A 144179-nucleotide genomic window follows, 5' to 3' on the forward strand; every position below is an offset into this window, starting at 1 on the left:
CTTATATATGAATTATGAATTAATAAAAATTATTTGACATTATTCATCACAAGGTATACATCTTCTTTAGTAAAACTCATGCATTGTGATAAAATCTTCAGAACTATATGACAATCGATAAAGGAAGATTTATCGAATAGTTCTTAAACATATTTACGACCAAATGATACATCATTAAGAGATGATGATGTTTATCAAGTATAGATTATTGTGTACCATATAGATTGATTGTCCTCTTAACCAAGGAGTGTGGAGACACTGGTATGACATACAGATGAGATGTAGGAATGCATCGTCACTGAACAAGTAACTTACCTGCGGAGCACTCTACTGTCAAGAGCTACTTATGAAGAATATAAGCATAAGTGTCTCTCTGATCTGAGATCACCATGGTGACTTGCAAGTAACTCACTGTGCTTTGATACCAGACTACTTAATTTCTAATTCAGTGACGGAAGATTTCTGGGCACGATCAAGTACTTGTAGTAGTTGGTGTATGAATCAAGATGAGATTGACCCCTTCATATTTCAGAAGTTGATGCATCACTATATTTCAATTGAGTAAGACTTCAGTCAGAGCAATCTATGTGATGGATCATAGGATTTAAAAAAGACTAAAATACAATGTGGATGACTAATCTAGGATTGACAGTTAAACCCTAGATCATCCTGAGCATTCAAGGTCAAAGGGATGAATTATGTGGTAACCATATTTTATGATTCTTGAGTGTTGTCTTGCAAATATTTGATCTATCTGAATATCAAAAATTATTGCTAGATAGTAACTTTGATTAGTACAGAAAATAATTTTCTGTGCTACCGGCTTAGTATTTGAACCTATGGAGTCATGCACAAAAGTCAGGCAAAGTAGAAAAGAATTGACCTAAGTCTATGAGTTTAATTTGGAAGTATGTGATTTGATTGAATAAATAGATTAGCTTAATTGAGAATTAAGTTAGAAGTCATACTGAATTAAAAAGTTGCTTATGTCTAGCTAGCACTAGACATAAGATTCAGGTTTAATTTCGAAGATGATAATGATCTGATCAATGATCCAAAAAATTTATAAAAAATTAATTTTATATCTTAATTAATTTTAGATTAGATTTAATTTAATTAAAATTTAATTAGATTTAATATCCAAGTTAGACTTGGAGGTGAATCCTAATTAGATTAGGAATAGCAATCTTTTCGAATTGGATTTGAATTGGAATTGTATTGACCCAAATATGTGCCAAATTTGATTTGCATTTTATGAGGCCTCAATTATCTAATTTTATCTCTCATTATGGGTGGATAAATGGACTAATTTGGTGCCTAATGTGGGATGCCCAATCCCCTTGGGCATGAGCTATTAGGTGGCGCTAAATGTTGGTGCCATTCCTACATGGTTTGGAGATTTCATATGGCATAAGGAGTTTAAATTTGATTCAAATTAATTAAACCTGATCTCCAAGTGGGACTTAAAATTTAAGAGTCCTAATTAGATTAGGACTAAGGGTTTTAAATGCCTATATAAGGAGGGCTATAGACATGAGGTGGTAAGAGAAAAGAAGAAGGCTGCATAGGGCGTGAGATAGGAGGAGGAGCCTGGGTCACGCATCCCACCTTAGGATGCATGTCCCAAGGCAGTAGAAGAATCTAGGTTGTGAGTCCTAGCCTGGGTCACACATCCCGCGCTAGGATGTGCGTCCCAAGGCAGCAAACATGGAAAAAGAAAGAGAGAGAGACTCAGCATCCCCTTCCCTTGGTGTGTCACTTGGCATGTGGGGTTCTCTTCCAGGCATGGAGCACCACTTTAGATATCCTCCTTCTCTTTCAGATTTCTTCCAATTGTTTGAAATCTGATTTCAATAGCTGCTTCTTTCTTTCCTTCTATTGGTTGATCATCCCTCTTCCCTATGAAAACTGGCGTGTGCATGAAATAGAGGACCTGTACTTTCAAGCCTCACAAAGCTTTGGATTCAAGCAAGAAATTCTCAATATTTGATCTTTATTCCACTGCAATCAAGATAAATATAAATGTTATATTACCACTAAAAAAAAAAAAAAAATTAGATGCACCCCAGCCATCCGATTGGATCGGATAATTTTCCCTTCAAACTCACCATCAAAGATGTTGACAAAGGTATTAGCATTAAATTCTTCACAAGTTGGCCTAAGATTCAGAAGAAACCCCAAAACCAAAAAATGCTGAGATTGAATATGCCATGGCTTAGATGTAAGGAATTAAATGAAGATTACTAGAATAGAGAGCAGCAAGATGAAGAGATCGATCTGCAATGAAAGAAAATCTAGAAAAAAAAAAAAGATATTTAGAAGCCTCTTTATCACTCAAAGAGAAGCTTTGCAGCTAAAAAACACAATCAAGCCATCAGTTCCAAAGGCTTGACTTAATTGGTAGGATTAGTGGCAATTGCTACCTTTCTAGACTAAAGTTTCAAAATTCAGTCTCTAATAAAGAAAGATTTCTTTATGATGATATGAAAAAATAGAAGAAAGAGATGGAGGGACATTATATTTGAAAATAGGGGCAAGCATAAGAAGACCAAAAGGATTGGTAATAGGTACCTAGGGGAACAGATTTTAAGAGATTGAGCTCTCAAGTTGCTCTTGCCTCTCCTGGGCCTAGTTGGCCATAGATCTGATGATGGAAGTGTTTGATTTCACAAGTTGAGAGAGGAGGATCTTGAAAACTAAAAGAAAGATATGGTTGCAGGAAGAAGAGTTGGAAGAAGGAGATAGCTATGAAAGATAGAAAGGATAGTCTATAAGGAGGAAAGAGATAGCTATGAGAGATGGAAAAGGTGGGCTATAAGGAATAAGCAAAATGCACCTTACAAAGGTATATTCAAAAAGGATTTCAATTGATTGCAAGATCTTGGAGATGGTGAGATTGCATGTGTCACTTGTAGTAGCCTCTTGATGTAGATACATGATGCATAAAGACCACTATAGATGACTGAAAGAGATGTGCTCGGCCATACCATAAATAAAGATAAAGATGAGAGATTTGAAGAGTCCATTAGATAAAATAATTTTGAAACCTGACAGGCACTAAATTGAGACTGCGGCTATGGTGTTGGGCACATTTGCATAACCCTCTTGATGATCAACCGATGAGATGTAGGGGATAATGAGATGTAGGGGATAATGTTTATATCACATCCTAATCTATAGTGGAAGCACAAGGACCAACTAAGCAAAGGCCATGTGGTTACACCTTAAGTAGATAGGATGTCCTAATTATTAAATGTATACCTTAGAAACTAAGTTGGCCGACACCTGTAACCTTTCTAGTGACATAGGTTTATAATTGAATAAAATAAATAGGATTATTTTCTCATTCATATAGAGTCATGTGTCTATGAATCATCCAAAAAATTAATAAGATGATAATACATATTCTCAAGAGTTGAGAATTTGAGACATATTATTGGTAATTAATTTTTAAATAATCTCGATCAATGGATCATCATGAGGATAGTAATTGATCTAGTTAAATTGGTGTATAGATCACTTTTCTCTAGATAGATGAGTCTCGAGTCTATAGTGTGAAGATACTGGAGTGAAAATGCAGATGATTATTAGAGAACAATAATACCGAGCATGACCAACATGAGTAGTCACATGAATATCTATCCACTCATCAATGATATACTCAATGCTGTAGTGGTGTAAGTAGTCCTCAAATCTGTAGTGCTTCGACTGCTCACAATGGAGTTACTATAGTTTGACTATACATAAATATGGTCCTTAGCCATATGGATCATTGTAGTAGATGTTAGCTGCAATAAGTTTACTGTAAGAGTAGGGTGTACACTTAGATGGGATCTATCGATCTTGATAGATAAGGAGTAGTCCCATATTATTCATGAGACTGAGTTTAAAAGACCATGGCCATGGCAGTGAATGATGAAAAAAAATTTTTATAGGATATCACTTATGAACTCGAGTCGATCAAATATTATATATGACAAGCGATGAGGTTTGACGAGTTATCCATGATCTTCATCTTATCGAAACTCATGATAGAAGGACTGAATCATATGGTAACTGCACTTAAAGATTTAATATTTTATTTTGCTAGATTGCCACTATATACTACTAGATATCACCGATGGATTGTGAGACTCATCAAGTATCGTTTTGATGATCGATGATCCTTGATGGACAGAGTTGAAATCATTCCAATCCATCGAAAAGAGTTTTGATGATATTATGATAGAGATCATAGTATATCTCACTACCAGACAGAATAGAATCTACGGAGTCACACACAAAAGTGATCTTTGTCGGATCAAATGGTTGATCTGTGATTATGAATCACAAAGAGATTTAATTATCAATATGATTGATGATTGATCTAATGCAATTATCGTAATTGTCAAACTTACTAAGAGTTAGTGAGTTGTAGGAGCATTAATAAGCAATTAGATTACTAATTGGCTCAAGTTGATTGAGCAGTCGGGCTGAAATCAAGTCTAATTGAATTGGATTTAATTTAGATTGATTTGGATTTGATTAGATCAAGTCTAATTAGATTATGAGGTAATCCAATTGCAAGAGAGACCAATTCCTTATTTGATTTGAATTTGGATGCTACCTAATTCCTAATTAGATTAGGATCTAATCAAGAGAAATTGGCATCCTAATTGGATTAGGATTTCAATCTTTTTGGGTGCAATCAACTCCTAATTGGATTAGGATTGATTTATGTTTGATTTAGATTAAACCAAGCATCAAAAGAGACCCCACTTTGACTGGGACTCTCTTCGCTTGTGCCACATTCAAAGCCCCCATGCCATATGCTTTTAAGTGAGATTTCTCCACTCTATTTTTGTGGTGTTTGCGTGAAGGAGTTCACGCCAAAAAGGGCAATGCCAACTAACACCCATGCTCCTCTTGGTTTTGCACCTCTTAATTCCCCACACACTCACCTTTTGTGTGGAGTTTCATGCTAAAAAAGCCATGCCTCAAAGCCCTCTTGCATGCCTAGGAAATAGGAGGGGGCGTCCAACTCCCAAGGAAATAGGAAGGGGCGTCCAACTCTTGGATGCCCCCCAAACTCTAACTAAACCCTACCTAAATGCCTATACAAGTAGGCCTCTTGTGCATGGAGTTTTGGATGAGTTTTAATGTAAGAAATCTGAAATTCAAATCTTTCTTGGCATGAGAAAAAGAGAGGAAGAGAGTCTTCCTCATGAGCATGACAAAGGAAGAAAAGTCTTCCATCTTGTGAGTGGGATTTAAGAGAGGAAAAGTTCCTCTTTGGAGGTGTGAGAAAAGATCAAGAGAAAAGGTTTCCCTTGTGTGTGGAAGAAAAAGAAGAAAGATTCTTCTTAGACATGAAAGGAAAAAGAGTTCTTTCTTAGGCAGATAGATCTCTAGCATAGAGATCTTATGCGTGAATTCTAGAAAGAAAAGAAGTGAGTCTTCTTATTTTTCATCCTCCTATTCTTCTTCTTCTCCAAGAGAGTCTTAGATAAAAGAAGAAAGATTTTCAACCATCAAGAGACATCTTCTGTAAAAAAACTAGCACTCTGATGAAGATGCAGACCTTCGATCGGATTTGAGGGCCTCGTGTGGACATCCGTAGAAGTCAGACGTGTGTGTGGCTAATCGAGGATCTCGGAGCATACCATGGTCATCATCTATGGAGATCATTGATCCACGTAAAGGTATGGAAATCAGATCTTCTGTTTGTATTTATATTTCTAATAATCAAAATTTTCAGACTGAATGTTTCATGTTCATTGATCCTTGATCTGATGCATGTCTAGATTAAAATAATTTTAATCAAAGTTTTTATTTCATTGCAATTAAATCTGAAAATTTTAAAAAAATACATATATGAAACCATGCTATTCTAACACTAACCAATGGAGAATGGGTTAAGTAACATAATCAATGTGCAGGTCGAATGTATCAAAACTTGTTATCAAAGTAGGTCAAGCGATGGGGAGTGATTTAAAAATAGACCAAATATGCAAGGTACTAATTGATCATTGAATAGTTCACCCATTGAAGACCAAATGCTAACTTAGATGTCTATTATATCTTTTGCTAATATTGCTGAAGTTATAAATGACTTATTCACCTCATATTGGACATATTATGATAGAAGTGGTTATGAAGAAGCCAGAATATAAAGAGTGGAAATAATGATGTAGAAATTAGACTAAAAGTGATAGCTGTCAAGAGAAATGGTTAGAGCGGTATCAACTAAAAAATATATGTATCAATATAGAGAAAAAACAACTATCTAGCATTTAGAGATAAGGTTTATTAATAAAAAGCTATAACCATACATAATAACTCCATTTCAAATCATTAAAACTTTTTATTATACTAGCAAGTAACCCACTCTATGCCCTCTACTTAAATAATGATTAAAAAAATAATTAATAAATATAATAATAATGATAAATAATTAATATTTAATTATCTTGGTCATCTGAGAGAGATCGGAAGAAAGGGCTGACGCCAGTGATGATGGGGAAGAAGGTGACGGCGAAGATCGATCGGAGGTGACCTCGAGGAGAGTGAGGTGAAGAATGTAGAGCTTCCTACCTAATTGAGACTTTTGATAATGGAAAAAATAGAGGAAAAATTAGAGAAAAACATAGAAAAAATCAATGAAAACAAAGAAAAGGTAGAAAAATTAAAGGGAAGACCTTTTTCCACATAGATTGTTCAATTTTTTTTCTTTTCCCTTCTTTTTCTTTTCATTTCTTTTTCTTTTTCGGAGATCTATGGGAAAGAAAGTACCTAAGGGAGAGAAGGGAGGGCCGATGCTAGTGATGATGGGGAGAAAGACGACAATGGAGACCAATGGGAGATGATGTCAAGAAGAGCAGGGTGAAAAGTTCAGCGCCTCCCAACCGATTGAGACTCCTGAGAATAGAAAGAAATAGAGGAAAAATTAGAGAAAAACATAAGAAAAATCAACAAAAACAAAGGAAAGGTGGAAAAATTAAAAGGGAAGATCTTTTCTATTCCCACGTAGATCATTCAATTTTTTTCCCTTTTCTCCTCTTTTTCTTTTCATTTCTTTTTTTTTCAGAGATCTATGAAAAGGAAAGCACATAAGGAAGATCAAAAGGGAAGGCCGACGCTAGTGACGATGGAAAGAAAGATGATGACAGAGACCCACGGGAGGTGGTGGCAAGGAGAGAGGGGAGGAGGTGGATATCTGCAAAGCTCGAGAAGATTCGAAGCATTTGCGAGGCTAGGAAAGGTTTGAAGAAAAAAATATATATATATTGCGCATCATAAGGAAGATTGGAGGGGGATAGCCGATGCAGGTGAAGAAGGCAACGATAGAGACTGATGGAAGGTAAAGATGAGAAGAGCAAGGATGAGGTGGGCGTCTACAAGGGTCCAGAAGGGCTCGGAAAGGTTCCAAAAGGCTCAGGAAGGGATCGAAGATAAAAGAGAAAAAATGCTGCGAAAAAAAAAAAAACTGTAGGGAGTTTGGAGCTCAACATGTGGCATGTTGGAGCACTCCGAACTCCCCTTTAATATATAGATAAGATTTGTATCCCTTTTACCTTCGATTAGTATAATTTCTGATTCCCCGTAGTCTAGTCTTTTTTAGTTACCATCCTTCGAGCGGGCAGCATCCCAGTAACGAGGTCCTTATTAGTTCAAGGCACTAGGACCTATTAGTAATTAAAGATTCAAGACAGTAACGAGGTCCTCTAAGTCTTTTCCATCCTTTTTGGTTCAAATTAGTGGCATGCTTGCACCTTGGTCCGGCCAGTACATTGCTTGGTCCCTTTTGCGCATAGAAAACTATCAATGCCAAGTTTATTTCTTATAGAGTATAAGCTCATTTAAACCAAAAGGAAATGCATTTCACTTGCCCCTTCACAAAGAAAATTAGAAGTATGCATATACTACACATAAAAGTCTTAGTATCAACGTTGCTTTAACAAATTAACTACCATTAACAATAATTAAAAATCTCTAACCTTCTTAACGTTGCCTACTCTAATTCTTTATCCTTTATCCAAGCAAAATGAGGAAAGCCCACTACCAAAAATTTTAAAAAAAAAATTTCTATGATGCAAAGAAGATTTAATATGTTTACCAATCCGTGGGAATCCTGAATGGACCTTCTGGAACACAAGATTTTAAATAACATGACGTACACCATTATGTGCATTATAATGAACAATAACTATTTTTCCCTTCACTTTTCATTGAATAAAAATCATATTATTCTTTTTGGACTGCATAATCATTTTTGGAGGGAAAATTAATGGAAAAAAGATTTTGAAAGACAGGGATTTTACTTGAAAAAGTTGCAAGTAAAAAAAATGGCCATCTTTTATGCTATAATAAATCAACATAGCAATAAGTAATTTATGATAGTAGCCATTATTTTTTCTACTTGCATGTATGTATATATAACCGATAGATGCATAAATACATACAGGCATGCATATAACATACAAATACACACATATATATATATATACACATACATACATATATGTATGTATATCTATGGAGGTGGTTGAAACCATTACATCCAAGGCTTGCAAAATCAAACCAACTCACCTGGTTTTGGATGTACTGGATCATACCAATGAGGGTTGTTTTGTTTGGTTTCAAATTCGATGTGAATAAGTTCAAGGTAAATAAAATAGATCACTTTCAGTTAGTATGACTCTATTTCTGCTAGTTTTGTATGCTCCTGTGAGTAAAAAGGATGGAAAAAGTATGTTAATTCTCCTCTATTTTTTGGTCAGAAGGAGAAGGGAAGAGTGGAAAGTTTAGAGAAATAAGGAGAGAAGATTTTTTGTGGTTCGAGCCCCAATTTAACTCATGGTCGTGTATAATCCCTCCCTCTTTTTCTTTTTTTTCTTGTTATACATAAAATGATCTGAAAAATGGCACAAGAAGGAAAAATTTCAAGCAAAAATTTTATATGTTCACATGATTTGATGATATGTTATGGATCTAACAATAGTATACGCATTGGAGAAGAAACCATACATTCTTATTGATCATATAGTTTTGGATAAAATATATTTTAATATTAAAATAATAAAAAATGATATTCAAAAAGTAGTATTTTGGGATAGCAATTTATTAAATTTGGACATGATCTTATTTGAACCTAAGCCCAAATTAAAATAAATATCAAAAATAAGTGCTGATTAAAGCATATCCATGAATTAAAGAAAAATATATACAATATCTCTGGAATAGTTCTACACTAATCCGAATTTAAGTGAACTTTTCATATATTTTTTATTAAATATAATTATGATTTAAAAATTAGTTAAAATTTAAAAAAATAAGAATTACTATTTTGTGTAGATCATTTAGAAGTACTTTTTTGACGTAAGTCAGCCATTTTTGGATTGTAATATAAATTATCAAATATTTGAGTGTTTAATAACTTAGAAATTATTAATTCAACTAAAAATTATGAAAAATATGGCAACATGTGTTGATAATTTATTTTTAAAATGTGCATATCCAATTTATGTAATTGAAGGTAATGAATGAGGCAGTTAATCACATGACATCATCAAACTCATAGAAATGGGTTTAAGAAGACATAAATATGCCAGCCTAGTATAAGACTAAAGCTCTGCATAGCCGGGGCAATCCACTTGGCTTCCTCGAGTTTGAAGCCATTTCGGTAAGCTCAAGCCCAAGGTTCTAGGTTTGATGAGTCAGACCTTTAGTAAACAAAACTTGGGCTTGGGGCTTAGAGCTGAGCTTGAGCCCAGCTTAGTCTGTTTTTTATTCTTCTTATATTATTTGTTATGTTCGATATATGTGTAAACTTAATTGACAATTTCTATTAATATGTGAACTTACTAGGATAAAAACAAGTTTTAGTTTGTTGAGAATATTTAATTATTTATATTTATAATTTATAATTTTTTAAAAAATATTCTAAGTAATTTTTAAAGTTAAAAAGTCTGAAGCCCGAGTAAGAGCTAAGCTTAAGCCTAAAAGATAGGCCCATATGCCTGGCTAAGCAGGGTCGAAGTGCACAGTGTTGACATTTGGGCAAAGTCCGACCTAAGCTCAACCTAGCCTGGCCCATGAACAAGTCTTTGACGAGGCCGAAATTAATGCATACAGAGTTACGCAGTTTAAGGCCTTGACTATGAACAAGATGCCACCGGTATCAATAAGCTTATGCCTGCTGAATATCTATAAGATACAATATCATACCTTGCCAATCCAATGCTAGACTGGTATGATATCTAGAGTCAAGATTGTGAACCTTGATTATAATGCCCAAAATAATGGTTTATCACAACATTGACTTATTCTCATAGCCAGGGATTGAACTTCTTTTCGAAGCATGGGACTTAAACTTTGTCATGAGTTCCAAAAGACAAGTCTTACATGTTTTTGTTTCTGATAATCAAGTACCCTGTCACTTCAGATAAATGATACCTCACTTTCCATTGGCTTACTAAGCAGAACATAGTAAATATATTATAAGCACAAAAAAGACTGAAGATTTGTTCCTGTATGGAAAAGGAACTGCAATATAGCAACCAAATGTTAGGGCAAAAACATGTCCAACATGTCTCCAGCTTCTGATCAATTTTGCATTGGACTTTGTATGTAAGGCTTGAAAAGAGTTATACTTGGGTTGGAATCATATTGTAGTATATCTGCAGCCCGCTCGAATTCCTCCCTCAGAATTTTAATGCTGTGCTTGTCAACTATACGGCCAAGATCATGTGAGGTTTCAAAGGGATCCTCAATGCATATAAGATGACGATCATTTCCAACTCGCCTTGTCCAGTTCTTCAATTGCTTGCTGTCGAAAAAGCTTGAATTAGGTAACAAAATATAAAGCAAAAAATGTTTGGAAAACCAACACAGAACATAGATTTCATCTAAGTGGTTCAAGGAATCAAAATTAGGAAGGAAAGATTACCTACGGACTAAAGCTTGCAAGCTTTACCATTCAAAACTAAGGAAACCAAGAAATGCTCACATTGTTATGCATAAGTTGAAAATCAACTGCAAATGTACAAATAGCTGCATTATTTAGAAAATATGACATTTTCCCGGAACCCTAGTGGTTATATGGCTCAAAATGCTGAGGACATCTCAATCTATACTGCCTGTTTAGTCTGCAACTTAATGCAAGTCTACGCTCCTTCATGACCAAGACTGTGGCAATTCCCCTCATAGTAACCTGGGTTGTGTTTGACTGTGGCTCAATAGTCTTATCTCCACTAGTTTGTAGCTCCCTAAGCATTGAAGAATTCTCCATGAATCTTAGAAGAGTGTGCATGTTTAAAATGAATGTTTTTCACAGAAGAAAACAGGACAAAAAACTGAGGGTACAAATTAGATCAGAAGGATGTGGTGTAAACATAATCAGAACCATAATGCAAAATTTATTTGTTACCTAATATGTGCAGCCATGCCTTACTAGTCATCTCACAAAGTAATGAGGTTAGAAAATACCAATCATAAACTTTGAGGCGCATATGAAACAGTAGACTAAATCTTTCTTATTCAATGTATTGGTAGTGCAAGAATTCATCATTGTGCAATAATCAAGAACAGTCAGAATGCTTTCTTAGAAGACATATCAACCTTCCAAATGTGTCCAAGCACAAGACTGAAACTGTCACATGTCGCTTAAAACCATCTTCGCCCTTGGGCCTACAGCTGAAGTAGACTAAATCCCCTCTTGCAAACCATGCAGCATGAATTAAAAAGAAAATCTGCATGCAAAATTTGTCGAAACTTAGAACCTGTTGCAGACCTGGACCATGACTAAAGTTACATTCCTGTGTTGTGTCCTTGCTGTCCATATGCCGAAGAGCATGTACATTATAAACTAATCTGGTGTTAAGCTGACAATTACACTCACAGAAACCTAGGTGCAAAAGTGCTGTCAAATGAGGGCATCCCAGCACCAAAGCTTAGAGTTCATATTCTCATTTTTTTGGGTACTAAGATAAGCTCCTGTATAGGGATGGCAACGGCTAGGGTAGCCACCAAATTTGCCCTACCCATAGCTGAAACTGTTTAAAATCTTACTACTCGAACCCATCCAAACCCAATTACAAAATTAACCAAAAATTCCAAACCCATCCCATTTAAAACTGGTATACCCGCCAAACCAAAAATTGGTTTCTCTGATTTCGAGCATGACTCCTACCCAACCTGTCAAAACAATCAGACCACCTCCTATCTCACAAAGCTTATGTTCAGAAATTAAGGGAAAGGCAATGTTAAACGATGAACCTTGAGTCTGTCTCTGTCATTCTGTGGTGGCCAGTGCAAGCTACCATGACATGCATTTGGCCCTTGTAGTTGCATAGCATGAGAAAGGCCTCGTTCATGCATCCACATGACAGTTCAGAAAGTGGAAGTTAGCCCAGTGCAAGTCTCACACCATGGATTTGGTATCTATTCATATTATCATGAGTACAGAACTCCATAAATTGAAAATTTTGGAGCCAAAGAAGAATCTTTGCGATCAAAAGTCCCCCAAATCACACAAAATATCATGCTTCTACCAAGATTAAGCTTTCAAAACCTCGAAGGACCAACTTATACGGTCATACCGCAGCAACTCCCACAAGATCTCATATGCTCGAGAAAAAACCCCACTTGGAACCTAAGAAACCCCTCCAATCTCCCTCAGGTGCACTCTTTTCCCACAAATCCCCAAAAAAAGAGAATGGAATGAAAACAAAAAGAAGCAAAAAGGAAAAAAAATGATCAATCTATGCGAAAAAGGTCTTACCTTTCAAAAAAATTTTTTCTGCTTTTTCTTTGCTTTCCTTGATTTTTCCTTTGCTTTCCCACAGTTTTTCCTCTGTTTTTTTTCTATCCTGGGGAATCTCAACCGGATGGGAGGCTTGGAGCGGCCAAATATGGAAGCTTAGATAATGGCTAGGGTTTTACATTAGGTATTTATATACAAGAGGGTTTGGTAGAGGGTATCCAAGGGGCAAATTCCAAACCCATCTTAAACCCATTTGAGTTTTAGTTTTAAATCCCAAACCCGTCCTAAACCCTATAGGTATTGCTAAACAAGTCCTATAGGGTTTGGGTGGAGCGGGTACCCGAAAAAACCTGCCCAACTTAGGGATAACAATGAATCGAGTCAACCAATATCCGCACCCACCTCACAATTAAAAACTCCATACCATATTAGCCCCATACGTGTCCCGGGTTGGGTCAAGTTAGGTAAGGAACTCATCATATAAACATTATAAAATAATTGTAGTTTGAAAGGAAGGTTTAGATTAAGGTTATACCAGGTCAAATTTGGGGCGGGGCACATTAGGATCCGTACGCGATCCGAACCCGCTTTAGGTATTTTTACTAGAACCAACATCCACCCCGGATTTTTATTAAGTTGGGTAAAAGCCACCCCATTCGAGTTGGATCGGATCAGGTACCCGGTGGATCGGCTAAAATTACCATCCCTAGCCTAACTGTCATCCCTACTCCTATATGCCACCAGTTGTGGCTCATCATCTACTATGAACTCATGATGGAGCCATGTCTCTCTATCTCGATAAATTCTAACTCAAAGCATATAATTCTAGTTATTTGATTCTAAACATAAGATTCATAAAAAAATTCCACCTCTTTCCACTAACATGCTTCCCCTTTAATTTTACAGTAAGCATGAAAGCAGGCATTGTTTTAAGAGGCAGTCTATATGGCTACCCCACGTGAATGGGCAAAATAGTGGGCAATAAGGCAGTCTGCACAAACCAAAATGCTCTCACATGAATCCAGGAGGATGAGGATCCCGTGGGATGGGTTAGGCAGTGTGACTTAGTATAGAGCATAAAGTCCCATGTTTCACTTCAAGCATCATAGGAAGACGAATCCTGACCTCTCACCTTCAAGTGAGGCTAAGAGAGGCAAAAGGCAGTGAGCATTCTTCATAGGAATTGGTGAAGAATGCTGGGAAATGATAGAAGAGGGAAGCAACAATAGTGTTGGTTCAGGTGACCGTTATTTTTTCCCTCTCCACCTAATCTATACCTTTGCTCTGCTATTCTGCCCTCCTCCACAATCTTCTTTTTCTTTTTAATATTTTTTTTACTAACTAAATTCAAGTTTCCACTTTTTTTAATCTATTTTTATCAATTTATGCATTTTCCAAACACAATTCACCTTAACAGTTGCATACTACCTAGGCAATATGAGTTAGCCTATCTGCTTGCATAAGCAACTAGCATTTAAAATCTTGGCAATCAGACTACCATCACTAATGCAACATCTAAATAGTCCCCTAGAAGAGTTTGTGCCTTGCTTTCTTATGTCAACGCCCTCAAACTTATCTTCTGAAAATGGTCCCATTTACATCTTGCCTCCCATATGACCATACTTCCAGCCATTAACTTGCAATCAATTAACATACCCACAGATGCCATTTATCAAGGCATCCCACTACCTGTAGGTGGAACTTCAGTAATGCTACTTTGCAACATGAAGCTGAGTATCTTCCCTCTGCACAATTTGAAGGTCTGTAAAGCATGACACTTCAATATTTTAAAGAAACCCATGCAAATACTTGGAAAGAAAAAGAATGCTTCCTTATCTGGACAAGTAGACAACTTCTGTTCTTATCCTCGTTATGCGCTATAGCAAATAGGAAAAACAAACCCATAAATTCTAGAATAATTTTTCTTCAAATAATGATAATAACAATAAAAAACAACTCATCCTTATCTTCTGAAAATCAACCCCTTTATATCTTTTCTCCCGTATAATTGGACTTCCAGCCATTAACAATGCAATAAATTAACATTCCCTCAGATGCCATGTATCAAGGCCTTCCAGTACTTGTAGGTGGAACTTCACTCATGCCTGCGTTTTTGCACCATGAATTCAAGTAACCTTCCTCTGCATGCTTCCAAGGTCAATAGTTCAATTCATAGTGTATCACAATGCTGTAAACTTGTAAAACATAGCATTTTGATTCCATCTGTTTAATTTCCAAGTAACCCACGCAAATACTTGGAAGTAAGACAATGCTCCTCTATATAGGTAAGTAGACAACTTGCATTCTTATGCTCCTTATGCACTCTAGGGAATCTGAATAACCAATCAATAGAGTCTAGATAATCTTTTCTTCAAATAATAATAATAGTAACAATAAAAACAATATATAGTACCATGATAATGATGTCTTAATTTACTAATAAACATATCAAACAGAAAATTCTACAACTTCACTTTATTCTCCATAAGACGGTACATTTTCAGTACTTCCACCAACATCTCTCTGGAGCACTATCAATTGAAGGAAGAACTTGTACTAACCAATGTCAAGTTGTCGCATGTTATAGCCTCCTTAAAAAGTTCAGCAAGTCGTACCACATAATCCACAAAGCTTATAAATCAGAAACCTCTAGAACCAATGAAATTCACCAACATCGTCTTGGTATTTGGTAAGAAAACCATGCAGCCTCATGCACATGGTGGTTGACCAGCTTTTAAGTTATGGCAGAGACCTACCCATTTAGGCTGAAATGGATCAGTTTTACTGTCTAAAACTGATTGAAATCTTTGATTTTGGCTGGTTTTGGCAGACCTCAACAGTTTCAGCCTGTTTTGATTAAACTAATCCAAAACTTCTTTTTAACTAGTATATATGTTTCATGTTTTCTTTAATTATCATTTTCTTTGAATTCCTTTACTAACTAGAAAACATTATGTGCTGTATAATTCCTTTTCTTACCAGATGTATTGGGAAAAACCAAAATAATGAAATAAAATGTGTTTTTTTGTTTAGATGGATTTTTGCTTGATTAAATGGTGGTTAATTTTTTTATACTCTTGTGACACTAAACAGGGGCACACAATTATTTTATACTCCTATATACTTGTCTTGTTAATTGTGTGCTCAATTGAATGATATTTGGTATTTTTACTCAATAGATTAGTCATTAGTGTAGCATTTAATATGTTATAAAAATGATGACCTAGACAACTCAAGACAAAGTAAAATAGAGAGGCATAACTTGCCTTTATGTTTTTCTCTTAATTGTTCTTTTTTTGGATTTTATAACCTATTAGACCGAGACACCAACTAGGAGAAAAACTTTTGTAATTGCCAAAATGACCAAACTGAAACTCTACCTGGCACACTGATGTTGAGTTTTAAAACTGAAACTCTACTTGCTGATACCACATGATTTCTTACTTTGGTTATTAAACATCAACTTGCCTAGAATCATGGCCTTGTTTCATTATGGTTTTTAGTCTTGTTTCATTATAGTTATTATACTGCATTATGCAGAAAATACCTGCTTAGATAATTAAAATTTCCTTCGAGTTTTTTAAAGTGAGGATACCAATTGGTTGAGTTTGTAGTCTCTTGGGTTGATACAGGAGACCTTATTTGATCCCATCCCATGATATTTAGCCAGGCCTCCACCCATCGTAGTCCTCAAAAAAAGAAGTTCAAAAGCATTCCAGTATATTTAAAAATAAATGGCTGAATATTAGTTCATAGTGCAGTAAAAACTAGAATTTCGAGGATGATCTATGACACCAAGTGAAGCTTGTATTTTTTCTAGGAGCATATATTCCAAGTCTATTTGTAAGCATTAAAATTTAGATAATTTTTAATATCTTTTCTTCATCCATGGCATATTATGTTTCATCAGAACAGTAATCCTTGTTCGGCAAGCAAACAGAAATATAAAATAGTTACATATTAGATCTGCTGCTCAACAGTCCTTAGGATTTTCAGATAAGCCATTCATGTTGCATTATGTTGATTTTTAATATACAACTGGTAGCCTGCACAACTTCTGAGCTGATGAATGGTATCAGTGTAAAAAATATTATGTCAGAAAAACTCAAGAGGGCATATTGGATATCTTTTAAGGAATCTTTGGGGGGAACAAATCCAAACTAATCCATGACAACTGCAGACAAAGAAAAGTATATTTCTTGGTTGCAAGTATATTCATTAAAAAGGCAAGAGACAAATAGTCCTAATAGAATATCTCTATGGTATCTAGTTCAAACATCTCTAAGGATGACAATTTTGCAGTTGACTTCAAAAATATGTTAAAGACAATGATTTTCCATGAATCTTAAATGATGCAAGGAGCAAAATGTGCCCACAATGCAAATGAAGACATTATGAGCTCTGAAAATATAGATCAAAGAATATCATATGTTGTGCTCTAGTATGTTGCACATGCTTGCAATATGAAAACGTCTATAGCTTTTGAGAATTGAACTTCTGTTGAATTTATAATATAGAAAGTGCAAGACATCTAGACATATCTTACCTAATGATGCTTCCAGTGCGAACAGATATTACATCACTTGTATAATCATGATGATATGCCCAATAATGAAAGAATGCCCAAAGCAATTCTGCAATACTTTCCTTATTCTGAGCACCAAAATTTTTGAGTTTCGCAACTTGATCAAAATAAGCACACTCAGTATCATCTACAGTGAGGACATAAGTTGCTTCCATTTCCTGACATGAATTAGAAGCATAATTTAGATGCGGAGCAATCATCAACCAAGCTAGGCAGATGAAAAATAAATATACGATGTTTTAAAGACAATGCTATGCAAATTCTGGAGTGAAAATTATCAATTAACTATTGCAAATTCCATCTATGTTCTGCAACTCCAGATTAAGGCAAATAAGAAGCCATCCATATGCCATAAGATAAATTAAATTGCACAGATTTTATGCAAGACTCCATAAATGGAAGAAATAGATTTTAATTTTCCAAGAATGGTTTATCAATTCATTTCCAAATTCAAGTGCCAAATCAAATAGAACCTGCCACTGATTTGATAGTTGATTAGGTAAATCCAAGTTCATTCGCTTGTAGGCATAATGAGGGCCTCAAGATAACCTTTTTTTGTTCTGTGAACTTTAAGGCGTATGAAGTCTCACATTCAGCTCTTGTAGCAGAATTCAATCAGGAACATCAGCAGAGCAACTTGAAGTTGCAAGACTGAACAGACTACAGAGCATAACTATTATCATAGATTTTAGAATATCGGCCTATGGATTGATAAAGATCTATGTCCAGAAAAGCAACTAGATGAGAACTTATAAATACTTCCAAGTTTGTGAAACCATGACATGTTGAGAACATTCAAGGGAAAAGGCAATTTCAGAACAATTCTGAAGCTTAATATACAAGGCAATGGCAAAAGGAAATATAATCAGGAGACTGTGACAGCAAAGCACAGGCACAGTGGAATTTCTAGAAGGATCAATTGGGCAACATTTGTTGTTGCCAACACCACTGGTGGATTTCAAGGGGACCTCCTGGCATTAATTTAACACTACGTCATGTAAGAAGTAACAGCTATTTTCGTATTTTCTCTCCAAGTAAGATCTTTTAGCATATTTATGCCTCCAAAGTTTCAATTTCTACAACCAGTTATTTTCTTTTGCTTCTAGCCATATCCCCCATCTCCCACTACCATTATTTGAATGTCAGAAGTACCCTTTTTGGAGTCAAAAGACAAAATATACTTCACATATGGGGTTGAAAATGCAATAAAGGCATTTCCTCCCTCTGCCTCTCCTTCAGGACTTCCATTGTTTATATCACAATTTCCACAGAACTGGCTTTTATCGCATATCCTCATCTTAGATTAGCAAAAGTTGAATATATAATAAAGTAGATGATAAGGCTAATCCTGTGGAGCTCCTCCACATTGATGACAATGTGCTGCTCACGTAAGGCATCAACAGCTCTCCCCCTCCCTGCACATGAGCATGCACATGAACACATCAAGGATCATACTAGCAAAGGGTGCATATAGATAAGCTCCAAACACCCTTGCTATGATCTTTCTTTACCTCCAAACTCTGTTTCGATCTTTCAGAATCATGTTTTCTTGTTTAAATGCTATATTTTTGCAATAAACTAGATAGGAGTTTGAGTTAAATGCTTCAGTCAAGGTTTTCTATGCATGTTGAAGTCATTCACATGCATAAATATTGTATAACATCACAACTTGCAGTCTAAAATATATTTAAAAGATGTGGCCAAATTAGCAATCAAAATGCACGTAAACAAAGAAAGGATATATCTTTAACATTATTTAACAACAGTAGTACTTACAACCTAAAATCATTCAAATGAGCTACTAAAGCAAATAATCATGTACTAGGACACTAGCCTATGTATCCATATATTTGTCAATCTTTTTATAGTTCAAAATTATAGCATATTGTAAATTGCAAGTCCGTTGCATGCACTTTCTTAGAGCATGCATCTTATTTCTTTTAGTGTGTCAATTTATCTTTTCTTTCTATAGGTTTAACAACATTTTTAACATGTATGTTTATTTTAATTAATTAAAGATAAATAACTAATTGGAAATTTATGATATTTTAGTCTATTTTGGGCCTTGGAAGGTGGAACCTAAGCATGCCCAAATTGCACTAGTTGTTGATCAAATTTTGGCAGCATGCACACATAACTAGTTTAAAGTATTTGTTTATTGGTCAGTCCAGTATGAAGACCTTTATAGTAGCTTGTTCCCTCTCTCTTTCTCATTTGTGCCATCAAATAGAGAAAAATAAGAGAGAGATTCACCCTTTAATCCACTTCCTAAGTAGTACCCAAGTATATTTATGAGGACCTGTGCATATGTGTGTTTAGTCCTATATTGCCTATGCATTGGGTAAATCTAGAGTACTTACATAGGCCAAGAAACCCAAATAACACCTTTCAGTTATGATTTTTTGGATAAAGTCCTAGATCATCCCATCAAAGCAGACCAGGTCCATGGCCCATGTGAACTAGGGGACACTACAACACAAGCCCTTTTGGGGCTAACCACAGGCCAATATGGTGTTTGTGATTGGATTTGATTGGATTTTGACCCTTAGTGTTATAGCCCAAACCCGTTTCAGCCCACAAAGCCCAAAACGAAAAAAAAAAAAAAATAGGAAACAGGGGAATTCAAAATCGGGAAGAAGACTCCCGATGGGAGTCTCCTTCTCCGGCGAAATCCGAACAAAGATCGAACTCCTAAGACCCCTCGGAGTCCTAGGAATTCTTATAAGAAGACCCCCTCTCTTTAGAATCGATTCATCGGTCTTTTCTTCCCCTTTTTCTCTCCGATTTTCCCGAAGAAGAGCCGCGGGCGCAGTCGGTTCCTCGCCGTGTTTTCTCTCCGACGAGGTCCCAGGAGGTCGTGGTAAGTCCTTCACTTTTTCCTCCCTTCCTTCCTCTTTCCCCCGTGCGTTTGTGCGCGGTGGCCGGCGACGAATGTCGCCGATCTTCTGACGGGAAAGAGACTCTGTTTTTGAGTCTCTTTTCCTTGAAATCTCCGGCGCCGGCGATCGGAATTGACCGCCGGCCCTGTTTCCTCCGTGACCGGGGGAGATGGCCCGTCGGCCGCCGGCCTCCGCCGTGGCAGCCACGGCCCGAACGGCCGATTGAGGCCTGAGGACAAGAGTCCTCTGTTCCGACGCGGGAAGAAGAAGAAGAAGAAAAAAAAAAAAAAAAAAGAAGAAAAGAAGAAAAGAAGAAAAAGAAGAAAAAGAAAAGAAGAAAAAGAAGAAAAAGAAAAGAAAAAAAAAAAAAAGAAAAGAAAAGAAAAGAAAAAGGCTGAGAGAGAGAAACTCTCTTTGCTCTCTCTCTCTCTCTTTCTCTCTCTAGATCATAGGATTTATGGAATTAATTTATTATTAAAAAAAAAAAATTATTAATAAAACTAAAAATAAAAATTAGGATGTCCAGGGATTAATTCGAAAATCGGGATGCTGTAGACGAATTGATCCTAGTGGAGACATTAGATTTTTAATAAATTAGTTATTTTTAATTCGATGAAATTTTGATTTAAAATATGATATTTGACGTATCAGGTTCTGAGAAGGATTTTCGAGATCCCTAGAATTTCTAGTTTGGACTTTCTTTTGAGGTAAGTAGTATTTACTTTTACTGAATTTATCTGGTATATTATGAATTAAATAAATTTATGCATGCTTGTGATTGAAATTATTTATTGAAATAATTGTTGAAAATTATTTATGATTAAAGTTAATTGTAGAAAATTATTTATGATTGAAGTTATTTGTTGAGCAATTATTATGATGATATATGATCTCAAAGAATGTTATAATTGATTTGACTCGAATATCAATTAATTTTATTATTTTTGAAAATAATATATGAATTTGGAAGACAATATGAAATTGACAACCTGACTGTGTTGAGGACCCCGCCAATGGGGGCATATACGTTGGCAATTGATTGTCCTGAGGGTTTACGTCGCCAGTAAGACCAGCGACATGTCGCCAGATAGACCAGCGACAAAACCGCCAGTTAGACCAGCGGTTCCAAAGGACTTGGCTGCCAGATGATTCGTAGCCCACCGCAAGCAGATACGCGGTATTATGACCCTGCCACAGGGATAATGTGGTCATAGTCATGGTTGGTAAGAAGAATTTAAGAAAATGATGAAATTAAGAAGAAAAGCATAATTGAAAATTATGATGAATTGACTTTTATATATGATTGACAGTATGATTATGATTTCATGAAACTACATATTAATTTGTGATGCATAGTATTATTTGCCTGATTATTCAGTTAAAGGTATACACTGCTTACTGGGCTATTTAGCTCATGATAAGTTTTATGTTTTTCTTACAGATCCAGAAAATTAGCATGATGCGGGATTTCGGTTGGGAGAGCGATTAGAGATGGAGTTAACTCATTGATTTAGGATTTATCTCAGAATTGATTCAAGACCTTTAGTTTTGTTTTTAGTATTGATTTTGTCAGACAGTTACTTTCTTTTGAACACTTAGTTTTGATTTGTTATTTGAACCAAGGTTTGATTATTGAATAAAGAAAAATTTATTTAACTATTTGTGAAGATATCATGAAGAGATGCCTTGCATGCTTATGGGAAAAGTATTCTATAAGTATGCGGCGGTTGCCATGACCCTCGATTCACAATCTCGGGTCGGGGGCGTGACACTTAGTCTAGCAAAAATGCCTAGCTTAAACAGGGGGAGTGTGTAAGGATCCATGTGGATGTATGTTTTTAGTCTCATATGGACTATGCACTAGGCAGATCTTGGTTACTTATATAGAATCAAGGAACCCAAATGTCACCTTCTAGCCAGCTTTGCTAGGATGAGTTCAAGAAAAATAGACCTCAATCTATCTTTAAACCACTCAATCCACCCTCCACTAGAGCATTTGGGGGTGATTCAGATATTTTTCATCCAACCCAAGCCTCCTTATATGAAACCAAGCTTGCCTGTACAATACATATCAAGTAGTAGCACTGAACTGCTTAGCATTTCACACCTTGTTTAAAATTGAGAAGATCGCAACAAAATTCCACTTCAAAATTTAGAATGATTTCAAAAGCCAAGAACCTAGTCCTATTTTCAAATATAAATAGGCTTGCAAAGCTACTCCATTCAAAATTTATAAAGATTCTTTTTAGACTTTAGAGACAACCTAAATGGCTAAATCAAGTTTGTAGCACCACCTTCTTAGCTAAAGCAGCCAACATGCAACCACAATGACTTATCCATGACGACTACCAAAATGATGGTAACTATGGTGATAGTCATCCTTATGGCTTGGTCTTCGTTTTCAACCTATACCACTAGCATGGTAGCATGGGTCGCCAATCCCACCATTGATTTGTGGCCTTAACTAGTTAAACCTTGCCTCCTTGAGAGCACTATCCTCAAGGAGGGCCTTGACCTTGTCATGATCAAGACCCTCTTGCATAATATTCCATGTCAAGGACTTCAAAAAGCGCTCCAGCTGGTTATGTGAACTTATATAAGATGCTGACTTTGATAATGGAATGCATGAAAATTCCACCTATGGAGGTAGATCTAAATATGGCTATTCAACTCTTGCTTACTATTGAAATAAGGTGGAAGCACTTTGGAAATTGCTTGGATATCACATCACTTAACTTTGTAAGAACGACCATCCTCATCTTCATTTTCTCATGATGATCATATCCAAGCATTTCCTTTGAACCAAACGTCAGATCCCCCCCCCCCTCTCTTCTAGCAACAATAGAAGAGGCAAACATACTTTATGGATATTGAAACACAACACCGAAGCTTCACTAACAACCTAAGAACTAACCTCATAGGGATTTGACAACACCTACTATGGGAAGCTTTAGCAATGCAAGCATGCTTCTATAGTTGCCAGCATGGTTGGGAGGGAGAGAGTCGAGAAACGAGGCATCATCAGTAGAATAATTTCAAAGGAAACGTTTCAGCATTTCAACTTGAGTTTAGATGAAATTGCACAAATGCCCTCAAAATTGGCCATATATTCATACCAAAACACTAGAAGCTTGGTTTGGAAACTTTATTATTTGCATTAACTTAGTTATAATCAAGCTTCACTATCTTGCTACCAATATCAGTACCAGATCCCTTACTGGACCATCCTAGTACAATATCGGTATGCCTGGTCTAGGAGTCAATTCAGCGTACCAACAATCAATATGCCCTCTGCATCATGTACTGGTTCAGTATCAATACAGTATAGTATAGTCAGATATACAAATACCGATCGATACAACATACCATGTTTCTAACCCTAGATTGTGTATATTATAAGGCTATATGTGAGAAAATCTTTAATTTAATGAGGGTATATATGAACTCTTAAACTTCGAAGAAGGATGTTACCTGGACACTCGTCCAGCTCCTAGAATCCATGCTAGACATGTACCCAAGTTGAATATGCATCGGACACTTGGATACCTATAAAAAGTTTACTAATTTCAGTTTTTAGAAATTGGTAGAGAGTTGACTCTACATTTAGTTTGATCCACTATAATAATGCTTAAAGTGAGGTATTGTTCTTTTTTCAGAGATTGGATAAGAACATACATATTAAAATAACTTTACAAATTATCATTGTCCAAAATCCTTAAGCTAACATGGAAGTTCAGATGAGAAACATGCGTGTTGAAAGACCTTAACAAATAATATCTTTCGATATTTTCTTTTATATAATATTTAAATGTATAAATTAAAGTTACAATTATTTTTTCTGCATATCATTGAATCTCTTTTTTCTCCTCTTGCCAAGTCAGACACATGGACGCATGTCCATGTCTATGCAACATTGAAAGAAAGAGTTATAGGCCAGGCGAAAACACTAGAACCATGGTCTATGCCACCAGCCTCCAGTAAAATGTAGTGATAATGGAATAATGTCTCCAAAAAGTTTAGAATAACATCAAAAATTTGCAGCTAACAATTTATTAGTGCTAGAATTTAACCACCACATAGAATGAACATGCACCTTGGTTGTAGCAACTAGTGTATGTTATCTGCAACATGACAGAAAACAGATTGCATCTATCTCTACTGCACATAAAAGGTTAATGCTATAAAATAACGGAAAGAATATATCAAGTTTCAATTGTACAACCTGCATGAACCATCAAACTGCTGCCTCTAGGGAAGTCTTCATCCAATTCCCAACATAATAACCAGACCTAGAAAAAGCCTCATCCTATCAATTTGGTGTACTTTACAGAACCTTCATATTCTTCCTGTCAAGACCTAAATTTGAAGTCACAGTACTTTGTTGAATATTTTTCAACCATTTTTTCTTATTTCCCTCCCATGTTCTTGTCCTTTGTCATCTACAACTAAAATGCATTTACACCAAATAGGTCTCATTAATTTGTATCTTCATCAAGAATCATGAGAGTTGTAGCTGTGGACTCCTGGGTTCAAAGCTCCAAAAATTTGGAGAAAAATTCTGAGTTAAAAAGACAAAATGAAAAACTTATAAGAATGCTCGAAGAGAAAAGATCTCTGTCGGAAGAAGAAATGTAGTATTGTATAGAAATGTCATGCAATTGTACTTTTTTGTGAAAGAGAAAAAATGAAGTCCTTTATGCCATCTTAGGGTTCTCAAAAGATACCACTAAGAGATAAATAGTAAAAATAGTAACTGATTACTATATTCTTTATGTAAAATATGTAGAATGCAACTTGAAGAAAAATATAATGTCTAGCAGTTCACAGATGATAATCCCCACACCGATTAAGTCCAGTTATTATCATTAGAATACACATTTCTCCTTAGCTGGCGTACCCACTTTAAATAATAGATGATTTTTCTCCTGTTTCCCAAGTGGAGGTCCCACCAACATGCAAGTTAAGATAGTCCCTGTTGTTCAATGTCCTACAAGAAACAATTTTTAAAAGAGTCTTGAATCACAAATGGCAACTTTACTGGACATAAACATGTGGCTTCTTCATATGTTTCTATTAGTTAGGACTCAAAATCCTAGAGAAACTAATCTAGGTAAAATTTTGCATTTCAAACAATAACATGGAGACCTAGATACTATCTCTAGTGCAGTTTTGAACTTCGACAAGATTAAGAAAGCCTTATGCTTGCTGCCCTTAAAAAAAGAGAAAAAGAATATGTGAAACAAGTAACGAGATATAACAACAGAGACACGGGCAAGGAGGTAGAGAGGAGAGGCAAATTCAATCAAGTGATCTAGCCAGAAATTCTGTAATCCATATAATCCTCATAATGTGACTTCTAGAACAAGGATACTTCCCACAGGTGGGATAAATAAAAAAATAGCTACTCCTGCAACAAACATTAGAAAGGAAAATGAAGGGAAGGCAAAACATGGCTTCATACTCTGATTCCATAGGCACAATGGTGGATGAAAAATTGGATGTGTACTCTAGTAAAATCATTCAATTCATGCCTGTGAGGATAATAGTGCCCATGAAGAACATAACCAAACATTATGATGAACCTGAGACTAGGGATGCTCATGCCAAACACCAAACTGGAAGGCCTAGAGGATTTTCCAAACTGACTGACATGGTAGTAGAATTAAATTAGGGTAACAAATATCAGACTTAGGAATAATACAGGCAAAATCATCAAAAAGAATGCATAACAATTACCATCCATGGACATTTTTGTATTTCTGACATTTTGCGAGTTTGATTATTCTAAGAAACAGCAGTATGGTTTTTTATTTTCTTCTGAATTCTGACAACTATTACTTTGTTATCTTACTAGTTCACTTAAAACCTGTTTGAAGTGTACAACTTTACATATTTTTATTGTTCAAAAAGATAAAGAAGTTGCAGATCTACATTGCCATTCATGGGTAGCCTAGAGGTACCTTACTATTTCCAAATTTATCTGAATAAAAATCATAACATATCAATAGGTTAAATACCTTATATATGCCTCTTCCAAGGAATCGAGATCGATTGACTTGATGAATCATTTAGTTGCTGTACTATATACAAGCATGACTCTGTCCTGTTTAAGTAAACTTGCTAGAATTCATCAGAGAACTCTTCGTGAATTAACAATTGTTTGTTAAGAAGCCAAACAAATATAAGAAGAAAAGTTCCATGAGATGCAGGACCAATAGGGGTGGCCTGCATATGCATAGAATGCCCCATGGATGAGTACAATCTAGGTTTAGGATTAAAGAGTTCGCTTGCTGTCCAGTTTTCAGAAGCAAGACTGAAAAGGAATTTGTTCACTGTTATGATCCAATGAAAGTACAAGTAGAAGGTAGAGGTAGGCCAAAAATCACATAAGATATAATAGCAAAGAAGGACCTGATATCTCAAACAAAGAACGCAGAACCATCCAGAACTGCCTAGTTCAGGGTATTCCGAGATATGCCGATGGTGGACTGGGATTGTTCCCGCATTCAAATGAAAAACCGGTGAAGGAGGGGTAGAGGGAGAAGGAAAGAGAGGAAAAAGGGGGAGAGGGGGAGAGGGAGAGGGAGGGAGGGTCATTGGAGGGCCGTGGAGGCTACTGAAGAGTGCGGAAGGCCGGTGGAGGGGCTCCACCTTCCAATTGATCAAAATAGGGGCTCAATGGCTCCTATTTTTTTAATTTTACAATCTGTTGTTGACTTCATTTAAAAATCCTAAAATAAAAAACGAGGGCCATTAAGCCCTTGTTTCGATCGGCCAGAGGGTGGAGCCCCTTCTCCAACCCTCCATGGCCCTCCGGCAGCCATCCCTGTCCTTTTCTCTCTTTTCCTCTCTCTCATTCTCCCTCTTCACCACCTTTCTCTGCTGCGTGGGTATAGGCACAACATAGAACAAGACAGGGGCATATCGAATCATACCACCAGCCAACCGATCCAACCCTTGGTACCAGCAGAGTGAACTTTGATCTCAAGTCTCAACATCTTTTGAAAACTAATAGCCCTAAATCGAGCAAAATCGAGGAAAAAGATTCATGTAACAAACCCTAACTAGTTTGGGATTAAGGCTTTGTTTAGTCAGGTCAAGTTGAATTTATGATCAACTGAAAATCTGAATAAAGTTGCCCTAGGGTTTTTGTGATGAGGATGGATGGGAGGAATAATGTCCATAGGATTTTAGGCTAAACAAGTAGGTTAGTAGTCGATGTATAACAAAATTCAAGAAATAGTGCAAGAAGAAACCTAAGATTATATAACATAGATAAAACATAGTAGAATAAATTAACAAGAGATATAGAGGGGGTGATAGGAAGCACCAAAGCTAGCCAACAGAAATGAAACTTCCATTCATTCAGATATTTTATGTACAATGCCCTATGATAGACACTTAATAACCAAGTATTTGATCTCCATAAACTTTCCTACAATGTGACATCTGGAATACAACAATACACTGTATACACATTGAAAGAGAGAGAGAGACTTACAAAGCGCACAAAAACTAAATTATAATGACTCTATGGGATACCCACCCTCACATATACCTAAAGTAGAAGTTTTACGCACCAATTCTACTGAAAATAGAAACCCAAGGCTTGTCATCTCGATACTAGATCTCATATTGGTACCATCTTATTATAGTGTCGATACACAATTTGGTATGGTACGAGATAGCATACTGAGTGCGGATATGGTATGAGACAGCATACCGATACAAGACCAGTATGATATGGTATGCCCCATATCTTGTGGCACAGCTTGATATAGCAGACCATGCTAACACCTATTTAGTAATTGGCCAAAGAAGTCCTAAAAATAGTTAAAAAACTGAACTAAACTAAATATTTTTCATTTGCAATTCCTACCTAAACCGCCCCTCTCCAGACAAAACAGACACGGACATACATGCACATGCATGTGCGTGCATGCACGTGCGCACAAATTCTAATATGAAATGTACTAAAGGAGATTGCTCAAACAAAGAAAGAAAAAAAGAAAGATACTAAAGGATAGTGTCAAATGACAGAAGAGAAAAAAGCTACCATTTTCCCTATGATTATCAATAAATACATTTAACAATAAATTACTGACCTGTAAACAAGGAAGAATGGCAGGTTTTCGCAGCTGTAAGAAGTGAATGCACATGAGCACATACCTGAAAAGAAATTTTAAAAAGATATTTTTATTTAGTAAAATTACAAAAATGTAGCAATTTTAAGTGCAAAGAATCATTCAACTCACGCATAACTAGAAAGAGTGCCCCGATATGTTTCATTGATTGCTCGTGACCTAGCCCAATGTTTCACAATAAATGCCAATTGGTGTAACCTGTCATCTATTTGGGTATAATCCTTAAGGAGCTTTGTGTTAGCCACAGCAAAAAGATTATTAATGCATATGTCACAAGCAATTCCAGTTTTGGGGTCCATCATCTTTACAATAGGAACCCTAGCATTAGTTAGGGCCTGTAAAGATGAAATGAGAATCAGTATGCAAAATAATACAATACATCTACACAATTTTTTTTTAAGGAAAAAAAGAGTTTGCAGTAACAACAATATGCATATTATTTTGTTTATAAAGGAAATTAAATCATTGTTGTAATCTCACATTTGAATCAAGAAAAAAGTAATGAAAATGTACGCCTTCCATTATAAGGTGATAATGGTGAAAGATCCCCTCTTCCAATATTAAATAAACAAATAAATATATAACAAATATAAAGGTTTAAAAAATTACAAATGGAAATCTCCAATAGCAATCAGTTCTCTCCAAACACATCACATCTGCTCCACTAAAAACAGATATAGAACATTATGTTGTGCCAGATACAACAATACAGAGGTAGACCTTGTAGGCTTGTAGAATATTCACATACTTCAATGTCCAAAAATCCCACCACAACAATATGACACAAAATTCCACCACTTTTCAAACAGTAAGAAAACCTGATGATCGTTTAAGCAAAATAAATAATTCTCCACATAACCAAGTACCCAAAATAGATGTCTAGCACCAAATCAACCAAGTGACACAACAATTGTGTAAAAGATGTGCTATAATCTTATCCAGAAGCCGAACAAAAGCAACATTTGCATTCACATTCTCCATTCTCCTCACTGCACTTTATTCAAAACATCTTCTAGGTAGAGCAAGATATAAGATCTTATTAAATATTCACAACTTGCATTATTCTAACAAATAGCAAGCATAGCAAGCTTTCCAACCTAAGCCAACAAAAGTTACTCGAGTAGAAATTTCTCATACATAGGTGCCTCCAAAATGTACAACACCATCTTCTATGATTTGTCCTCCAGTATCTAACAACCAAAGCCGACCAAACATAAACAGCAAATGGACATATTTAACTCTCACAATGGATGTCTGAATGTCCCATAAAAATTCATTGACCTGTAAACAACCAAATCCTAGTTATGTGCTTCCAAGGCTAAAACGTATACATGTTTCCAATACCATATAGTTGATTCTTTCTAGATGTCTCCCTCCTATTATGGTACTAAATCATTCCATGCATTCCAACATCCAAAGCCACTTCTCAAATAAAGCGCTACCCATGTCACCATTCCTCACACTCACCATGTTTTTGTCTACATATGTGCAATTCCACAACAAATGGAATCCTCCACTATTTCCCACCATCCCTTAAGGACCTGCCTTAACATTTCCCATCATGTTTGAGTATAAAGGATGAGAGAGATTTATGAATTAGTTCAATTTTTTCCAAGTCAACAGTTCCTCCTAGTTTGATATATCTTACTAGTTATGGCTGCCTGCCTAGCACCTCAGCACTAGGCAGCCACCAAGCCATTGTTTTGCTGCCTATTCTTGTGATAATTGCATTTTACACTCTGGGAAGAATTTTAACTTCCACTACTCATAGTGAGTGTTAAATATTAGAAAAGAATCCATTAAGCAATTTAGGAGATTAGCCTCAACTGCTACTATATGTGTGCAGACCAACTTAAGCACCCTAGCATTTATTCAGTATAAGACAATTAAGACATCTATTCAAATAACATAAAATGAAGTCAAATTTCACCAATATCTCAAGGTTATTCCTTCAGAAGAGTATCTTCAGCATATTCGACTGCTTTGTAGGCCTTGAAGAGTTAAAGAAGCCATTTCCAATCCCTCATCACAAAAAAATATTGAAAGCCTTGATAATCCTAGTAAAGAAGTGCAGATAGGCAAACCTTCACTAGACCCTAAAAAGCATAATGACATCCAGAGATGTCATAATGCAATTCTACAAAAAACCTACTAGCAATAACTTAATCAATTCAAAATATAAATCATATGCAATCTCACTTAAGCAACTGATGCATATCGATTTTCAACTTATTCATTTATGAGAACTAATACAGTCCTCCATAATGAGAGTTCACAGATGCATCTTCAATGAAGGAAACATTTTCTATGAACGAGCATCAGGAAAACCTGCTAGAATGTATGGTACCGTTCATACTATCCTGTTCCAGCCGTATTTGAAATCTTGCTTTCTGTCATATCTAATTCAATAGTCTCCTACTTCTAGCTTCACAAACAAGTTTAAATAAAATAAGATCACAAACATATATGCATCTTCCTCTAACATGGAAGTTGGCAGTCTTTATCTCTTAGTGTGGTTCATTTATCTCCACTGCAACTCCTAAAGAACATTTGTATTTCTCTTGCCCTCCTAACAACATCACATTTGATTATTCTTCCAACTAGCAACCCTTCAAAATATTCAGTTATGGAATTACATCATCAGTTTATCTATCCTACCTCAATTCTTAAAAGAAAGCACATATAAAGGCAGAAATATTTCAACAAAGTTAAGGTCTTGGTGAAGCATATCAAGGATATTCTCCAAATTTACACAAGTTCTCGATTTTCCATGATAATTGCCTTGGCAAATGATTCTCTTAATTATTCTTCAATAATCAAATCAATCAAGGGCATTAATAATTCAGAAAATTTTATAACTTATTCAAGAATAAGTTATCCAGAAAACACTCATGGAAAAAATTGATGATGTTATCTAATATACAGTGATGAAATCTTTCAACATACTGCTGTTGCCTCTCATGTGCTTGTTTTTGGGTGTTTATTCCAAAAAGAAAAGACACTCACACAAACATATGTACATACAAGAAAACATACAAGCATCCATAACCTAATTTTTTAGTAATCTTTCTACATTTAATTACAGGAGTTCTTTCCATACTTTTTGACCCTTTTTTTTTCCGATGAAACTGAAGGGGGGAAACACCAGAATGGCATATGACTAAGATGAAGATTGTTTACAGAAACAAGTGGATAGAAATGAGAAATCTCCGGGAACTTTTGACTAGTCCCACAAATACAGAATAGAAAAGTTGAAGGTCAAGAATTACGTCAAGGATCCAAATATAGTAACATTCCAATTCTCCAAACCAACATTGTGATATCAAGCATGCCTTCCATCATAAGACTAATGTAAGCAGCTAAGTAGTGAGCTTTTAACAAATAGGAACAATGCCTTTTGTTTTTCACTAATGAAGACCTCCTAGAGGAATGCTTCTGATGGTGTGTATGAGGGCCCAAGAATCAAATATGATGACCTCCTACACCCTCAATAGCCTCGATGGGGATTCCCCGACTTACTCTTCTGAATGCAAATTTCGTCACAGCCTAAATCAGTGATAACATCTTTTACTGATGTTCTTCTAGATGGTTGCTGGATGCCCCCTCCATTCTAATGTATTATCTTCATCTTCTAACTTTTGCCATGTGTCTGCGAAGGGGGATTGAGAGAGCAGAGTAAAAACTGGAGCAGGAGAAAGAGTCGGCGATCCAAAGAGTTATCCCATGTTAAAGATAAGTTGAGGCAAGATATCCATACTTCTTGTAGACAGTAGAAGCTATATCTAGCCAACAAAGTAGAATGCCCTACAAGCAGAGTGCAGAAGATGAATTAAGTTCTATCTAAGATTTTCCATACCGTGTCGAACCGGCCGGTACACCCCGTATCGTACCGGACCAGCGGGAAATCGGTACGATTCGGTTGGTAAATTCGGTATACGGACAGTACGGAAGAAAACAAGAGGGAAAGTGAGAAAGAGAGGGAGGGAGGTGGGAGCCGTCGGAGGCCGACGGTGATCGGCTACGGCCGTCGAAGGACTTCCGAGCCCCGTATCGTCCGAAAGAGCTTTCAAGAAAGCGAAAAAGAGAGAGAGCGCTTGGAGGGAGGGCGAGGGATCTACTGGACGGACGGCGCCTCCGTCATGAGGGCCCCGGTGGCCGGCGAGCCAACGCCGACGGCCTGAGGGCGGTCGAGCGGGCGGAGCTCCTCCGCGGCTCCACCTCCTTTTTCGAAACAGACGACCGTCTATTTTGATTTTTTTTTTTTTTTTTTTAAACTTATGAAATCGGCAACCTAGTTGCCAACTTAAGAAATTTAAAAAAAAAAATACAAAAATCGTGAAGCCGGCAAACTATTTGCCGACTTCACTTAAAACCAGATTTTTTAAAAAAATTTGCGAAACAGGGGCAACGCCCCTGTTTCAAGCCCGCGGCGCCACTCGCGTGGACTGCGCCCTCCGGTGACCACGACGGCCATCCGGAAACTGTCCGGCGGCCCTGCCGGCTCCTTCCCCTCCTTCGTTTTCTTTCTTCCTCTTTCTCTCTCTCTATTTCTCTCTCTCTCTCTCTTTTTCTTCCGGTTCGGATCCGCTTGCCTTCGTCAGTTCGATATGGTACGAAACCGTACCGAACCATACCGCCGACCGGCCGATAAGGCAGGCGGTACCGGTTCAGCATACCTTGGTTCTATCATTGGGTAATTGGTCCAAAACTTGAATAGGCTGTTGGTTTTAATGAATTTTGACCCCCATTTTGGCTCCTATTTCTTATGTAGCTTGTAGGTCCACCACATCATGTTTGTCACAAGCATAAATCATAAATGTATAATAATCTAAACTCTCTTTTGATCTAGAACACTAGACAAGCTCCTTTGCGCCCTTTTTTCCTTTCACTAGAGAGTTTAGCTTTTGCAGCCTTCTTTTGAGCTTAGAGGCTGCAGCAGAGCATGGCTCAAGGAGAGCAGTAGATGGTTGGTGATGCAGGAGCATCCAATGGGCTTGCTTAATTAGATACTTTTAATATGTTCTTTTGATTAGTTTAGGTTATGGTTAGTAATTATGTCTCTAGTTGTACTAAGTAGTCACGTGACTAGCATATAACTTTTAATGAGTTTGGAATATTGGATAGCCAAGAGAAGATGGGGTTATTTACCCTCAAGTGCTGGTTATTTACCCTCAAGTGCTGGGATTATAAAGCTATTGCAACCCTATAAATAGCCTTTTTAGACTTAAATTAAGGAGCCGTCATATTCTTGTTTAAAAAGTTAGTGGTTTACCAACCTAAAATCCATTATTTTCGTTTCTGTTTCCAACTTGCTGAATTTTAGCCCTTGTTTTGCTGTCTAGTCACTTGTTTTCTCAAACTTCCAGCATTATGTCAAAGTGGTATCAAAGTCAAAGGATCCCAAGGTTGCATTAGGATTTTGTTTATAAGCCATGGTTGAACGTGGTAGAGGCCGTGGAAGGAGAAATCAAGTCCAGCAAACAAAATTGGCAAAGACAAGATGCATGATTGAAGATTTACTGCTGGCTGTACAAGCTTTACAGTGGCAGGAACATGTGGGAGCCCATATGGAGAATTCGAAAGGTGACCACGATCTCTTAGACATGCCAGAAGGTGGTTTTGAGGATGAAATTGATGATGAAGAAGATGAAAACCCTTTTCATGATGCTGGACCCTACATCATGCAGTATGAGTTGGATTGTAAGAGAGGTTAGTACATGCCCTTAATTTAAATAGTGGTGAAATCAAGATCAAAGTTGCTGATTTTCAAGAAAAGTTGCATGCTTAGCTTGGGAAGCCAATGGTGCCTGGAGAATTATTTTGAATGGAAACCAATGGTGGAAAATAGGATGGTGCTGTTTGTTAAGCTTAAATTGAAGGGCACTGCACTTCAATAGTGGAAGAGAGTTGAAGAGAAGCGAGCAAGACAAGGCAAGTTAAAAATCTGTATTTGGAACACATGAAAGCAAATATGTGGAAGCAATTTCTGCCAGCTGATTATGCAATGGAATTATATAAGAAATTTCACTTATTGAAGCAAAATAATATGTGGTTAGAGGAATATAGTTCAGAATTCAATAACCTTTCTACAGGGATTCATTTAAATGAGACTAATGAACAAATGACTTGTTGCTATCTTGCTGGTTTGAATCAATCTGCTAGAGATGAGATGGGAGTAGTCCATCTTTCTAATTTTGAAGATGCTCGACAATATGCTTTAATGGCTAAAAGATGAGTGTTGCATTACAGCGCAAGAAGACCAATATATGGTAGGGCTGATGGCAGCTTACAAAGTAATACTAATGCTATTCGAGGCTCTCAAAATGATCAAACAGCCTAGCAGAGTCATCGAGGAGTTGTTACCACCAACAAAGCAAGTGGGGAAATGTAGCAAATCTTGTTAGGAGTGATAAGGAAAAGAATGTTGTGTGATATGGAGCACAAAATTGTTCTGGATCTCATGCTTGTCCATAGCGGAGGGTGAACCTAGCTAAGTTTGAAGAAGTCGAGGAGAATCCAGAACCTATTTATAACGAATATACTGACGAGAATGAAGAAGTTAATGTTTATCCAATTCAAAGAGAGTCTTTGATGATTTTAAGGGTGATGACAAGTGACAGCGACAGTGATATGGATGATGAAGCTTTGTGCGATATTGTGCCAATGGATGCTGGTCATATTCTTTGGGGCAGACCATGATTATATGATCATGACATGGATTATCATACTAAGCCTAATAATTATTCATTTTATAGAGGTAATAAGAAGTATACCTTGCATCCTCTTAGGGAAGAAGTTAAAGAAGAAGCTGCTAGTTCTTCCACTGGCAATAAGGTTAATGGTTTTTATCCACTGAAAAAATTGAAGCAGAGAATAGAGAAATATAAGTTATGTATGCTTTGGTTAGCAAATTGGTAAAGGGTGCCCAAACTACAGAATCACATCAACATCCTGTTGAAATTCACTAATTGTTAAAAGAGTATCAGGAACTCGTAGCAATGATTTCCCACAGGGTTTATCGCCCACGAGGAGCATCCAACATGCCACTGATTTGGTTCCAGGCGCATCTTTACTAAATCTACCAGCTTATCAAATGTTGCCTATGCAACGGGCTTGATGCAAAGACAGGTTAAGGACTTGCTTTCTAAAGGGTTGGTGTGTGAAAGCAAAAGCCTATATGCTCGTCCAGCCACACTCACTCCTAAAAAGGATGGATCTTGGAAAATGTGTGTGGTCAACCATGCTATTAACAAAATCATTGTTAGATACTGATTTCCCATTCCTCTCCTAGAAGACATGCTTGATCAGTTGGCTGGTTTGAGAGTATTTTCTAAGACCGATTTGAAAAATGGTTTTCACCAAATCAGATTGAAGAGTGGTGATGAATGGAAGACTGCATTCAAATTGCCAGATGGGCTCCATGAGTCATTAGTGATGCCATTAGACCTTTCGAATGCACTAAACATATTTATGAAGGTTATGACTAAGGTACTAAAACCTTTCTTGAAACCATTTATCATTGTTTATTTTGATTACATTTTAATTTATAGTCAAATCAAAGAGAAGCATTTGACTCAACTACACCAAGTTTTAAAGCTACTCCATGGGTAGAAGCTCTTTATAAACTTGAAGAATTCTTTCTTGTGCAATGAGATTGTATTTCTGGAATTTATTGTTGCAGTAGATGGATTGAAACCAGACCCAAGTAGAGTGCGTGTGATTATGGAGTGGCCAACTCCTCAATCAATCAAAAATATTCAAAGTTTTCATAGGTTCGACTTATTTTATAAGAAGTTCATAAGCTATCTCAGCTCCATTATGAGTCTTATAACTGAATGCTTGAAGAACAGTTTCAAGTTGTCAAATTCTGCACAACGAGCCTTTGCACAAATCAAAACTTTGATTAATTGTTACATTGAGCGCTTATATGGTTGTCTACTCTGTGGACTCTTTGCAGCCTTTCATCCAACAGGTGGTGGGGTCAGTTTGGGGTGAGAATGGACAGATAGAAAGAAGTTAGGAGTGAAGGAAGCCGGCCTTCTATGGCCGCCGGCAAAGGTGGTTGGATGTGGGCCAAGGTTGCCCAAGGCCAATCGCGATAAGCGGGGTGGACGTCGCACAAAATCTCGATGGCTGAGGTGAAGCAATTACAGCGATTCTTCACAAAGGCGTCGGAATTTCCCAAAGATGAGATGGAGGAGAGGGGGAAATGGGAGGTCTTTGTGTTAACTCAAAGCCTCGATTGGTGGGTTCCTGTCGACTGGATTGCTAGTGATTTCAAGATTGGGAATCATGGGACTCCCTCTTGAGTTGTCTTTTCAAGCCCCCACCATCAGGGACATATAGTCTATTGTTTTTGTCCACCAATAGACCATCTTCAACCCAATATCTTCGGGTTACACCATCCCGAACCTGTTGAAGCAGCTTTTGGTAGCCTTTATCCGACTGCGCCACCACCCGAATCCTATCGGTGAAGTCTGCTTCCACAGAAGAAATGGCAGCAGCCATTTCCACAATGCCTTTCCTACTCAAGGCATCAGCAACCTGGTTATCCCTCCCAGGTTTATGCTCCCCTTCCAAGTCATAGTCAGCCAACTCCTTAGGTGACATACTGTAGGAAGCTTTCGCAGGAGGTCTTGTGTCGGGCACAAGATCCATCTTGTGGTCCGCAGCACGTCGAGGCAGCAGCCCCTTTGGCAACTCTGAAGGTAATACATCACCGAATTCCTGCAGAAGTTCAGCCACCTCCTTTGGCACCGTTGCTGTCTCACCAGGGCCCACATCAATGAGAGCAGCAAGGTAAGTTACTTGGTCCCGCTTCCATCCACGGGCCAACTGCATGGCGGAGACCATCTCCACCTTTGGTTTGCAAACACCAGCATCCGAAAGCATGCTGCACCCTGCAACAAAACAAGGTCTCTTCTCATCATGGATCATCAGTCCATTCAAGTGTGGCCATATTGCCACTTTGGCAGCGACAAAAAAATCATTGCCAAGGATCAAATTGTAGTCGTCCAGCGGAACCACCATTAGGTTCATGCGACCATCCCATCCGCCAATGGTCACTTGGACGTCAAAGGCCATGCCCCTCACGGCCTGGGCTTAGGAATTGACTGCCTTGATACGGCTCGAGTGTTTCCCCACACTCAAGCCTAGAGTGGGTACTATCCTTTCAGCCACAAAACTGTGCGTGGCACCACTGTCCACCATGGCTGAAAGCTGATGTCCATTGACTTCCATGTGAACGAACATCAGTTTGGGGCGTTCCTTGGCTTTCTCCGCTTGCATTGCACCAAGCAATTGCAATGGTGCAACTTGGTGTGTAGCCTCTGAATCAGAATCATCACAAGCATCTTGAGCAATAATGGCACTTATCTTGCTCTTGTTGGGACAATTGCGAGCAAGATGAGGGCCATTGCAGATGAAGCAACCGGGATGGGGATTGGCTTGATCCCTCCTTTGGTGGGAACCCTCCACCTTAGCCTTCCCTTTATCTGCAGCATCCATGGTCCGCTTCTCGCCAACATCCTTTGGCCTCTTCTTGTGATTCGAAAACCCATTGCTGGGCTTACTGATTCGCAAATCCACCAAGGCATCAGCAGCAGCCAATGCGGCGGGCAAGTCCTTAATGCCTTGCCGTCGCAACTCCAATTGCGCCCACGGTTGAAGGCCAGACAGGAAATTGAATAGCCTGTCTGCCTCGGACATATCCCTTATGTCCAACATAAGAGAGCTGTACTCCTTCACATACTCTCTTACTGATCCGGTCTGCCTCAACTTCTTTAGGGAGTCCCTTGCAACCCACGCCGTATTGCAAGGGAGGAATTGCTCCTTCAATTCCTGTTTCAGCACCTCCCAAGTGTCAATCTGTGGCCTGGCAATATCCTCCGTTCTGGTTCGCCACCAGAGTTTGGCATCCCCCACCAAGTACATACTGGTGATGGATACTTTCTCCTCTTCAGGAGCATGCGCAGCCTTGAAGTATTGCTCCATGTCCCACAAGAAATTCTCCAGATCTTTGGCACTCCGCATGCCATTGAAAGGTTTTGGATCAGGGACTTTCATCTTGACGGTCGCATCTCCCCGCGAAGGGTTTTGCAGCACCGTTTTGAGGAGTCGAATATCAAATTTCATCTCCTCCAATTGTTGCTGCGCCATTGACAAGGCTTCCTGCAGCGGAACCAATATGGCCAGCGAGTTCTCCACTTGCGACCACAAAGGTTCAGCGGCTTCACTTTGAGGCACACCGAGCATCGCTTCCAATCGGGACAATCTCTCACGGATAGCATCCATGTTACCACCCGTTCGCATGAGCGCCACCCCCACGCTCAAATGTTTTGGCTCTCAAATGGCCAAAATCCCTTCACTCGAGCAAACCTGCTCTGATACCAACTGTCACAGGGCTGATTCTCGCCCAAAATTTCTGCAAGAATGCAAGCCTTGTGCGGCACTAGACCCACGTCTAGTTCAGCCTTTCAGTACTCTCCTCCCATAAGAGACATGATATCAAGACACATAAGGGAAATATCACAGATTTCCTTTATTCCAATTCCCAAATATACACTGGATAATGGAGACCCGCCCACAGTCTCTCTGAAATCCCAACGTACCCACTCCTCCTTCTGCAAACCAGCAAATTAGGCTTACATAGGCGGTGGACAATCTTCCCCCAACCGCTGGGAACCAACTCAGAACTGTTCCCATCTATTTGGAGGGCAACCGCTCCAAGGAGTTGGGAGCCAACTGCTGTCAACTCCCCCAAACTGCTGCTGGACAGCAACTGACCAAGGCAACCGAAGGCACTATCGGGCCAACTCAGAATCCCGTCCAACTGCATGCCAAGACCCAGGCTGCACGCGCCCAAGGCCAGGCTCGGGTGCCACCCTGCACACCCTTGCAAACTCATGCGCGCATGCGTCCGGCCGTGCGCGCCCATGCGCGGGCTGATGCCACGCGCGCCCTGTGCCGCATGCCTCTGGCACTGCGCATCCCAGCGTGCGCCCTGTGCCGCATGCCTTTGGCACCATGTGCATCCCTCTGCGCATCCTGCTGTCGCGCGCCCTGTGCTGCGCGCGCCCTGTGCCGCATGCCTCTGGCACTGCGCATCCCAACGTGCGCCCTGTGCTGCATGCCTCTGGCACCATGCGCATCCCACTGCGCATCCTGCTGCCGCGCGTGCCCTGTGCTGCGCGCGCCCTGTGCCGCATGCCTCTGGTACTGCGCATCCCAGCGTGCGCTCCGTGCCGCATGCTTCTGGCACCATGCGCATCCCACAGCGCATCCTGCTACCGCGCGCGCCCCGTGCCGCATGCTTCTGGCACTGCGCATCCCAGCGTGCGCCCTGTGCTGCATGCCTCTGGCACCATGCGCATCCCACAGCGCATCCTGCTGCCGCGCGTGCCCCGTGCCGCATGCTTCTGGCACTGCGCATCCCAGTACGCGCCCAGTGCCGCATGCCTCCAGCACTGCGCATCCCAGCGCATCCTGCTGCCGCACGCCCAGTTCTTGCCGCGCACCCCCTGCTGCACGGCGCGCTCGAACATGGCGCCAGTACGCTGCCCATGCGCACCCCAGCGCACGCCCGTCCATGGTGCCGCGCGCTGCTGCATTTTGGCACCCGTCTGCCGGTGCCAATACTCGGCCTGGCCATACGGGCACCAGGCCATGCCTTATCCTCGCTGAGCTCCGCCAAGCCTCTGCGCACTTGGGATTGGCACGGTAAAGGCATCAACCCATGCCATCCCAGGAAGCCAGCTAATGGGGCCGTGACAAACTGTCACAGGGCTGATTCTCGCCCAAAATTTCTGCAAGAATGCAAGCTTTGTGCGGCACTAGACCCACGTCTAGTTCAGCCTTTCAGTACTCTCCTCCCATAAGGGACATGATATCAAGACACATAAGGGAAATATCACAGATTTCCTTTATTCCAATTCCCAAATATACACTGGATAATGGAGACCCGCCCACAGTCTCTCTGAAATCCCAACGTACCCACTCCTCCTTCTGCAAACCAGCAAATTAGGCTTACATAGGCGGTGGACAATCTTCCCCCAACCGCTGGGAACCAACTCAGAACTGTTCCCATCTATTTGGAGGGCAACCGCTCCAAGGAGTTGGGAGCCAACTGCTGTCAACTCCCCCAAACTGCTGCTGGACAGCAACTGACCAAGGCAACCGAAGGCACTATCGGGCCAACTCAGAATCCCGTCCAACTGCATGCCAAGACCCAGGCTGCACGCGCCCAAGGCCAGGCTCGGGTGCCACCCTGCACACCCTTGCAAACTCATGCGCGCATGCGTCCGGCCGTGCGCGCCCATGCGCGGGCTGATGCCACGCGCGCCCTGTGCCGCATGCCTCTGGCACTGCGCATCCCAGCGTGCACCCTGTGCCGCATGCCTTTGGCACCATGCGCATCCCTCTGCGCATCCTGCTGTCGCGCGCCCTGTGCTGCGCGCGCCCTGTGCCGCATGCCTCTGGCACTGCGCATCCCAGCGTGCGCCCTGTGCTGCATGCCTCTGGCACCATGCGCATCCCACTGCGCATCCTGCTGCCGCGCGTGCCCTGTGCTGCGCGCGCCCTGTGCCGCATGCCTCTGGTACTGCGCATCCCAGCGTGCGCCCTGTGCTGCATGCCTCTGGCACCATGCGCATCCCACAGCGCATCCTGCTACCGCGCGCGCCCCGTGCCGCATGCTTCTGGCACTGCGCATCCCAGCGTGCGCCCTGTGCTGCATGCCTCTGGCACCATGCGCATCCCACAGCGCATCCTGCTGCCGCGCGTGCCCCGTGCCGCATGCTTCTGGCACTGCGCATCCCAGTACGCGCCCAGTGCCGCATGCCTCCAGCACTGCGCATCCCAGCGCATCCTGCTGCCGCACGCCCAGTTCTTGCCGCGCACCCCCTGCTGCACGGCGCGCTCGAACATGGCGCCAGTACGCTGCCCATGCGCACCCCAGCGCACGCCCGTCCATGGTGCCGCGCGCTGCTGCATTTTGGCACCCGTCTGCCGGTGCCAATACTCGGCCTGGCCATACGGGCACCAGGCCATGCCTTATCCTCGCTGAGCTCCGCCAAGCCTCTGCGCACTTGGGATTGGCACGGTAAAGGCATCAACCCATGCCATCCCAGGAAGCCAGCTAATGGGGCCGTGACAAACCTCCGCCACCCGAAGATCCCGACGTCCTCGGAGGGAGGTGTGACAAGTAAGTTTGGATCGCCTCTCCAAACTGCCACAAGGATGTCTCCTTCTCCCAACTAGCCTCGTTCTCTTTGTCTTGTTGGCACACCAAGCAAGACCGGACATAAGCCTCGATGTCCTCTTCCATCTTCGCCCATACAACTGTACGGGACAAGAGAGCCATCATGCGCTCCCTTTCCGGGCAAGTTACAGAGAAATGTCGAGGCATTCTCATTGGCGGAAGACAATATGCCTTTTTAGTTCAAATCGGAAGTGGATCGGTATGCCACTATCAGTGCTGGTCCCTGGATCGTCGCCAGTCAATTGCTCACCATCAAGCCATGGGTACTGGACTTCATGCTCGGGATGGATGTGGTTAAAATGACCACCATTTGGCTGCATCTCCCCTCTCTCGATGGAGTTCTGGACCACCAAACAGATTTTGGGCATTGTAGCAGAGGTCGAGAAGCCAGTGGCCATCGACAACTTCACCGATCTGCTCCAGAAGATGGGGTTTGCTCAGATTAAGGTGGAGATCAATTCATCTGAGCCACTGAAGCCCGAAGTGTCCATAAATGGAAAGAACCGGACTTTTTGGCAGTGTTTGTGTACGAGAACCCCCTGACGGTGTGTTTCTCTTGCGGACGAATCGGCCATCTGGACAAAGCTTGCTGTTTCTCACCAGCTGGCAGCTCTCTTCGATCGGAGAATGTTTTGAAGGTGAACCCGACGCCCATGGAGGTCTCAAGTGTGCCGGAACCCATCGAGCCGCCATTATCGAGTGGCAACATCAAATCTTCATCTGCGACTCACCCTCGACTGGGCCCCTGGATGGTGACATCAAGAATCAAACCTCCAAGGGCCGTCTCTAATTGTCCAAAGGGGAAGTAGGAAGGTGAGTCGCACTTGGCCACATCGACATGCAAATCGAGCCAGGCAGACTCACCCCTAGAGCAATCGAGTCCGCTTAGGTCCCGCTTGATTCAGACGGATGGCAGAAGCCATCCAAGGTTGCTCACCACCAATCACCTGACCAACAATCCGACCGATGTGACTCAAGGGTTTCCGTTAGTGGGGACTTGCCAACTCAGCCCAGGTCACCCTTCTCAATGCTGGTTGACTTAGCCCCCACTTGGTCAGACTCGAACTCGAGTCGTTTCAAGGGCCCACCCATCTCGAACTTACCCATAGTGGAGGTAGGCTTCGGCTGGGCCCACCTCAAACAAGCTTGGAGCCCTGGCAAGGGGACCAAGCCAAAGGTGATTGGGGGCCCAGCCCTAACTCGACCCAAGGACCAATGGCCTGCTCGCCATCGATGAAGGGACCTGGCCCATCCGGTTTGCATGGAGAGGAGGGCACGGAGGTGCTTTCTCGAGGTGGAGCTGCAGAGAAGACAGAGCAGGCTAGGCTGGCGATGCCGACGACCGTGTCAGACAGTGCGGTCGACAGCCCAACGACAGCCCTAGTCACCTCGATGGTCCCAAATTGGCATATAGAGGTTGTTGAAGGCCCTGGGGTCGGGGGTGTGTCATCTGTGAGTTTTATCCTCCGCCCGACGTAGCAGGGATTGGGCCGATAGGTGCCTGGCCGATGGCCAAGGTTGGTGGCGAGGGGAGGCGGAGTTCTTCATCGACCGATGGGGGAGTGGGTGATAAGTACAGTAATGTAACATAAAAAGTATTAAAACCCTTGATAATTATTTGATATTATTTAGAATTTGATGCTTTTTATGATTGTTTCAGGAATTATGGATCAATCAATAACTCAAACTCAAATCAAGGATTAAGAGACATGTTATGCGCATTTGAAAGCAGGTTTTTGGACTAATGGGCTGAAGCTACACGGCCCATGGGCTGGACACCAAGGAAAGACGCACGCATAACGTGCACTGGGTTCAAGCTGGTACGCGTGCATGAGCTGGTGTATGGGTTCAAACAGGTGCTGCATATGCAGGAAGAACCAAAGAAAGAAAACAGGAGGACATGCACGGCAATTATATAAAGATGAAGGTCTCCTTTGGCATGGTCTTTGGCATGAATATTTAAAGAGAAAAGGGGCCCATGGTTCATTTAATGCAAAAGGATGGCTTGGTTTTTTTTTTAAACAAATGGGTTCTGGAAGTTTTCTCCCAGGAGATGGCGGGCTTAAAATGGGACTGAGAGCAAAATGAGGCATGGTTTATGCAGGACCATGACTTTTTGATTCGAAAGAAAGAAGGGGCGCGGCTTTGTGAACGTGGTTTTATGCTGGGACTCAGGACGCACGCTACCGTGGACTCGTGTGGGTGTAAATGGAAAAGACGCGTGAAGCAAAGCTGGGCCTTTTCGCGAGAGTGAAGCAGCTGCGTGTTAGGCACAAAGCGAGACCGCATGGAAAATAAAAAGGGCGAGTGGCTATGTGCGGGCTTGCGCTGGCATACGCAGAAAGAGCCTGGCATGCGGGCGGCGGAAAAGGAAATTAAATTATATTTTTGAAATTTATTTTAGAGCCTCAACCGATTGCCTTATCCTCCTTTGCTCTTAAATCTCATCCATCCATCTCTTAGAACCCTTCTTCACATCATTAGTCTCACATCGGAAAAACATAAAAACCTTCTACCTCCTAACACCTATAAATAAAGCCTAATGCCTTCACTCTCAGACATCTATCTCTCCACATCATAACTCTTGTAGGGGCCCATGTGATAGACAGGAACACCCACCTTTTAGATTCTTTAGCCACCTTGTTCCCATTTTCTCCCATCCTTCCAACACACGAGAGTCAGACAGAGGAAGGTGCGAGAATCGGAAGAGGAGGAAGCTCTGCAGAGGAAGGCTACGAGAGGAGGTCCTAATTTAGGTAATGTATTTCTTTTGTCTTCGGAGGGTAGATTAAATCTTTCAATTTTAATCTTGTATTTTTTTTCTTTTATGCAATTAGATTAATTTGTAAATTCTTCTCTATGAGTTTCAATCAATATATTTCAGAATTGCTTTCAAGTTTATGGTGCTTAATGTTTATGAATGATCTTTAAATAGTTTATGTGATTGTTGAGACGGATCGTGATCAGGAGATATGGTCCATGCTCAGGCAATATAGGCTATCCTAAGAATCAATTTATAGATGCATTTGATTTAAGATTTTTCTTTGGATTCTAGTTGGAATAACTTATACTTTAGAAAGACGGACCGTGATCGAAAGATACGATCCGTACTTGAGTGAGATAGGTTATTATCGAACCAGATCTCAAGATGACTTAATCAACTAAAATTAATTATTTAAAAAAAAAAATACCAAGATTGTAGTTAGAGATGAAATTGAAACTTGAGATTCCTTTAATTGTTTTTTTATCCTTTAATAGTTATTTCTTATTTAGTTCCTTTTGTTTTAATTGCTAGGTTTAATCAATCCTGTTTTAATATAATCATTGAAATTTCGTTCCTTAAAATTTATTTAAAATTAAATCGAACATAACTTATCCTATAGTCTCCTTGGATTCGACCCATCTCCTGCTATCTAGCTGATTTGAAAATTTACTACTTGGAGTGCATTGACGACAACGCATCAAATTTTGGCACCGTTGCCAGGGATTATAATACGGTTGCTTTAATTTTCAAAAAAAAAGAGAAAAATCAGGAAAAAAAAAATTTGCTTTATTTTGTTGCATAGTTACCTTATATGCTTCACTGTCTTATTTATTTTACTACTTTATATTCCTAGTTGATTATTTCCTTCTTTTCCACTTTTGCTTTTCATACTTTATTCTGCTGATTAGTAATTTACCTTTCATTGTTAGTCAATTTACTTTAATTGTTTAATTACCTTCTATTTACTCTTTTTAAAATTTTTACTTTATATTGCTTTTCATATATGGTAAATTTATGGCTTTCTAGCTAGATTATTTTATTTGCATGCATAGAAAATTTACTGCTTATTATTCCTAGTGATTTATTGCTTTTTATAGCTTAGAATAATTTACTGCCTTTCGTAGCTTAGAATAATTTACTGTCTTGAAAGTAGATTTGATTTATTACTTTATTTATAGATTATCTAGTTGCCTTTTAATCGTAGCACAATTTACTTCCCATTTAGTTAGATTCTTTAAATCTCCTTAAATCTAATAAACTTAATTAAAATCTACCTTTTATTTTTCTTGCTTTAAATAATATGACATAAAAAGAAATAAAATATATATTTCATAACACTTAATTAATATAGAGAAACTAATTAAACCTTAAAAGATTCTTACATGTTTGGACATCTTTTCTAATTGCATTGTATTTTTCGTAAAACAGCACTTAACCCAATTAAACAAGATAAGGTTGGGATTTGATCACCCTCCCTTGATCCAAAAACCACCACCCTTCATATTGCATTAACCTAAGCCTTTAATTTAAAATTAATTAGGCGTCGGCTCTAGGATACTCGAGCTCAATAGGATAAGAGAACCGGAAGGTTCGACCGGGTTTGACTTTGGCTAACCAATTGGTGTCCAGGAAAGTGTTTCAGGAACTCAGGCCTAAAAAACAGTGGTTATTTAATTAGGTTCGTTACGAAAGCACAAGGAGCCTCCCACCAATCTTACACTTATCTGACCAATTTAGTTGGTTGATTTTAAACTTGGAGATCCTGAAGATGACCTTGAAATAGTTAGGAGCTGTCTAGGTCTAGGCTAAACCCTAGTTAGGATTCTTTTGTATTGAAAACTTATTTGTGATTAAAAAATAAATAAAATAAAAAATATATGTATTCTTCGCACCTATCTCTTAAATCTAGGATCCTCTAGGTTCTTATCTTTAGAATTCGCTCCCCTCGCACCTCTTCTCATTCTTCAAAAAAAAAAAAACAAAAGAGGATTGTTCTTATCTAAACCCCTTGATTTCATATCTGAATAATCAGAACAATCCAAGATGGATCTCGATAGTAGATTGGATGAGCTGTCCCGCAAATTAGATCATCTAACGACTATAGACACTCTCCCTCTTCATCATTTTTTCCTGCGCAATAAGTTTGTGTAATTTGTTCGAGCCCCACTCACTTTGTGAGTGAATGCCCAGCTGCACACCAATTTCCTGAGTTTATTCATCAAGATCAAACCCAAATGACCTACAGATCTGAAAATAATCTATATTTTAACACCTACAATCCAGGTTGGGGAGCTCAACCAAATTTTTCGTGAAAACCACAACCAATAGTTACCCCGATGACACAAGGACCTACATTCATGGATGCAACTTATTGTGATATGCCTTACCCACAATATCAATCCCAACTAACTATGATCCAACTTCTGAAGAAAAGTTTCAGCAAGCATTAAACAGGATAGAACTCAACAATCAACTCAACAATCAGATCCTGCAATCCTCAAAAGAACTAGAGAAAACCAGGCAGCTAGCAATTGCATTAAATAGGGAGGGAAGAGAGTTGCCTAGTCAGTCCGAGAGTGACCTTGAGAGACAATACCTGGTTAGAAGTTTTAATGTCCGTGTAACTTTTTGTGAATAATTTATTATCACTCTTGAGAATGAAATGGTCATAGAACAACCCTACACAACCAAAGAGACCAACATCATAATTCAACTAAGGCTAAAATATATAGAAAAAAATCAGAAAGATGGGATGAACCAATTCCATCATCACCCTACCTACCTATAAACCCATTCCCAAGTGCCCTATAATCACCTATTCCTTTTAACGGAAAGGAAAGATAAATTGATGAAATAATAGAATTAATTGAGACTTCCCAGGAACCACAAATGAATAACACAATAGAGAATGCTACATCCACAATTCTTTCCCAGGATTCGTTAAATCCCTGTTAGGCTCATTTTGAGGTGGATGATTTTGATAAAGATGGGTATATTGCAGAAGTAAATGACCTAATAGATATACCCTACCCCAAAACCACCTTACTTGAGATAGAAAAATATAAGCCACCACCTAACCCTCCAATAGCTCCCTTGTTAGAATCACCAACTGCTCTAGAACTGAAGTCCCTTCCTGACGCACTCACTGATACTCTACTAGTGATATCTAATCAGGAAGCCCAACTTGTAGGTGTTCTAAAAGCACATAAAGAAGCTGTAGGATGGGATATTGCTGAAATGAGATATAACAATTTTAAGATTTTTATAAATGATTTTTCTGTATTCGGCACTACTTTCGAGGACTGCCTCCAAATTTTATCTGCAGTACTAAAACAATGTATGGAGACAATGTTAATGTTAATTTGAAAAAAATGCTAAATTATAGATCGAAAAGGGATTATGCCAAGACATAGCATATCTAAGACTAGGATTGGGGTAGATAAGGCTATAATTGAAGTAATTCTTAAACTACCACCCCTGATCTCGGCCCAGCAAATACCATCCCTTCTTGACTTTAATATTTTTAGACCCTGGTATAACATGTTTGCCCAATACACTCTATTGATCCAAGCTAATCGTCTTAGAACATTCCATGGATGTTTTACTACCATGATGACAAGGCCTTATGATTGGCCCTATCATTTTGAAACCCTGAGGGACGTACCTAAGTTGGTTATAGGTGGGACTCCCTCATAGCATTCGACTGAAGATATTAAACTTAGCACTTACAGGAAGGCAATCCAAATCTTTGCAGTTTAATTTCATTTCTCTTTTTAGTTTTTTTTACTTCAGTTGCTTCAGTGAATAAGTTTGGGGGAGAGAGCCAAATATGAATCATCAAGGACATCTGAAGACTCTTACTGAACCAAGAATACATCGAGTCAAGTGTATTCTTTCTTGTTTCTTTACCTCCTTTATTTTTCTTACTCCATCGAGGACAATGTAGAATAAGTTAGGGGGTGAGGGATAAACTTCGAACTTTACTTTGAATCTTTGAACTCATAAATGTATTGATATCCATATACCTATGCTTCAGACTTGAGTAACATTAGACATTTTAGCAGCATTTGATGCATACTTTAGATAAATTATGGAGTATCGAGGGACTGCATATTAATAAAATTCAATAAAGGGTTGAGTCTAAAATAAAATTAATTTTTGAGCATTTCTAACATTTTCTATTAATATCTAAAGAGAGTCAACCTCTTAAGGGTATGAGTGGGATATGTTGATGCACACAATTCCTTCTATTTATTATAAAAAAATAATAATAATAAAATTTAAAAAAATTTTAAACATTAGTTTTTCACTGAGTAATCGGGTCTCGTTGCCTAAGTAATGATATTCGCATCAAAAAGTGGGCAATGCGAAAAAAAAAAATTGTTATACAGCCAAGTCTTAACCAGTAACCTATTTGCTCGAATCAGTAAGCCCAAGGGGTATTTTATATCTAATACCCTAAAACCAACGGATTTGGAAGTCATTGGCCTAACACTCGCTACAAGGGTTAAATAGAAAGCTTAAGTGGTTAAGGCATTGCACGGACTGTATTTTAAAATATATATATATATACACACATACATAAGTAAATGAAGGAATGGATGTGCGAATACAAAATCACTAGCCCATCTTAGACTTGATCCAAGGATAAAGGTAGGAGTGGGTCAAGAAAAAATTTTGAAAAATTTTATGTTCTTTACTCAACCATTCTATCGGATAGCCTTAATATCCCAATGACATACTGTGATAATTTTCTATGTGGATATCATTTACTTCTAAAATTGTTTAAATGAACACTCATGTCGAAGGAAGCTAGTATTAGATATCGATATTTCTTTTACTCAAGGACGAGTAAAGTTCAAATTGAGGGGTGTGATAAATATAGTAATGTAATATAAAAAGCATTAAAATCCTTGATAATTATTCTATGTTATTTGAAATTGGATGTTTTTTATGATTGTTTCAGGAATTATGGACCAATCAGCAACTCAAACTCAAATCAAGGATCAAGAGACATGTCACGCACATTTGAAAGTAAGTTTTTGGATTAATGGGCTGAAGCTACACAGCCCATGGGCTGGACACCAAGGAAAGATGCACGCGTAACGCACACTGGGTTCAAGCTGGTACACGTGCATGAGCTGGTGTATGGGTTCAAACAGGTGCTGCACATGCAGGAAGACCCAAAGAAAGAAAACAGGAGGACATGCATGGCAATTATATAAAGATGAAGGTCTCCTTTTGCATGGGCTTTGGCATGAATATTTAAAGAGAAAAGGGGCCCATGGTTCATTTAATGCAAAAGGATGGCTTGTTTTTTTTTTTAACAAATGGCTTCTGGAAGTTTTCTCCCAGGAGAAGACGGGCTTAAAATGGGACCGAGAGCGAAATGGGCATGATTTATGCGGAACCCACGACTTTTTGATTCGAAAGAAAGAAGGGGCGCGGTTTTGTGAACGTGGTTTTATGCTGGGACTCAGGATGCACGCTGGCGTGGACTAATGTGGGTGCAAACAGAAAGGATGCATGAAGCGAAGCTGGGCCTTTTTGCGAGAGTGAAGCGGCTACGTGTTGGGCACAAAGCGGGACCGCATGAAAAATAAAAAAGGCGAGTGGCTGTGTGCGGGCTTGCGCTGGCGTATGCGGAAAGAGCCTGGCATGCGAGCGGCAGAAAAGAAAATTAAATTGTATTTTTGAAAATTATTTTAGAGCCTCAACTGATTGCCTTATCCTCTCTTGCTCTTAAATCTCATCCATCCATCTCTTAGAACCCTTGTTCACATCATTAGTCTCACATCGGAAAAACATAAAAACCTTCTACCTCTTAACACCTATAAATGAAGCCTAATGCCTTCACCCTTAAACATCTCTCCACATCATAACTCTTTTAGGAACCCATGTGACAGATGGGAATATCCACCTTTTAGGTTCTTTAGCCACTTTCTTCCATTCTTCCAACACACAAGAAGGAGAGTCAGCCAGAGGGAGGTGCAAGAATCAGAAGAGGAAGAAGCTCTGTAGAAGAAGGCTATGAGAGGAGGTCCTAGTTTAGGTAATTTATTTTTTTTTTATCTTTGGGGAGTAGATTAAATCTTTCAGCTTTAATCTTGTATTTTTTTCTTTTATGCAATTAGATCAACTTGTCAGTTTTTCTCTATGAGTTTCAATCAATATATTTCAAAATTACTTTCAAGTTTATGGTGCTTAATGTTTATGAATAATCTTTAAATAGTTTATATGATTGTTGAGACGGATCGTGACCGGGAGATACAGTCCGTGCTCAGACGATATAGGCTATCCTAAGGATCAATTTATAAATTTATTTAATTTAAGATTTTTCTTTGGATTCTAGTTTGAATAATTTATACTTTAAAAAAACGGATCGTGATCAAGAGATACAATCTGTACTTAAGTGAGATAGGTTATTATCGAACCAAAGCTCAAGGTGTCTTAATCAACTAAATTGTTAAAAAAAATACCAAGATTGTATTTAGAGATGAAATCGAAACTTGAGATTCCTTTAATTGTTTTTTGATCCTTTAATAGTTATTTCCTATTTAGTTCTTTTTATTTTAATTGCTAGGTTTAATCAATCCTGTTTTAATATAATCGCTGAAATTTCTTTCCTTAAAATTTATTTAAAATTAAGCTGAACGTAACTTAACCTATAATCCCCATGGATTCGACCCAACTCGTGCTATCTAGCTAATTCAAAAATTTACTACTTGGTGTGAATTGACGACAACGCATTAGTGGGCTGTTCCCCGATGGTTAAGCCAGCAGAATCATGTGGAAAGGGGTCTATTTCCCTCGTGGCAGCTGAGGATCATGAACTAGGGCCGATAGGCCGGCCAGTTTGGGGGTTATAGAGCATGCAGCGGTTGTGGCTTAGGTTATGGCAGTGTTGAGGGCTGATGATGAAGGGCCTTTGATGGTTCGACGTACAGGAAGCAAGGCAGACCCTCAGGGTCATGATGGAGGGCTGGGGGAGGCACCTTCATCGGATGATCCATAACTTGTGAAGATCTTGCTTTGGAATGTGCGGGGAGCCGAGAAGCCTTCATTTACCTCCACCTTCAGGAGGTTGATGCATCAGCAACGGCCGGATTTATGTGTTGGTTGAGACTCATTTGGTGGGGAGGAGCCTTAAAAGGGCTCGGCATCACTTCCCAGCGTCCTAAGGTTTCTACACCATCAAGTCATGCAGCCTTGCGGGCGGGATTATTGTTGTTTGGAGACATAGGGTGGCTAACATTGATGTTATGCACAAGTGTACAACCAAGCCGTAGTGATTATTTCTGGCATTAACGAAACTTCTTGGAAGTTGTGCGATGTCTATGCTAGTGCTAACTATAGGCAGAGAAGGGTGTTATGGGATGAGGTCACCAGGTTGATTGATCAGGGGTTACCCTCTCTGGTGGCGGGGAACTTCAACTGCATTGATGGCCCTCTAGAGAAGAGAGGTGGCAGATGTTTCTCTAACAACATTGAATCTATAGAGTTTCAGGAGTTCATCTTAAGGAATGGACTAATTGATTTCAATTTTTCAGATCCTAGATTCACTTGGTGTAACAATCGCTAGGGGAGAGCCAGAGTTTGGGAGCGCATTGATAGGGCATTTGCAACCAATTCATGGCTCTAATGCTTTTCCAACTATCATGTTCGCCATCTTCTAAGGATTGCCTTTGATCACAACCCTGTTCTACTTTCCACTGACCCAGATCTCTCGTATCGGAGTCCCTTTCGGTTCAAGAAATTCCGATTATCTTATCCTCCTTCGTGGGACACTGTGTGGGATGGCTGGAGGCTTCCGGTGCATGGTGATGCCAGGTACTGGGTTACCCATAGACTTGAACTAGTGAGGCACAGACTGTTCGGTGGAATCGAGTTGAGGTGAGGGACATCTTTAGGAAACTTAAGAAGGTTGAGGCCTCCATTTCGGAGATGTAGGTGGAGGACAAGGATGGGGGCCTCTCTGCAAATGATCTAAGTAGTCTTCATGCTAGCCTTTCACTACATCACTCCTTATTGTGAGGCAATAGGTGCTATAGCGACAGAAGTCTAGAGTTTAGTGGTTGAGGAAAGAGGACGGAAATACTAGATTCTTTTATCAGACAATCGTTATCAGGCATCAGAGGAACCGAATCAAGATGTTGAGGTGTGCTGGGGGTCAATGGATTGATAATGAGGAGAGGATCAGGCAAGAGGTTCTCAATTTCTTCAGATATAGGTGGTCTGCAAACTTGGGTGGCCAGGGGGCGTTTTCGTATCCTTCTCCTGTCAGTCTGGTTTCAGATGAGGAGAATTCGACCATAACTAGTCCGATTTCTAGGGAGAAGATCCAGGGAGCGGTTTGGCATTTGGCGGAGAATAAAGCACCTAGACCGGATGGGTTCCCCTCTCTTCAGGCGCTACTAGCCCATTGTTCAGGATAAGATGGTAAAGGCTATTTAGTTGTTCTTTGCCACAGATCATATGCCTGTAGCATGGAAGTGGACATTTATTGCTCTCCTTCTTAAGAGATCAGATGCCTCGGATATGAATCACTTTAGGCCTATCAGTCTTTTGCACTACTCTTTACAAGCTCTGTGCAAAGATTATGGTGGGCAGGATGAAGCCTGTTCTTCCTCATCTGATCAGTCCTAAGCATGGTGCCTTTGTCGGAGGGCATAGTATCTCCAATAATGTGTTGCCCGCACAAAAGTTTATGCATGATCTTCTCAGAGCCCCTGGCCGCAGAAGTCTTATGGCCATCAAGCTCGACATGGAGCATGCTTATGATCAGATGTGTTGGGACTTCCTCTGTCAAGCCCCGGAGAGCTTTAGATCTATAGTCACTGGATTAGTTGGATTAGGGGGTGTGTCCATACTCCCTTGTTTGCCATCTTGATCAATGGCACTCCAACTAATTTCTTCTACTCTGCTGTCGGTCTTCACCAAGGTTGCCCCTTATCCCCATACCTATTATCTATGCTGACACTCTCTACAGAGCCTTGCGAGTGACTACTCTTGATTGTGCCATCGAGGCATATCAGCCGGCACCGGAGGCCCAACTGATCCTGCATTTGCTCTTAGCAGATCATTGTCTACTGCTGTGCCGAGCCACTGTCCGAAATGTTGTGGTCTTCATAGGATATTGGAGGATTATTGTGCTATTTCTGATCAGATGGTGAACCTCCTGAAGTCTTTGGTCCATTTCAGTCTGAAGACCAAGGCTCAGCATAGACAAGTGATTCAGGAGCTCCTGGGCTTCATAGAGTGGGTCGAGGCCCTTCGTTACTTGGGTGTTCCAATCATGGAGCGGAAGCTTCGGAGGTCTAATTGCTTAGAAATGGAGGGCTGGCAGTCCAGGGCTCTCTCGATGATGGCCAGGATCATGCTAGTGAGATCGATTCTCTAGTCTACCTACTATCTTATACTATACTGCCAAGATCTTCTCTCTTGAAGCTTGAGCAGCTCTTCAGGAACTTTTTATAGGGCTCACATGGCAGAGAAGGGTGTGTTCATCTTCTGGCATGGGACGTAGTATGTCCACCAGTCAATGAGGGGGGCTAGGGATCCATTCCCTATTGATCCAATGGGAAGCTCTGATCACCAGACATGCAGCTCATTTTTTAATTCAACCAAATGGCTTCTAAAGTTCGATGATGTGGACTAGATATGGTCATGGGCCTCCTAATGGGGTGGCCTATGCTAGTCAAAGGTGTTCCTTCTTATGGAGGGAGATCTGCTCTCGCCTCCCTGAAGTGATTGCTCAGACCAACTGGATTGTGCATGACGGACAGTTCGATTGATGTTGTCTATTGACTGGTGGGTGGCCGACATTCTACTTTCTCACTGGCCAACCTTCATCGGTATGGAGACGGTCGATATTCTATGGGTTCGTGATTTGCTTATGCCGAAAGAGAGGAGATAGAATGAACAAATGATGAATCGACTTTTTGGTGGCCAGTTAGCCGACAGGATCTTGTCCCAGGCGATTCCCCTTATCCAGGGTCCAGATGTTAGGATCTGGCAATCCTCATGTACATCCAAGGTAGTGGCTAGGGACCTTTATGATCTTTACACAGGGAGCCTATCAGGAGGTTAGATGATGCTTGGATATGGAGGCTTGGAGTTCACCCGAGGGTCAGTTTGTTTATCTGGAAGGTCACCTAGAGTCAGCTTCCGATCAGAGCTCTATTGAGGGCCCGTAGGATAGATATCCCCGATGAGTGTCCATCTTGCGGGTCGGATGATGAGACATTTGAGCATGTCCTGTTTCTCTACCCAAGGGCTGCTTGGATGTGGCAGTTGGTGGACTTCCATCTGGCTTCAATTCTGGGGAACTGGTTTGCTTAGGCCTTTCTGAAATTTCTGCGATGGAGCAAGAAGTTTGAGGATTCAAGATCTGCTCGCATCAAAGTTGCCTATATAGCCCACCATATCTTGCTGGCCCGTAAGATTGGTCTTTTTAAGGCGAGATGGCAGTCGGCCAAGATTGTGCTTGAAAGGACCCTTTCTCAGGCAGCTGAGATTGTGAACACTTTGCAATCTAGGTCGACCTTGAAGAATCGGAACACCTGGGACCCACTTCATTCTTATAGCACCCCATAGGGTCTATATTACCTGGAAGCCCCCACCCCCAACTTTTCTCAAAGTCAACTTCGATAGTAGTGTGACTAGTGGCAGTGGTGGTGCAGATTTTGTGATCAGAGACCCAAATTCTGGGTTCATTGCGGCTAGTGGGGTTGATTTCTATCTCGGGTGTCGAGCTTCGACACACTTAGGAGGGCATCTCCTTCGCATGCTTGGTGCTCAGAGCCGTTCAATTGGTGTTGGAGGGCGACTTGGCAACGATGGTCAGCTAGATCTAGGGACCTGGAGGGAGGGGGCAGCTGCCTCCAATCTGCTGGTCCAAGCCATCTGGAGTTTGTTAGCAGGGTGCAGTTCCGTAAACATCAGACATGTCTATCAGGAGGCAAACTCCATTGCCGATTGGGTTGCGAGTTTTGTAGCTAATTATTCTAATGAAGGCAGATGGACTAATGTATCTCTTCTGCCAATGTCATACCATGACATCCTTCTTTTTGATTTTTTTGAATTATGTTCATACCCGTTATATATGAATTCTTCCATCTTATCAAATAAAGAAAAAATTATAGGAACATCCCCTCAACTTTAGCTCAATTTTATTTACACCTATATTTTAAAAAGTGTCAAATTGGCCCTCTTAGTTATCGATATGTTCCAATGTGGTCCAGCCGTCTATCTCAATTAATAGAATTTTATAAAATGACAAAAATATCCTTTTTTCATCTCCTTCCTCCTCCGTCCTCCCTCTCTCTGATTGATCCCCTCCTCCATCATCGATATCCCTCTTTCTCCCGTCTCCTTCCTCCTCTCCTTTCTCCTTCCTTCCTCCTCACCCATTTCTCCTCTTCTTCCTCTTTCTCCCTTCTTTCTCCTCCCCTTCCTCCTCACCCATTTCTCCTCCTACCCTTCCTCTCTCCCTCCTTTTTCCTCCTCTTTCTCCACCCATTCCTCCATCTCCTCCCCTTCCTTCCCATCCATCTCTCATCTTCCTCCTCCAAGCCACCCATAAACCATTCCCCCTCTATGGCGGCCCCCTCCATCTCCATCCTTTCTTGCCTTCCCCATCTTCTTCCTTCCCATCCCCTCCTCCTTGTCCTCCTCCACCCCATTCCTTGCCGACGGTCCCTCTCCCCTCTTCCTTTGCATCCTCTTTCTCCCCCTCATTCTGTTTCTCCTTCAAACCAACTCATGAGCCCTACCTCTTTCGATGGCGCTCTACATCTGCCCTTTCTCACTGGCAAAAAATCCTTTCCTCTTCCCTTCTTCCTTCATTTCTCCTCCTCCATGGCGGCTCCGTCCACCTCCTTTCCTTCCTTCTTATCTACTTTGCCTTCTCATCCTCCTCCAAATCGCCCATAAGCCATTCCTTTCATGATGGCCCCTTCCACCTCCATCCATTCTCACCGGTAACCCATTCTCACCGGTAACCCATTCTTCCCCCTCTCCTTCCTCCCCACCCTCTTCTCCTTCTCGTCCTTCTCCTCCTCTGATCCATTCTTTATCAGTGACCCTTCTCTCCTCCTCATCTACTTCTTTTCATCCTCTTCCTCCTCCAAGCCCACCCATGAACAAGGGGCATTTTCGTCCATTAAGAGAAAAATCTAACACCGTTTATTGATAAAATGAACGGTTGGACTACATCGGAATATATCAATGACTAGAAGGATCAGTTTGACACTTTTTAAATATAAGAGTATAAATAAAATTGAGCTAAAATTGAGGGGTTGTTCCTATAATTTTTTTAAAAAAAATCAAAAACTTTGATGACAAAAGCACCAGTTTTTGCACTAGTAGATTTTGAGAAGAAGTTTGTTGTGGAGTACGATACATTACATGTGGGAATTAGGGCTGTTCTCAGCCAAGATGGAAGGCCGACGAAATTTTTCGATGAGAAGTTATCTTATTCTAAATGACAATATTCTACCTTTGACTTGGAGTTTTATGCTTTGGTCTTGGCTATTCATCATTGGCAACATTATTTAGCTTATCAAGAGTTTGTGGTTTATTAGATCATCAAACGTTGTGGTATTTGAATTTTAAGAAGTTTAATGAACATCATGCTAGGTGGAGTTCTTTTCTTGATGAGTTTAATTTTTCACTGAAATACAAAACTGGAGAGTCAAATATAGCGGCCAATGCATTTAGCAGACAATCTTTACTTCTGATAGTGATGAGTACACAAATTATAGGTTTTGAAGAGATTAAGCATCAATACAAGACCAATCCATATTTTTCCCAGATTATAAATGAATTACAATAGCCATAAAATTTAGAAAAATTGCCATATAGGTTGCATGATGGTTATTTAATCGAGAGCAATCAATTATGCATTCCAAAAGACTCTTTATGTGAGAAGATTATTAGAGAATTTCATGACAATAACTTGGGGGGATATTTTGACAGAGATAAGATAAATGGCAATGGTGGTTGATTGCTATTATTGGTCAAAGATGTATAAAGATGTGGATAGGCTAGTGCGAAGGTGTTTAGCTTGCCAATTTAGCAAAGGGAGATCTCAAAATACAGCATCATATAACCCTTTACCTAAACCAGAAGCCCTATGGATTCATTTTTCTCTCAAGACTTCCAAAGACCGCAAAAGAAAATGATTATTTTGTTTGTGGTGGACTGATATGATAATAGAAAATTTTCTAAAAATTTGAGCAGCTAACGTCATGTCTTTTCAAGAAAAAAAAACTTTCCTCTAAACAGTTTTTGGATCTAACATCTCAATGCATTTGCATGATCTATCAACTTGCAAAATTCAATTTAGTCCTCAAACAAATGCTTCAGCAATTAAAAAAAATAAAGATTACAATTAATTGGAGCAAACATGCTCTGCATAGACTAAATTTGGCTCCCTAGGATAGTTTAGATTGAAGCTCCAAAGCCATTCAAAGTCTCAACTGAATCTCCAAACCATAGTTGAAAGACAACATCTGCCAAAGATGCAAATTAAAGCAAGAGATCTATTTGTGATAGAGCATTGAATGCAATTATAACTAGATAGGATAAACCAAAGAACATAGTTCGCCCAACCGTACCAAGCCAAACCAGTGCAGGGCCTGATTGCTTCACCCCTTTTTTTCGAAAGCCAACTTCAATCGCTCCAAACCACCCGGTTTGGAGCGGTACCAAGCCGAACCACTTAGTTCAGCCCAGTTTGTGGCAGTTCAGCACCCATCAGTCATGGTGGTTTGGAGCGGTACCAAGCCGAACCACTCAGTTCAGCCCAGTTTGTGGCAGTTTGGCACCCATCAGTCATATTTGAGTGATGGGAAGGCCTAAGAAGGCTCCCGATCCCTCTCAAGCTGTTCTCTTTTATTACTCTCAAAATCTCCCCCACCTGCTCCCCAAAAAAAAAGCCAAAAATAACAAAAAAATCAACCTCAAACACTAGATTCAAGGTAAGATAATTCTTCCCCACCTCCGTTCATTCTCTCTCAAATTCAAAGATTAGAAAGAGCAGTGATGATAGTTTTAATGGTCATGGATCTAGTGGTTATGAAGGGAGTAGAGAACAAGAGACTACTGTTTATGAAACACAGCTATAGGATGGTCTTCGATTCATGGGTGAGTTCCAATTTACGCATGCCACATAGGATAGGGACCACTATGCACAAACTGATAGAACTTGCAAGGGTACGTTGCATATGGGCAATGGACTCCTCGAAGTCATTCAGGACTTGTAGCTGCAAATGACCTTGTATGTGAAGTATGATCCATGGATGTACCAGATTCATCCTCATATTCTAGATCCTATTATCCGCAACCATAGATAGCTTATGATCCATATGGATATCGGTATGGTGCGTTCGCGACATCATCTTCCAGTCGCTACTATCCTATACAATCCGGAACATCTTACAAGTCAGATTTTGCCACTAGCATATTCAGATGGCCCCCTCTACAACCTTCCCATCAGTTAGACCATAGCTCTTAGAGCTAGAGCTTCAACAAAAGTTTTGAAACCAGTTATAATAAAGTACGCATACCTTATAGGATGAGAATACAGGTTTTAAATGCTGCTTGGTTAGAGGGATGGACTAATGTGCCTCCTCATTATACAAATGATCCGAACATTCACAAGTGACAATGGCACTCCTGATTATGCACATGACCCAAACGTTTATGAGTGACATTGGCACTTGACGAGACTCTAAATCTCGGTATGTATACTTTCAATGCATGCAATTGATCATATCATTTTATATTTTGTCTTATTAATTAATTTAAGCATATTAGGGTTCAACAATACCTAGTCCTTGTAAGGTGTCCCTAAAGCAAAGCGTCACGTCAAATTCATATCCACTACCACCACCATTGGCTTCCAACTTCCAAGACTTTGGATCCATGTAAAGCATCTCCTCTGTTATATTCCAGGTAATGCCACGTTAACATAGATAGATCTAAGCCTATACATCTAGAAGTATCATTAAGGATGTACCGGAGTGATAAAAATATCACATAACATCAACAAACATCAATTTGGGCTTAAAATCATTCAAGAAACAAAAAAAGACTATTAGAAATCTTGAAATTAAAAAAATTTTAAAAAAAAGAGAAATCAGCATGCCGATTCAGAGTTGGTATGCCTTGCCATACTGTGTCTCGATACAGAACCAGTACCGTACCAAATTGGACCTAACCAGTTCAAGTCCTAGTACCACTTCGGTGAACCTTGCTAGAGAACAATTGTGAAGGCATATGAAGAAACTTTTTTGGCTAGATGGTACTTCCAATAGAAATGACTTGCAAAAATATCCTCACATAGCCAACACATAAAGCATAGGAAAATGATGGTCACTTGTAGTGTAGCACCACTTTCATTTAAAATAACAACACATGGCAGATTTGAGATCTCACAGAAGTATGACTCTGGATGTCCGATTAACTCATTAGTCACTACAAATCTGGACAAGCCATATTACATGTAACACCAAAAAAATAAAAGAGCAATCTTTAGCTACAGAGGAAAAATATCAAAAAAGAAAAAAAGAATGTAATAAAAGAGCTGGTATAGCTACATATGGAAACATACTTACTTCGAATCAGTCATGAGCTTTCAAACATCATTTGCAGAACTGTTGGATTAAATACACCTTAAAGCATTATAGATAGATGAGCCAAGAACTCGAAACATACCTGCACATTTTGAAGATTATCAGACTGCAAAATTTCTGCCAATTTCAACAACATCTCATTCCTACTCATGTTGCTATCATCAATTGCAAGGCAGATATCAATATCGCTATTTGAGAAGGCAAACGTATTAGCACATGATCCATAAAGATGCAGCTGAGCATTTGGCCATTCTTTATCAATTGATTTTTGTAGCGACTGTAATAATTCATTTTGCTTTGCCTTTTCCTCTTTTGCAGGTTTTAGAGATTCATAGACAGAAAGGAAGCAAGGTGATAAAGTGTCAATGTCATCACGACATTCTCTGTATCTTTGATGGATTCTCATTTGCAGGCTTGATACTTGCTGTCCTCTAAGATCTGACCTGAGTTCCTGAGTATAAGTGAAAACGACGTTAAAAGAAGGTAGAAAAACATTCCTATTAACGTCACTTTGAGGATTTCCATCTACTTGGATAGGCTATGTAATTCTGTGACCATTGAGGGTATGATGCTCACAAGTAGGGAAGTAAATGGACAAACACAGCCATAACATATTTAAATTTCTTAACAGGCCCAACCAAAGTTCCTATTGAAAAGACAATGAAAAAACAGACTGTGGGCATTCTTATTCAAAAGAATTAATTAGCAAAAATCAAATGGTCCAGTACTTCATATTTAGTTGGGCTATCAATTAGAAACCAAAAGTGTCGTACATGTTGCACCACAGAATAATCTCTAGACAAATCAGCATATTAAAAATTTTATAAAAAATCAATATCTTCATAAAGTTGTCAAATAATTCTCCAAGTTGGATTCTACATAGTAGAATTCAGCCTGTGACACTAACCTGGAGGGTGTGTGTGGGGGGGGGGGGTGTGTGTTTCCAGGGCGATAAAGAGGGAAGTGGGAGATTTGTTAGTCTGAGCACTATAACTATCAATCTTCTGCCCGAATTGACAGTAGTGTTTTAAGTAAAACTTTCTTCAAAGACAATATTCCAATGCACATAAGCATAAACCTTAAGAAGATATTCTCCCTTTCCAAACTACCAAAGCTGTTTGGATCATTAATAACTCTCTTTTTTCTTTTATTTCTAAGTTGCATTTGAACATGTTAGTATCCTATAGAATATAGGGATATATGTATGACCTAGACTAGATGCTCAATTTTAAAACTTGGCAATTCATAGTCAACGATAGGTCATCCAAATGGAAGATCCACGCCATTAATTATAATTTGCGCTATTAAAAATGTCTACCGACCAAAAATATCTATTTGGAGATTCATAATCTATTTATTGAGTGAAAAAATAGAAGGTTTCAATAGCATAATAACATGATGTTTTGCTCAATGATTCAAATCCCATGAATGGGGCTGTCCTGATTTTTCCTTGTAATGAGATGCATTGCATCCCGACACTCAAGACAGTAGATGTCCGATCTTAGATCATGAACATTATCTAAATTGCATCACTTATTGAATATTTAATGCACTAGCACTGTGGGATCCATCCATTTTGTGTCCGCCTAATCCACATCTAAGAGGACAACACAACATATAATCTTTGCTTTCTGGGCATTTCCCTTGGTGTGCGTCATGATTAATATTGTGAGTTCCAATTTGGATAAGTCACCGATGATTTTTCGTTTGCTTATCCTTTGACCAAAGGTCCAGTGATTAGTATGCTAATTGACTATATATCTACTTTTATAAAGATATAGACATGAGGAGTACAATTCTATTATATATTATAAAGAATTTTGTTTTTTATGATCAATTATGCATAAATATTGATGATAAAGTCAACGAGGAAAAATGAAATTGTATTGAGAAAAACTTAGTGAGGAAAAAGATACGTGTATTTCCTTATCATTTACAATGGCATAATAGCCCTATAAATACATAGGGGATGACTATATTTAGAGGATTAAATCTCAAAGAATAAAGAATGACCATATTTAGAGGATCAAATTTCAATCCCAAAGAATAAGGAATGACCATATTTAGATCCCAACAAATAAGGAAACAAAATAACAACCAATTAACAAATAGATCAAACTCGAATTAGCACTATTCTGGGTAAGTAAGTTGAGAGATTTTAGGGATTCTAACACTCCCTCAAGCTGGTGAATAAGATATCTTCTATTCCCAACTTACTTGTGAGTTCTTGAAATCTTGCTGTAGGTGGTCCTTTTGTTAAAACATCGGCTAATTGACAATCTGATGGCATATAAGGGGTGCTAGTCAAGCAACTGTTCAGCTTCTCTTTTATGAAATGTCTGTCTATCTCAATGTGCTTTATTCTATCATTTTGAATAGGATTATGCACAATATTTATGGAAAACTTGTTATCACAATACAACTTCATAGTTCATTCTCTTTTAATTCTGATATTGTCCAGAATTATTTTTAGCCACAAAAGTTCACACACTCTATGAGCCATAGATCTAAATTCAGCTTCAGCACTGGATCTCGCAACCACATTCTATTTCTTGCTTCTCCATGTAACCAAATTTCCTCCAAAGAAGGTGCAATAGCCAGACGTAGATCCCTTGTCTATTTGGGATCCTACATAATCTGCAAATGTTCCTCCTTTGGATTATGCTGAAATGACTTACCACGCTTATTGAGTATGCACTATCTGGCCATGTGTGAGAAAGGTAGATCAATCTTCCAACAAGTCTTTGGTATCTTTCTTTGTCCACTACAATGTCTTCTTCTATCCTTCCTATTTTGTGGTTTGAATCAATAGATGTGCTTGATGCTTTGCTGTCGAGGTTCTATGTCTTTTTAAGTAGATCTAGCACATATTTCCTTTGAGAGATGAAAATGCCCATTTTTGAGTATGCTACTTCAATGCCTAGGAAGTACTTGAGTTTTTCTAGTTCTTTGATTTTAAATTCTCGAGCTAGTTGTTTCCTGAGGGACTCCTTTTCAGCTTCATCATTCCCTGTCACAATGATATCATCTACATAGACCAATAGAGCAGTGAGTTCACCTTTAATTGAGTGCTTGATAAATAATGTATGATCCCCTTGACTCTATTTATATCTCATTCTCAGCATGGCTTTTGTGAATCTCCCAAACCATGCCTTGGGTGATTGTTTCAAGCCATAAAATGTCTTTTTTAAATGACATACCTTATTGGCCCCAAAACTCCCATCAAATCCGGTTGGAGGTTTCATGAAGACCTCCTCAAGTCCCCATGTAGGAATGCATTTTTGACATCAAATTACTATAAATACCAATCAAACATAGCAGCAATAGATAATAAAGTTCGCACAGTATTCATCTTCACTACGGGTGCAAAAGTTTCTTGATAGTCCACTCCAAAAATTTGAGTATATCCTTTCGCAACTAATTTCGCCTTGTACCTCTCAAGAGACCCATCAATCTTATATTTCAATGTATAAACCCATTTACATCCCACCGGTTGTTTCCCTTTACGGAGAGTGACAATCTCCCAAGTCTTATTCCTCTCTAGTACATTCATTTCCTCTTTCATGGCTTGTACCAAATTCTTATTTTTTTATGCCTCTTGCACGATTTTGAGAATGTCAATTAAGTTTATAGCGGTAAGAAAACTTTTGTGCTGTGGAGATAATCTATGGAAGGGAACAAATTGTGAAATTGGGTGATGGATGCAATTTCTGGTTCCTTTTCTCAAGGCTATTGGTAAGTCCAAATCTTAGGGTGTAGGCTCTATAGGATTAGACTCAATAGTAGCAGGAGAAAGAGAAATTTTATTATCTGAATCCAGCTCATATTCATGAATTTGTCTCAGCTCTAGATTGAACTTCTCCTTCTCAGGTATGTTAGTAGTTTCGCTGGTGATTTGGAGCTCGACTGTTACCACTGTTCCTCTTGTAATTTCAATGGAGGTACTGACGAAGAAGGAGAGGAAGAGACCTGCAAGGGGGGAAGGCCAGCGGAGATAAGGAAGAAGGAGAGATAAAAGATACTGAATTATCAAAAAAGGTATCCCATTCCATATCTGCATTAGTCTTCTCCCCATGACGATAGGAATGGGAAGGTTGAAAAGTATATTTTTTTTAAAGGAGACATCTATGGAAACAAAGACTTTTCGGATAGAGGATAGATTATATTTGTACCCTTTTTATGTGTTTGAATAGCCTATGAACATGCATTTGAGAGCTCTAGGGTCAAGCTTACTCCTATGTTGTTGGTGAATATAGACAAAAGACACACAACCGAAGACTCTAAGTGGTAGAATGTTTGAATAATGAAAATCTGGGTAGAAGTCGGATAAGAGCTGTATAGGACTCTTGTGATCAAAAAGTCATGAAGGCACTCCATTTATTAAATAGGCTCCTGTTAGAACAACCTCCCAACAAATGTTTTTAGGAGCATTGGACTGAAATAAGAGGGCTCAAGTGACATTAAGTGCCTATTTTTTCATTCAGCCACTCCATTTTGTTGAGGTGTATCAACACAAGAAGACTCATAGATGATGCCTTCATTTTGCAAGAAGGTGGATAGAGTTAGGTTGAAATAGTCCCTATTTTTTCATTCAGCCACTCCATTTTGTTGAAGTGTATCAACACAAGAAGACTCATAGATGATGCCTTCATTTTGCAAGAAGGTGGATAGAGTTAGGTTGAAATAGTCCCTAGCATTATCCAATCGAACCCTTTTAATAGGAACCCCAAATTGTGTCTTTATGATTTTGTATAACATGGAAAAGATGCGGCTAACTTCAGATCTCTTTCATGAGAAACAACCAAGTTGTTTTTGTGCAGTCATCAATAAATAAAACAAACCACCTAGCCCCAGTAATATTAGGAATTTTAGATGGTCCCCAGACATCAATATGTACCAAGGAAAAAGAATAGAATGACTTTGTATTACTCAAAGGAAATGACACGATGATATTTTGCAATTGCACAAGTATCACAATGAAAACTATCAATAGGAATATTTTTAAAGAGTAAAGAAAATATTATCTTTAATAATTGAAATAGTGGATATCCAAGATGAAAGTGATGAAGCCAAATTTCAGATTTATTGGATAAGGTGGAAGGGTTAGAGAGGACATTTTTGGGAGAGCGTGAGAGAGTCAACCGAGCCCCTTCATCCATAGAACCACTCACACCTTCAAGAAAATACAAGCCATTCCTTTCCTTAGTAAATCCAATCATCTTCCCCGAACCTTGTTCCTGAAACATACAATGAGTAAGAAAGAATGTCACTTGGCAATTTAAGTTTTTTATAAACTGATGAATAGAAATAAGATTGGTGGACAGCTTGGAAACATGGAGGATATTTTGTAGGAAAAGAGGTGTTAATTTGATGGTTCCTTGTCCTGCAATAGTTATTGGAGTGCCAGCAGCAACAGCAATTATCTTATTGTCTGGCCTTAGCTTATAAGTATCAAATCTAGTGGGAATATTGGTCAAATGGTCAGTAGCTCCTGAATCAATGACCCAGGAGCCAAAATTGTTCACAGGATTGGCATTAAAAATTTCAGAAATAAGACACTTACCAAATTAAGCCAATGAACATGAGCTAGAGGAATTGAGAGGGAGTTGAGTAAATCTTGCAATTTTTCAATCTCATCTTTGCTGAAATCTTGGGTTTCTTCCTTGTTCAAGACTGGTTTGTCCAATGGAGGTCCCTCCTTATTTGTGAAATTGGCTTGTCCCCTTTGCTGACCCTTAAATCCGCCATTGCGACTGAGAACTTGGGCTTTGCCATGAAGTCTCAAACAATTCTCCTTTATGTGGCATGGCTTTTTATAATAGGTACACCAAAGATTGTCTCGGATGGATTGTTTTGGAGAGGAGCTATCATTTAACTTGTCAACATGGCCATGATCAAGAAAAATGGGCTTGCCTCCTCCATCCAGAGTCTTTTTAGAGATCATTGCTGAACTTTCAGTGGATTGAGTTTCTAACATAACAAACCGTCAACTTTCTTCAGTACAAATAAAAGAAAAAACTTCATTCAATGGAGGCAACCGATCCTTCTCAAGAATTTGTACATGGAGTGGATCAAATTCCACGTTCAGTCCTACAAGAAATTGAAAAATACGATCCATTTCCGCCAAATTGACCAGGGCCTTAGTATCTTCACTACAGTGCATCTTAATATCTTGGTAGTGATCCAACTCAAGCCAAAATCCATTCATGAGATTGTAATATTCTATAACAGAGAGATTATCTTGCTTGATGGTTGAGATTTTGGTCTTGATTTCATAGATAACAGCAGCATCTTGCATTTTGGAGTATGTTTGGCAAACGATGTCCCAAATATCCCAAGCAGTAGGCAAAAACATCAGATTCTTGCTGATATCTGGTTGCATGGAATTCCAAAGCCATGACATAATCATGGAGTCCTCGTCCCATGCTGAAAACTTGGGATCGATAGAACTTGATCCTATTTCAATTAAGTGACGAATTTTGCCACTCCTTTTGAGAAATGTCTTGACGATCTGTAACCACTGGAGATAGTTTTTTCCATCCAATCGATAGGAGGGAGTCATGCTTTAGAGTTCCCCATTTGGGGTAGTGGGATTGCCGAAAATTGATCCAATAAAATTACTGACCGCAGTTTCAAAGGCCGAAGTAATGGCTTCTGATATGGTTCAGCGATAGAGGAGAATGGGACGAGCGATAGCCAATAACGACAATAAAGGCCGGAGAGAAATAGGATCGAAGACAATAAAGGCCTTAAAAAAAATCAAGTGACCAAAGAACCTTGCTCTGATACCATAAGGAAAAAGATAATTGTATTTCCTTATCATTTACAATGGCATAATAGCTATATAAATACATAGAGGATGACCATATTTAAAGAATCAAATCTCAATCCCAAAGAATAAAGGATGATCATATTTAGAGGATCAAATCCCAACAAATAAGAAAACAAAATAACAACTAATTAACAAATAGATCAAACCCGATTAGCACTATTCTGGATAAATAAGTTGACAGATTTTAGGGATTCTTAAACTTAGATATTGAACAAGTGACCACATGAGGTCTCTCATTCAAAATCCTACACTTGAGCTCTAGCCTCTAGCAAGATACAAACTAAGTTTAGCAGCATATGCTCCTTTAGATAGGATGACAATTATATAGGTTATTACTTGGTTACTATCTCATATATGAGCATAGAAAAGTCCAAGATATCTTTGAACTGATTTTCATTGTTTATGTCCCCCTTGCATGGCTTAAGGTATACTGAATTCTCGATTTGTTAAAATATTATGAAAATATGTTGGTAAATGAATTTGTTGAATCAACTAAATATATTGCCTAGGGCAGCTATATTGCTTGGGATCAACTGGGCTTTCACGACTATGTTTTGTAACTATAAATGCTACTGATACACCAAATGTCCTAGCATCATCTCCAGCTAGCTGCGAAATGGAATCTCATGCAGCAATGAATGCAAGTGTGGTTACTTTATAATCACTTCCAAAATTTAACAGTCGGAAAACACATATAAAGGTTTTCACTCATTTGAGTTAAAAGTTGCATTGCATGGTAAAGCATCAATAAGGTGTTCACCACTTAAACAAATAAAAGAAATGCAATAAAAAAATGTTCGAGACCAGATTATCCATCATAATACAGTTTGGGGTGGGGGCCATGTTATATAAGGGTTAAAGGATATGTTGTGCTTATATAAGAAAAGGCACATTTGGCATTGAGAGAAACAAAATTTACCTTGACTCGTGAAGCATTGGACTTTCCCACAACACTCTTACGCGTAGGATCATCCACAAGCATCAAAGGATCTATTACTTGATCAGCTAGGACATCTTCTGCTTGAGGATTATCATTTTCATAGTCAAAAACATCCACTCCATCCTGCTCTGCAACTCTTTCTATGGACGAGTTTCCTTCCTCCAAAACCTCACATTGCAAATATTCGTAAGTATCTGATCCCTCCTCGGAAAGCCCATCATTGTTTCCAGTATCATATTCATTCTGATCAACCTGACTGGTGGACATCTTCAATGCAAGCCGATCATTACTTCGAATTCCATTACTGCACATTTCTTTTCCTCCTTTTCTGCTATCTTCAGCTGTTTCAGATTTATTCTTCCCGTCTTGCCTTCCATTCACAGGAACCCACTCCTCTTTCACCTTTCTTCGCTGTGCCACAGCCAGTGGCCGCCTCTCCTCCATCATCCCACCCCTTCCCTTCTCATTATGAGAAGGGTTCCGCTGGAAGGAGCCATGTGGCTTCACCGTGTACTCCTTCTCCCTGCGACCAGATTCAGCATAACCAGCATCACCTTTGTGTCGGCTCGGGATCCTGCCACCAGTTCCAGCACCACCACCACGCACAGCCTTCTGAAACCCCAGCTGGCTATTCTCTCCACTTCTCTCCCCTCGATGCCAAAAACCAGAATACCCACCGTTCGGAAAAAAGCCAGCCTTCCGACCGCCCAGAAACCCATCTCTCTCTGGAAGCCCAGGATCCTCCGGGAATCTCCGGTGATCGGCTACCGGACGAATAATACCGGGCAGTGCCGGAGAGCATGCCGGCTTGGGAGGAGGAGGGAAGTGATCGGCCGCCGCCTTCGGAGGAGCGATGACCTTGTGAGGAGGAAAGGGGAAGCTGGGCCCCACGGGATCGCGGTGAGGCTGGTGAAGGTCGTGGGTAAGAGGCGCCGTCGCCGGCGGTGGCTGGGCCTGAAACGGCTTCCGCAGCAGCTGGAGGAGAAGAGCTCCGTCCAGAAGTGACGGCTGAGAGGTGTTGCCGGTGGCGGAGGGGCGGTTATCCTGTCCGCCGCTGGTGATCCCAGCTCCGCGATCCTCAGCGGAGCCGCCGCCGTCTCCGCCCACTCCGCCCGACATTCGGAGGCGGATGGAATACAGACGAAGAAAGGAATATAACAAGGTACAGCGGCGCGGTTGGAGTGGTCCGCTGCGACCATATACGACCGAGGAGTTCAAAAAGAGAAAAGCGAGCCAACGACTCTCACTTCTTGGACCGGGCCTAGATCCTTCAAATAATGCTTTGATGGGCCATCATGGAGCTATACTTATCTTGCAAATATCAATGGAGCTGAAACCCCGATATATCCATATTCATATTTATTTTATTTAAAAAATATAAATATAAATATAAATATTATTTAGATATAAAAATTTATATCTTTAAATAGATACGAATACAATTTGAATATTGAAAATATGGATATAATTATGAATATAAGTTAGATAATTAAATTTTATGACTATAAAATCAAAAATATTATTAAATAGATCATAAATTAAATTAATATTATATTTATATAGTTGTATATTTTTTTAAAAAATTAATAAGTATTATATAAAATTATATAGAGTTATAGGTAGATTCGAAATTTGGATATAAATTGGATAGTTGTTTATCCATATTCATATCCATTTTTTTTGACATATATATATATATATATATATATATATATATATATATATACACACACACACGGATATTAGTTGGATTCTCAAATTTTTATTTATATTTGAATTGATTTAGATATGCAAATGAGTTCGGATGGATATTATGGGTACCACTTTCACCCCAAAATTCAATGGTGAAGGGAGGAGAGGTTAGGGGCATGGAGAATCTTGTTATGGTTTTTGGGGAATTAAAAAGAAATGATTATGTGAGAGATGGATGTGGTGGCCCCAATATGTTGGAATCATCTGACACTGCATAACATAAATACAAATTATATGTGACCATTGAGGGTTAATCATAATTGGTTTGGATAATTTTTTGAACATATTTTCTGCAATGCCGTGCATAACAATAGTCGTACATGTATCATGTCCTATATCAATTTGTTCTTTGAAATGCATTTTATCAACCTTCAAGTTATGTTGGAGCATGTATATTATTGTCGATTTGATCTCGCAGAGAAAACTCCATGCACATGCTCAGATGTTAGCATTATATGCCTCTAAAGTAAGATTGATTGCAAATTAATAGATGAAATTATTTACTTAGCAGTGTATAAAATGCAACCTGGACTTTTAAATTGATTATTAGATGATGCCAACTCAAATGCCAAAAATAGTTCGGCATATTTGGTACCAAGTGAATGCTATAAACCAAGTAAAGCAACAATCAATTTTTGACTTTAATATTATAACATCGAGAAATTCAAAAAATAAGTTTCGAGACTTATCTCAAGGCATGCAATAAGTAGAAAAAGCTCAAATATTAATCGAGGTTCGTTAGAGTAAAGAACCTCAAGGGATATTGCCTCAGGCTTACTTCTCTTTGGTCATGTTTTTTATAGTCCAAGTTGTATCAAATTCCTACCATTCGCACTTCTTATATTTTGATTATGGATAAGCCCAAAAATTTACATTAAGACTTTTTTGTATAAGTAGAACACAAATCCTAAAGAGTTCATACAAAATGAGTCTAGGCAATAAATGTATATTCTTATTGGGTCGATGGTATATCTTTGCACAAAAATAGGATTCACCTTTTTTTGAGCAAAATCTACTTATTGCTTTGAGATCTATGCAGACAAATGATTGATGGAGTTTGGAGTGCTTTGAGATCTATATGGTAGATGATTCACTAGTGGATTCATGCGAAGGAAGGTGAATCTTCCTTCACATGAAAGATACAACCTTGAACCTTCCTTCTCATATCCTACGTAACTTAGATCCTCCTTGTGCTATAAAATAGTTAAGCCTTTGATTCGAGGGTTATATATGTTCTAGGTGTACCCTCTTACGAGATGAAGTGTCTAATTCAGTCTAATTTCAAAGGTTAGAAAGAGTCACATGCTTCACACATGCCCTCCTTGGAATACCAACTAGTTACATTTCTCTATTATATCTTTCAATTTGGAGTTTATATCTTTGTAAAGAAACACTGGTGGTGGACTTTTTTATAGTTATGCTTAGAAGTAAAATGTTGCTATTGATTATTGATTCGATATGATTTATATCCTAAACCTTGTCAATAATTTTTCTTATCATAGTAAATGCTGCAAACTTGACTCTGTAAACTTAGGAGGATCCTATGTTTTTTGCAAAATGATAAACTATCTCCATTTTATGTTGATTCTTACATGAATTCTTACTTGAGAATATGAAAAATAGTCTTTAATTTAGTAGATATTTTTTAGACCCAAGACTACTATTTCAAGGAAAAGAAAGAAGTCTTATAATTTTAATAGTTTATTATAATACTTTTGTAATTTCTTGAAAACCTTTAGATGCTTTTAAACAAAGTCCTACAATCTAGCTAGCTCAAGTTATGGGTACAACCGACAAATCATAAAAGGTAATCCAAGCTAGATGGATAAAATAGGCCTAACCAATATTCATTATAGACCCAAAGAAAAATTCAAGATCTTCTCCAAGTGTAAGTTAGTTATACATCAGGCTTATACATGTACAATCCAATGGAGTATGGACAACTCAAGGATGTGAACAAGAATGGTACCATAAATAAAAAAGGAGAGAAGGCATTTTAGCATGATCTCACATGAGCAATAGAATATATGTCAATATAGGATTTAATTTTTAAAATTTAAGATGGGGCAACAAATATTAAGTAGGCCCCAAAAGAATTGGATTCAAGTTGAAAAAAGCTCTCTCAAACTTTAATTTGATTTCTGTATTCATGTGGATAATACAATAATGGACTTTTTTATTCAATTTATAGGCCAAAATAGTAGTTTCTAGATGATTGCTACTATAAACTTCATTAGCAAATCATTTACAAATAAAAGATCGTTTATGGAAAAAAGGAATAAAGAAAAAAATTTTAGGCCTATGCTAAAGTTATGTCCACAATGCACTTAGTATGCTTTAGTTAAGTATTACAATACATAATTTTCATGAAATTCAACAAAAAAGTTTATTCTGAAAACCAATGTAAAAAACACATATAGATAATAATTTACCAAAAACAATGCGTAAATTCTTGAATTATATGTTCAATAAATAAACTAAAATAAAATTTGTTTCAATAACACAAAATAACAAAGTTATTATTTAAAGAATTAATTGTAAATCCAAACCAAGTGTGACACTAGTTTAGCATGAAAGCTAAATTATGGCACATACCTAATACTATAAAGAAAAATCTTTTATATATCAATGCAAGGTCAATCATGTCCATAAATATTATTTGCTGAACAATAATATGCATTGCATTTGAAGGTTGACATTTTCAGTCAAATCTATATTCTAGACCATATAAAACAATTGGATGTTGGATATGTTTGGTTTCTTATAGCCTCATAAAACCTCTATTTATATTTGAGTTGATAAATAATAATTGAGGGTGTCAATTAGTTCATAAGTTGTTGGGACTTGGTACCCTAGACTCTCATTCTCACCACAATTATCCCATTCTAGTTCTAAAAATGATAATTAAAAATTTTTTGTCATACTTTCTATCATATAAAAGAAGACTTCCCTATAGCCTATCATATTGAAACTACTTAAAATATTGAAATTTCCTCCATAAAACTTAAATATTTTTCTTTGTATGATTACACAAGTTTTCTATATGATCTTTAAGAAAAAAATGGTCGACTATTCAATTGAAAAGGAAGTCAATTCAAATTCCATTTTGCAATAGTATAACCTATTATTTTAGATACTCAAAAAATTTATGAAATTAATGGAAAAGAATTATCAACGGGTATTGGGTTACTAACATTTTAGCAGAATGCCATATTTTTAAACTTTTGAATAGGGACTAGATTAATTAGCTAATGCAGGTCAATAGTGCTTGACCTTATGATTGTTCGACTTGCACCCACTTACAACAAGTTTCATGATCTAAGGCCTCAAAGAGTAGTGAGCATGGCAAAAAATCATTAGAAGTGAAGTGTTGCCCAGCTAGATAACCTAGGAAGTGGGAGGGGGTGAATTAGGTTTTCAAAAAATTTTAGACAAGTATGTAATATTTTGCAAAATTAATTAGGTGATGTGTAGTGAATAATAATTTAAATGAAATGCATAAGAAGAGAATTAGACATACACATAAATAAAAAAAAATTTATAATGGTTCGGTGTACTCCAAGCATTTACGTCCATTCTTCAAGCTTCTACTTAAGAATTTCACTATATTCATAAGAATATAGCCATTTATTTTGCCGAGCTCATAAACAATCCAATTGATTTTATCAGATCAACCAATCAAACCTTTACAAGTTTTAACTAAGGCTTCCAATCTAATTAATAGGTTTGGATCAAATCTTCCCTCAAGTTTCAGTTCCTCTAAAACTTGTAATAGAAATTCAAAAATGAGAAACTTTACAACACAAGAAAGCTCCTTAGAAGAGCAAATGGTTATCGATGAAGCTTGCTTGGAGAAGGCTTAAGTGCTTACACTTAATGCTCACTAACTTCTTCTTGAACGCCCTCACAAATCTCAAGAGAAAAATTAGTTGAAAGTAGTTAAATACTCTTGAATGCTGTGAATGTTGAAGTTTTGGGCTTTTCTCTCTTAAATGTGTTCTCCCTTTTTATTCCTTGGTTTCGCTTATTCATTCATTCAAATTCTATGAAGTTTTATATGTTTTAAAGTCAATTCCATCCATTTTTGATTGTTGGAAGTAAAAACTAGCCATTTGAAAAAAATCTAGATGAAATAGATCTTGCTACAGAACAGCTATTTGAAGTGGTAGAAGCTCAGAAGTCGACTCGTAGCTCAAGAGTCAACTCAAAATGATCCATGAGTCGACTCATGCAGCCCATGAGTCGACTCATTTGCAAATCTTCAAAATCAATCTTCTATTGTTCTCTGAGCGAGCTAGCTCACCAATTGAAAGTTGACTCGATTATGTCTTTGAGTTAGCTCACTAAGACTATGAGTCAACTCAGCAGTTTGTTCTAAAAAAATTATTTTCTATTTCACTGAAAGAGTTGACTCGTATCACCAATGAGTCGACTCACAAGCATGCCAAGGTTGCGTGTCAGAGCTAGAACATGTCCGAGTTGACTTCTATAACTCATAAATCGACTCATTAATCTAAACTTGGCTTTTCTCATACAATTTTGCTCCAAACTAATCTTTCTTTGTTTAAAAACCTTCCAAGTGATTCCAAGGTCTGTTGTAAGTATTGTATTCCTACAAAAATATTCTTAAAACAACTTGAAAAGTATTAGATCAAATTTTATAATCTAATATCTTATAACCATCAAAATCATTTTTTTAGATTAACAATCTCTTCCTTTTTTATGATGACAAAATATTGAGCATACCAATGAATAGATAAGATAAAATTTGCTCAAAGCAAAGTAATGTATCACTTAAAACTTTGAAATATCCATGGAGTGTTGGAAGGATAAGAGATATAGCTTTACACATACAATTTTAATAAAATTCAAGGTAAAATGATGCTCAACACTATTCTTAAGTGAAGCGAACTATAATTTGGGAAGATGGGTAGAGGCTAAGGTCCTAACATCTTGGTATCAGATTTTTGAAAAAAAATTCAAAGATTAAACACAAAAACTCTCCCCCTTTCATAGCTCCCCCTTAGTTTGAGCACTTTCGAATTCTCAAGGAATTCAAAATTTCAAATATGTCAAGAAGCACCCAATTATGCTTATGCTCAATATTTCTTCTCTCTCCCTTTTTGTCATCAACAAAATATTACACAAAACATTACACATGGTGAGTACATTCAATTCATTGCATAAGAGGTAAGATATTTATGATGAAGAAGACTAAGATTTAATTAATTTCATAAATCATGTACCAATACAAAATTTGTATGGTATACAAAAAATTTCTCCTACCAATACATCATGGATACATGATCTAAATACAAGAGAGTGAAAGCAAACAAGCAAACTATGAAAAATACAACCAAAGTCTAATCAGCCTGCTCATCATCAAAGAGAATCTCAATGTGACTTGAGGAGCTTGCCCTAGATGAGGAAGAGGTTGCTCTCTTGCTTTGGATCCTCATAGAGGGCCTTAGGTAAAAAGAAGGAAATCCTGAGCTTGGCCTAACTTCGGAGCTAAAAGATAGCCTAGAGGTGGTTGTTTGAGGCTGAAGCTAGGGAGGCTTTCTTGGTGTAGACTAAGGTCTAGGAGGTGAGATACAACTGATCAGGATACCCATTTAAGACTCGAGCTAATGTATGGCTGCATGTAGAATCTCGAAAATGCCCTACTGAGAGATAATGACATTGTTGATCTTCCTACTGACCCATGCCGCCTCTCGTGCCAACATAGAAAATAGTCTCCACATTCTCGGATCTCTAACTCTAAGCACACTCCAAAACCTCAATCCTCTGAGATAACTGACTGACCTCCATCCTGAACTCATCAAAATGCCTCTGAAAATCCTGAAAGATCTCCTATCTAAACCTAGAGAACAATGTATCTAGCCTCTGAAATATGTGATCAATGGAAGCTACTAAATTATTTGACTGATTGGTGGGGGGGGTGTATGCGCTGAAGCTAGAGTGGCTGGTGTTGCTACTGGTGCTAGCTCTGTGGCTGCTGCTAAAGATGGTGAAGGAGGAGCCTAGGGCTCCATATCATCATAAGACTCACTGTGATTAGCCTCCTCATCATCCTCTTGAACTGGCTCCTATCTTGAACCTTTACGTACCCATTGGCCTTCCAACTTGTGATGCCCCATGCGATGGAGTGACCGCTTGTAGTATCGGTCAGTGTATAGTAACTCTCTTGCTTGTCCTCACCCTCCAAGTCTACATCAGACTCTTGAAATATCAAGGTAAATACCATCCCATATGGAAGACAAGCACGAGACCTCCTAGTGGCTTCCTTCATTTGTTCTATCATCATATGTGGCAAGTTCATAGGCTTCTCTTGAATCAAATAATACATCACGGCAACATCTGTTGCTGTTATCCAATCAAAATGGCCCATTTTTGGAAAAATGATCCTACTTACTATGTGGTGGAGGAGCCTCATCTCTACTGTGAGCTAATTGGCCTACAAACAATCAATGTCACATACATTTTCCCTTTCATTAATGGATTGCAAGCCAACACACTTCTTCTCAAGCCTAGGCACATAGATCCCTGCCCTAAGCATCTCTAGGAGTGTTCCCAATCCATCTTTCACTTAACACAATCAAAGTTCCTTTGATAGTAGACTCAATAGATCTAGTACCTACACTTAAGTTTTCAAAGAATTGTCTTACAAGATTAGGATAGGTTGGTACCTCTAGTGAACACATCTTTACCCGACCTTGATATTGAATCCAACCACCAATTCAAAAATTTTCCTTCTCTAAAAAGTTGAAATCCATCTTCCGCCCGATGGTAACTATCCTATTGGCCATAGAGTGATGAGGGGGGGAGGTAAGAAGAGGAGAACCTGCTGATTGCTACCCTTCAGAGTTGTTTCTGTTGAAAAACGTAGATAATTTCATGCATGTATTTAAAAAATTTTTAAAATAAATCACAACGAAAAGCAACTAGATTAATCTTATTAATCTAATATGCATATTATTAGATCAATAAATCAACCTACTCTAGGATCTATGACATGATATGTGACATATAAAATTTGAAAATCAGTAAATAAAATTTGCATGCATACATGTGAGTAGTAGATCAAATCTACTTCTAATTTGAGTTCAGAATTCAATACCTGAGCGTGGGTCGATGATCGTCGCTGCTAAGAGACATGGTAAAGAGGGTCCTCGCTGGTTGCTCATAGCCGTATATGTGTCCAGCCTCTGTGGATAGTCCACTCGAAGTCCCGATCTGATCGGTCTCCTCAAGAGTGCTAGCTCATGTGAAGACCATCTTGTTGGCTGATCTGGATCCATTCTTCAAATTTTTTGAACATTTCTAGAGATTAAAGAAGAACATATGAAGGAAATAAAGATGTGAAAGAAATATAGAAAGGAGGCACTCTTCTCTCTTCTTTTTCTCTCTTCCCAAATCCTTAGAAACAAATCCTAGGATTTTTATGTTTCACTCACCCAAAGAGGAGAGGGCTCTCCTTTTTCTTTTCATGCCAAGATGTCATGCCCCACCTTCCAACTGTGAAGAGCTCTTTCTTATCTCTCTTACATGCACAAAAGAAAAAATAAATCCTTTTTTATTTTGGCGTGAAAGGTGGTTGGGTTTGAAAAGTCCAAGAGAAATTGGACCTTATATGAGTTATTGCCACCTTCTCACAAAACCCATGCCAAATAAATATGGGACGGCCCAACCATCTTGCTTTCATGGTAAATCAGATTCCCATCTGATTTTCCATGGTGAATTTCTCTCTTTTGTCACACAAAATAAAGAGAATCTAATGTGTGGTGTGGAGGTGGTTGGATGAGATCCAATCTCATCAAGATAAGAAATATTTTTTGAAATCAAATTTCAAACATTCCTTTTATCAAAACCCGACCATATTTGGTGTTGAGAAAAAGGGCGACATCAGATGCAATTGGCATGGAGAAACCTCATGCAAATTATTTTTAGCGTGAGGAAAGTGGGTGTCCAATATTTGGGTGGCACATGGGAAGAGTCCAACACTATATGGACTCTTGGTTTCCTTATTTGACTCCAAACTAAATTACATTTGGTTAGGCCCAAATAGATAAATAAAATTTAATCTAATTAGATTAATAAATTTTTTATCAAATCTTAATATAATTAAAAATTAATTGAATCAAAGTCCTGATCAAATCTAGGACAATTCTTTCTTAGTGATTATGTCATCTTATAACTAAATCGGGTCAAACCTAATTGAATCTAATTCAATTAGATTTGATCTAATTCTTTTTATTCAATCAAATTAAGCTAATCAACAATCTAATTATTAATTAATTCTTTATTAATTTACTAACACTCAGTGAATAAATTTATTATAATTTTTGCATAAGATTAACCATTAATCGAATTGACGATTAAATCCTTGAACGATTCTCAATCGTTGATCAGCCACATGATCAGTCAGAAACTTTTTTTGAGTGTGATCCCATAAGTTCGAACCTAAATTGGTAGCATAGAAATAAATTTTTGAGCCAATCGATGTAACCATCTAGCAATGGGATCTGACGTTCGGATAGATAGAATGATGGCAAAGCAACATTTAAGAACCTACTGGTGTATGGTTACCGTATAATTCATCCCTTTGACCCTATTTCTCAAGGAGACCTAAGATTTAACTGTCAACCCTAGATAAGTCATCCACATTATATTTTAATTTTTTAAATCCATCACATAGATTATCCGGGCCCATATTTTACTAAATTAAAATATATTGATATATTAACTCCTACTTATTCGGAGGGATCAATCCCATCTTGACTCATGCATCGACCTGACAAGTACTTGACTGCATCTAAAAATTTTTTATCACTGAATTAAAAATTTAGATAATCCGACACCAAAGTACAGTGAGTTGATTGCAAGTCACCATGATGATCTCAGATCGAAGGGATACTTATACCCATACCCTTTGTGAGCTACTCTTGATAGCAGAGTGCTCCGCAGTTGGTCATATTTAGTGACGATGTACTCCTACATCTCACCTGCATGTCATACCAGTATTTTCACACCATTTGATTACAAAGACAACCAATACATATGGCACACAACGACCTACACTTGATATCGCTATCATTCTAATAATAGTGTATCGTTTGGTCGCGAACCAGTTTAAGGACTATACAATAAATCCTCCTTTATCGATCAAAGTAATACTAAGAATTTCATCATAATATCGGAGTTTAATAGAAGATATAATCTTCTGATAAAAAAGATCAAATAACTTTTATTATTGATCAATTCATATATATTTATAATTAGCACAATCATCAAACAATTGACTTTAGGACATAATTCTCAATAACTCCCACTTGGACTAAAGCCAATCAATATAGTATCATATATCTATCTTCAATTTATCATTTCAGAACTCTTAGATACCGAGGCTTTAATAAATAGGTTGGTCAGGTTCTCTTTTTCGTCGATCTTCTAAAGTTATTTATAATTTTCGAATAAGGTGGTAACAATACAAAATACTTGGTAAGTTAATGCAATTTCGACTCCTTAGCATGAGCTATGACTTCGGTGCTATACAATATAGTGGGACCATCATTGAAGGGTGCTACTCCTAACTTGCTAATGAACTATACAATCACATAGCTTCCTTGCAAGCATCGAATGCTGCAATACATTCTGCCTCACAAATTGAATTGGCAATATTGTTTTGCTTGAAACTTTTTCAGCAGATTGCTCCATTATTTAGGGTAAAGATGTATTCCGACACGTTCTTGAAACTTTTTCAGCAGATTGCTCCATTATTTAGGGTAAAGATGTATTCCGACATGTTCTTACTATTATATCCAACTAAAAACTGAAGTCATACTCTATAAGTTTTAAGTTAGATTCTCCATGATCGAGTCACCGATCTATAGTATTTTTCAAATACTTAAGAATGACCTTTCAGTGATTCTCACCTGGATCTTGCAGGTATCCACTCACTACCTTTAGTGAGTATACCATATCCAATTTCGTACATGATATACATGATAAAATAAATTCTAATCATAAATATTCTATGTACGTTAGACTGGGATAACTCAAGCAGCCTCTTAGATCTATCTCTATAGATCTTCATCCTTAGGATGAAGGATACTTTTTTCAAGTTCTTTATGGAGAACAATGATAACAGTGAAATCTTTATTCTTTATAATATAAGAAATATCATTTTCGATTAAGAAAATTTTATTCACATACAAAATAAAAAATATACTCATAAAACTATTAACTATTTATATTTGTAGAGTTCTTCTTCATTCTCAATAAAGCCATGCATTTTGATCACTTATCAAAATGCATGTTCCAACTTTGAAATATTTAACATTATCACAGGAAAAAATATCTCATTATGGTCAATACCATAATATTCATAATATTCTTAGGTAACCAGACAGACTTTGTAGGTCTTCACCTTCTTGTCTGCGCTCTTTTATCCTATTGAAGATCCACTTACACCCTATGGGCTTTACCCTTTCGAGTGGATCAACGAGTGTCCATACATCATTGATCATTATGGACTCTATTTTAGATTTTATGGCTTCAAGCCACTAATCAAAGTTGGACCTCTGTATGGTATCCATTTAGGTGATCAGATTCTTGTTGTTCTTATCAAGTTCAACAGGATCACATCCCGAAATTAGAAATCGAAGTATCTATCTGACAGACATAGTACTTTATCGGATCTCCTTAATGGTGCCTCTATAATAGATTTCAAGTTTGATCTAATCAAATTTGATTCTATAAGTTCACTAGATTGTGTCGATTTTTTTACCTATCGAACTTCATAAATTCCACATTAGAGATATCAATTCCTTCACTAAGGTACTCCTTTTTTTAAAAAAAATACCGAACAACTCTATTCTTTAGCAAGGTAGAAGTAATATTTCTTAAATTTTTTGAGATACCCTATAAAATAATACATATAGGATCGAGATCCAAGCTAATCGAACTGCAAATGCTTGACATAAAACAAACACTCCCAAATCCTAAGGTAAGAGAGTATCGGCTAACGCCTAGTCCATATCTCATATGGAGTCCTTGTGACTGATTAATTCGAAATTCAGTTGAGAACATGATAAGTAGTCTCAAGAGCATAATCTTAAAAGAAGACTGACAGACTTATAAATCCCATCATAGATCGAACTATATCTGACAAAGTTGATTTTTATAAGAGAAAATCCTATTCTCTTCTAGATATGTCAAAAACTCATCGAAAATGCATTCTCCTTCTTGATCTGATTGAAGAGTTTCAATACTCTTTCTAGTTTATTTTTTTATCTTATTATAAAATTATTTAAATATTTTAAATAATTTAAATTTATAACAAATATATTCGTAGATCCAATATATCAATATGTATCAGATTAAGAATATCATTGGCTCGTTCATCTTTTCTAGCAAAAGATGACTTGGTCATCTTACTAAGAAGATAGGATTGACAGATTGACAATGATGATTCACAATCATTGACTTCGAGAATTATCTCCTATTGATTCTATTCTTATTTATATAACCGAGCTTAAATTGTCAAAGATAGGCATTTGTGACATTATCTACTCTAAAGAGTTTATTTGGTGTGTACATTATACTTACAGGCTGTGACTATTCATAAATATCATTTCTCAATTATCCACATATGATTTTGACATCATCTATAATAATATCACAAAAATCATTCTATGTTGACAATGTAAATCCATCCTTGGCCAGAAGACCTACAAAAATTATATTTGTCAACATGGACAATTGTGACAATCACTGAAAATAACATTATTAGAATCGAAAACTTGCTTGACAATTCCTAAAGTCAGAATTGAAACATGACTTTCAGCTCTAATATTCAGGAATCTTTTGCTGTTTCCAATCTTTCGACTAACCTGAAGTCGTTACAATAATTTATATAGACTTTCGATATCCAATACCCAGATAGTAGTGTTACAGATAGAGAAATCACAAGGTGTTATCATATAAGTATTTTGTCTAGCAATTCTTTGCTGATTTCTCTTTCTTAACCTATTCGGATCAAGAAACTCTATCAGACTAGGTTAACCTTAGATTCTTTTGTCAGTTCGGACTTCTCAGCCCAAGCACGACTCTTTTGTATCTTCTTTTTCTTTTCTTTCTCAAAGGATTGTTATCTGACTGAAGACACATCTTCAAAGGTGCAAAATAACTCCTTCAATATTTGAAGGATTTTCTCCCACTGAGCATTATTGAATTTACAACTAAATTCGTGTTCTTCACTACTCTCAAAAACACCACACGATGATACGATCATTGAGCCACTTTTGATAAGTGCCTTTGATCACATTATGTGTGTTGGATGCAGAAACATCAAATGCTGGATCCATAATTATATATAAGATCCATTCGTGCTTTAGAATTATTTACAACTTCTGATACCATTTATCGAAGTTGGATCCTATAAATAAGTTACTATCAAATAGTAAACGGAGCAACGGACATCTAACCATAATTAAAAAAAATATATAAGATCTTTATATTTATGAATTGATTAAGCCTAAAGATTTGAACTTTAGTTTCAAGGTTTTCCTACTATTTTATTCGAATTGGTAGCCTTTACCTCCAATTCGAGGAATCACTCTAATTTCTTAGCAGGTACTAGAATCCACACAGTTGTATATGAGCCCGACTTTAGCTGGCTCGTCCATGTACATCTATGGATAGGTTCTTAATCAATTATTTTAATAAATAATTTCTAGTAATTAATTTATCCGAGATAACTTTTCAATTGACTTTGATCTTCTCTGCAAGTTCTGGTTAGGTCCAATCATTAATATGATCGTACTCAAGAATCTAACTATCAAATGATCAGGCCCAACTTTAGCCAGCCAACCTGACTACTTACTAGAGAGATCCGACTGAGTCATTATAGTATGAATGATAATTCCAATAGTAGATGAGCACCAAGTCTTTGGGCCTCTAATGATCATTATACTAATAGACCCATTATCATCCAACTTAATGGGAGGCTATGATTTAGTTATCACCATAATTATCTCATTTTAGAAACTTAATAATTTAGAAGATTTAAGCATTAATTTAAAGAAGAGATTTGACCAGCTATCAATAATCCTTCCACTGACTTCATCAAGTCATGAAGAGGACTACAGACAGGTCAATCTAGGAGCATCTAAATTAGTTACACTGATTTACCTATGCAGCATGGGTTAGCATGAATCAATGAGCAACCTAATCAAAAGCTGATTAATCACATCGATCAAGTAAGTGAAATCAGAGGGAGGGATATGTCATTAACTCGTCATAGACTCAATCTATGTGAGTAGCTCCTAATTAATGACCACCAATCAAGACTACCAAACTTATCTTAGACACTAATTGCTTTATCTGTTTCCATTAGGTTTGCCTAAAGACTTGGGCTTGACCACTAAGCCACGATCAAGATCCATTTGGTCTAATCAAAGATATGGATTTGACCATCTACAACTATTATATTGGTTCTAGAGAAAGTCTGATTTAATCTAATTCAATATTTGATTAGATTTAATCAATTTTTCTACTTGATCCATTAATTCTTTGATTCTAACCTTAGGTCTAACCTAATTAAGATGATCTGATCAAGCTAACCCATAAATCCATCAATCCATATTTTATGCGAATGATATTAGATCTTTAATTCATAATTCTAAATCTAATTAGTTCAACTTAATTCTTAATTAAGTGTAGGTTCAACATGGGTTTAGATTTAGATTTTAAATAGTTTCAATTTTTTATTTTACAAAAAATTATAACAAATTTTATGCAAAGATTTTTTATTCTAAAATTGGATTGACTCAATCAACACTGAGCCGACTATACAAGGGGACTTGGTCAACTAAGTTCAAAACTGGATCTACTCAATAATTATGTGAGCATGTTTCAAAAAATTTTAGATCTAAAAAATCTTACATAATTTTAAAATAAGATTAATCATAAATACTCTTTTAGATCATATCTAAATTTTTTATGATTTCAAATTTTATTTTTTCATAATTAAAATAATTTTAATCATATAGATTGAATGTTTTACTTTTCATATAATTTTATATCATATACAACAAACCTAGGATTTCAAGATCTAGAATTTTGCAGAAAAATAAATTTTTTCTTTCATATTCTTCTTCATGAGATTTAATCACATGACACCCTTACACACTATAAGAGCAACCCATCAAATGAAAAGAAAGGGCCTTTAAACTCTTTTTGCTCCTATGACTGGATGGCGTGGTGATCAATCCAATCTAAGTACTTGCTAATTAGATCATCTAATCTACTCATATATCATATATGCTTGAATTTAGATCAAATCTAAATTACATCAGATGTGATCAAAATCTTAGATCATATCTAAATTAGATCATAAACATCACATGCAATAGATAAAATCAGATTTTATCAAAAATCATCACAAACTAGAACAACCTTTTTACTGTAAGGGGTAAATCCTACTGTTGGGAATTGTGTTCTAAAATCAATCGTGTGACGATTGAGTTCATCCTTGTATATGAATTATTGAATATTGAATAAAAATTATTCTGATATTTTTCATCACAAAGTTACATCTTCTTTGAACTCTTGTACTGTGATGAAGTTATTAGAACTATGTTAGTGTGTGATAAAGAGAGAATTTATCGTATAGTTCATAAACATATTCATGACCAAATGATACATCATTATAGGATGATGACATTTATCGAGTGGAGGTTGTTGTGTGCCATATGAGTTGGTTGTCCTCTTAACTAAGGAGTGTGGTGACACTGGTATGGCATACAGGTGAGATATAGGGGTACATCATTACAGAATAAGTGACTCACCTGCTAAGCATTTTGCTATCAAGAGCTGCTCGCGAAACACATGGATATAAGTGTCTTTCAGACCTAAGATCACCATAGTGACTTGCAAGCAACTCACTGTGCTTTGGTGGCAGACCATCTGGATTTCTAATGCAGTGACAGAAGGCTACTGGATATAGTCAAGTACTTGTGAAGTCTGTGTATGGATCAAGATGGGATTGACCCCTCCAGATTATTGGAGTTGATGTATCTGAAGAAACCAGATCTAGGGTTTCAGGGTTAGATCTTGAAACTTTTTCAAGATCAGGCAGTGGAAGACTAAAATAAATCAAAATTTATCTTATAAAATCAAAAAATTCCTAGATCTGAGATCTTATTACATGATTATTATATAGCATTAAATCAAAAATTAAAATATAAAAGCAAGAATTACATGTTGATCATATCAACATGTTTCTATACTACATCTAATATATGTAAAATATAATAGATCAGATCTATTACCTTACAAGTTAGACATTCTAACTTTGCTGATCTGGACTTGAGGATGATGTTGCAAGCTGCACACACGTCCGACCTCTAGGAGTCATCCACATGAGCTCATGAATCACGATCAGAAGTCCTGGTCCAGGAAATCAGCATAGTATGCTAGTACTGTGCTGATCCTTCTTCGATGGTCGATCAGATACCTCTTTCTTCTTGATTTGGACTCTTCCAAAGATGAAAAGTAGGAGAAGGAGTTTTAGATATAAGATACTCTCAGAAAACTCATAGATGAAGGAAAGAAAGAGGTGAACTCAGCAACCCTAGAAGAAGACCCTCTTCTTCTTCTCTTTGCTCTAACCCAGACACTTAGTTTTATGTCTATTATATCTCCACACCCCAACACTCTTTCTTCCTGATTTTCACATGCCCAAAAAGTCTCTCAATGCTCTATAATTCATAAAAATTTCAAAAAAAAATTCATCTTAAAATAAAGAGATATGAAGAATCCTTGTCTAGATCAAATACCTAGTCAAGAAAAATCCAAATAGGGCAAGACAAGGGGTGCCCAACTCTTGGGCGCCCCCTCCTTCTTTTGCTATCATGGATCACCAGCAAAGGGCACACAATATGTGCCATAAAACCAACAAAAATTTCAAAAAAAATTTGGATAAAATCAGTGCCATAAGGAAAGAGTTTTGGTTTCCTAAAATTCTATCTCATAGAATTTGAAATCCAAACTAATTCCTACTTTGACTTGGTTCACAACCACATTCCATGTAAGAGAGAAAGAGTGAAAAGCTTTGGGCATGCGTGAAGGCTTGGGAGAGAAGATTTTGTTGCATAAAATAAGAAAGAGTGGGTGTGGGGAGCTAAGGTGGTGCAAGGTGGAATCCTAGTCTTACTAGGGTTCAATCTATGACTTGTTCAAATTTGGTTTCTCAAACCAAAATCAAATCAACCTAATTAAAATAGGTATTAATCTAATTAAAAATATAATTTAATCAAATTAAATTAGATTTAAATCTGATTTAATTTTTTAATCGAATTAAAAATTAGGTTGACCCAAGTCCTAATTGAACTAGGACTAGTTTTTTCTTGCAATTGGCTTATCCAATAAACCAATTGGACTTGATCCAATCAAGCCCAAACCAAATCTAATTAAATCATATTTAATTAGACTTAATCTCAACCCATTGTCTTAATCAAATTAAGTCAATTAACAATCAAATTACTAATCGATCCTCCTGCAACACTTGCACTAGGTTAAATGTCAATCGTATTGATCGTTTAACCCTAGAATGATTCTTAATCATTGATGAACCATCCGATCGGATCGTGAACTCTAATGTGTGTGACCTCATAGGTCCGAACCTAAGTCAATAATATAAAAATAAATTTTTATACTAATCGAAGTGACCATCTAGTAATAGTATCCGATGGTCGGATAGGTCGAATGTGTCGAACAACATCCTTAGAACCCATGCAGATATAGTTTCCATATAATTCATCCCCTTGACCAAAATGCTCATAGAACATCTCAGAGTTCAACTGTCAACTCTGATCTGATTGTCCACATTGTATTTCAAAATATCAAATCCATCTGATGGATTATCCTGATCAAGATTTTGCTAAATTGAAATACAACGACTCATTCTTCTCCAACTCTTGGAGTGATCAATCCCATCTTGATTACACTTTGACTTCGCAAGTACTTGATTGTGCCTAAAAGCCTTCCGTCACTGAATTAGAAATTCAGTTAGTCCAATACCAAAGCACATGAGTTGCTTACAAGTCACTGAGATGATCTCAGGTCTAAAGGATATTTATACCTATATCCTATCAGAGACATTCTCGACAGCAGAATGCTCTGGAGTTGGTCACGTTCAATAATGATGTACCCTTACATCTCACTTGTATACCATACTAGTATCTCCACACTCCTTGATTAAAAGGACAACCATCTCATATGGCCTACAGCGACCTATGCTCGATAGAAGATATCGTCTTTATTAACAGCCTATAATTTGATCATGAACAGTTTTAAGGACTAGTCAATAAATTCTCTCTTTATCAAACCTAAATAGTCCTAAGGACTTCATCACAACAACGGAGTTCATTAGAAGATAAAAATTTATGATAAAAATACTAAAAATATATTTAATTTATTAACAAATCAATTGTAATACAAGCTTATTTCTTTATTGAAATTTTATAATCATTTTTGGTCAGAAGGCCTACAGAAATAATATTTAAAAAAAAATTGGGACAGAAATGACAATCATTAAGAACAACGGTATGGGACTCAAATACAAGTTTCAAGATTTCTAATGCTAGAATTGAAACTGATCTTCCATCTCCAATGTTCAGGAACCTCTCGCCTTGCTCGAATCTCCTACGACCTGCAACCCCTGCAACAAATTGCAAATATGGTAAGGACTATCGATATCCAATACCCAGTCAGTTATATCACAAATAGAGAAATTACAAGAAGTTATCATATAAATACCTTGTCCAGTAACAGCTTGCTTCTTTCTCTGCCTGTTCGGGTCCAGAGAGGCAATGTACTGAGGATGGTTCCTCTTCCAGTGCTCCCGTTCTTGCAAAATAAGCATTCAGTTTGACTCTTATCGGGCTTGATCTTTCTGGTCTGGCCCTGCACTGATGTCCCAGCCTGAGCTTGCACCTTCTTCACTTTCTTCTTCTTGTTCTTCTTTCTTTTCTCAAATGGTCAAGAATCAGAAGACGAACCTCCCACTAAGTTCACTGACTCCTTATGGATTTGGTGATCCTTCTCAAAGTTCTGAAGCAACCCCAGTAACCCGTGGTAGTTTACTTCAGGCTTTGTCATTCTATAATGAGTGAAAAATGGGAGATAAGACTTGGACAGCGAGTTCAGTATTGCATCTTTTCCAAGCTGCTCATGCAAGAAAAAGCTGGGCTTGCTCAAACGCTCCATCAGCTCGATCATGTACAATACATGATCAGTGACAGAGGCACCATCCCGTATTTTGGTGTTGAAGATGGCACAACTAGTCTTGTGCCTCTCCAAGTCATCGGGTGTGCCAAAGGCATCCTCCAATACTTGAAGCATGTCCTTTGGCTGAGCCATCTCAAATCTGCGATTGAACTCATTGCTCATGGCAGCTAGCATGATGTAGCGCACCGTGGTCCGGTCACTGAGCCACTTCTGGTAAGTGTCTCTGACTATTCCATGTGCATTGGCAGCTGGCTCCTCAGGTGCAGGATCTGTTATCACATATAGGATCCATTCATGCTCCAGGACTATCTTCAACTTTCGATACCAGCTACCGAAGTTGGATCCCACCAACTTATCATTGTCCAACAATGATCGGAGTGATAGGGAAGTGGCCATATCTGTACCAAAAAAAATCATAACCTAATTAGTAATTGATTCATTAAATCTAAAGATTTGGACTTTAATCAAAATATTTCTTCCACTATTTTATTCGAATTGGTAACCTCTACCTCCAATTCGAGGAATTACCCTAATTTCTTAGTGGGTACTAGAATCCATTTAGACTGCACACAAGCCCAACTTTGGTTGGCCAACTCATGTACATCTAAGGATAGGTTCATAACCAATTATTTTTTTAAACAATTTTTAGTAATTTTAATTTTGCCCCAGTGCCTAATCAGTAGGCTTTGGCCTTTACTGAAAAGGTCTGGTTAGGTCCAACCATTAATATGACCATATTTGATCCATCTAACCAATGAATGATTAGACTCAATTTTGGTTGGCTAATCTAACCACCATTTAGAAAGATGCAGTCAAGAAATCATATTACGAATAACAATTCCATCAGTCGATAAGCACTAGGCCTTTGGGCCTCCAATGATTATACAACTGGTGGACCCATTATCATCCACTTAATCGGAGGCTATGATCTAGTTATCACCATAACTATTTTATTTTAAGGACCTAATAATTTTAGAAGATTTAATTAATTTAGAGGAGGAGGTCAGATGAACCTGCTTATCATGATCCTCCCACTGGCTTCACCAAGTCAGCTTAAGGGAGATCATTAAAGGGGTTGGTCTAGGAGCACCTATATCAATCACACTGATTTACCTAGCTGACATGGGTCAGCTCGAATAGTCAAGTGATTCGATCAAAATATAATTTTACCAAGAGGCCAGGTAAGTTCGATTAGTGGGAGGGTCTGCCAAAGCTTGCTTTAGACACCATAAAAAATGGCCAGGTAAGTGGGCTGCCTATTAAAAACCATCGGTCTGGTTTACCTTAGACACCAACTAGTTTAATTAGTTTCGATTAGATCAACCTAACAGTTCGTGTTAGACCGCTTAGCCAAAAATAAAGTTCATTTGATTCTTGTTAAAGACATGGACTTGACTAACTACAACTATTGTAATTGATTTAGAGAATCTTTGACCTAATTTAAGACAACAATGGATTAGATTTAGTCAATTCTCTAATTAAGTCCATCTTTAATCTAACCTTAGGTCTAACCCAATTAATGGACCTAATTCCCACTAACCCATTAACCCAATGTGTTATGATTTGTGTCTTAGGTTCTTCAATTCAAAATCCTAGAACCTAATCAAACAACTTCTTAATTCTCAATTAAATTTTGGGCTGAGAGTTGGAGTTCAGCTTTTTGAAAATATTTTTCATATTTGTAAAATATTTTTATAACATGGTTCTACCAACCAAGTTACATGTTTGATTCATAATCAAAATGCAAGTGAAATAAGCATGAAACTACTTTAGATCTAATCTAAACAGGTTCATGTAATTGAAACAATTTCAACTTTAAACTGTATAATTTTTTCAGTTAAATATATGATGGTCAAGCCAGCTCTTCATTAAAGTCAAGCTGGCTTGACGATGTTTCGCCTGAGCATCAGTTCTGTCTGCCTGAGAGAGCCAGCTCGAAACAGCACTAAGCCGGCCCGACTGATTTCAGCAGAACTGTTAATGGTTCTTTGCACGAGAAATATTAACAAAGATATTTTATTTTAGATTTAAACACCTTTGAAATCTAATAAATTATAAATTTAATCTAGATCATATCTAACAAATTTATGATTAAAGATAGATTTACACGAACTAGGACAACCTTTGCACTGTAAGGGGTAAACCTTACAGTAGGACAACCTACAGTTCGAGATTGATCTAAAAATTTTAATTTTAGATTTTACAATCAGATTATAAATTAGATCTAATCTAAAAAATAATCTAAACATATATAAATAATCATGTAATAAATAATCTAGGCTCTGATACCAATTGAAGGAACCAGATCTAGGATTTCAGGGTTAGATCTTGAAACTTTTTCAAGATCAAGCAGCGAAAGACTAAAATAAATCAAAATTTATCTTATAAAACTAGAGAGAAAGAGTGAGAAGCTTTGGGCATGCATGAAGGCCTGGGAGAAAAAATTTTGTCGCACAAAATAAGAGAGAGTGGGCGTGGGGAGCTAAGGTGGCGCAAGGTGGAATCCTAGTCTTACTAGGATTCAATCTATGACTTGTTCAAATTTGATTTCTCAAATCAAATCAAACCAAAACTAAATCAATTCAATTAAAATAGGTCTTAACTCAATTATGAACCTAATTTAATTAGATTAAATTAGATTTAAATCTGATTTAATTTTTTAATCGAATTAGAAATTAGGTTGACTCAAGTCCTAATTGAACTAAGACTAGTTTTTCCTTGCACTTGGCTTATCCAATAAATCAATTGGACTTGATCCAATCAAGCTCAAACTAAATCTAATTAAATTATATTTAATTAAACTTAATTTCAACCCATTGGCTTAATCAAATTAAGTCAATTAGCAATCAAATTATTAATCGATCCTCTTGCAACACTTGCACTAGGTTAAATGTCAATCGTATTGATCGTTTAACCCTAGAATGATTCTTAATCGTTGATCAACCATCCGATCGGATCGTGAACTCTAATGTGTGTGACATCATAGGTCTGGACCTAAGTCGGTAGTACAGAAATAAATTTTTGTATCAATCGAAGTGACCATCTAGCAATGATATCCGACGGTCGGATAGGTCAAATGTGTAGAACAACATCCTTAGAATCCATACGGATATAGTTTCCATATAATATATCTCTTTGACCAAAATGCTCATAGGATACCTCAGAGTTCAACTGTCAACTCTGATCAGGTTGTCCATATTGTATTTCAAAATATCAAATCCATTTGATGGATTACCCTGGCCAAGGTTTTGCTAAATTGAAATACAGCAACTCATTCTTCTCCAACTCTTGGAGTGGTCAATCCCATCTTGATCATACTCTGACTTTGCAAGTACTTGACTGTGTCCAGAAGCCTTCCATCACTGAATTAAAAATTTAGTTAGTCCAGTACCAAAGCACAATGAGTTGCTTGCAAGTCACTGAGGTGATCTCAGGTCTAAGGGATACTTATACCTATATCCCATCAGAGATATTCTTGACAGCAGAATGCTCTAGAATTGGTCACATTCAATGATGATGTATCCTTACATCTCACTTGTATGCCATACTAGTATCTCCACACTCCTTGGTTAAGAGGACAACCAACCCATATGACCTACAGCGACCTATGCTCGATAGAAGCTGTCATCCTTATTAACAGCCTATCATTTGATCGTGAACAGTTTTAAAGACTAATCGATAAATTTTCTCTTTATCGAACCTAAATAGTCCTAAGAACTTCATCACAACAACGGAGTTCATTAGAAGATGAAAACTTATGATAAAAATACTAAAAATATATTTTATTTATTAATAAATCAATTACAATATAAGGTTGTTCAACCGTTAACAGGCTGACGATTGACTTTTAGAATATATTTCTCAACAGTATCACTGTATTTCAATTTAGCAAAGTCTTGACTAGAGTAATCCATGAGATAGATTTGAAAGGTTGAAATATAATGCGGATGAAGCAATCTCGATTCACAGTTAATCTGAGACCATCTTAGAGTATTCAGGGTCAAAAAGATTAATTATGCAATAACCATGTGTATGAGTTTTAAAATATTTTTTTATGATAATTTGATCTATCTAGATATCGAAAATTATTGCTAGATGGTATCTCGATTAATGCAGGAATTGGTTTCTGTGCTACCGGCTTAGTGTTTGAACCTATGGAGTTACGCACATAAGTCAGACAAAGTAAAAAAAAATTAGCCTATATTTATATGTTCAATTTAAAAGTACTTGACTTGATTGAACATATAAGCTAGCTTGATTGAGAATTAAGTTATGGATCAAACAGGATTGAAGAGTTGACTATGTCTAGCTAGCACTACACATGAGGTTTAGGTTCGATCCCGGAGATGAACAGTTTTTGATCTATGATTTATAGAGCATATGAAAGATTAAATTTAAGTATTGATTAATTTTAGATTAGCTCTAAATTAATTGGTCTTAATTGGATCTAAAATTTAAGTTAGACTTGGTACAAAAATCTTAAAGAGTTTGAGATTGACAACCTTTCAAAATTATTTCGAACCAGCTTCGAATTGAATTCATATCAGATCCATTTTTGATAAGATATGAGTATTCTCACTTGCACTGAGATTCTCCTCTATTATGGGTCAACCAATACCTAGAGCTTTGCTTATTTGGGGCATCCCATATGGGTGAGGGAGTGGGTACAAATTGGTTGTCAGATGTGATGACAATTCTATTTCATGTAGGAATCCTTCTTTCATGAGTATTGGACTGATTCAAATCAGATTTAAGTTAGGACTCTTATACTTATGAGGTCATAAAAATCATCTATAAATAGAAAGGGTCTCTACCTATGGATGCATAGTAAATAAATCAGATTGGGAGAAGAGAGAAAGAGAGAGAGGTCCCTTCTTCCCTTTGGCCTCTCCCCTTGTTGCTGCCCCTCTTCCCTTGGATGTGGATCCATCTTGGACATCCCACCTGCTAGTGTGAGGTGTCACACCAGTACATCTCATCCCTTGTTAGATTGGATTATGAAGGCACTTGGATTGGAGTTCATCCTGCTTTCCTGCGGCATCTGACGTGCATGCGAAGTAAAGGGTCTGCACATCCAGACTTTTGCAAAGATTTTATATCAAATTATTTGAGATTTAATCTTTGATTCTATTAATAATTAGGTAAATATTTAATTTTTAATCATGTAGATAAATAAAAAAAAATTTAGATACAACCTAAGCCTTCCGAAGAGAAATAATTTCTTTCCCTTCAATTGGTATCAGAGCAGGCTTGAAATATATGCATGCATAATAAATTTTTTAGAATTAATTACATAAGATGTTATAGATATTTTTTGTAAGATATTAAATCTGATTTAAATTTATTTATATAAAATTTTTGATCTGATTTTGATTGGATTAGAGGTGCCTAATCAATGGTTGATTGAGGTTGTTATAAGTTTGTTATAACAGAATTCTACTGTTGCTGAATTTTTGATGGAATAACAACATAAATTAAAATATATTTTAAATTTATTTTAATAAAATTTTAATATAATTATTTTTTTTATGAAGTAAGATTTATTTTAGATCTGAATTAGATTCATTTTGATGGATATTTAGATCTGAATCCTATCAAAATTCAGCACTGCACGAAAATAGATTTTATAAAAAATTTATTTCTTATATATTCATATTTGCATCTAATTAATTTTTTATATAATATTAAATTTAAAATTAATATTTTATAATCAATATAAGATATATTTTAGATCTGATATGATGTATATGATATATTAAATCTAATTAGATTAGATGAAGAACATAATTGATAAGATCAACGATATGTTTATGATGCAAAATTATTTTGTCAATAATTATATGTTGATGTAATTATATATAAAATTAGATTTCAGATCTTAGTAGCTTAGTACTCGAATTGATGAGATCAGCAGACCATCCAATCATTGAAGATTGAAGAGATTTATCTCTGTTTTGCCTATTCGATGGGTTCTCTTATGATGTATAAGGGTGTCATTGTGATCTGATTTCATGAAAAAAAGTGAACAGATTTTTATATATTATTTTAATAATAAATATATTTAGATTAGATCTAAAGTGATTTATGATTCATTACAATAGAATAAAATTCAGATATAAAATTATTTTAGATCTGAATTACATGTTACATATGATGTAATCGGTATTGATCTAAAAGTTGTCATGATACATGAGATGTATGTATGAAGTTTAGATCATACCTATATATGTTTAATTGTTAAACATATTATGAAAATTTATTTTCATGTGTTGAAATATATGGTATGCTTCACCTGAAATCCTTGTAGAATAGTTCTACAGACTGAAACATACATTTCACACACTTAATTTTGAATTAAATTTTGAATGATCTAGATTTGAGAATTGAAGATCATTAAGATATCACATAAAATGATGGACAAAGAGTTAGCATGAATCAGATCCTTCTAATGGATTAGACCTAGGGTTAGAAACATATATAGACTAAGTAGAGAAATTGATTAAATCTAATCAAGTGTTAAATTAGATCAGATCAGTATTTCTCGAATTCCATCTCAATAGTTGTAGTTTGATCAAGTCCATGTGTTTGACTCTAATAAATGGATCATGATCATGGCTCCGTGATTGAGCCCGAATCTTCTGGTGAACCAAATCGAAACTAATTAATCAGTTGGTGTCTAAGATAAATTTGGCAGATTCGATCAAGTAATTTTTAATTGAGAGCTATTCACCTAGATACGTCTACGGTGAGTTAAGGACATATCCCTCCTACTAATCATACTTATCTGACCAACATGGTAGATTGTGTTTTGATTAGGTTACTAGTCGATTCGTGTAGATCCATGTCATTAAGGTGAATCAGTGTGACTGATTTCGGTATCTTTAGACCAGCTTGTGTCTAATCCTTTACATGACTTGATGAAGTCAGTGGAAGGATTTACAGCTTGCAGGTTGACTTCTTCTCTTATTCTCAAATTAATAAAATCAAATCTTCTAAATTATTAGATCCATAAAGTGATAAAGTTATGAGATAACTTGGTCATTGCCTCCTATTAAGGTGCATGATAATGAGTTCAATATTCCAAATAGGCATTGGAGGCACCACACGCCTAATGTCTATTACATATTGGAATTGTCATTCATCATATGATCATCATGATGTACCTTCAGATCAATATTCAGATTAGCCGAGCCATACTCGAGTCTGGACATCCGTTTGTTGGATGCACTTGATGTGTCATGTTAATGGTTGGACTTAACCAAAATTTTTAATGGAGGCACCACACGCCTGTTGAAGGGAAGCCTAGGGCAAAACTTATTGCTAGAAGTTGTTTGAAGAAATAATTGGTTATGAACCTACCCATGGATGCACTAGGGTTGGTCGAGCCACACTCAAGTCCGAATGCAGTCTGTGTGGATTCTAGTACCTGCTAAAAAATTTGTGTAATTTTTTGAGTTGAAAGTAGAGGCTACCAATTCGTAAAAATAGTAGGAGGATCTTTAGACTAAAGTCCATATCTTCAGGATTAAAAATATTAGAATAATTCATATACTAATAGATTAATATTTTTTTTTTTAGTTATGGCCAACATACTATCCCTCCGTACGCTGTTGGACAGCAACAAGCTCATCGGACTCAACTTCAATAGTTGGTATCGAAAGTAGAATATCATCTTGGAGCATGATAAGATTTTGTACGTCCTTACAGATTAGGTATCTGAAGAACCTGCAGTCAATGCTCCTCGTGTTGTGAGAAATACTTACATGAAGTGACTCAATGATTGCACGACTGTGCGTTGCATGATGAGAATAGCCATGAATGACAAACTTAGTCGTAAGTTCGAGGATGCGCAGCCAGAGGAGATCATTCAAATATTGAATGAGTCCTTTGGCACCCCTGAGGATGCAGAGAGACATAAAATCTCCTGTGCAGTGTTCAATGCCCGTATGCAAGAGGGAGCTTCAGTCATCGATCATGTATTGTACATGATTGAGCAGATTGAACGTCTTAGCAAACTTGGCTTTCCATTGCATGAACAATCAGAGAAAGATGCTATCCTCAATTTGCTACTGAAATTCTATCTATCCTTTCTCAGTCATTATAGAATGACGAAGCCTACGATAAACTATCATGATTTGCTAAGATTACTGCAGACTTTTGAGAAGGATCACCAGCTCCAAAAGGAGTCAGTGAATTTAATGAGAGATTTATCTGCAGGGCGTCGATCCTCTGGGAGAGAAAAGAAAAAAAGTGCAGAAATTCCATACCGCCGATCCCAAGTAGAGCAAACCATCAAAAGTTGACAAAAGCCAGGCAGAGTGCTTCTTCTGTAAGAAGCTAGATCATTGAAAAAAGAATTGTCCTGCTTACATAGCCATCCTTGACCCAAACAGGCCTAAAAATAAGAGAAAGAAGCAAGCGGTTGCTTCACAAGGTACTTATATGATAATACCTTGTAATTTCTCTGTTTGTGATACTACTAACTGGGTATTGGATACCGAAAGTCTTATTAATATATGCAATTCATTACAGAAATTATAGGTAAGTAGAAAGTTTCGAGAGGACGAGTGATTCCTTAACGTTGGAGATGGAAGTCTTGTTCCAGTTCTGACCTTGAGAACTTTGCAGCTTGTCTTTGAGTCCAGTAGTGTCATGTTAAATGATTGTCATTGTTGTCTCTCTTTTTTGATGAATGTCATCTCTGTAGGCCTTTTGGCCAAACTTGGTTACGAGTTTATAATAAAGGATGGTTTTGGTGATATCATTATGAATGATACTACAATTATGCATGGATAATTAAAACATGATATATACATAATATCATGGTCTGTTAGTGTAATGTATATACCCAGTAAACATCTTAAATTAGATAATGTCAGTGAATCCTATCTTTGGTATTGTAGGCTTGGTCATGTGAACAAGAATAGGATTGATAGGTCGATCAAGAAACGTATCCTTGAGATAGATGATTGTGAATCATTGCCTATCTGTGAGTCCTGTCTACTTGGTAAGATGACTAAATCACCTTTTAAGGAAAAAGGTGAAAGAGCCAGCAATGTCCTAGGCCTAATACATACTGATGTATGTGGGCCTATGAACATAGTGCCAGAAGAGGATACTACTACTTCATTATATTTATAGATGACCTATCGAGGTATGGGTATGTCTATCTTATGAAGCATAAGTCAGAATCATTTGAAATGTTCAAATAATTTCGTGCTGAAGTAGAGAAATAAACTGAAAAGAGTATTAAGACCCTTCAGTTAGATCGAGGAGGTGAATACCTCACCAGTGAGTTCCTGACATATCTGAAAGAGAATGAAATTCTCTCATAGTGGATCTCTCTTGGAACACCACAATATAATGGGGTGTCAGAGAAGAAAAATCGAACCTTGTTAGACATGATCTGATCCATGATGGACTTTGCGAGTCTATCAATCTCCTTTTAAAAATATGCTCTAGAAACTGTCTGCTACATTTTGAATAAAGTGCCCAGCAAGTCTATCGATAAAACTCCATATGAGATATAGACTGGACGTAAGCCGGTGCTCTCACACCTTAGGGTCTAGGGGTGTCCAGCTTATGTCAAGCATTTAAAGATAGATAAGCTTGGACTGAAGTCTAACAGATGCTTGTTCATAAGGTATTCAAAGAAAACTAAAAGATACTACTTCTACCTTGCTGCAGAATAAAAGATGTTTGTCAGCAGCCAGACAGTCTTTTTGAAAAAAGAGTTCCTTGGTGAAGGAGCTCATGCCTATAAAATTAAACTTGATAAAGTTGATAAAGTTCATATGGTGGAAGGACCAACACATATAGAATTAAATTTGATTGGTGAATCAAATTTAGAGCCAGTAGAAGCACCATTTAGGAGATCCGGTAGAGTACTATATTAACCGGATATATATCATGATTTTCTAATCCAGGACGATGACCCCATCGAACTTGATGAGAATGATAAGGATCGGATCACCTATATGGAGGTTATACAAATGCTTGACTCTCAAAAATGGCTTGAGGCCATGAAATTTGTGATGGAGTCCCTGAAGATCAATGGTGTATGGACACTCGTTAATCCGTCTGAAGGGATAAAACCCATAGGGTGTAAATAAATTTTTAAGAAAAAAAGAAGAGCGGATGGGAAGGTAGAGACCTATAAAGCCTGTTTAGTTGCCAAGGGTTACCGTCAGTATTATGGTATTGACTATGATGAGACGTTCTCTCTTGTGGTAATGCTCAAGTCCATCTGGATTATGCTTGCTATCGTTGCACACTTAGATTATGAGATCTGACAAATGGATGGCAAAACTACTTTTCTCAATAGAGAGTTGGAAGATGAGGTGTATATGATACAATCTGAAGGATTCACATCCACAGATGAGTCGAAAGTGTGCAAGCTGAAAAGGTCTATTTATGGACTTAAGCAAGCATCTAGGAGTTGGAACATGCATTTTGATAAGGTGATCAAAATGTATGACTTCATTTGGAATGGAGAAGAGCCTTGCATCTACAAGTGAGCTTTCGATTCTGTAGTCATCTTTCTTGTGCTGTATGTGGATGACATACTGTTATTAGAAAATGATATCTCGACTTTACAGAGTGTGAAGCTATGGTTATCATCACAGTTCTCCATAAAAGACTTGGGAGAAGCATCTTACATCTTTGAGATGAAGATCTATAGGGATAGATCTAGAAGATTGCTTGGATTATCCCAAATCACGTACATCGACATCCTATCGAAGCGGTTCAACATGGATAATTCCAAGAAAGGCTATCTTTTGATAGGCTATGGAATTACTCTTTCCAAGAAGAATTATCCGACAACTCCTGAGGAGAGAGAGCACATGAGTAGAATACCATATGCCTCAACAATGGGATCTATTATGTACGCTATGATGTGTATGAGGTCGGATGTGGCCTATTCACTAGGGATAGTGAGTAGGTACCAATCTGATTTGAGTAAGAAGCATTAAAAGATTTTGAAAGTAATTCTTAAGTATTTGAGAAATACTAAGGATCAATGGCTTATCTATAGAGACACTGATCCAAAATTTATGGGATATACTGATTTCTATTTTCAATCAGATTGTGATGACAGCAGAAGTGTGTCGGACTACGTGTTTACCTTGAATGGAGGAGCTATTTGCTGAAAAAAATTTCAAGCAACGTACGGTGGTCAATTCTGTATGCGAAGTGGAATACAATGCTATATCAGATGCTGTAAAATATTCTACGTCACTATCACCTACTACGAGAGATCATGAACCGTGGTGATGTCAAATTTCAGAAGATCGACGGAAAGGAGAACCTAGCCGACTCCTTCACTAAAGCTCTCGAAATCAAAGAATTCGATGATTTCAAATGGAAGATAGGTATAAGATACTGCCCCGATTGACTTTAGTTCAAGTGGGAGTTGTTGAGAATTATGTCGTAAAACCAATCGTATGACGATTGAATTCATCATTGTATATGAATTATTGGTTATTGAATAAAAATTATTCTAGCATTTTTCATCACAAAGTTACATCTTTCTTGAACTCTTGTACTGTGATGAAATCCTTAGAACTATGCTAGTATGTGATAAAGAGAGAATTTATCGTATGGTTCTTAAACATGTTCGCAATCAAATGATATGTCATTACAGGATGATGATGTTTATCGAGTGAAGGTCGTTGTGTGCCATATGGGTTGGTTATCCTCTTAACCAAGGAGTGTGGTGATACTGGTATGGCATACAGGTTAGATGTAGGGGTACATCGTCACAGAACAAGTGACTCACCTACTGAATATTCTGCTGTCAAGAGCTGCTCGTGAAACACATGGGTATAAGTATCTTTTAGACTTGAGATCACTATAGTGACTTGCAAGCAACTCACTATGCTTTGGTGTCGGACTATCTGAATTTTTAATACAGTGACAGAAGGCTACTGGGTACAGTCAAGTACTTGCAAAGTCTGTGTATGGATCAAGATGAGATTGACTCCTCCAGATTGTTGAAGTTGATGTATTATTGTATTTTAATTTAGTAAAGCCTTGGCCAGGGTAATCCATGAGATAGATTTGAAAGGTTGAAATATAATGCGGATGAAGCAATCTCGGTTGACAGTTAACCTGAGACCATCCTAGAGCATTCAGGGTCAAAAGGATTAATTATGCAGTAACCATGTGTATGGGTTCTGAGATATTCATTTATGATAATTCAACCTATCTAGATGTCGAGAACCATTGCTAAATGGTAACTTGATTAATATAGAAATTGGTTTTTGTGCTACCGGCTTAGTGTTTGAACCTATGGAGTCACGCACACAAGTCAGACAAAGTAGAAAGAAATTTGTCTATGTTTATATGTCTAATTTGAAAGTACTTGACTTGATTGAACATATAAGCTAGCTTGATTGAGAATTAAGTTATGGGTCGAATGGGATTGAAGAGTTGACTATGTCTAGCTAGTACTACACATGAGGTTCAGGTTTGATCCCGGAGATGAACAGTTTTTGATCTATGATCCATAGAGCATATGAAAGATTGGATTTAAGTATTGATTAATTTCAGATGAGATCTGAATTAATTAATCTTAATTAGATCTAAAATTCAAGTTAGACTTGGTATAAAAGTCTTAATGAGCTTGAGATTAATAGCCTTTCGAAATTATTTTGAACCAACTTCGAATTGGATTCGAATCGGATCCATTTTTGATGAGATATGAGTATTTCCACTTTCACTTGGATTTTCCTCTATTATGGGCCAACCAACACCTAGAGCTTTGCTCATTTGGGGCATCCTATGTAGGTAAGGGAGTGGGTGCAAATTGGTTGTCTTATGTGATGGCAATTCTATCTCATGTAGAAATCTTTCTTTATGAGTATTGGACTCCTTCAAAATAGATTTAAATTAAGATTTCTATACTTATTGGGTCATAGGAATTATTTATAAATAGAGAGGATCTTTACTTATAGATGCATAGCAAATAAATCAGATTGAGAGAAGAGAGAAAGAGAGAGAGAGGCATGAGAAGAGAGAGAGAGGTCCCTTCTTCCCTTTGGCCTCTCTCCTTGTTACCGCCCCTCTTCCCTTGGGCATAGATTCATCTTGGGTGTCCCACCTGCTGGTGTGAAGTGTCACACTAGCACATCTCATCCCTCGTTTGGTTGGATTGCGAAGGCAATTGGATTGGAGTTCATCCTGCTTTCCTGCGGCATCTGACGTGCATGTGAAGTAGAGGGTCTGCATATCCAGGCCTTCATGAAAGTTTATATCAGATTATTTAAGATTTGATCTCTGATTCTACTACTAATCAAATAAAAATTTGATTCTTAATCATATAGATGAATAAAAAAATTTTTAGATGCAACCTGGAACTTCCGAGGAGAAACAGTTTCTTTCCCTTCACCTACAACAGGACAATCTTATTTCAATTTATGCGATCAACCACTAGTTAAATTCAAATCTAAAATATCACATATTAGATCTAAATAAAATTAAATTTTAGATTTAATATGTACATATAACATATCATAATGAACCTAGGCTTTGATACCACTGTTAAAAAATGTAGGCGATTTCATGCATGTATTTTAAAAATTTTTGAAATAAATCACCGCAAAAAGCAACTAGATTAATCTTATTAATCTAACATGCATATAATCAGATCAATAAATCAACCTACTCTAGAATCTATGACATGATATGTGGCATATAAAATTTGAAAATCAATAAATAAAATCTGCATGCATATATGTGAGCAGTAGATCAAATCTACTTCTAATCTGAGTTCAGAATTCAATAGCTGAGCATGAATTGATGATCATTGCTGCTGAGAGACATGATAAAGAGAGTCCTCACTAGTTGCTCACAGCCGCACATATGTTCGACCTCTACAGATGTCCACTCGAACTCTCGATCCGATTGGTCTCTTCGAGAAGGCTAGCTCGCGCGATGACCATCTTGTTGGCTGATTTGGATCCATTCTTTAAATCTCTAAAATTTTTTTAGAGGTTGAAGAAGGATATCTGGAAGAGATGAAGATATGAAAGAAATATGGAGAAGAGACACTCTTCTCTCTTCTTTTTCTCTCTTCCCAAATCCTTAAGAATAAACCCTAGGGTTTCTATATTTCGCTCACCCAAAGAGGAGAGGGCTCTCCTCTTTCTTTTTCATGCCAAGATGTCACGCCTCACCTTCCCACCATGAAGAGCTCTTTCTCATCTCTCTTATATGCATAAAAGAAAAAATAAATCCTTTTTTATTTTGGCATGAAAGGTGGTTGGGTTTGAAGAGACCAAGAGAAGTTGGACTTTACATGAGTTGTCCCTACCTTCTCACAAAACCCATGCCAAATAAATATGGGATGCCCCAACCATCTTGCTTTCATGGTAAATCAGATTTCCATCTGGTTTTCCATAGTGAATTCCTCTCTTTTGTTGTACAAAATAAAGAAAATCCAAGATGTGGCGTGGCGTGGAGGTGGTTGGATGAGATCCAATCTCATTAAGATAAAGAATATTTTTTAAAATCAAATTTCAAATATTTCTTTTAGCAAAACCCAACCATATTTAGCGTTGAGAAAAGGGGTGACATCAGATGTAATTGGCATGGAGAAACCTCATGCAAAATATTTTTAGCGTGAGGAAGGTGGGCATCCAATATTTGGGTGGCGCATGGGAAGAGTCCAACACTATATGGACTCTTGGTTTCCTTATTTGACTCCCAATCAAATCATATTTGGTTATGCTCAAATAGATAGAGAAAACCTAATTTAATTAAGTTCATAAATCTTTTATTAAATCTTAATTCAATTAGCAATTGATTGAACCAAAATTCTGATCAAATCAGGGATAATTCTCCCTTAGCAATTAGATCATCTCATAATCTAGTCGGATTAAATCTAATTGAATCTAATTCAACTAGATTTGATCTAATTCTTTTTGCTTAATCAAATTGAGCTAATCAGCAATCTAATTACTAATTAATTCTCTATTAATTTACTAATACTTAGTGAATAAATTTATTTCAACTTTAGTATATGTTTAACCATCAATCAAATTGACGATTAAACCTTTGAACGATTCTCAATTGTTGATCAGTCACATAATTAGTCAAAATTTTTTTTGAGTATGACCTCATAGGTTTGAACTTAAGTTGATAGTATAGAAATAAATTTTTAAACCAATCGATATAACCATCTAGCAATGGGACCCAACATCCGGATAGATTGAATGATGGTGAAGCAACATTCAAAAATCTACTGACGTATGGTTACTGTATAATTTATTCTTTTGACTCTAATACTCAAAAAAATCTAGAATTTAACTATCAATCCTAGATAAGTCATCCACATTATATTTCCATTTTTCAAATCTGTCACATAGATTATCTAGATCCAGATTTTACTAAATTAAAATATATTGATACATTAACTCCTACTTATTTAGAAGGATCAATCCCATCTTGACTACGCACCGATCTGATAAGTATTTGACTGCACCTAAAAATCTTTCATCATTAAATTAGAAATTTAGGTAGTTCGATATTAAAGTATAGTGAGTTGCTTGCAAGTCACCATGATGATCTTTGATTGCAGGGACACTTATACCCATATCCTTTGTGAGCTACTCTTGATAGCAGAGTCCTCCGCAGTTGGTCAAGTTCAGTGATGATGTACTTCTACATCTCATCTACATGCCATACCAGTATCTCTACACCATTTGATTATGAGGACAACCAATGCATATGGCATACAACGACTTACACTTGATATCACTATCGTCCTAGTAATAGCGTATCATTTGATTACGAACTAGTTTAAGGACTATGCAATAAATTCTTCTTTATTGATCAAAGTAATCTTAAAGACTTCATCACAATACAGAAGTTCGATAGAAGATGTAACTTTGTGATGAAAAAAGTCAAATAACTTTTATTATTGATCAATTCATATACACTTATAATTAGCACAATCATCAAATGATTGGCTTTAGGACATAATTTTCAATAGTTTCTTATCTTAGTTCATCGTTCAGATATTTTTGCACCTCTCGGATGATTTTCTTGCAGAACAATGTGCTTGCAAGGAGGCATTCTTCACAAAACACTTTAGAAATTGAGACAAAAAGATGGGGAAAAGGGTTTTGGAGGTTGGGGATGAGTCAATTAGGGCTTAGAAGGAGATGGCTCAAAAGAAAAGGGAAATAGTAAAATGAATAGAGCCAACGGGTCTTCTATTAAAAAATAAGGGCCTGACATTGAGTTGACTCATAAAACCTGCAAGAGTCAACTCGAGCTACGAGTCGACTCATAGTCACCTGCCTGAGTCGACTTAAGCCTACTTTTAGGTTGAAAATTCAATTCAAGTTAAACTTGAAATCAATCCAAACATCCTAAGATGACTCAAATCATCAATAATTGGAGGAATTTACATAGAATTGATAGAGAAATCAAGGTAAATCAAGAAATTTTTTAGGCTTGGCTTTCTAACTAGAATGGATCACATATGCCTAATTCTCTCCCAATCATCCTGAATCGATCCTCACACACAAATTCAAGCACAATATCATTATTTTGAATATGATCTCTAATAAAATGATGTCTTATTTCAATATGTTTTATTCTAGAGTGCTGAATTAGATTTTTAGTTAAGTTTATTACACTAGTGTTGTCATATTTTATTGAAATTTCAGTTTGTTCAATACCATAATCTTTGTGTTATTGCTTAATCCAAAGGATTTGAACATAGCAACTTTCAGGTATAACGTATTCAGGCTTGGCTGTGGACAATGCTAATGAGTTTTGCTTCTTGCTAAATCAAGAAATTAAGTTTAACCCAAGAAATTGGTATGTTCCACTGGTACTTTTTCTATCAATTTTATATCCACCATAGTTAGCATCTGAATATCCAATTAAATTAATTGATGATTGCTTAGACTACCATAGTCTTAAGTTTTGCATATCTACTAAGTATCTTAGTATTCTTTAGTTGCAAGCATATGATATTTTTTAGGATTTGCTTGAAACCTAGTACATATACAAACACTAAACAATATATTAGGTCTACTAGCTGTAAGATAAAGTAGAGATATGATTATACTTCAGTAGAGCTTTTGATCTATACTTTTATCATTTTCATCTTTATCGATTCTACATGATGGGCTCATGGGTGTACCAATTTTTTTTGCATTCTCCATCCCAAACTTCTTCAGTATCTTCATGATGTATTTTATTTGATTTATGAAGATTTCTTTCTTTGTTTGTTCAACTTGAAGCCCGATGAAGAAATCTAGCTATCCCATTATGCTCATTTTAAATTCATCCTGCATTAACTCAGTAAACTCTTGACAAAGATCTTTATTAGTAGCTCCAAAAATGATATCATCAATACAAATTTAAACTAATAATAAGTTATTTTCTTTTCTTTTCAAAAATAAGGTGGTATCTACACCATCTCTTCTAAAATTATTTTTAAGCAGAAATTTACTTAGTCTTTTATACCAAGCTTTAAATACTTATTTTAAACTATACAATGCTTTATTAAGTTTAAAAATATGATTTGGGAATACATGATTTTCGAATCTAAGTGGTTGTTTGATAAAAATCTCTTCAGCAATATACCCATTTAAGAAAATACTTTTTATATCCATTTGATATAATTTAAAATTTATATAGCAAGTAAATGCAAGTAATAATCTAATTACTTCTAATCGAGCTATCGATGCATATGTTTCATCTAAATCTATTCTTTCTTCTTGATTATATCATTTAACAACTAATCTTGTTTTATTTCTAATTATATTATCATTTTCATCTAATTTATTCCTAAACAATCATTTAATGCCTATTATTGGATGATCAATTAGTCTACTTACTAAAGTCTAGATATTATTTCTCTGAAATTGATTCAACTTCTTTTATATAGCAAGCATCTAATTTGAATCATTTTCAGCTTCTTCTATACTTTTGGATTCAATTTGAAAGACAAAAGCTAAAAGTTATAAGTATTTCTAAGAGAAGCTCTAGTTCTTATCTCCTATGAAGGATCACTAATTATGAGATCTTTTGGATGGTTGTATGTATACCTCTACTCCTTAGGTAAATCATCATGTTCTTTATTGATGCTTTTCTCAAGATTCTTTTCTTGTTCTTCATCTTTTGTTTCTTCACCTTCATTTTGATTTGGCTTCTTCAAGTTGAGTTCTTTCATCCCATTCTCTAAAATACCTACATCATCAATAATAACATCTTTTTTTTTTGAGAAAAATCATTAGCTTTATCAAATGCAATATATATAGATTCTTCAACAATCAATGTTCATTTATTGAAGACTCTATATGCCTTATTGGATGTGGAGTATATAAGAGAGATACCCTCATCTGACTTGATATCAAATTTATCTAAATTATCTTTTCTATTATTTAAAATAAAATATCAATATCTAAAAATATAAAAATAGCTAATGTTAGGCTTCCTACATTGCCAAAGTTTATAGAGATTTTCTTTAAGATCGGATAGATTAAAACTCATTTAAGATGTAACATGCGGTGTTAGGGCTTCAGCCCAAAAATATTTTGGAAGACTCCCTTCACACAGTATAGTACAGGCCATTTCTTCTAAAGTCCTATTTTTTCTTTCAGCTACTCCATTTTATTAGGATGTTCTTAGTGCTAAAAAATTATGCTCAATGCCATGTTCATTATAGAAATTTTCAAAATTTTGGTCTTTAAATTCAGTCCCATGATTATTATGAATGCAAAAAAATATTTATGTTCTTTTTATTTGAGACTTTGCGATAAAATTTTAAAAAAATAGAAAAAGATTTATCTTTATATGCCAAAAGTAAAATTCAAGTAAAATGTGAGAAATTATCTATGATCATAAGTCTAAATTTTTTTCTTCTAGGTTTGTAGTCATAGTAGGTCCAAATAAGTCTATGTAAATTAATTCTAAAGGCCTAAAAGTTAAAAGTATATTTTTAGGTTTAAAAGGTCTTCTAGTTTGTTTTCCATATTGACATGCATCACTCCTTTTCAAAATACAATTTAGACAAATCTTTAACTAGGTCTTTAGCAATCAATTTTGAATAGTATTCATGCTAGTATGTCTAAATCTATGATATCATAATCAACTAGTTTCTTTGATTTTGACATTTATTGCAACAAGACATCGATCATTATTCGTAGCTATCTCATTAAGATCAACCATATAGATGTTGCCATGTCTATGCCTAATGAACTTTATGCTTTCATCAAAGGGACTAGACACAATGCACATAGATGATTCAAAAGTTACTTTAAATCTTTTGTCACAAAGTTAGCTTGTACTAAGCAAGTTATGTTTTAAACTATTTATCAACAGCACTTTTTTAATGAAGGTAGGAGTAATGCTGACTTTACCAATCCCTATGATTTTCTCTTTGCTGTTGTTGCCAAAAGTCACTACTCCACCTTCCTTCCTTTTAAAAGTGATAAATTAATCTTTATCATCCATCATATATCTTAAACAGCCACTGTGTAAGTATCATTTTTTTTAGCTCCATTGGTTGCAAGACATTCCTGCAAAACAATCAAGTAGCTGATTTAGGCATTCAAGCTTTCTTAGATCTTTTAGGATTAGCAATCATGGTTTCTTTTGAAATCCAAATTTTTCTTAACAATTTTTCCATTAGATTTTTTGAAGGTTCATGAATATGCTTTATATCCTACTCTCACAACAAAAATATGTAATATGTGTAGTATGTGATGGTGATGAGCTAGTGAAGAAGTTTTTCAAAAACTTTTGCTTGGTGTTAGGATTGAAACCAATACCGGCTTTATCATAGATAACCTTTTGATTATTTAAGATCATTTGAAGTTTTTCTAAACTACAAGTGAACTTATCAATCAATGGTTTTAATTTTTTAACTTCCTTAAGGTATCGTTCTCTTCCATCAAAAGTTTGTTGCTTTGTAAGATTTCTTTCTTTTCTTTGGATAGTGTTTCATTCTTTGATTTCAATCCCTTATTCTTAAGACTTATTTTTCTAAATTTATCCAATAAATCATGAAATGCATCTTGAAGTTCTTCAAAAATAAAATCTGAGGTGAGTTCAGATGTTATCTCATTATCTTGTGTCATGAGATATAAGTTTACAACATGTTGATCATCTTCATCTGAGCTAGATTCATCACTATCGCTCTATGTAGTGACCATTACTTTCTTCTTGATCTTTTTGTAAGACTTCTTCAAGTTTGGATAATTGGCTTTGAAGTGCTTGGGCTTCTTGCACTCATAAAAAAGGGGCTGTTCCTTTTCTTTCTCTTTCTCCTTGCTTGGCTCTCCTTTGGTCAAAGCTCTTTTCTTGAGTCCTTGCCTTCTTTTGCCCATAATTTTTTTGAATTTTCTGATAACCAAGGCCATATGTTCAGCCCTTCATCTTCTTTGGATGACTTCTCATCTTTCTCATTGTTTGTCACTAATTTGAGGGCTCTTGTCTTCTTCTTTCTACCCTCTTCATTGTTATATTGCTTCAAGGCTAATTCATGAATTATTAAAGATTTAAGCGGCTCCTCAAGTGGCAGCTTGTTCAAGTTTTTTGTTTCTTGGATGATGGTTACTTTAGCTTCTCAAGATCTAGACAGTGATCTGAGAATTTTTCTTATTAAATCACTATTAGAGTAAGCCTTACCAAGACTTTTGAGGCCATTTATAATGTCAGTGAAATGTGTGAATATATCGATAATTGACTCATTAGATTTTATTTTAAATAATTCATATTTATGCACTAACAAGATAATCTTTGATTTCTTGACTTGATTTATACCTTCATATGTCACTTCAAGTCCATCTCAAATTTTTTTTATAGAATTACAAATGAAAATTTGGTTAAACTCATTTGCATCTAAGGCACAATACAAGATGTTCAATGCCTTAGCATTCAGCTAAGCTCATTTCTTATCCTTTTCATTCAAATCCTTAATTGATTTGGAAGTGATAATGCCATCGACAACAATGGTGGGTATGTGCAGCCCATTAATTATGACACACCACAAGTCATAATCAAGAGCTTGAATAAAGATGCGTATACAAGCCTTCCAATAGGTATAATTTGATCTATTGAAAAGTGGTAGCTTATTAGTGGATTGTTCTTCAGTAAGTGAACCCAATTGAGTTGCTATGATCTTTTCTTTTATCATTAAATCAACTTCTAGCTGAGAATCAGGCTCTAATATCACTTGTTGCCCAGCTAGACAATCTAAGAGGGGGCTAAATTGGATTTTCAAAAAATTTTAAGCAAGTATATGCTATTTTACAAAATTAATTAGGTGATGTATAGTGAATAACAATTTAAATAAAATGTACGAGAAGAAAACTAGATACATACACAAACATAAATAATTTTTATAGTAGTTTAGTGTACTCTAAGCACTTATATCTACTCTCTAAGCTTCTACTTGAGAATTCTACTATATTTACAAGAATATAGCCATTTGTTTTATCGGGCTCACAAACAATCTAATTGGTTTTATCAGGTCAACCAATCAAATTTTTACAAGCCTTAATCTAAGGTTCTCAATCTAATTAATAGATTTGGATCAAACCTTCCCTTAAGTTTCGGTCCCTTTGAAACTTGTAACAGAAATTTAAAAATGAGAAACTTTACAACACAAGAAAGCTCCTTAGAAGAGTAGATGGTTATCAGTGAAGCTTGCTCAAAGAAGGCTTGAATACTTGCACTTAATACTCACTAACTTCTCCTTGAATGTCCTCACAAATCTCAAGAGAAAATCAGTTGAAAGTAGTTGAATACTCTTGAATATAGTGAATGCTAAAGTTTTGGGCTTTTCTCTCTTAAATGTGTTCTCCCCTTTTGATTCCTTAGTTTCTCTTATTCATTCATTCAAATTTTTTGAAGTTTTATATATTTTGAAATCGTGTTTGACCATTGGAAGTGAAAACTAGCCGTTTGAAAAAAAAAATCCAAATAAAATAGACTTTATTGCAGAACTAGCCGTTCGAAATGTCAGAAGCTTAGGAGTCATGTAGCCCATGAGTTGACTCATCTGTAGGTCTTCAAAATCAGTCTTCAGTTGTTCCCTGAGAGAGCCAGCTCACCAATTAAGAGTTGACTCGATTCTATCCATGAGTCAACTCGTCAAGACCATGAGTCAACTCGACAGCCTATTCCAAAAAAAACTACTTTATATTCCACTAAGAGAGGTGACTCGTGCCACTAATGAGTCGACTCGCAGGCATGCCAAGGTTGCATGCTAGTGCTAGAACATGCTAGAGTCGATTCCTGTAACTTATGAGTTGACTCATTAATCTAAACTTGACTTTTCTCATGCAATTCAACTTCAATCTAGTCTTTCTTTGTTCAAAAACCTTCCAAGTGATTCCAAATCCTATTGTAGGTATTGTATTCCTACAAAAACATTCTTAAGATAACTTGAAAAGTATTTGATTAAATTTTATACTTTAATATTTTATAATCATCAAAATCATTCATTGGGATCAACATAAAGAGAGATAAAGAGTCGTTGATGCATAAAAAATTGTACAGGAGCAAAATCAAGGGCCAAGCAAATAACCTTCACTCTTATAAGTCTTCCAAGAGGCCTCTCGAACTTTATAAGAGTTGAAGAAATAAATATATAGTAACACTTCAATTATATGCAATTAGTCAAATTGTAGTCCAGCATATTTCAATCTTAAAAGATGGCATTACTATAATCACTACAATCTAAACCACTTATAAAGTACTTGATAGTGAGTTAAATTCCAATGATTCTAGAATCCCTTTAATTAAAGCTTGAGTGAGAAAAGTCTATGGTTATTTTGTGGAGGATCTATCATCCTAATGTGCTACTGATGAAGTACATCTTTTTTTTGGAATAAAAGTACATCTTAATTATGAAAGTACCATTTTACACCATGTTGAATTAAGGATAATGTTTCTAGATTTTTAGTTAATCTTTATTTTTTCCTTCTAGAAACACTTGCTAATTAGCTTACAAATCTTCCAAGTTTCAGAAAAACTATCTTTATTAATATTAAAATTTTCTTCTTTGAAATAAGATTTCTATTGGTCTTAGATACCATTTTCTAAAGATAACCCCATGTACCCAATTTTGATGGTGGATAAATTAATAAGGCTTCTCTATATTAGGTTCACTCTGATGTTCTTTTCATATGCTAGATTTGTGGTACCTGATGAATTTTGAAAATTATCCAAGTGGCTATTTGGTGGAGTACTTTGTTATTGATAGTTTTTAACGCATCCCTTGATGAAGTCCTCGATAATATTGACAAGACCCTCTTGGCAGTGAGATAAGAAACTACTAATTACCCTTCTTCTAGTTTCTTTATTAGCATCTAAATTTTTTGGCTTTTAGATTTTAAAATTAATAATTGCTTTCAAAATTCTTGGTTTAGATCTATCATGGACCTTTGAGTTTGATCCTCACTTGCATTGTAGTAGTATAACCTATTCAAGTTTTATGATTAATTATACAAGTTCTCTACATCCAAATGAGTCCTAATGATTCTGCATGATCTTTGAAAAGTGATCTGCTATTCAATTGAACAAGAAATCCATTCATGTACCATTTTGCAATAGTATAGTCTAGTATTTTAGATACTTAAAAAAAATGGAATTCATGCAAAAGAATCACTAATGGTATTGCATTACTAATGTTTTAGTAGATTCCCATATTTTAATTTCCTGAATATGAACTAAATTAGCTAATGCAGGCTTGTAATGCTTGACCTTATGGTTGTTTGACTTTGCAACCACTTTCAACAAGTTCAATAATTCAAGACCTCAAAGAGTGGGTAAATATGGCCAGACATCTTCAAAAGTGAAGAGGGAGAGAGAGTCATGGATACATAGACATTTGTACAAAAATAAGATCGAGGACTAGGTGAAGGGAACCTGATATCACTCTGATATCAATTGTTAGAACCAGGCACCACTCCAATATTAGCCATGGATCGATGTCTTGCATGTAACCTGGGTGTTAATCCCAAAAATCTAAAGAAGGGAGCAAGGAGAACGCGGAAGCTTGGATTGGATGGCAGATTTTTGTGGTGTGAAACCCTAGGTGGAGACTAGGGACGTGAGAGAGAGAGAGGCAGCTAGGGTTTCAAGAGAAAAAGCTCTATTTTATTCCATTCCTTGGTATTATAATGATCTGTATATATACCAATTACAATGAGTTAAATAATCTGAGTCCAAAAAACTCCTTAGGTTAACCCATATATGAAAGCACTCATCCAAGCCCAAGTCTTGCATGCTCTCATCCCTTAGACTTAATCCCAGTCCAAACCCTTAGTTAGCCCCTTTAAGACCTCTCAAATCAGACCTTAAGACTCCTAAGATCAAACACGACCCTAGCCCCAAATAGAAAACCCGTACAGTTCTGGCCATGAAACTAAGCTAACTCAGTCTCAGACTAAGCTGACTTTGACTGAGTCAACTCAATTACTGTGACTGAGTCGACTCAGTCTGAAATTGAGTCAACTCATCTGCATGCCAGCCATAGATTTTCAAAATCTATCTTTCTATTTGATCAGTTTTTTTAAGACTTAGTCAACTCAGTCTCAGTCTGAGTCGACTAAGACTTAGAAACTGCTTCTTCCCTACAGTCTTCATCTTTGGCTTTGGTTCCTTGCTTTATCTTGTATCCCCAAGTCTTCGGAGCACCAACCAAATCCCTCAAGATCCTCAATATCTAGACTTTAAACCCATGAAAAGCTACACATTATTTTCATCCTAGGACCACTCCTGTCTTAGCCCTAGAACCACACCTATCCTAGTCTCCTGGAGTCAACATTTTGTTTCCTCCTATGGCCTCTCAAGACTTAAGAGTACCATACCAACTCCTACAATCTCCATCTTGGTGCCCCAAAGCTTTGGAACACCTGGCAATATCCTCCTATATGATCCTGCTGTCGCTGCATGTCCTGATAGCCCATTGTGCAAACATCCTTGCCACCGCCAACCTTTTTCAGCTTCTGAGCTTCTTTGGAGATCTTTGGGATGACCGCCTCCATCGTTGAAGATCTTTGCTTGCTTCTCAGCACCACCTTGAAATTTATTGTAGGCACCCTTCTGTTTGACAGTTGCATCAATTGTTGCCCTAGATTTTCCTAGAAAAACTGCAGTGTTTCTATGCCGGCACTCACTGCACCTGATGCTCTACCTGATACATCTCCTCAGAGCCATGCCTCTCTATCTGCATACTTTGCTCCATCTGGCTCTGTGCACTGGTATTGGGATATTGCTCCTCCTCTTGCATCCCTCTGCTCTGAACTTGTGCCAAAACCTTCTTCACCTGTGAAGCCACCTCTGCCCGGTGCTCTACCTGAATCTGAAGTCCCCCAGATGCCACAAAAGACAATCCTATATCCAAGGCCAACCACCCAATGCTGTCTTGCTAGGTCTACTGCTGCACCTTGATCACCATCGCTGTCCTTTCGGATCCTCCACACTTCGTGGATCCTTCTGAAGTCATTTTGGATCCTCCACACCCTGCGGGTTTCTCTGAAACCAACAAGAGCTCATCCGACTTTTTTGATTTAGTGATTGAACCTATGGAATCTGAGCCTTTACTTTCTCCTCCCTTCTTCTTAAGTAGACACTGCTGCTTAAAATGCCCTATTACGCCACACCTGTAGCACCTAGCCTCCTTGCTACCTTTTCGGGGCTGTCTCTGCTACACCTGCTCGCCCTTTTTCTTTCTACTCCTGGGCCTCTCCAAAATTGCAAGATCATCCTGAAAGACCTCCCTCTTCATCATCCATTCCCACTGCTCGTTGGATCTACGCACTGACATGATCTCATCATACACCAGTGTCTCCTTACCATACAACAGCACATGACCAATGGATTGAAGCTCCTAGGTAGTAAACATAACAGCAGCAAACTCTTATGCTCCTCTTCAAGCTCCACCCTAATGTTGAGCAAATCCATACTTATCCGGTCAAACCATTGAATATGCCCCACAATGTTCTCGCCCTCCTATATCTGAAGGTTGTACAGTTGCTTTTTCAGCATCAACTTGTTACACATGTTCTTTTTCATATACAACATGTGCAACCTTGACCAAATCTCTAGGTGATTCTCCTCTAACAAGCATATAACACCTCATCCACCAGATAAGCCCTAATCGTGGCACATACGCTTTTTTCCAAGGACACTTACTGCTTATCAGTCATCCCCTCCGACCTATCCTCCAAGGCCGAATCCAATTCCATATATACCCACAGATCCTCCACCCTCACCTTCCATATTGTGAAACTCTCCTTTTCATCAAATTTATCAAATTTGACTTTCACCCCGCTGCTTTTCATGATTAATCCAAATCACACAGTATAAAGGTAGATCTGAAAAATACCTAATAAGGGATGGTGGACAGCAACCCCCAGATCTCTTCCTTCCTCACAAATCCTAAAGAAAACCCTAAATCTGAAACTTTGCTATTGATCCTCTGTTACAGAAAACTCTTCGATCTTCTCTTCTTCCTCCTCCACTCTCAATCTGACTCTAATACCAATTGTTAGGACTGCCATGCACCTACATGAACCTGAGGAGACTTGCGACAAAGCCCTCTGCAAGAATCCATGGCAATCTGGACTCTTTAGGGTTAGCAAACTTCATACCCTAAATCATTGCGCACCTTAAACCCTACGCAGTGACCTAGTTTGTGTTCCCCCTTGCTGCTAGGAACCTGGAATGTACCTCCAGATCTGATCTTCCACCTCCAACATCCTAAGAATCAGAGCTTAGGGCATGGTACCTTTGAGCTATCAGATTTGAACCTGAACCATTGATGAGGAGGAGTCTTTGTTAGACTTGGACTCCATGGCAGCATCTCCAAACCGCAGCCTTCATCTTATGTGCTCCATCTTGGCCCCTACACACCTCTGATCTAAACCAAATCAGAGCCCAAACCTCTCCATGAGATCACCTGCTCATCCTCCTAAAAATTAAGATATTAGAGCATCCAAAAACTAGAGCTATACCACACAAAAGAGAGAGTCCAATACTGGGCAGCATCTTGCATCCGCAGCCTTTATGTTCTACATCTTATTCTTCCTCTCTCAAAATCTTGTTGATACTAGATCTAAAGCCCTGTATTCCAGATCTGAAAACATGCTCCTTTAAGCCCCCAACCAATAGAGAAAAGGAGCCAGGGAGACTTAGGAGATGGTGGCACAAAAGGTGATGGGGTGCCTCCCTTCTCCTAACCCTAGGGCGTCTAGGGTTTGAGGGAGGCACCCCCCCACTCAAGGGTTTCTTTTTTGCTACCTAGGATGGCATGCAAACCAGAGAGAGAGGTTAAGGGAAAAAGTATTTCTTTCATTCCATACCAAAATTTTTGTACAACCTATGTATATATATACATAGCCAATGTGGCTTGATCCAGAAAACTCCCTTGGCTAATCCAATCTGAATGCACTCATTCAAGTCCATGTACACCCATGTCTTGCTATGCGCTCACCCTCTTAGATCCAAACCTGGTCCAAATCTGGGTTAGCCCTTTTGAGATCCAAATCCCTGGACCTCAAGACCTTAGAACCAAATTGGTCCTAGCTCTAGGACCCAAACCCATCCTAGAATCCTGGAGCCAAGCCCATGGCTCCTCTCCTGGCTCCTAAGGCTTGGGAGTACCACACATGCACCAACATTAGGCATATAATCTTCACTTCTAATCTTCCAAGAGACCTTAGGACCTCTTGAAGTCTTGACTAAATAAACATACAAAGTGACACTTCCTAGTATCTAATGAGTTTAAATTTTGTAAATAAGTCAATAATAGGTGTTTTCACACAACCAAGTGAAAACTTTTATATTTTCTAGGATTGCTAATCTTCAAATAATATATCCTAAGTCAATAATAGGTCAAATTATAGTCTAATGCATATCAACCTTAAAAGATGGGCATCACCATAATCACTGCAAAGATGCCTAACATTGAGTTGACTTCCAAGGCATGTAGTATCACCTTATTTGAAGCTTGGATAAGAAAGTTATTGCTATTTTATTGAAGATCTATCATATTAATGTGCTGCTGATGAAGTACATCTTAATTACCAAAAATGCCATTCTGCAGCCTTATTTAATTAGGATGATTTTTCTAGATTTTTGGTCAATCTTTATTTTTTTCTTCTAGAAATACTTGATATTTGGTTTACAAATTCTTGCAAGACTTTGAAAAAAATATCTTTATTAATATTTTATTTTCTTCTTGGAAACTATATCTATATGGAAATAGTTTCTATTCATCCTAGAAACCTTTTTCTATAACTACCTCTATGTACTTGATTTTGATGATTGATAAATTAATAAAGCTTCTCTTTATTAAATGCACTCTAGTGTTCTCTTTTCATATAGTAGATCTGTTAGATGTATGCCCTAGAAGCCAATTAGGCTAACACTTGTAAATATTTCATTCTAGGGATATATTTTTATAATTATACTTTTAAAATTATTAAAATTAGATTATTTTTTTTATTTATGTTGTATTTTTGTGTCCATGAATCATCCAAAAAATTAATAGGATGAAGACACATATTCTCAAGAGTTGAGAACTTGAGACATGTATTATTGATAATTAATTCTTAAATACTTTCGATCAAAGGATAATCACAAAGGCAGTGATTGATCCAATCGATACACTAATCACTTTTCTTAGGATAGACGAGTCTCGAGTTTACAGTATGAAGATACTAGAGTGCGAGTGCATGTGTTTGTTAGAAAATAAAGATACTAAGAGTGATAATTATGAGAAGTCACTTGGATGGCTATTCACTCATCAATGACTTACTCGATGCTACAGTAGTGTGACTAGTCTTTAGACCTGAGGTGTCTCGATTGTTCACAGTGAAATTATTATAGTTTGACTGTATATAAACTTAATCCCGATCCATATGGGTCCCTGTACTGTATGTTGGCTATAGTAGGTTCAATGTAGGAATAGGTGTGCATCAAAATAGAATCTATCATCCTTGGTAGATAAGGAAGATGATTCTATGTAGTTTATAAAACTGAGTCTAGAAATCTTGGTTAGGACAGAGTAAATAGTGAAAAAAATTTTATACGTACTTTACATTAGAAACTCAAGTCAAATAAATTTTGCATATAATAGATATTATGGTTTAACGAATTATCTATAACCTTTATCTAGTTGGAATCTAGCTGATAGAAGGATTGTATCATATGGTAATTATACCTAAAATTTTTTTCTATTTTATTCTACTGGCTTGCCACTATATACTACTAGGTATCATTGATGAATTTTAGGACCCACAGAGAATCAGATAGATGATTGAATGATTCTTAATTGAGAAGAATTAAAAGTGTTCTAATCTATTGAAAGAAATTTTAATGATGTTGTGATAGAGTTCATAATATAACTCACTATCAGACTGAAAGAATAATGCCCTACAAGCCAATTACAATTTGTATTGTGATAGAATTTTTTTTGATCTTCCTACTCATGTACATGACATATTTATGAATAAATAAAAAATATTATATTTCATCATATGTTGCATCTTATAGTTATTAAGATTATGATGAACTACATAGATTAGGATAATGATTTTAGGGCCATGATGATATCATGCCAGTGAGATCTAAAATTTTAAAATTTTAATCTAAAATATTTTTAATCAAAGATACATTGAGTTGAGGATCAACGATACCAATAAGACTGGCACATCCTATATATACTCAATAGAGAGGGTGGTTGATCTCACAATCATTTATGTAGAGATACTAATATAAGGATGTGGATGCTCATTAGAGAATGAGTTCACTAAATTGATCCATCAAGAGAATATCTTATGGAGTTTTATTTACATGTCAAAAGATAGTTCTCTAAGTGGGAGTAATACAACTGATCCTTAGATCTAAGATCACCATGTTATCTGATACATATGAATCTATATTTTGGTTCACACTCATTCATGACTAAAGTCATATACAGGGTGTTCTAGATATAGTGGATTATGTGCGAAAATTATGAGTAGATCAACAAGAAATCGATCACTTCTAGTAAAAGAAGATTGCATCTTATATACTCTAATTGTATGATGATTCAAGAAGTCTTTGATCAAAATAGAATAAAAATTAAAAAAAGTTTCTAATATTTCATTAATTGAATCATCATTATAAGATTGAGAGAGACATAGATATGTAATTGAGTTTGATATGTATCCATACTCATAAAAATATTTGAGATGCAGGATAATCGAAAGATTGAATTGCACGATAACTTTTCATTGAAGGATATATTTGATATTTCTATCAAATTTTAGATCTTTCAGATAGACATGATATATTACTAGATATAAATTTTATCATGTAAATTTGATCGAATTAAAGAGTTTAATTCGATTGTCAATTAAAAAGAGTTTTAATTATTGAACTCAAGTTAGTACGGTTTGGATCTAAATCGATTAGAAGGGTTCTAATCAAATCAGGTCAATTTGTATCCAGATCTACTACTGGTTAGATATGAAATCTAATAGGTCACACACAAAGAAAGTTGATCAAAGATCTAATTGGATTAGATCATGTTTGCAGGATGAACATGCCAGCACGTGTTCCAAACCCTAGCTCCTGATTTGAATTAGTTTTGATTTTGATTCTTAATTTGGGTTGATCTAATTAATTTAATCTTTTGATTAGATTATGTCCTAATTTGGGTTAGCCAAGAGTTGACACCTAATTAGCTTCTTCTGAATTTATTTGAGCTCAATTGGATAGGGTTTGATCCTCTCTCTTGGTGCCATAATCGGATATGGACTCAAGAGTCCATTTGGTTATGGTATCTTAAATTCTCCTGAGGTTTTATTTCTCTCCCTTTGGTTCCACACCCTATAACTAAATGGTGCCTTGTATTATGGCCATTGGATGGCCCTTGGATGAAGATCCAACCCTTGATGAGGTTGGTACCCCTTAGGAAGGCTTGCGCCTCTTCGGAAAAACATTGACAAAAACATCGATGATTTAAATCTGTGCCCATATAAAAAGAGACCTCCTGCTGGAAAGCATCTCTTCATAAAATCTAAATTATTTGTGGTGTGGAAAATTAAGAGAAGGTGTATGGAAGAGTTTCCACTAGTTGGGAAGCATCTCCATGCCACCAATAAATAGGTGGCATGCCAAGGGGTCAAGGCATCAAATCTCAATCCTTTCTTTCTTACATCCAACTCTCCATAGTTGTCTAAATAGTTCCCTTCCTTCCTTTGTTAAGACAAAGTTTTTCTGGATAGGATAAGTCTGATTTTAGGACAAGGGCTTAGGAAGAGAATTAGAAAAGACAAGAAGAAAAGAAAGAAAGAGAGAGGGAAGCCAAGAGAGGAAGAAGAAGCGCCAAACACTTGAGAAGTGTTATGCTGCCAAGAGAATTCTTTGGAGAAGAATTCAGCAAGAAGAATCCAAGTAAAAAGCTAGAGTCTTGAACCCAGTTCCTATGTGGATCATCGTTGGAGGACAAATAGTTGGGCACTTAGTGAAAGAAATTTTGGATTTAGCATGATAGGTATTATTCTTTCTCTGCCTTTATTATACATGTTTGATTGTATGCCATCAAGGTGTTCTTGGGTTTAGGGTTTGATGTTATAGTATTTCATAATGAAAATTTTAAAATCCATGCTTCTACTGTGCTATCAAAATCATACATAGATAGAATAGAACCTATGGGGTCATTTACATAAGGAGTGTGAGACTGATCAGATGGTTGAAATTTAAATTATCAATGTGATTGATAATTAAACTAATTTATAATTGTTACAAGAAGCAATGACTTAATTGCTAAAGGTTAGCAAAAGAATTAAAGAGGACTAATATGCAATTGTTGCATATCAAATTAATTATGGCTAAATTCAAGTTAAATCAAATAGAGATTTGGTTCAATTGAATTTGGGTTAAGGCTTGGTTCAAATTAGGCTTAGGTCACAAGCAACCAAATGAGTTTGGAAGCATATGGTGTATGACATATGGGTCTTGTCTAATTGATTTTGACTTAATCTTGGACCAGTCTACATGATCCGTACCTAGGGTTTCTTGAATAAAACCCTAGGCGCCACACTATGGGGCAAATAAGGCAGGTTGTGGGTGCCACCTCTAGGGTTTGTGAAACCTTAGCCACCCAAACCAATTTTGGCAAGATATTGGCTGATTTAGGTGGGGCAGTAAGACTGAAATTCCCTCTCTTTTGAGGTGATTTATTTCTATAGTTGCTTGGGTGCCACCTTAGGATTTTATGCGTATAAATAAGTGGCTAAACCCCTTGATCTCATAGAGTTCCATGCCCCACAAGGTCCCCTTGCTCTTAAGTGCCACCCCCTCCTCTTCCTCCTCTCTTCTCCATGCTTAAGGAGTCTCTCTCTTCCTGGTTATTGTTGAAATCAGATTTTAGCAAAGAGAGATCTTGAAGAAGCCTAAGTCCTGTTGCTATTCTCAAGGTATTGAGAAAATTTTTTCATCAAGCAAAGGTTCTGCAAGGGAGGTAGCACTCTGGAGAATCAAGAAGGTTGCTGATTAGCCCTCATCTTTATATGGATACCTGTAGAGGTTGGAAACTTGTGCAGGTGTAAGGAAAGGAACAAATTCAAGATTATCAGTTGTAGTGTTCATCTATCCATGCAAAGGTATAAAAAAAAATTATTTTTTTTATTCTGTTTCTTTTCTCATATGTACATAGAGATCTTGATATTAGATTTTCTTTTTTATATGAAGGTTAGATAGATTATTTTATTCTACTGTGCTTATATGATTAGATCAGATCTTTTCATCTCTACTTTTTTTGTTAATATGATTAATTAGATCATGTGAAATAGATTTTAACTAATAAGATTAATTAAAATACATGTGAAGAATTTAAAAGATCCTTCAAGTGGTATCAGAGCCAGTTTGAAGGTTTAGGTTTAGTCTTTGATCATCCTGAAATAAGATTGTCCTAGTATAATGGACGTTATGCTAAAAGGTTATCTTAAGATGAGAAAAGATGAAACCCTCGTATCAAGATTTTCTTTGTACATGAGAAAAGAAATTAGGGTTTAGGTTTCATAAGTTGATTAATTAATCAAGTCGTTGATTAAAATGATCAATCTAGACACTTAAATCATAAATGGTTTTAATTTTTCATATGAGATGTGAAATAAGAAATCCTAATAAACAAAAACTTTTTTATTTGAATATGAGATATTCATGAAACCTAATAAAATCTATTTTATTAAAATTTGGATTAATCTAAAATCATCCTGACATAAGGTTGCCCTGGTATAATGGATATTATACTGAACAGTTGTCCTAAGATGAGAAGGGATGAGACCTCCAAATCAAAAGATTATGAGATAATTGCATCATGTTTTTCATTAATACACGTGATGACCACCATCGATCATCACAATCCTTCATGTAGGGTTGTATCATGAATACACATAAAAATGGTTGCAATCCTGCTATTTATGGTGAAGGAAACTCATAGCCAGGCCAATTTAGAATAGATTGACTAATTGGTGTCTAAGACAAGTGTTTTAAAGAAAGATGGTTACTTAATTAGAACCATTACTCATGCACAGGGAGCCTCCCACCAATCTTGTATTTATCTGGCCAATCTAATGGATCAAATTCTATTTTGATGAGCTTCATATTAGGTTCACTACATTTGCACTGCACAATGAGTTCGGTCTTGGTCAACCAAGCAAGGATCTCTCAAGTAGATCTATTAATTATGGATCTACATCGGATGTAAATAAATAATTAAAATAAAGAGACCTAAATTAAATCTTCTTATAGATATTAAGTCGAGTGATCTTTCATCATTCTAGATGTATGGATATTTTCTGGTGTTGATTATTCTCGACTGGATACAATAGTTTAGTTGCACTGAAAAAATGCAATCATTTTATTAACATAAGATATTATGAGGTGGAGATGGGGTTGGACCCAATAACTATTAAGTGAGAAATCCAATGATAACTTCACTTACATAAGAACGGTGGGTCTGATTTAAATAAGGAATGAGGCCAATAATTATTAGGTGAGGCCTACAAAACTTAGAGACTGAAGACCACTATAAGATGCTTGAGATGTATTGGATAAGAGTTGTCCACACATTGGTTAATACATCCCAATAACTATTAGGTGAGGTGGTGTGCTAATCAATGAGATCGCAATACCCACTTGAAATCCTAATCACGATAGGATTTCTATTTCTTCACCTAAGGAGTGTGGAAGATTCGAGAAAATAGTGGGAGTCGAGTTTGTTTTTAAAATAAAAATTTTAAAATAAATATAAATTAATTATAAAATCTAACTAGAATCTTCTTCTCTCAACTAGAAAATATCTGCCTCCAACCCTCTCACCCGTATTCTAGAAACCAACCACTTAACCGATTTTAATTATAAAGATTGGCCCCAAAACTTGAAAATTGTTTGAGGTCTGGGAAGCTTAGCTATGTCATGGATCAGGATATCCTTGTGCTACTAGTTCATCCAACAGCTGACCAAAAGGTAGCTTATGAGAAATAGTTGGATGATGACAACAAGGCTCGATGCTATATGTTGGCATCTATGTCGAATGAACTTCAACACCAACATGAAGACATGAAGACTGTCAAGTCCATACTCGATCACCTCAAGGAGTTGTATGGTGAATAGAGTAGGTTTGCATGTTATAAAGTGTCTAAGAAACTCTTCAAGATAAAGATGCACGAGGGACAGTCTGTCTATGATCATTGTTTGACAATGATTAAAGATTTTAAGGAGCTTAAGAAGCTTGGGTTAGTCATGGATAAAAAATTACTAGTTGATCTGATCCTTCAATCCTTTTCTGACTCATATGGATGGTTTATTGTAAATTTCTATGTGAACAAAATCGACTACACCAAGGCTGAACTCTTGAATATGTTGGTTACCATCGAAAGAACCTTGAAGAGTTCATGGTGTTGGGATGCGTAGGCAATTTCATGCTTGTATTTCAAAATTTCTTCAAAAAAATTATAGTGAAAGACAACTAAATTAATCAAATTAATCTAACATGCATATGATCTAATCATCAAATCAACCTACTTTAAGATCTATGACATATTATGCGGCATATAAAATCTAAAATAATCTGAAGATAAAATCAGCATGCATGCATATGAGTAGTAAATCACATCTACTTCTAATCTGAGTTCAGAACTCCATATCTGATCATGGGTCAACAATCTCCACTACTGAGAGATATGGTAGAGAGGATCCTTACTGGTTGCTTGCCATCGTACATGCATCCGACCTCTACAAAAAATTCAGTCGAAGCTCCGATCTAATCGATCTTCTCGGGAGTGCTAGCTCGCATGAAGATCTTCTTTTTGGCTGATCTGGATCTTTTCTTTAAATTTTTAGAATTTTTTCAGAGGTTGAAGATGGACTTCTAGAGGAGATGAAGAGAAAGAAGAAAGATAAAGAAGAAAATAATTTTTTTCTAATTTATTCTCTCTTCCCAAACCCTTAGAACAAAAAATTTGAACATTAGATTTTTGTGCACACCCCAAGAGAGAGGATCCTCCTCTCTATTTTCACACTATGAACCATGCCCAAACTTCTACCACATGAAGAGCTCTCTTCTGGTATTTTACACACATAAAAGAAATCACAAAAGTCTCTTTTATAGGCATGTAAGGAAGTGGGGTGAAGAGTCCTAATGATCCTAGACTCTTATAGGATTCTACCTTTCTTCATAATTTTACATCTCAAAATATGTCAAAAAAATATGGGACACCCCTTCTCATTTTTTTTTATAGTAAATCAATTCTCCATATAATCTCTCACAAAACATCTCCTCAAAAAGTTGCACATATAAGAAGAAAAAAATTTATTAGCATGGAGAGGTTGATCTAGATGAGAATAGATTCTCCTGATAAGAAATATTTTAAAATCTAATTTTAGAATCTTTCTTTTATCAAAATCAAATTAGATTTAGATGTGAGATAGATAAGGGAAAGAACTCTATGGTGTGAAAAAAATTTCATACAAAATAATTTTGTGTGTGGAGATATATGATGTGCAAATTGGGTTGGCATAGGGAGAAGAGTCTTATTCCAAAGTTTTCTTATTTGACTCCAAACCAAATCACATCTGGTTTAGCTTAAATAAAATATATAAAATCTAATTTAATTAGGTTCATAAATTTTTAATCAAATCTTAATCAAATTAAAAATTGATTGAATCAAAATTTTGATCAAATCAGGGATAATTCTTCCTTAGCGATTAGATCATCTCATAACCTAATCAGATCAAACCTAATTGAATCCAATTCAATTAGATTTTATTTAATCTTCTTTGCTTAATCAAGTTGAGCTAATCAGTAATCTAATTATTAATTAATCTTTTATTAATTTACTAACACTTGATAAATTAATTTATTGTAACTTTTGCATAAGATTAACCATCAATCAAATTGACGATTAAGTCCTTGAATGATTCTCAATCGTTGATCAGCCACATGATTAGTCAGAAATTTTTTTGAGTGTGACCCTATAGGTTCGAACCTAAACTGGTAGTATAGGAATATCTTTCTGAACCAATCGATGTAACCATCTAGCAATGATGACTCAACATCCAGATAGGTCGAATGATGGTGAAGCAACATTCAAGAACCTATTGACGTATGGTTACCGTATAATTCATCCCTTTGATTCTAATGCTCGAGGATGACCTAAGACTTAACTGTCAATCCTAAATAAATCATCTATATTATATTTTAATCTTTTTTAAATCTATCACATAGATTATCCAGGCTCAGATTTTGCTAAATTAAAATACATGATGCACTCCTATTAATTCGGAGGGGTCAATCCCATCTTGACTCACGTACCGACTTGACAAATACTTGATTGTACTAAAAAATCTTCTATTATTGAATTAAAAACTCAGTTAATCTGGCATCAAAGTATAGTGAGTTGCTTGTAAGTCACCATGGTGATCTCAGGTCGGAGGGACACTTATACCCATACCCTTCGCAAACTACCTTTGACAGTAGAGTGCTCCATAATTGGTTACATTCAATGATGATGTACTTCTATATCTCACCTACATGTCATACCAGTATCTTCATACTATTTAGTTATGAGGACAACCAATACATATGGCACACAAGGACCTACACTTGATATCGCTATTGTCCTAGTAATAGCATATCATTTGGTCACAACTAGTTTAAGGACTATGCGATAAATCCTCCTTTATCGATCAAAGTAGTCCTAAAGACTTCATTACAACATAGAAGTTTGTTAGAAGATATAATCTTGTGATAAAAAATATCAAATAATTTTTATTATTTATCAATTCATATACATTTATAATTAGTGCAATCATCAAACGATTGGCTTTAGAACATAATTCCCAACAACTCCCACTTGGACTAAAGCCAATCAGTATAGTATCATATACCCATCTTTGATTTATCATCTCAAAACTTTCAGATACTAAGACTTTAATAAATGGGTTGGTTACATTCTCCTTTCTGTTAGTCTTCTAAAGATTGATGTCACCTTAACAGATTTTTCTGAATAAGGTGGTAGCGATGCAGAATACTTGATAAGTTAAGGAAACTTCGGCTCCTTGGCATGAGCTATGGCTCCGATGCTGTACATTATAGTAGGATCATTATCAGAGGATGCCACTCCTAGATTGCCAATAAACCTATACAATTCATAGCTTTCTTGTAAGCATCGAATGCTGCAATGCATTCTGTCTCGCAATTTAAATTTGATTATATTTTTCTACTTGAAATCTTTCCAGTAGATTACTTCATTATTTAAGGTAAGGATGTATTCAGATACATTCATGCTATTATTATGTCCAACTAAAAATTAGAGTCACACTCTATAAGTTTTAAGTCAGATTCTCCATAATCGAGTCATCGATCCTTAATATTTCTCAAATACTTAAGGATGACCTTCTAGTGATTCTCACCTGGATCTTGCAAGTATCCACTCACTATCCTAGTAAGTATATCATATCCGATCTCATACATGGTGTAATAATAGAATAAATTTTACTTATAAACACCCTATGTATGTTGGACTGAAAAAGTCTAAGCAGCCTCTTAGATCTATCTCTATAGATTTTCATCACTAGGATGAAAGATGCTTTTCTTAAAATCCTTTATGAAGAATAATAATAATAAAGAACCTTTATTCTTTGTAATGTAAGGAATATCATTCTCGATTAAAAAAATTTCGTTCACATACAAGATAAGAAATACACTCATAGAACTATTAATCCATTTGTATTTGCAAGGTTCTTCTTTATTCTCAACGAAACCATACATTTTGATCACTTATCAAAATATATATTCCAAATCTGAAATATTTAGCATTACCACAGGAGAAAATTATCTCGTTATGGTCAATACCATAATGTTGACAATATCCTTAGACAACTAGACGAGCTTTGTAGGTCTCCACCTTCTCGTCTGCACTACTCTGATCCTATTGGAGATCCACTTACACTCTATGGATTTTATCCCTTCGAGTGGATCCACGAGTGTCCATGCACTGTTGATCTTCATGGACCTCATTTTGGACTTATGGCTCTAAGCTATTATTTAGAGTCGAACCTCTGCATGGCATCTATGTAGGTGATCAAATCCTTGTTGTTCTCATTGAGTTCAACAGATCACATCCCATAACTAGATACCGAAGTATCTATCCAACGGACGTGGTACTCTACCAGATCTCCTTTATGGTGCCTCTATAATGGGTTTCGAGTTTGATCTGATCAAATCCAGTTCTATGGGTTCACTAGATTGTGTCGATTTTTCTACTCATTGAACTTCATAAGTTTCACATTAAAGGCATCAGTACCTTTACCAAGGTACTTTTTTTCTAAAAGAAATATCGAACAACTCTTGTTCTTTAGTATGGTAGAAGTTATATCCCCTAGATTCTTTGGGGTACCCTACAAAATAATACATATAGGATCAGGATCCTAGCTAATCGGTCTACAAATACTCAACATAAACTAAACACTCCTAAACTCTAAGATAAGAAAGTATCGGCTTATGCCTAGTCCATATCTCATATAGAGTCTTTACAACTGATTAATTCGAAATTCAGTTTAGAACATAACAAGTAGTCTTAAGAGCATAACCTTAAATAAAAATTGACAGACTTATAAATCCCATCATGGATCGAACTATATCTAACAAAGTTGATTTCAATAGGAGAGAATCCTATTCTCTTCTAGATATGTCAAAACTTACTTAACATGCATTCTCCTTTTTGGTCTGATCGAAGAATTTCAATACTCTTTCAAGTTTGTTTCTCTACCTTATTATAAAATTATTTAAACATTTCAAATAATCTAAATTTATGACAAACATGTCTGTAGATCCAATACATCAGTATATATCAGATTCAGAATATTATTGGCTCATTCATCTTTTCCGACAAAAGGTGACTTGGTCATCTTATCAAAGAAATAGGATTAACAGGTTGACAATGATTCACAATCATTGACTTCGAGAATTATCTCCTATTAATCTTATTTTTGTTTAATGATCGAGGTTAAATTGCCAAAGATAGATATTTGTAACATTATCTATTTTACAGAGTTTGTTTGATTATGTACAATACACTAACAGGCTGTGACTATTCATAAATATCATTTCTCAACTGTCCACATGATTTTGACATTATTCATAATGATATCATAAAAATTATTAGATAATAGTGACAATCACTAAAATAATATTATTAAAATTAAAAATAAGCTCAACGATTTCTAAAACTAGGATTGGAATATGACTTCCAACTCCAATGTTCAGAAATCTCTTATGGTTTTTAATTTTTCTACTAATCTGAAATCGTTGCAATAATTTGCATGGACTTTTGATATCCAATATCTAGATAGTAGTATCACAGATAGAGAAATCACAAGGTATTATTATATAGGTATCTTATCCAGTAATTCTTTGCCTGTTCGGATCAAGGGACTCTGCCAGATTAGGTAATTTTTAGACTCTTTTATCAGTTCGGACTCATTAGCCCAAGCATGACTCTTTTGCACCTTCTTTTCCTTTTTCTTTCTCAAAAAATTATTGCCACACTGAAGACACATCTTCAAAGGTATGAAAAAACTCCTTCAATATTTGAAAAATTTTCTCTCACTGAGTATTATCGAATTTACAATTAAATTATGTTCTTTGCTACTCTCAATAATACCACACAGTGATATGATCATTTGGCCACTTCTGATAAATCACCTTCGATCGCATCATATGTATTGGATGTGAGAACTTTATGTGCTGGATCCACAATCATATTTAAGATCCATTGATGCTCTATAACTATTTGTAACTTTTGATACTAATTATCAAAGTTGGATCCTATAATCAGTCACTCTCAAACAATGAATGGAGTAACGTACATCTAGCCATAACTGAAGAAAAATACAAGACCTCTATATTTATGAATTGATTAAGCCTAAAGACTTGGACTTTAGTCTAAAGATTCTCTCACTATTTTATACGAATTGATAGCTTCTACCTCTAATTCGAGAAATTACCTTAATTCTTTAGTGGATACTAGAATCTACACAGACTGCATACAAGCCCGAGGATGGCTCGATCAACTCATATACATCTATGGGTAGGTTTTCAATCAATTATTTTTTCAAATAATTTTTAATAATTAATTTTATTTCAGATTTTATTTCAGTAGGTGATGGGCCTCCACTGAAAGTTTCAATAAGGTCAAACTATTAACATGAACCTACTCAGTGTTTCTAACTAATAAATGATCAGACCCGAGGATGGCTTGATCAACCCAACCATCATCAGATAGTATAACAGAGTCATCATATGATGAATGATAATTCCATCATTCAGAGAGAACACCGACGGATGGTGCCTACAATGTCAATCAAAAATAATGGATCTATTATCATTCACCTTAATGAGAGGCTATGATCTAGTTATCCCCATAACTAGCTCATTTTATAAATCTAATAATTTAAAAAATTTAATTAATTTAGAGAAGTGATGAGAAGAGATCAATCAATAAACTACCATCCTTCCACTGACTTCACCAAGTCATTGAATTAGATTAAGGTCATGTTGGTTGAACTGGCACCTAGATCAGTCACACTGATTAATCTTAATAATATGGATCAACTCAAATCACTTAGTGGTTTAATCAAAATATAATTCACCAAATTGGTCAGATAAGTGAGATCGATGGGAGGGTCTACTAAGTTTGCCTTAGACACCATCGAAATGATCAGGTAAGCCGCTTCCAATTAAAAATCATCAGTCAGAATGTCGAACTTATCTTAGACACTAATTGATTAATTAATTTCGATTTGACCAATCTAATGATTCAGATTCAACCACTGAGCCATAATCAAGGTCCATTTGGTCTAATCAAAGACATGGACGATCATTTACAACTATTGTATTGGTTCTAGAGAAATTCTGATTTAATCTAATTCAATATTTTGTTAGATTTAATCAATTTCTCTAGTTAGTCTAACTCTTTGATTCTAACCTTAGGTCTAATCTAATTAAGAGGATCTGATTTGAGCTAACCCATGTCCCTATATTTTATGCGAATCATATTAGATCTTTAATTCATAATTCTAGATCTAATTGATTCTACCCTTAATTCTTAATTAAGTTCAGCATCAACATGGGTTTAGGTTATGGTTTGAAATAATTTCAATCTTTTATTTTATAAATAATTTATAATAAATATTATGTAAAGATTTTTTATTCTGAAATTGGATCGACTCAATCAATATTGAGCTGGCTATACAAAGAGACTAGATCGACTCAGTTCAAAATTGGGTCGGCTCAGTAATTTTGTAAGCACGATTCAAGGAGTTTCAGATCTGAAAAATTTTGTATAATTCTAAAATAAAATCAATCATAATACTTTTAGATTATATCTAAAATTTTTATGATTCAAAATTTTATTTTATCATGATTAAAATAATTTTAATTATATAGATTAGATGTCTTATTTTTTATACAACTTTGTATCACACACAACAAACCTAAGATTTTAAGATCTAGGATTTTGCAGAAAAGTAAGTTCTTCCTTTCACGTTCTTCTTCATGGGATCTAATCACATAGCACCCCTATACGTCATAAGAGCAGCCCATCGAATGAAAAGAGAGAGTCTTTAAATCTTTCTTGCTCCTATGATCGGACGGCCTGGTGATCAACCCAATCCAAGTACTTGCTAATCGGATCATCTAATCTAATCACATATCATATATGCTTAAATTTAGATCTAATCTAAATTATATCAGATCTGATTACAATCTTATATCATATCTAAATCAGATCATAAACATCATATGCATGACATAAAATCAGATTTTATCAACAATCAGCACAAACTAGGACAACCTTTTCACTATAAGGGGTAAACCCTACAACAGGACAATCTTATGTCAGTTTGTGCGATCAATCATTAATTAAATTTAGATCAAAATATCATATATCAGATTTAAATAAAATTTAAATTTAAATTTAATATGCACATGAATCATGTCACAACGAACCTAGGCTCTGATACCACTGTTGGGATGCGTAGGCGATTTCATGCATATATTTTAAAATTTTTTTCAAAAAATTATAGCAAAAGATAACTAAATTAATCAAATTAATTTAATATATATATGATCTAATCATCAAATCAACCTACTTTAGGATCTATGACATGTTATGTTGCATATAAAATCTGAAATAATCTGAAGATAAAATCAGCATGCATACATATGAGCAGTAAATCATATCTACTTCTAATCTGAGTTCAGAACTTCATACCTGATCATGGGTTGATGATCTCTGCTACTAAGAGACATGATGGAGAAGATCTTTATTGGTTGCTCGTAGGTACACACACGTTCGGTCTCTATGAAAAATCCACTCGAAGCCCTGATCTGATCGATCTTCTCGGGAGTGCTAGCTCACATGAAGATCTTCTTCTTGGTTGATCTAGATTCTTTCTTCAAATCTCTGAAATCTTTTCAGAGGTTGAAGATGGACTTCTAGAGGAGATGAAGAGGTAGAAGAAAGATAAAGAAGAAAATAATTTTTTTCTAATTTATTTTTTCTTCCCAAATCCTTAGAACCAAAAATTTGAATTTTAGATTTTTGCGCATACCCCAAGAGAGAGGACCCTCCTCTCTATTTTTCATACCATGAACTATGCCCAAACTTCTACCACATGAAGAGCTCTCTTCTGATATCTTACACACATAAAAAAAATCATAAAATCCTCTTTTATAGGTGTGTAAGGAGGTGGGGTGAAGAGTCCTAATGATCCTGGACTCTTACATGATTCTGCCTCTGTTCATAATTTTACATCCCAAAATATATCAAAAAACTATGAGACACCCCTTCTCATATTTTTTTATGATAAATTAGTTCTCCAACTAATCTCTCACACCTCAAAATATTACACATATAAGGAGAAAAAAATTTATTGGCATGAAGAGGTTGATCTGGATGAGAATAGATTCTCCTGATAAAAAATATTTTGAAATCTAATTTTAGAGTCTTTCTTTTATCAAAACCAAATTAGATTTATATATGAGATATATAAGAGAAATAACTCTTTGTTGTGAAAAAATCTCACACAAAATAATTTTGTACGTGGAGATATATGACGTGCAAACTGGGTTGGTGCAGGGAGAAGAGTCTTATTCCAATAAGGACTCTAAGTTTTCTTATTTGAATCCAAACTAAATTATATCTGGTTTAGCCAAAATAAAATATATAAAATCTAATCTAATTAGGTTCATAAATTTTTAATCAAATCTTAATCAAATTAGAAATTGATTGAATCAAAATCTTGATCAAATCAAGGACAATTCTCCCTTAGCGATTAGATCATGTCATAACCTAATCAGGTCAAACTTAATTGAATCTAATTCAATTAGATTTTATTTAATCCTCTTTACTCAATCAAGTTAAACTAATCAATAATTTAATTACTAATTAATTCTTTATTAATTCACTAACACTTGATGAATTAATTTATTATAACTTTTGTATAAGATTAACCATCAATCAAATTGATGATTAAGTCCTTGAACGATTCTCAATCATTGATCAGCCACATGATTAGTCAGAAACTTCTTTTGAGTGTGATCCCATAGATTCGAATCTAAGTCGGTAGCATAGGAACACCTTCCTGAACTAATTGATGTAACTATCTAGCAATGATGACTCGATGTTCGGATAGGTCGAATGATGGCGAAGCAATATTCAAGAATCTATTGACGTATGGTTACCGTATAATTCATCTCTTTGACCCTAATGCTTGAGGATGACCTAGGATTTAACTATCAATCCTAGATAAGTCATCCACATTGTATTTTAATTTTTTTCAAATCAATCACATGGATTATCCGGACTCAGATTTTGCTAAATTGAAATACACTGATACATATCTTCTACTAATTCGGAGGGATCAATCCCATCTTGTCTCATGCACTGACTTGATAAATATTTAACTATATCCAAAAAATTTTCAGTACTGAATTAGAAACTCAGTTAGTCCAGCATCAAAGTATAGTGAGTTGCTTGCAAGTCACCATGGTGATCTCAAGTCAGAGGGACATTTATACCCATACCCTTCGTGAGCTACCCTCGATAGCAGAGTGCTCCATAGTTGATCACGTTCAGTGATGATGTACTTCTATATCTCACCTGCATGCCATACTAGTATTTTCATACTATTTGGTTATGAGGACAACCAACGTATATGGCACACAATGATCTACGCTTGATATCACTATTATCCTAGTAATAACGTATTGTTTGGTTGCGAACCAGTTTAAAACCTATGCAATAAATCCTCCTTTATCGATCAAAATAGTCCTAAGGACTTCATCACAACATAGGAGTTCGTTAGAAGATATAACCTTGTGATAAAAAATATCAAATAACTTTTATTATTTATCAATTCATATACATTTATAATTAGTGCAATCGTTAAACGATTGACTTTAGGACATACTTTCCAACACACGGGGTACTGTTCTTACTGTAGAGCGAACTTTATCTTTCAAAAGAAAGTCTATCTGAAAGAAGAAGAAGAAGCCCATCAAGAAACAAAAAAATGACAACAAACCTAAGAAGGAAGCTCTTAAGAAGAAGGCCGAAAAGAAGAGAAAATATTTTCACTATGACTTTGATGGCCATTGGAAGAGGAACTATCCTATCTATCTAGAGAGCCTGAAGAAGAAGAAGAAGAAAGACAATGCAGCTTCAGAAGGTATGTTGGACTTGCTAGTAATTGAAACTAACTATACAATTTCTTTTACTTTCAGTTGGATTATGGACTTTGGTTCTAGTGATCATTTGTGTACTTCTATATGGGGTCTTGAGAAAAGTAGAAGGTTGAGAGAAGGTGAATAAATTCTGAGAGTCAAAAATAAAGCTAGAGTTGTTGTAGTTGCCGTGGGCAACCTATCCTCTGTGACTACCATCAGGACATAGTTTATTACTTAGGGGCTGTTATTTATACCTGTTGCAAGCAAAAAATCAATTTTTATTTTAAATCTTCCACAGGATAATTATATATTTAATTTTAATAAAGACTATTATACTATTTATTTTGAAAATAAAATAATTGGACATGATCTTTTAATTGACAGTCTCTATCACTTGCATGTAGATATATCAGTGAATTTGTCTGAGCAGGTAGTGAATGCCATAGGATCTAAAAGACCTAGAGATAATGCTTACCTTAAGTATATGTGGCACCTTAGGCTAGGTCATTGGAGAAAGATAGGCTCTTGGGCTCATTGACTTCTGAGTCATATCTAATCTATAAATTTTGTCTTCAAGAAAAGATGACCAAGCTACCCTTTATGGGTTAAGAAGAAATAACCACTGATGTACTTGCTCTGATACACACTGATATATGCAGTCTATTCGATATATCGGCTAGAGGAGGTTATATCTACTTCACCACCTTTATCGATGATTATTCACGATACGGATATGTGTATCTTATGAGACATAAGTTTGAAGCCTTTGAAAAATTCAAAAAATTCAGATATGAAGTAGAGAAGCAGATTGAAAAATCCTAAAAGTACTTTGATCAGATCGAAGAGATGAATACTTAAGTAGAAAATATCTGGATTATCTTAAGAAAATGGCATAGTCTTATAATGGACTCCGTCTGAAACATTTCAACTCAATAGAGTTTTAGAACAAAGAAATTGATTTCTATTAGATATGGTTCGATCCATGATGAGCTTCACAGATCTTTTTTTATATCTTTGGGGACATGCTTTGCTTACTACTAACTATCTAGTAAATAGGGTTCCCTCAAAATTTATTTCTACTACACCATATGAGATGTGGCATGGTAAAAAATCAAGTCTTGATCATCTCAAGATTTGGGGATGTCTGGCATGTGTCCAGTGACTTCAGGCGAATAAGTTAGAAGCAAGGTCTTTAAGGACTCATTTCATAGGGTATCCAAAAAAATCTTTAGGATACTACTTTTACCTCCCAGAAGATTACAATATGATTGTGAGCTAGAATGCTATCTTTCTGAAAAAATAGTTTATCCAAGATGAAAGTAGTGAGAGATAAATAGGGCTCAAAGAGAAAATCTCTGAAGAGCAATAAGTGATAGAACTTGTTGAACCTATTTTAGCTGAGCCAATATATGTAGATCCTCTTTCACCTCGAAAATCAAGTAGGATTTTTCATCCTCTTGAAAGATACTTAGGTATTATTTTAGAAAATATAAAGAAAATATTTTTTATGAAAAATGGAGAATATAGAGATGATCCCAAAACTTATGATGAGACGATGTTAGATATCGATTCCAAAAAATGATTGAAAGTTATGAAGTTAGAAATTGACTCAATGCATTCCAACCAAATCTGGATAGTTGTAGATCCATCAGAAGGTATAGTATCTATTGAGTGTAAATGGATCTATAAGAGAAAGATAGGATAGGATGGAAAGGTAGAGACCTTTAAAGCAAGGCTTATGGTTAAAGATTATAGTCAATACGAAGGCATTGACTATCAGAATATCTTTTTATCAGTAGCCATGGTGAAATCTATTCGAACACTACAGCATCTCATGATTATGAGATATGATAGATGGATGTGAAAACTATCTTCCTGAATGGATATCTTGAGAAAGATATCTATATAGAGTAGCCTCTAGGTTTCACTTTCAGTGATGGAGATCATAAGGTTTGCAAGCTACAAAGATCCATATATTGACTCAAGTAAACATCTCAAAGTTGGAACACTCATTTTAATGATGTAATTAAATTATTTGATTTCATCAAGAATGAGGAAGAATCATTTGTTTACAAAAAGGTCAGTGGGAGTGTTGTCACTTCCTCATATTGTACGTGGATGACATCCTTCTAATTGAAAATGATATTTCTATGATAACTTCAGTTAAGATTTGGTTGTCGAAAAAGTTCTCTATAAAAGATCTTAGAGAAGCATCCTACATTTTGAGGATAAAGATCTATAGAGATAAATTTAAAAGGATACTAGGTCTCTCACAGAAACTGTACATAGAGAAGATTCTGAAAAGGTTCAGTATAGAAAACTCTAAGAGGGGACTTCTGCCCTTCAGACATGGAGTTCATCTCTCTAGAAAGATGTGCCCCAACACATCTGAAGAGATACAATGTATCAGTATGATCCCTTATGTTTCAGCTATAGAGAGCCTCATGTATACTATGCTATATACACGACCTGATATAGCTTATGCTATGAGTGTCACAAGTACATATCAGTCGAATGCAGATGAGGAATGTTAGATTACAGTGAAGAATATCGTTAAGTACTTAAGAAAGACTAAAGATATGTTCTTGGTCTTTGAAGGAGGAGAGCTAAAGATATAGGGATACACATACTCAGACTTTATGCTTGATATTGATGATAGAAAGTCTACATCAAAATATGTATTTCTTTGCAATGGTGGTGCGATAAATTGGAAGAGTTTCAAACAATCGATTATTGCTGATTCCACCGTAGAGGCTGAGTATATTACCACTTCTGAGGCTACTAAGGAAGCCTTCTGGTTCAACAAAATCATTATGGATCTAGGTGTCATGTCATCAGATGCCACACCATTCTATTGCAATAATGATGCCATAGCTCTGGCTAAGGAATCCAGGTCTCACCAGAAGTCCAAGCATATAGAGCGATGATTCCATCTGATTTGCGAATACCTTGAGAAGAAGTATGTCGAGGTGTAGAGAGTAGACTCCACAGACAATGTGGCTGATCTACTGACTAAGCCGCTTAGCCAGTAGAAGACTAAAATCCATCTTGAGAAGATGAAACTTAGGTTAATGGCCAATTAGCTTAAATGCAAGTGGAAGATAATTAGATGTATGTCCTGGAAGCCAATTAGGCTGACATTTATAAATATTCTAGGGACATATTTTTATAATTATACTTTTGAAATTAATAAAATTAGATTATATTTTTATTTATATTATATTTTTGTGTCTATGAATTATCTAAAGAATTAATAAGATGATGACACATATTCTCAAAAATTGAGAATTTAAAACATGTATCCTTGATAATTAATTCTTAAATACTCTCGATCAAAAAAAAATCACAGGAGCGGTGATTGATCCTATTGGTGCACTAATCATTTTCCTTAGGATAGATGAGTCTCGAGTCTATAGTGTGGAGATATTGGAGTGAGAGTGCAGGTGTTTATTAGAGAACAAAGATATCGAGCATGATCACTACGAGAAGTTACTTGAATGGCTACCCACTTGTCAGTGACTTACTCGATGCTATAGTAGTATGACTAATCCTTAGACCTAAGGTGTCTTGACTGTTCACAGTGATGCTGTTATAGTTTGACTGCACATAAATTTGATCCTTATCCATATAAGTTCTTGAATTGTGTGTTGGCTATAGTAGGTTCAATAGAGGAATAGGTGTGTATCAAGATGAACTCTATCATCTTTAGCAGACAAGAAAGATGGTCCTATGTAGTTTATAAGACTGAGTCTAGAAAACTTTGATCAGGATAGAGTAAATAGTGGAAAGGAGTTTTCACATACTTCACATCAAGAACTCCAGTAAAGTAAATTTTACATATGACAAGTTATCCATAACCTCTATCTAGTCAGGATCCTGATAAAAGGATGGTATCACATGGTAACTATAGAGGTTTTTCTTATTCTATTTTGCTGGCTTGCCACTATATACTGCTAAGTATCACTGGTAGATTATGGAGCCCATAGAAAATCAGATAGATGATTGAATGATTCTTAATTAGAAACAATTGAAAGTGTTCTAATCCATTGAAAGGAGTTTCAATGGTGTTGTGATAGAGATCATAATATAACTCACTACTAGACAGAATAGAACCTATGCGGTCACACACATAAGGAGTGTGAGACTGATCACATGGTTTAAATTCAAATTATCAATGTGATTGATAATTGGACTAACTTGTAATTGTTACAAGAAGTAGGGACTTAATTGCTAAAGGTTAGCAAAAGAATTAAGGAAGACTAATGTGCAAATATTGTATATCTTAATTTGATTGGATCACATTAATTATGGTTAAATTTAAGTTAAATCAAATAGAGATTTGGTTCAATTGAATTTGAGTTAAGGCTCGGATCACACTAGGCTTAGGTCACATGCAACCAAATGAGTTTGGATGCATTAGTGTGTGACATTTGGGTCTAGCTTAATTGATTTTGAGTTGATCTTGGACCAGACTAAATGATCCATACCCTAGGGTTTCTTGAACGAAACCCTAGGCACCTCACTATGGAGCAAATAAGGTAGGTTGTGGGCACCACCTTTAGGGTTTATGAAATCCTAGCCGCCCAAGCCAATTTTGGCAAGATGTTGGCTGATTTAGGTGGGATGGTAAAACTGAAATTCTCTCTCTTTTGAGGTGATTTATTTCTATAGTTGCTTGGGTGTCACCTTAGGGTTTTATGCCCATAAATAAGTGGCTAAACCCCTTGGTCTCATAGAGTTCCACGCCCCACAAGGTCCCTTTGCTCCTAAGTGTTGCCCCTTCCTCTTCCTCCTCTCTTCTCCATGCCCAGGGAGTCTCTCTTTTCCTGGTTATTGTTGAAATCAGATTTCAATAAAGAAAGATCTTGAAGAAGCATAAGTCTTGTTGCTATTCTCAAGGTGTGGAGAAGATTCTTTCATCAAGCAAAGGTTTTACAAGAGAGCTAGCACTCCGAGCAACCAAGAAAGTTGTTGATCAGCCCTCATCTCCATATGGATATCTGTAGAGACTGAATACTTGTATGGTTGCAAGTAAAGGAATAAATTCACGATTATCAGTTGCAGTGTTCATCTACCTGCATAAAGGTATAAAAGAAAATTATTTTCTTTTCATTCTATTTCTTTTCTCGTATATACATAGAGTCTTGATATTAGGTTTCCTTTTTCATATGAAGGTTAGGTAGAGTATTTTATTCTATTGTGCTTATATGATTAGATCAGATCTTTTCATCTCTACCTTTTCTGTTAATATGATTAATTAAATCATGTGAAATAGATTTTAATTAATGAGATTAATTAAAATACATACGAAGAATCTAAGAGATCCTTCACTACACTCTCGCTTTAGTGTCCTCATACTATAAACTCGAGACTCATCTATTCTAAGAGAAGTGATTAGTGCATCGAGCATGACCATTATAAGAAGTTACTTAAATGGTTACTCACTCGTCAGTGACTTACTTGATGCTATACTAGTGTAACTAGTCCTTAGACCTGAGGTGCCTCGACTGTTCATAGTGAGATTGCTATAGTTTGACTATACATAAACTCAGTCCCTATCCATATGGGTCCCTATGCTATATGTTGGCTATAGTAGGTTCAATGTAGGAATAGGTATGCACCAAGATGAAATCTATCATCATTGATAGATAAAGAAGATCGTCCTATATAGCTTATGAGACTGAGTCCAGAAGATTTTGACCAGGATAGAGTGAATAGTAGAAAGGAGTTTTTACGTACTTCACATTAAGAACCTTTTTCTATAAATATCTCTATGTACTTGATTTTGGTGATGGATAAATTAATAAAGCTTCCCTTTCATATGGCAGATCCTGCACAACATGATTTTGGAAATTGTCCAAGTGGCTAGTTGGTGGAGCCCTTGGTTCTAGAGAGTCTTGAGGGCATTTGTTGATGGAGTCCTTGACAATGACAAGACTCCATTGATAGTAAAATAAGAAATTACTCAAAATCATTGCTTGCTTATACTAGGATTCTGTTCTTAGTTTTATTCTACTTAATTATCCTACCAAGAATAGATATTTTTGTCCCTTGGTGATTATCAAAGTATCTTTTAGTTGGTCTTGGAAAGTGAGCATTGGTTTCCTATTTTCTTTTGATTTTTGAGTTTGGCCTGAACTAGCCACTTGGACAATTTCCAAATTTTCTTCTGATCGCCCCCCACTAGCAATTTTCTTCTAATTAGGATTTTGTCCTTCTTAGATTCTTCAACAGGCTTGTTTTTGAATTTATAAATATATCATTCCATTTATTTTTATTTTTATTATTAGAAAATAAGGTCTCTTCTTTTTTAAGGGACACGAAGCATCCTTTATTATGGTAGTGTAAGAAAGAAAGGGAGTGAGAGAGAGAGAGAGGGAGAGTGAGAGATGTCTTTGTGACATTCTTGTAGTAAAGAGAAGCTTTGGGCTTCTATTTTTTAATCAAAAATTTTATTCTCTCTCTCAAAAAAAATCCTCTCTAAATTTTTCTTCCAGCATCTCTTTCCCTGTTGTTTATTTTTTGATATTTGTTCTAGATACTGGATTAGCATGGTCACTACTCTGAGTAGCATACCATTCTATTTGGTATTAGAGGTATAGACTTGGAGGATGGTTGTTCGCATATTCATAGTGCGGCATGATTGAAGAGCCTCTAGTAATTTGATGTATGGCAATGCAAACATATGGATTCTTTTTTGGTGATTTAAAAGATAAATCATCATGATTGAAGCTACTATCATCTATAGCATTGGGATAAAAAAATTGAACAACACTAATTATGCATCTTTGCAGGCATGCATCAAGTCTAAGATTGGGTAAGATTTATAGAAAATCATGAATAAAACAAATACGATGAAGCCACCAAAAACTCCTGACAACTTAGAAATGTGGAAAGAGTGAAAGACTAAAGCTAGAAGGGCTATTCATATTCTAATAATGATTGTGGATGAAGATAATTTATCAGTATATTCACGGTATAGAAGAGTTGAAGAAAGCTTGGAGTATAATTATGGTTCTTCACTCAAAAAATAAAGAGACTCGACTTCAATTTTGAGGAAACAAGATTGGTTCTCTCAAACAAGATAATCTAATAATCTTCTAATATTTTTTAAAGAAAATAATTTTCTTGGTGAGCTTGGTTTACTTGATCCATATTTTCATCATGATGAAAATAAATGGTGAAAACTATTAGTTCATGGTTTGAATGAAGTGTACAGTGCTTATATGCTTGCTATATATTTTTAGATAGGCTAAACAACCCATATTAGCTGAGTTAGAAAATATACTCATTGATCAAGAAGTACTTAACACTTAGATGCATGATATAACTATATCCCCTAAAGAAGAAGTCATATTTTTTGATAGTAAAAATTAAAATAAGAAGTGGAATAATAAATCTAAAAAATCAACAAAAGTTTAGTTAAAGAATCTAAGAAAGACAAAAATTCTAATTAGAAGAAAAATTATAAATTTAAAGGAAACTATCATAGATGTAGAAAATTGCCCACTAGATTCAAGATTGTAGGATGAAGTTCAAACAATCTAATGTTACATTCTCTATATCAGAGTATGGAGGAGAGAAAGAAACTGGTAGTAGAACTTTTACTACTACTAATATTAATTTTAGTTGGCTTGATAGCTAGTATGCATGTATTTTTGCTTCTCACATACTAGACATTGATTTTGCTTATGATTAAACTGTTCATTCTAGGTGTTCATATCATCTTACTAGCTATAGCTATAGAGAGATATTTCATTTTCTAAGTGATTATATTTATTCTGATGCTATTATTAGTACCATTGATTCACTTTATTCTATCAAAAGTACTAGTGATTTCTTTCACATCATCTACTTGTTCTTTGTTTCCGTGAATAATGTATATTATGCACTTGATATGAAAATTTTGATTTCTATTTCACAAATCAAGAACCGAGGATATTCCTTTTCATTTGAGCCTAATACTATGGAGATTTGTGTTAATGCTAAAGCTTATGGAGAGCTTATTATTTAAGGTAAAAAAGTGTATAAACTTTATGTTCTTTATGCTAGTAATTCTTATATGGATCGGACTCTTAACAATGAAAAAACTATTTAATTACAGTATGCTAAATTGGCTCATATGAATTATGACAAACTTCAAGATATGTAAAGTAGGAGATTGAATAATAACTTCTCAAGATGAAGATGAATACAAACACTATTTGTAGTGGACTAATGAAGAAAGATATGCAAAAGCTATCTAAAAAGCCAAACAAGATCTTTACAACCAGTATAGTTGATACATTAGATGTTATTAGAAGGATTATTACTCCATCTTTTTCTGGTTTAAGAAATATGATTACCTTTATCAATGATTTCTCTAGATACATATGAGTTTATTTTGCTAGAGAAAAATCAGAAGTATTTGATAAATTTTGTGAATTTATAATCTAATTGAAAATATCTTTTAAGCATTGATGGAGGTGGTGAATGTATTTAAAAAGAATTTTCTAGCTATCTGATTAGCTACAACCTATACAGACATTTTAGTACCTAGGTACTCTTGAAATAGAATGGTATGGTAGAGGAAGAACATGCATCTATTTGAGACTATTCGTAGTATGATTCCTGCAAAGAATATGAATTTTGAATTTTGGGTAGAGTTCATATAGACGGTAGTATATGTTCTTAATAGAACATCTTTGAAAAGTATTAATAATGCGAGTCCATATAAAAAAACTATTTGGAAAGAATCTTGATATTTATTGTCTTCATGTGCTTGGTGTGTTGTTTTGTATATGATTATGAGACGTCCTTTAATAAACTAGACAAGAATTCTATCAGATGCATATTTCTTGACTATGATGAGACTAGAAAAAGTTGGAGTTGCTTTAATCTTGAGACAATGAAGATTTACATCTCTAGACATATTGTTTTTTATGAGAGCTCTTCTTGGTGGTCCTTTAATGGGTCATTCTTCTCCATTGGTGATTTTAGATCAGTTGCTCATGAAGACTATATGTCTTAGTAGGATGTTGTACTTCGACAAGCTTCTTCTTCTTCTTCAGCTCAACAACCAAAGTCTTCTTCGTTTTATCTACTTCAGGTACCCACAAAAGTTTATAGAAAATTGGTGTGCCTCATATTCTAAGAAAAAGGAACTCATCATTAGAGAAGAAGAAGATATGAAGTTACCTAAAGATGGACCTAAAGCTCTTGAGACTCCATCACAATTATAGAGAAGTAAGAGAGAAGAAACCAGTTGATGGTATGGAGATTGGGATTATTCTTCTATTACTGATTGTTATACTTCTACTATTGTTGATTGGCTAGAACCCACTTTCTATGGTGCAACCAAGGGTGCTGGTGTTTGGGAGGATACCATGAAAGAAGAGATTTTAGCTCTTAAAAATAATGAGATATGGGATTTGGTTCTTGTACCTAATGATATTTCTCCTATATTATATGAGTGGGTTTATAAGGTGAGAAAGAGAGAGGATTTCATGAAGGGCCAACTAATAGATATCTTTACTAACAGATTAGCAATCGAGTGGCTTAATTATTTACATAGTAAGCTCAGTATTGTTAATATGCACTTGGCAATGAAGAAGAGTATTGAGAATCGTTGCTCGTTTATAATCTATTTTTAGTTTTGTTCTACTTAGTTATCCCACTTAGAATATATATTTTTATTCTTTTGGTGATTATCAAAGTTTGTCTTTTAGTGGGTCATGTAAAGTGGGCATTGGTTTCCTACTTTCTTTTGGTTTTTGAGTTTGGATAAAAACCAAAACATATGAGAGCTCTATTTAAAAATTGGACATGAGGGAGTGGGGGAGAGAGAGAGGAAGGTGGAAGACACCTTTGTGATGTTCTTGTAGTGAAGAAAAGCTTTGGACTTTTTTATTTTTCAATTAAAAATTTTATTTACTCTCTTAAGAAATTTTTGCTTCCAACATCTCTTCAATGTTATTTATTTTTTAGTATTTGTTTTGGATCTTACAACAAACGACCTACTTCAAGTTGTGTGTCATTCTATAGAAGCTACAAGTTATCCTTCTTCTAGTTTCTTTATTAGCATTTAGATTCTTTAGCTTTTAGATTTTAAAATTAAGAATTACTTTCAAAATTCTGAGTGCAACCTTACTTTCACAACCAAACCTAGCCTAAGGTAACATGGTCGATAAATCAATGACCTAGAAACTTACTATTGAAGGTTTTCTATTGTAGCCCAAATTTTGTACATATCTCGAAACAATCCTAGTTAAAGTAGGACTCCCTATAATAATCTCAATCAGAACTCTTTTATAGCAGTCATAATAAGGGCAAGAGTCACCCACAAGAATGACAATCAGATGATCAGACAAGGACTTATTGAAAATTATGTCCCAAAGTCAATTGTCAGTCTGTTGATGATTGAGCACATATTTATAATTTTATATGAATTTTAATTAATAAAAGTTATTTGGTTTTTTCATGATAAGTTATACTTTTTTTTTATGAACTCCTGTATTATGATGAAGTCCTTAGGACTATTTTAAATTGATAAAGAAAGATTTATCATTTAGTTCTCGAAACTTGTTCACGATCAAATGATATGCTATTACTAGGACGATAGCTATATCAAATATAGATCGTTGTATGCCATATGGGTTGGTTGTCCTCTTAATGAAGGAGTGTAGAGACACTGGTATGTTATGCAAGTGAGATGTAGGAGTATATCTCACTGAACGTGATCCAACTGTGGAGCACTCTGTTGTCAAGAGTTGCTCGCAAAGGATATGAATATAAATCTCTCCGACTTGAGATCACCAAAGATGACTTACAAGCAACTCACTGTACTTTAGTGCTGAACTTTCAGAATTTCTAATTCAATGATGAAAGATTTCTGAGCATAGTTAAGTACTTGTTAAGTCGGTGTGTGAGTTAAGATGAGATTGACCGCTCCTAGTTTCAGGAGTTAGTGCTATATTATGTTTCAATTCAGCAAAATATTGACCACGATAGTCCTTGTGAGAGTTACAAAATTTATGAAGTTGAGACACATTATGGATGTACTAACTATGAGTTGAAAGTTTAACTCTGAGTTATCCTAAGCATTGAGAGT

At 36.5% G+C, this 144179-nt stretch overlaps 1 protein-coding gene across 5 annotated transcripts; it reads right to left on the minus strand.

The window, feature by feature from the left end:
• Window positions 1-10237: 10237 nt before the first annotated feature.
• LOC105054567 (UTP:RNA uridylyltransferase 1) lies at window positions 10238-68982 on the minus strand. 5 transcript variants are annotated; one of them, XM_073246952.1, is made up of 8 exons: window positions 67762-68981; window positions 65125-65247; window positions 60093-60461; window positions 28462-28571; window positions 28312-28375; window positions 23678-23752; window positions 17289-17485; window positions 10238-10807 (listed from the first exon to the last, which is right to left on the minus strand). In XM_073246952.1, the coding sequence occupies exons 1-8, from the start codon at window positions 68899-68901 to the stop codon at window positions 10585-10587; spliced, it is 2301 nt and encodes a 766-aa protein (XP_073103053.1). In that variant the 5' UTR covers window positions 68902-68981; the 3' UTR covers window positions 10238-10584. The 5 variants fall into 5 exon arrangements, with proteins under 5 accessions (XP_073103053.1, XP_073103052.1, XP_073103054.1 ...); XM_073246951.1 differs by having other exon boundaries at window positions 28462-28685; XM_073246953.1 differs by lacking the exon at window positions 65125-65247 and having other exon boundaries at window positions 28462-28685; window positions 67762-68980.
• Window positions 68983-144179: the final 75197 nt, after the last annotated feature.

The sequence above is a fragment of the Elaeis guineensis genome, chromosome 12 (assembly GCF_000442705.2).
Source record: "Elaeis guineensis isolate ETL-2024a chromosome 12, EG11, whole genome shotgun sequence".
In the NCBI taxonomy this organism is placed as follows: Eukaryota; Viridiplantae; Streptophyta; class Magnoliopsida; order Arecales; family Arecaceae; genus Elaeis; species Elaeis guineensis.

What these genes read in the sequence shown, in the direction of transcription:
- LOC105054567 (XM_073246951.1), bottom strand. Translation starts at nt 68,901, where the DNA reads ATGTCGGGCGGAGTGGGCGGAGACGGCGGCGGCTCCGCTGAGGATCGC. An exon ending in CCATTCTTCCTTGTTTACAG is followed by an intron (nt 23,753 to 28,311) that starts GTCAGTAATTTA and finishes AACTTTTTATAG; the next exon opens with GTATCCAAGTGTCCGATGCA. An exon ending in CGCACTGGAAGCATCATTAG is followed by an intron (nt 10,808 to 17,288) that starts GTAAGATATGTC and finishes CTTTTTCGACAG; the next exon opens with CAAGCAATTGAAGAACTGGA.